The 107,305-nt window shown below is 43.1% G+C and overlaps 2 protein-coding genes and 1 long non-coding RNA gene across 4 annotated transcripts; 1 reads left to right on the top strand and 2 right to left on the bottom strand.

Moving 5' to 3' along the window:
- Positions 1 to 3,797: 3,797 nt before the first annotated feature.
- NDRG3 (NDRG family member 3) lies at positions 3,798 to 46,736 on the bottom strand. 2 transcript variants are annotated; one of them, XM_083147583.1, is made up of 17 exons: positions 46,534 to 46,736; positions 28,246 to 28,330; positions 25,320 to 25,355; positions 22,506 to 22,611; positions 21,182 to 21,302; positions 20,259 to 20,321; positions 18,421 to 18,481; positions 15,975 to 16,061; positions 14,348 to 14,404; positions 14,158 to 14,261; positions 12,828 to 12,890; positions 10,578 to 10,629; positions 10,191 to 10,238; positions 7,241 to 7,276; positions 7,078 to 7,129; positions 5,884 to 5,922; positions 3,798 to 5,417 (listed from the first exon to the last, which is right to left on the bottom strand). In XM_083147583.1, exons 2-17 carry the CDS (start codon positions 28,300 to 28,302, stop codon positions 5,236 to 5,238), a joined length of 1,164 nt encoding a protein of 387 aa, XP_083003709.1. In that variant the 5' UTR covers positions 28,303 to 28,330; positions 46,534 to 46,736; the 3' UTR covers positions 3,798 to 5,235. The 2 variants fall into 2 exon arrangements, with proteins under 2 accessions (XP_083003709.1, XP_083003710.1); XM_083147584.1 differs by lacking the exon at positions 5,884 to 5,922.
- On the top strand, positions 46,551 to 99,673 carry LOC146008376 (uncharacterized). The gene is made up of 3 exons (XR_014444496.1): positions 46,551 to 46,847; positions 62,943 to 63,093; positions 99,498 to 99,673. It is a non-coding gene; the product is annotated as an uncharacterized LOC146008376 (long non-coding RNA).
- On the bottom strand, positions 88,925 to 92,242 carry LOC146007396 (olfactory receptor 11A1-like). The gene is made up of 2 exons (XM_083145745.1): positions 91,199 to 92,242; positions 88,925 to 88,977 (listed from the first exon to the last, which is right to left on the bottom strand). The coding sequence occupies exons 1-2, from the start codon at positions 92,130 to 92,132 to the stop codon at positions 88,925 to 88,927; spliced, it is 987 nt and encodes a 328-aa protein (XP_083001871.1). The 5' UTR covers positions 92,133 to 92,242.
- Positions 99,674 to 107,305: the final 7,632 nt, after the last annotated feature.

Genomic DNA, 107,305 nt, shown 5'->3' with positions numbered 1-107,305 from the left:
CACTGAGTTAGTTATATTTTTTATAAGGAAAAAGGGGAACTGGGGAATCTGCACAGGCAAGTGCTTTAGCACCTGTACGCAGTGGCGTAACTACCGAGGGTGCAGGAGGTGCAGCTGCTATGGGGCCCGAGCTATTCTAGGGCCCGCTGCTCCCCCTGCACCCAAAGATTAGTGCTTCCTGCTCCCTCTTGCACACAAGAGATAGCAGCCGCTGTGACAGCACCCTCACCCCGGGCCGCCCGCAGCCATGGTGGATGAAGCTGCGCTCTCCCAAGTTCCAACCCACTTACCAGCTTTCCTGAGTCCCTCGCCGGCCTCCTGAAGTCCCGCAATTCACAGACATTTAGGGGGCGTGGCTTAACGCCTTAAAGTGCCTGTCCCCATAAGAGGCCCTTGGCTCTGCTCCCAGAGATTGCTGCAATAAGGTAATGCTCGCCCCCATTTCGCTCTGCTTCCCCCTCTCTCTCTATCTCTCTTAAGCGGTCTTCCTCCTCCTGTATGTTTCTGTGTATGCCATCTCTCCCCCCTTCTCTCTAACAATGTCTCATCCCCATATCTCTGGTGCTGTCTCCTCCTTCTCCCTCTCTCAGACTCCGTATCTTCCCCCTTCTGTCTGATGCCATCCCTTTCCCTCTCTCCCTGAAGTCTTCTCCTCCCTTCTTCTCTGACGCGGTCTCCTCCCCCTCTCTCTGATGCCATCTCCTCCCCATCTCTCTGAAGTTGTCTCCTCCCCCTCTCTTTCTGGCACTGTCTACCTTCCTTCCTCCCTCTCTGTTTCTCACTCGGTCTCCCCCTAACATCCTCTTTGTCATTAACTCCCCTCACTCTCTTGCTACCCTAATGCTGGGTACAAACTGGAGGATATTCATGCGATATCAGTATCGATATTGTCCATATCATTACCAATAAATCTCCCAGTGTATACCCAGCCTAAGGGGAATTGTATGGACAAAGTGTAGGTGGGTGGGTGTGGGTGTTAGGGTGGGGGGGCATTTCAAAGGTTTGCAATGGGGCGCACAACATTCTAGCTAGGCCCCTGCCTGTACGTAAACCCCAATCGGGACAATTGTCAGAATTCAGTTGTAATTCTCTTTGGGGGTGCAGCCAGGGACAATAAAAGTTACAATTAAATCTTTATTTTTTCTTCATTATTTATAATAGGTCTAAACATGACTGAAATCCCCAATATGTTAAGGGCTTTTGGTGTGGATAAGACACTCTCCTCCCCAACCCACAACTACTGCTAAATATAAGCCAAGTCTACTGCATGTTATAAACAAATGGTATGAAGCATAAGCAAATTTTAACCTATAGCTAATGTTCTTATAAGATGACAGATGCACGGACAGGGTTCTTGCTCCCTCTAGTGGGAAAGAAAAGTGTACATATATACAGTCATTTTAAAACAACTAATAAAAAACCTGCAGACAAAAATCATATAAAGGTGCCCACACAGTGCGAAATGCGCTTTGTACTAGATCACATCTATTTAAAATTGCATGCTATTCGCTAAAACAGCATGTGATTCGAACTAATGACCTGATTCACTAACACTTGGAAGGGGCTGAATTTGGTCCCGTTCAGACCCCCCCAGTCTGCACATGTGAACACCCTGGCAACGAACAGCTTCAGCTCCTGGCAACGAACAGCTTCAGCTCCTGGCAACGAACAGCTTCAGTTTGTTGCGGGGAGAGAGGGCTGGGGCAAAAGTGGGGCTCGTTCATGGGAACGTCCAGTGTTTTATGGGTGTCTCCATGGGAACGCAAGCGGGCCGATGCCTGCCAGGGTTGGGGTGGCTGACGTCACAGGACATTCCCCCTCTTCAGACACCAAAGGAAATATTTACGAAGGCAGGAGAAACATTCGATGGTTGGCGACCATTGAATGATTTGCAATGATACATTTATAACTTTGTTCTTTGAACCTTAAAGTGCAACCAGACAGGTTGTTATTACATTGTTGTTACAGGAAAACATGTTTGTCCTTTACTTTACATTAAAATGAAACACCTTGTTTTATTTCAGTTAGCACTGAAGCAAAGCACAATTGCCCATTTTTAAGTAATAATCGGTTTTATAGGGATTAGAAGATTACATGATGGCTGATACTTTGTAAACCTGCTACTTGAAGGGATTAGCAAGTGATATTTTCAGTTCATTTACACTGTTAGAGTAGATGTATGAAGCAGTCGTAAGGGAGATGTGATAAAGTGCATGCTAAAGTAGGGGAGCAAATGACACTCAACTATTTTCTCCCAAACACTTGAAAACGGACCAAAAAAAAAAAATATATAGGATTTATGGTCTTAGCTTTCTTGGTACTTGTTTCCTAGCATGGCGCCCACGATTTTCATCTTATGCCATCGTATCGATCGGATACGATGGGTGATTACTATGTTAAATGCACCCCCATTGTTAATGCCACCCCCACAATGAACTCCAACCCGAAGCGTGGCAAGTCCGCAAGGGGCGGCGGTACGCGTCCTCCGACCTTTTCATACCCCCACTATCCACGTCGGCGTGGAGTCGATTTTAGGTAGTGTGGCGAGCGCAGCGAGCCCCGCGAGGGGACACGGATTACTTCACATGTATTCCGCGTCCGCTCGCTGCGCTATATAAAATCAACTCCACGCCAACATGGATAGTGGGAGTATGAAAAGGTCGGAGGACACGTACCGCCACGCTTCGGGTTGTCGTTGACATTGGGGGTGCTTTTAACATAGTAATCACCCATCAGGGTGCCTGTACAATTAAAAATCGCATCGCATTCCATTGTAATAGCATGTGAGGCGACGGGATATTAAAATTGTACAATGCGGGTCTTAGGACCAGAAAATCTCCCTTTACTTACACACACCCCCCCCCCCCCCCCCCCTGGTCTCTCTGCCTCTCTGCTCTGCCTCTCTTGCCTACCTCCCACTCCCGCTTTCAAGAGTTTTCACATGCTATTCCCCATCTCTGGAACTTTCTAACTCGCCTTCTCAAACTCTGCACAAACTTTAAAACTGGCTCTCAAGACCCACTTCTCCACCAAACCCTGCCAACTCTTATCCAAACACACACACACACACACACACACACACACACACGGTCTACATCTTCTGTGTCACTCCTATCAGTCTACTCCTCCCATTTAAAATGTAAGCTCAAAAACAGCACCCTATTCCCTCAAATTATTATATTACTTTTATTATAAATATTTATACTTTTTATGGACTTCCGAGTCATGCGTCTGGGAATTAGAAAAGGAAATGCAGGATGAAAATTTTGCTAAATTAGGTACTGATCTAGCTAAATCACTAGGCCCTTTCTGGTTCATCCATTTGATTTGGACAGGAAGACTTATTAAAAAACTTTCTATTAGACTGGTCTGTTAGCCGAGACTATTAGAAGCAAGAATGCAGGGGAAATTCTGTTAAGGTGAGCAAAATGCTATTAGAATGAAAATATTTAAGTTTCTGCCATCTCAGCACTAGTAGCTGGAGGAAAATGGATCTTAGAAATACAGGAATGGCAGAGAGTAACTACCATATAGACTTTTAGAAATAGATTAGCACTCAATAAAAATCAGATAGGAGAGAAACTCCAAAAGACAAACACCAGAGGAACAACTTTCCTTAGCTGAAAGACAAAAAAGCCATGAAGCAACTTCAAGTTTTTCCATAAAAAGGCCTAGGCTACTTGCACGATGGATGCAAAATGTACCATATATTATATATGTTGATTGACGAACTTGAATACGTAATTAACACTTCAAAGCAACCAGTAAGTTCTGTACAAAGGTAGACAAAATAAGCATAACATATTTCACGGTTTATTATTAAGAACAAAGTCCATTAGAATGACAAGGTGTTTATTTAACAGCAGAAAAAATTTAGTTTTACAGTTATATTTAAGTCTACATTTTAATCCAGTAAGAGTAAATATATATCTCTTTCATGAGAACATACAAAGTTGAAATAATCCCTTTATATTTTATTGGTGTAATACTTTTCCTGGCTAAAAAGGTCACAAAAGCACACCTGCATAGCTAGCATAAGGTGGGAGTATGGGAGGTGATCTGATATAAAAGCACAAACCCAAGTGAAAACTAGAACATTTGAGGGGAATAATAATTGGATCAAGAACAATAACGAGGATAGGTGACAAAACAAAGCATAGTATTTATGCTAACCTAATATGTATATATTACAAATCACTAATTGTAGTTTTATTAACAGTACTGGCAGCATCTCAGCATTAACCACATTCTTGGCATTAGAAAACAACCTTTGTTAGTACGTCAAATTTAACAATTTATTCTCTATTATAACTTTTTCTAAAATACTACGGACATGTCACTTTTACCCATAAATCTAAGCAGCACTTAGACGCGGATCTACTTGAAATTTCCACCACTTTGTCATTAAGGCCCAGCTATAACCATATTACAGTCATAAATTGTAGTACAACATTGTAGTGTACAGTATATATACTACTACAGTCAATGAAACTAAAAATATGTGAACTTACTATCTTAGTGTTAAGGATCCTATGGGTGTCACAACGCTATATCTCGATCAGCAGAAAATACTTTGTTTACATTATAGAGAAGGCAAGATGTAGAATACAGAGACAGCATCTAGAAAAATCTTTATATGCTGGACAACACATCAAGAGATTTAACAATTCCAGGCGCTATTTTTTAAAGGACAAAGATAAGACTATTTTTTGGTATTGGTGTCTGATTAATTCCAATTACAGTACAGCTGTGAATAAGTCTATATATTTAGTGCATTAACTACCATTACACCAACATGGGAGATCTGGGCATCTACAAACCACAGCAGTCATTTTCCCTCTTAATAAAAAAAAAAAAAAAAAAAAAAAAAAACATAAAATAAAACACATGCACAAATAAAAAATATGAAATTTTCTAAACAATATCAAAAAGATGAATACAGTGAACACATATTTACATATAAAACACCTAAAGAAATGTTACATTTTAGTTTACAGCACACAAAAAAAAAAGTCTAATCAAATCGTTAAAGACCAGGAATAATACAAAGGATAGGATATTTAATTTTACAGAAAAATAAAGTATCAAAGACTAAATCAGGTAAGTATATAGAATGTTCATGCAAACATTACATATTGATCAATTCATGAGAAAGAATGGAAAAGGTTATTTCCGAAGCGGTTCAAGTTGCAGGTCTAGGTGGGTCCATTTTTCAGCTGATACATGAATAGATATTTAGCAAGATAATTCTATTGTTTGAGGAGATTCTTGGAGCTCATTAGTCACTGCAGTTCCAGGGGTGGCTTCTAGCTGGGCATTGCTGGTTTGAGAACGGCTGCGAGGGACTTCTGTTGAGCCACTGCTTGAGGCAGAATGAGTGCGTGAACGTACAAGTCTCGTCATACTTGCTGTTGGCACTAGAAGAAAGGTTGAAAAAAAATCCATCTTAGATCTAATTTTAGAAGATATTTTATCATGCAAAATAGGTGTTACATAGCCAATAGCAACCTCACTTGTTTCTTATTTTAACAGTACAAAAAAAACGACTAGAAGGACCAGACGGGCTGCTACATGCACCAGTTTCCATGTATAACATGGCTTTTTTCCCCCCTTTCTAAATTTTGCTGTTGGGGTAAATAATAATAAATAATAATACTAATCCGAAAACTAATAATGAAGCCACGTAATGTCATGCGTAAACAATTTGTACATCAAACATGCCAAAATCTGTTGCAGCATACAACAATAAAGTGTAAAGAAAAAGCAAAACACAAAAACACCACAACATTACATTCCACCTGCACAATAATGTAATCCGCTCAATAAAAGCGGCAAACCAAAACGTGCTTTACATCTTCTTGACGAATAGTAGACTATAGATACCTGATTCAGTGCTCAAATGACTGAGCGTAACATATGGAACTGTAGGAACATACAACAAGAGAGAGTGGCAGACAGGAATTAGAGCACACGAAAAAGGGACCATGCGTCAAGTATATTGCGGCTTTGGAAAGTTATTTATTTATTTACTGACATTTTCTTATATAGTGCACACATATTCCGCAGCGCTTTAGAGAATATTTGAACATTTGCAGCAGTCCTTGCCCCAGTGGAACTTACAATCTATATTCCCTACTACATGTACACACACATTCATTCTAGGGTTAATTTTGTTGGGAGCCAATCAGTATATTTTTGGATTTTGGGAGGAAACCGGAGTAAACACAAAGCACAGGGAGAATATACAAACTGCGCACTGTTAGAGCCATGATAGGAATCGAACCCATGACCTCAGTGCTTTGAGGCAGTTAGGCCTTATACAGTACAAGTGAAGGGTTTTGAAGCCTAAAGGTCTTAAAAAAAAAAAAAAAAAAAAAAGGACAACTGTTATACTAAAGAAGGCATGTTATGCAGAAGCAACAGTGTGGTATCGTTACTATGGAAAGATTCGAAAGAGATCTATTTGGTTTGTTTAGAATGGCCTCAAAATACAATAGTTATAAATTGGGAGCACTCCGGAGTAGCATACTAAAGTGGGGCGCTAGGAATGTCATTTGGCAGTCGGATTGCCATTGTAGCAGCATATGTGAAGGTCTGAGGGCCATTGAAGGGGAATGTTTGGTTGTCTGTTTTACATATATACGTAAAATTTTCTTGGCAGGCTAAATGCTCAATAGCAATGTTAAACAGTGAAGGGGAACTTGTAGTGTGTCAGAATGGCAAATGCAAATCTTGCACAGGGCAGAAGATTTAAGAAGTCTTTTGACATAAGCAAGGAGATCGGTTTGTTCGGTTTTGCTGCTATGATCCTAAATAATGAATGATTTTGGGGAAAAAAAAACACCAGCAACTAAAGTATGAATTGACTGGCCGGAGGAACAGTAAAATGTTTTGGTGCCAGTATTCTGTAGCTGCAGAACTTGTGGGGTTCTGAAATGGCTGCCACCAGACAGGCAGCCGAAGTGAGAGAGATTTGTTTGGTATGCTTAACACCTTTGCCTATGAGTTTATTATTATTGGGCCTGAGCTACAGCAAGGGAAAGAATAGAATTATTAAATACATGAAAAGCTACTTACTGTATCCCATTCCTTGCACAAAGTATTTCAGGGCCTCTGCCAATTTTCCAGGCTAAAAAAAATAAAAATATATTTATATATATACTATTTTTTCATATTCACATGGCACAAGTAGTATTGGATAGGTCTGCAATATGTACATACATAAAATAAGCCAACTAACCTGGACGGCTTGTGGTAATCCCCCGCAATCAGCCATCTTAGAAAGAAAAAAAAATATATAATAATAATAATAATAATAATAATAATAATAATAATAATAATATAAACCCACACCAAGTACAATTATCCTTCATTTATATAGTAACAAATTTATATTACACAGTACTTTACTCCAAAAATATACTTTACAACTCATGTTTATGGATTATTGCTCTTGATGATGGTCCTGAGAGGACGGAAATGTTGAGACATACCAATGTACCCACCTTAGAAGGTTTGAATAAATACCCAGCAGTTTTAATTGCAAATTTGAGACTGGTGAGTGTGATATAATTAGGACGCACTCACACATCCGACTACTATAAAAGCATGAATTTAGCTGTTACTTGTGAAAAACGTTCCCAACTAAAGGGATATTGATTCATATCGGTCCCTGACCTAGTGGATCTTCAAGTCTGTTCCACACCACATGAACACACAGTTGATTGCCAATAGGTTTCTAAACTATGGGGAAACCAAATATCCTAAAGTACAACATGGCATCAATACATACACCTTGCTTCCGTAATATAGTACTTGTCATTTAATACAAGCCTTTTTTTTTTCTTTTTTTTCTTATTAAAGTTTTCAGTGCCATCAACAGCATGTTATTCCCAAGTCTCTGATGCTTTCCTCTGGCCAGTCCAAAGGCATACACTCTGATGACCCCAGTGAAGTGCTCTTCACAGTAAACGTCAAATAATCTGTAGACTTTATCCTGCCTGTGAGGAGTGCCTCAGAGTAACAACTAAAAATATTAAGTATAGTGTGGTGTAATATAACCTAAATAAATGTACTAAAATATAAATTTTATTGATTTGCAAGAAGTTATTAACTATAGGACAGTCTAAGGCAGCAGTGGGCAACAAAGCCGTACCAGTAACTTCCAGATCATTCCTACTTAATGGTCAAATTTGACCGTTATTACCTGTCCCAATCAAACTGGCCTGTTAAAAAATTACTATAGTAAAACAGAACACATTTAAAAAGATGCCAAGCATTACAAAATAGATCAGCTTTAAATATAGGTTGAGTATTTCTTATCCAAATAATTCTGAAAACCATACATTCCAGAAAGTGAAAAAAAAAGTTTCTCTGGCTAAAAAAGCACTACTGGGGACATCTGTAACAGCAATACTGAGGACATGATATGTAACTGGCACTAAATATGGGCAAGAAAATGATTGCTTGGCATTCAAGGTCAGTGCCTGCGATAGGACAAACTTTTTCAGGTTTTGAAACCTTATTTTATGCAGAAATAAAATATATCTGTGTATTTCATGTGTTTGATGTGATTGTGCAACATAAATGCAAGATACATCATTGAAATATAAAAATATTCTGAAATACAGAATAATCCGTTATCCAAAATTCTTCTGGTCCCGAGCATTTTGGATAAGGGATACTCAAACGGTAGTACCAAAGTTGTCCATCACTGGCCTATGGCAGGTGTGACCATTAACTGGCTCTCCAGCTGCTGTTCAAATAAACATCCCAGCATTCCTTGCCTCAGTTATAGCATCACTTGATTGCAAAACTGTGGCAGGGCATGCTAGGATGTGTAATCTCACAGAAGCTAGATAGTGTACATGGCCCACCCTTGCCACATGGAATAACTGCAGACCATAAGCAAATGCAAGTGCTAAATTCTTCTTTTTCTATACTAAATGTAGTCTTCACCTGTGTGTAGGTGAACACTGTTTCAAGAGCCAATAGTACAGTTATCCTGTTAGCAGGAACCTCCCCTCTTTAGTGAAGTCTTAAACTGTGTACACACGGTGCAATTTGGTCGCTGAGCGATTTTGGCTTAAAATTGCTCAGCAATATATTGCGCCAAGTACCGTTTTCATTAGCAACCAGCAATTTTGGTTGAAAATTGCAAACCATTCTTTACCTCATTTTGACTAGAAATCGCTGGTGCATATTGCATTGTGCACCAGCGATTTGTAGCCATCATCAGAGGAGCATGCTCCTGCAACCATTAAGAACTGGCCGCAGGAGCGTGCTCTTGGCGATGTATCTCCCACAGCACATGGAAAACTCTGGCAACATGGTCGCTCATGCTACCTAATTGCTTGCTATAGATACAACTGAAAGCAAACACATACATATGTCTGTTGTTCGGTCCTGTTTTTTTTTATCTAGAAAAAAGTTTATTGTTGAATGGGGTTAGAATATGGTCTTATTAAAATATTAATCAAATAAAATCCTTTTCTACAGACGGCGCTTTAACCTTTGTTTTTGTAGATACTATACAGATGTAGCGCCGCTCATTCAATCCCGGCGCCCGTCAGATCCCTTTCACTGGCGAGCGCCGACGATAGGGACTGGGATGCTCGTGCGTCTCAGTATCGCGGTAGATGGGCAGCGTCTCCCTGCCAGTCTCCGCTTCAGGGGGGGATGGGTGGCGAGGGGGACCGGCGGCAAGCTCTGTTGCCAAGGGGTGCGCGAGCGTCTCGTGCGCCCCTGGTGGTAGCCAGCCCCTGCAAAGATGACCTGTTACATCTGTACTTGCCTAATTTTTGCTTGCCATCTCCGGGAAAGGGCAGCTAGCTCTGGGAAGCAGATTGGACTGCTGACTTGACAAAGAGGCCTGACAGTGATTGGGCAAGGCAAGGGTGATTGTGGCCACGCCTCCCACCGTACAATGTCGGTATTACAGGCACTGCACAGCGAGGGCGGGGCTAAAATGAGGCGCATTGCAGGGAACAAGCCCACCTTCCCAGTGGGCCAGGAGACATGCCAGATTTATTCCAGGAGCATAGGCAAGTATGATACATACACGGAAACCTCCACATGAAGATCCTGTGTTTGTGAATTATTTTTATCCCATTGATGTGGACCTTACAGTAATACATAGTGTAAATCTTTGCAGTATATCTGTAGGAGTCACATAGCTCGAATTGTGTTACCTTAAGTAGTGTTGTCCTGGTTGGGTCTAATCTGGAGTTACACTCCACCTGAAGAGGACAAAAAAAAAAAAAAGCTTTTACAGTTAATCTGTAACTAAATGATCCATATTTCTAGAATAACCCAAAATGCAACAGTACATGCACATTATACATACTAATACTGTCAAGTTGGAAAACCAAATACACGTTTTAAAAATCATATGGTTAATGGCAGTTTGCCTGAGTATTTTCCAACCTCAAATATCCCCCACCACAAAAAAAAATTAAATTTATATATATATATATATATCTTTACGGTATTTTCAGAATGTCATATTCAGTTAGTCCTTATATTCCTCAAATTTAAAAAACACAATTATTGTTTTTTAGCAATTGCAATAAACTTACTACAACATCGACTGCAGGAGAGTTGTCACCGACCACTAGCAAAGCAGGGCACCTAAGAGAAACATTTTATAAAAAGGTTATATTGAAAGGCAGAACAACGACCACAGGGCAAACACACAGAAGACAACTAGGGATCATCCCCAACTAGCAAGTCACTGCACCATCTCCAACCTGCAGAGCCCAACTGTAGCACTCTCGCCATTACTGTACACCGATTAAAATTCATATACGGCAAAAATTACAACCAACCATTTTTTTTTTTCAATTGGAAACATGCACAAGCAATAGTGGGAAATACTCACTGGCCACTGGAAAAACAAACAAATTTTGCTGCTAACTGGATACACCACATAGTACAGTGTGCCATGTACTTATGTAAAAAGGAGTTGTAACCAAAGCTTCTAAACACTACAGGAAACATGAAGTTCAGTGCACAGCAAGATCTCTTTATGGTGTGTACAAATCACTCACCGATAGGCGCAAAGATGGGCTTTGAGAAAAGGATTCAAAAAGTCAAACTTCGGGCCCGATTTAGACCCCTTCTTCTAGGCTGCGTATTCACAGCCAGTGCAATTATCAAATGACCGCATATGTGCATGGTTACAAACAAAGCCAGTGATGGATAGCCATCACTGGCTGCTTGCAAGGGTGAGGCAGCGACCTTGCGTTTTTAGGCAACACTCCCAGAAAACACCGACTGGCCCTGCCGTGGGGAGGGAGGGCCACTGACATTGGCATCCATCTACCCAGAGTGATCAAAGTGCAGAGTAAGTCTAGATTTACTTGGTGGCTGTGAAAAACCGCCAAGAATAGCTTGCAAGCCCAGCACTAATCTATAGAGTCCTGAAATGGGGTGCAGTCAGCTATTGATAGTAAGTGTCAACAATATATATGTCACCTGTAAACATTATGCATGGAGCCACACAGGCATGTTAAGAATTATTCCTATTGCTGCTGAAGCATCATCTAGTCATCAGAGTACCCTTCCGAAGAGCCTAGTCTTGAGGCTGCTCTCGCTACCCCACCTTGGCCTCGCTTGCTTCCTGCCATCAGACCACCTTGTGCTTCATGACACCTGCCTCCCCCATCCCTCTAGATTTTAACCACATTGGAGCAGGGCCCTCTTCATTCCTGTTCTTACAGCCCTCGCCTATCGCAATTCTTTTACAGTGCTCGATTATTCAGCAACCGTCTATACCCACTTCTCATCTCCCTCATAATTGCTCATCTCTTCCAATGGCTGCCTTCCCCTGGTAGTACACGGACAACTCCTTTGTTCCCTATTTCTTAGCTGTATGGAGAACTGAGGCACAAATTCTTACCAGTGCTCGGTTTTCATTTTTCAGTTACTGTAATGTTTAGTTGTGTGTGCCCTGTATTGTTGTAATGTGTGCCACATGCACGCTGCAAAAAGCCATCAAACCAGGTATGTTTTCTTAAGTTGATGTCACTGCTGTAATTTTACTTTAACAACATTTGGTACTTGTGAGTTATCCGGGCTGCCGATTTTTTGATTGTATGCCTTAAGTTAAGGCATACAATCAGATGCGATGCGATATCGCATCGCATGCGACCATCGGATGCGATGACCCGATTTTTCCATAGGAATCAATGTTAAAATTGACTGAGTCCATTTTAACATGGAATTCAATGGGAAAAAGGGGTCCTTTTCATACCCCTACTATCCAAGTGGGCATGGAGTTGGATATAAACCTGTGGCGAGCGTAGCGAGCCACCGAGCCCGAAGCGTGGCGAGCGAAGCGAGCCCCGCGAGGGGACGGTATTCTGTGTCCCCTCGCGGGGCTCGCTACGCTTCGGGCTCGGTGGCTCGCTACAGGTTTATATCCAACTCCATGCCCACTTGGATAGTAGGGGTATGAAAAGGACCCCTTTTTCCCATTGAATTCCATGTTAAAATGGACTCAGTCCATTTTAACATTGATTCCTATGGAAAAATCGGGTCATCGCATCGCATCCGATGGTCGCATGCGATGCGATGTGCCCGATCCGACCCGATTTAGAAATCGGCAGCCCGGATAACTCACAAGTACCCAACATTTTGTTTACAGTAAATGTAAACAAAAATGTATAAAATCTATACTCCGCTGATGCGAATGGCTCTTCTACACTGTCCCCAGCAGGGAAGGCACTACATACGCTAACTAACCTAAAATAAGTCTTCAACATGAATATGCATATGGAGGAAATCTAGCAGCAGCTTTAGACTACAAAGAGATCGCTATGACCAACCTGAGTGTGCCAACTGAATTATTGGATGCAATAAGAGGTCTCTCGATCTCCAGATCTTTGCGGCTGAAAGTGAATGGAAAATAAACAAAAATGGTTTAAGTGGCTACATTTTTAAATCAAAACTTGCATATATAAAGAATGTTAGTGAATAATATATATATATATATATATATATATATATATATATATATATATATATATATATATATAAGTTTTTTTTTTGTTCTAGGTACAAAATCAGTGTTACTGTTGAGCTCATTTGTTTCCATTTATAATATTAAATTTTTACCATTGAAAAAAAAAAATCACCCCCTGCCCCCAACACACACACACTTACTCCTTCCTATATGTATTTCAATCATAGTCAAGTATCACTTGCTTCATACTTTCAGCACGACTTGTAAATTAGCATTTTGTGAACTTTATAGAATACGAATAGTGACAAATGTATTCTGTTTGGTATGGCTGGGGCAGGACTGGGAACCCTTCAGGCCAAATTTCATACAGCATTTGGCCCATACTTTAGTATGAGAGAATCATTTTATATATATATATATATATGTATATTTCACACATCTATAACAATTGGATGCATGATCGCTTAGTTAAAAATGTGCTATTGACACCTTAAATCTTCACATATCACCTCAGCACAGAAGAGAAAATTTAATCCAACTTTCAAAAGGTGACTTCTACTATTTAAGTATCAAATTCATACACCACAAATTACAGCCAAATGAGTCCATGCAGCGGCTTTGCCAGCAGTCTTTGTTCTCTAGTGCACATGCGCCATCTTCCCAAATATCACTGAGAATACGACACTAGTAGAGGAGTGACCAGCTTCCCATCAAGCAAGGCAGAAAACAGCTGCCCTCCCCCACACCTTCTCCTGCAATAGGGGTGTTTAAAGGTGTCTGTCCATGCTCCTTATATTGTTAGGGAGCGCGGACCCTCCCCCACTTTAACCCCCTCATCCCTGTTAATCACATATGACTGGGTATAATAACCCACCTTCATAATAATTAGCAAAGCACTATGCAAACTAAATCCACAACTATAAAGACTTTTATACTGTCAAACTTTCAACAGTAATAAATATGTAGGACCTAGACCAGTCATTCCCAACACGGTCCTCAGGGCACACCAACAGTGCAGGTTTTAGTGATATTCAGGCTTCAGCACAGATGGTTTAATCAGAATCCCTCAGATACTAATTAAGTCACCTGTGCTCAAGCCTGGATATCTACAAAACCTGCACTGTTGGTGTGCCTTGAGGACCGTGGTTGGGAATGCCTGGCCTAGACTCTTAGCACACCACTAATAATATTACCTGTTGTAAGCATTGACAAAAAGGTGAAGGTTTTCTTGATTAATATCTTGCGCAATATGCAATCTGTAGGTTTGAATTAAATCCACATTTGACTGGAGCTCATCCTAAAAAAAAAAAAAAACAGTTAAGCAAAAAAACAAACAAAAAAATAATAGTAAAAACCTACAAAACCTCAAACAAGGTAACTTACATAACCAAAGAGTTGAGCCAACACAGTATCCACAATGTTTGTTGTCCAACCAGAGAACTAGAATAGAACAGAATGCATAAATCTCATATTCACAGTACCAGTGTTATTTTTTCAAAATTCTGTAAGACTGTGCAGTAGGGTGATCAAACATGCGCCGCTTGCACAACACTCTTGTGAGCAGTGATCTCAAACTGGGATCTATACAAATGTGCAGATTTTTTTTTATGAAGTGTCCAAATCAACATTAACAGGAGGTATAAAAAGGACTCATGAGTAATGAACAGATCACGCAGTTTGATTTCTGCCCGGCCACAAAGGCTGGTATTCAATTAGCTACTGCAATTTACAGCAGATACTGGATTCCACTGGGGCTCAGAGATTATGCTGAGGCACCTGAAGCATAGTCGGTGGTAAGCAGCTCTCCGAGCCACAATAACACATGGGATCGGGAGCTTATCCTGGAACCCCAGGTGTTCCTGCACGATAAAAAAATAAATAATTAAAACCCATAGGCCAGAAATCGGATAGCTCGATAACTACCATTGGGTCAAAAATCGTACCATCATCCAGTTTTTCTTTTTATTTCCCCTGGTAGAAAAGCTATCAGGGCTAATTATATAACGACCAAAAGGATTTTAAAGGGCTACAACCAGATGATATTCAAGATCAGGAAAGTGATATAATGTAGGTATTGTGAACAGAAAAAGCTAATTAAGAAGACAACAGAACTTTTTAAGTGGTAGAATTCCCTGAACCCATGGCTCTGCAGCCATGGTGTGCCAGAATACTACAGTAACCCACAGGACTACGGCTACTGTGGATAAGGTTGGAGGTTCCGCAATGCGGGCAGTTTAGGCTAGGATATGCTGCCTGTTTGGTATAACCAGGTGCCACAGCACATATCCCTATTTGCAGGGCGAGAGTTAGACCTGAAAAGGATAGGTCTCCCACAGTTGTGTTTTCTGTAGCAAGCCATTTCTCACCTGCTGTTCTGTGCAGCAGCTCTCAGAGTGCTGGCTAAGGATTAATTTTCTTGTACCCCTTTTTCTCACTCTACCCTCGCAACTCCTGCTGTACTGTGCAGATGTGTGTGAGGATCAATATATAAAGCAGGGCTTTACATGTCTGTATACCATCATTATAGATAGTCTTTTTCAGACAGACAATCAGAAGAAACAATGCCAGTGAGGACTTCAGGATCTTTGAGAGGAATTCTCCTGCATTGCAGTGAATAGAACAATCATGACAATACAGTCTAAAAAAAAAAAAAGTAAGCCAAAAAAGCAGTTATTGCAAAAGTGTCCTTCAAAACTGCAACATGTAACAAGGAGGCACAGCCAACTCTGCACACTCTTAAATGTTACCAGCTATGAAATTTAGCATCACGGTAATGAACAGAATTGTGCAGCTGTCATGAGTTTGGGTAAATAATAATTTAATTATAAACAACCAAACTAATGCGGAATTTTTTTTTTTTTTAATTGTGGTTACAAAGTTGAAAGTGTATTCATTCAATTCCTGTGAATATAAAGTGTTCATTATATTATGAATGGAGGGGGGACGAAGTTTTAATACATAAATTGACCACATATACAAGGCATAAAGTTCTTTAACTATAGGGACTTACCTTGGAAGCTGCCCAATCAATCCATCCCTTTGCACTGGGGTCAATATTTATTAGCACAAGACCTTCTACCAGTTCTGGGTGATCAAGCTGCAGAACCAGGGAAGAGAAGTAAAACATATGATGTAGCTCCCATGTAGTGCGAGTTTGGTATAGATGGGCCATGTGGTGCAAGTTGCCTAGCATGAGTGAGGGGGAAGGGGGGGGGGGGGAATAGAGAATTGTCTGACACAGCTGTAAATGGCAAGTATCAACCGAGTGGAAAATGAACTTTGAGTAAAACAAGCACAAGTTAAGGTGGTCACACTTCTCTCCAATCAATTCATGCAGAGTTGAAAGTCAGTCCGCTAAGTCAAAGGTGAGTATAGTAGTAAGCATATGGGATACAGGGAACTGTTGGTTATGATAGTGGGGTTTGGACAAAAGTATTTGAAATAAAGTTATAATCTGAAAGATTTGCAACCATTTTACAAGAAATAAAAAAACTTGAATGCCATCATTAATGATGATGCTTTCCCCGCTTGCAACTCCCGTGAATCCTGGATGAGGTGGCTTGGGAGGACTTGAGACAGGTGAGTAATAAATATTCCTTTTCCACTCACCTAAAAAAGAAACCTCTTCTAAATGACATCAACCCCTGTCCGACTCTCCTAAAAGGTTTCCCTCTATTGGAGGAACTGTGGTCTCCAGGGTAACAACGCTCATGTTAGGTGGACATGAGGATAGAGATAGAGATATCTCTCTCTCTTACTGATGTCCCACAGGCTACTTCAGTTGTAAAATCACATGTGTGTGATGGGCAGCATTACCTATTATAGCCATGACAGGGGCCATATGTTTTCTCATGTATGGTCAGACTCCTCGAGACCCTCCTATGAAGTTACTTCCTAACCCCCATTTTCTGTATCTGCTATTCCCGTCTGACCCATGTGTGATGGGATGAGATGCACTACTTGCTCCTATTTTTTAATGGATGACTTTTGCTAATTACAGATATTTGCCTATATTCTATTACGCACAGCATTCCTCTCTCTACAACACTTAAATATTATTAATGGTATTTCTTCTTTCGGTACTTGTGTAATATCTGGGCGCCCGATTTTTTCATTGTATCGCATCGCATGTAATATAGTGGCATACAATTCATGCTAAGCGATGCTTCATTGTAAAGACCAGATTTTTAATTGTATAGTCACCCATGGGTGATTTCATACCCCCACTATCCAACTACGCATGGAGTTGACTTTATATAGTGTGACGAGCCCGAAGCGTGGCGAGCCCCGCGAGGGGACGCAGAATACATGTAAAGTAATCCGTGTCCCCTTGCCACGCTTCGGGCTTGCCACACTATATAAAATCAACTCCATGCGTAGTTGGATAGTGGGGGTATGAAATCACCCATGGTTGACTATACAATTAAAAATCTGGTCTTTACAATGAAAAAAATCGCATCGCATGCCTTAAGTAGTGGCATGCAATGAAAAAAAAAAATCAGGCGCCCAGATATACACAAGTAGCCTTCTCTCTTTAGTTCAGTTACCCTTGTAGTCCTATCCCTTCCCTATATGTTTTCACTCACTTAATTTACATAGTTACATAGTAGTTAAGGCTGAATAAAGACTTGAGTCCATCAAGTTCAACCTTGGTTTTATGGAGTATAATCTATTATCTTATCCGTTAGTTATAATGAAGATCTAAATATTTTTGGATACCATCCCTTTAAAATCCCACAAATAATTTACCCACTATGGATGTTAAGCTCACAGGTCTGTAGTTAGCTGGGTCATCCCTTTTTCCTTTTTTGTTTGATATTGGTATTACCTCTGCTATTCTCCAGTCCTTTGGTACCCTACCCGATGAAAGAGAGTTCTCAAAAACATAACACAGGGGGGTTGCTAATTCCTCCCTTAATTCCATTAGTACCCTAGGAAGAATCCCATCTGGGCCTGGTGATTTGTTTGTTTTGATTTTACCGAGCCGCGATTTTATCTCATCTGTCCTGAAATAGATATTAAGATCTAGCTTGCTCGTCCCATTTGTGGTACCTGTATGCTCCTCTGTCTGCTCTTCCCTAGTAAACACTGATGAGAAAAACCTCATTTAACAGTTCTGCTTTTCCTTTATCCTCTGTAAAGCTTTAACCATTGATATTGGTTAATGGGCCCAGGTTTTCTTTAATTATTCGTTTACTATTACCAATAACAGCCATTACAAAATATAACTACATATGGCTGAAAGGAGCAGGTTACTACCACCATTAACTACAAGCCACAAGTTTCCCCTAGTCAAATTTGTTCAGTAATAAAATGTCTAAAAAACAAAACAAAAACAAAAAAAGCAACCATCTTGAACTCCATTTGGTGGAGCTAAATAATTGCACGACTGTGGCCCCTTTAATAAAACACACAGTTGAAAGTCAGGCAGAAAGGGGGACAGTAAATGTACTTACAGCAAATTTCGACAATATATAGGCACCAGCTCCAACACCAATTCCTATAATGGTTTTTAGGCTGAAAAAAAGAAAGAAAAAGGACAAAGCACAGTCCATAACAGATAGGAATATCACATAAATAAACACAGCTTAAAACCCTTTTCCATATTGTACTCCATATTTTGGTGAATGCTGTATGTAGATGTAAAGGCTTTTACTATATATTATAAAAAAAGTAAAGCCCGCCAATCACTTACTAATTCAATAATAAGAAGTGTCCCCAGAATAGTAAAAATAAGCATTTTTCAACCAGTCCTTTTTTATATACATTTTGCTACTGTTGAAAGCCTGTTTACATCATTTAGAAGGGTTTCACTAGGGTCATCGTACTAAAAACATACTGTAGGCATTAGTGTTACATAAAACATAATACAGGAGTTGGACAACATTTTTTGAAAGAGTGGAACAGTGTCCCTTTCATTAGCACCAATTCATTCCTCACATTATGGCAATGACCCTGTTACAGACAACAGATGTAACATCACAAAACCAGAGGCCAGGTTGCTGCCTCCTTTCCAATTTTCACATTGGCTGCAAGTTTATCCCCACCCAGACACACACCAAGTACATTTTGCATAAGCTACACCAGAGAATTTCGTAAAGTAAGCTGCACAGACACCATCACATGGCTTATTGACGACTGACCAGAACCAAAACCCAAAGAGTTTCAATTACTTGCGAGTGCTTATTTTGGCTTTTGTACACTGGAAATGGATGAAACGGATGCCAAAAATACAGGGTGAGGCGCAGCCAAAAGGAATTAGACACACGAGATCTAGACCATGAAATTCTTCTAGTTACATACAGTCCAATTCCACAAATGCATTGATACACAAATTGTAAAACAGTCCCAAGACTTTAATTATCCTGTGCTGTAAAGGAGCAAGCGCTTATATCTCCAACATTAATATAAACTACTGTATACCTTTCAGGAGCTACAGATAGTACACTTTTTTACTGAGACATAAGTATTTTGCAGTAATTACAGAATAAAGGGAAGATTTGAAAACAGACTTCACAGTATTATATTCAGCACTTTATATGAAAGTTGTGGCAAATTCCAGGCACAAACAGCCACTGGGTGCCGGATGGCTGACAGCAAGGATTCCGACAGTCAATACACTGATATCAGAATCCCAACTGTTAAAACCCAGACACTCGGGATCCCGATGGCCACCGGCTATTCTCCCTCGTGGCGGTCCACGACCGCCATGAGGGAGAATAGAATAGGTGGCGAGCCACTGTGCCCGCAGCGAGCCCACAAGGGGCTTCGTTGCGCTCCCCCTGCTGTCTAAGTCCAGGCAGTCAGGATCCCGATATCGGGCGAATGACTGTTCGGATCCCGACTGTCGGTGTGCCATACCACATCCCAGCCACTGCAGCTCCAATCATTGTAGAGCTCAAAAGTACAGTCCTGAATTAAGGAATTCAGAAAGGTTATACAACACACCTAATCAGTAAAATGTATAAGACATTAAAAGGAATGCCCTGTTACTGAACATGGCGACTGGTTTCAGATCAGCTGGGAACATAGACTGATATGTACATGGTTGAAAAACAGCTCTATTAAAGTCTTCCCTTGAATCAAAAAAACGGATCTCATGGAATGAAACCTAGTAGCTGGCCAGTGCAAGGGAGCTGAAAAGTCTTCAATCCACAACATGAAGATCTTGATCTGCAGTATGGTGCGCTAGCTTGTATTCCCTGCACTTCAAACTTACATTATTTTCAGCAATATGTTGTATCCAAAGCTTACAACCCTTAAAGAAAACTTTACTTGAAATGTATTAATTTACCTGAGATGTGTTAAGACAGCCAATAACATATCAGCCAGCTCCTCCATTGTTGGGTACTGGTATCTGAAACAGATGTGTATTATCATATGCGACAGATATTTACTGCAAAGTCAGGAAGGTTTCACATTGCTCACCAGCTGTGCTTTTCATTACAGAATACCCAAAATGTGATCATAAACATCATGAGCGCAATGTAAAATTTCCCATCCAACAACATTCCAGGTATTTTTATCTTTACTTTCCCATCCTTTAGACCCCAGGCCAATATTGCTGGGTAACAATATTATACAGCCCACCAAGAACTTTTGCAACCTTGTGCAACACTATGCCATAGATAACACCTATCTGTGTTTATCAGTTCCAATTCCCTATAGATTGTAAGCTTGCGAGCAGGACCCTCCTACTTCTAAAACAGTCTGTTCTCACCGTTTCTAATTGTACAGCACAAAGGAATTGCTGGGCTATAAATGAAACTTAAATAAGGTATATTAATATAAATATTATTTAAAACATCAACAATCCACTATTTCGATACAGAAAAAAAAAAAAAATGAGCCTCTTCCACTATAGTCTACCCCAGTGGTTCTCAAACTGTGGGGCCTGATCTTCTCAGCATGAGGTCACGACTCCATGTTGCTCACTGTCAGGCTGATTACTTTTCTAATCTCAGGTCAGCGATTCAAGGAGTCTGTGGAATGGTGTTATTTTAGACTCCTTCCATCATTTTGTGCCTCCACAATGCTACCATGTATGTGCTATCTGCTGACTACACAGGTGATATGATGACCTTCTGCAATAACTTGCTGGGGTACTGTCATTTTTATTGTCTGATGGGGTCCCAGAGCAAAATAGTTTGAGGACCTCTGGTCTACCCAATTAGTTCATGAGAACGGTTTATATTTTAAAAAAAATACACTACATACCCAGTTGGAAACGATGGTGCTCCCATCTGCTGACCAGGGGCATCCACATGGCAGACTGTAAAATGCTGGGTAATTTCATGCATGTCTTCATAGTTGAAAAATGTGCTGAAGCAGGACTTGTCTAAATGGGAAACAGAACAAAAAATACCACACATTTATCCAACTAGTATTTAATGATTCTCTATTAAAATATCAATGTTGCCCCAGGTTTCCGATTTAAAAGGCCACTAGCAAAAGTTCTGACCATCTACATTACAGGATTTACAGGAGCCTTGGCCAAGTGACCTTTGAACAATAGAGGCAGATTTACTATTGCACAAACCTTCAGATTTAAATTGGTACAGTAACAATGTTACAACTAGCCTGGATGCACTTTCAAGCCATCTGCCACCAGTGGCTTTGACATGCTGTAGAATACCCCCAAGTTTAAAAAAATAAACACATTATTATATATTCCAATGGGTAGAAAAATAAAAGGTTTACAGTACTCCAGATGTCTACAGAAAAAACAACACCACAAAAACACATAGAACCGACATTCATTACAGTATAACAGTAAAAAAATGTCTATGCAATGTCACCAAGAAAACTGGTTCTTTATTAAGGTTCTAATAATGCGCTTTACCCTCACCAAGCACCTTGTCTCAAACACTACCACTATGTTTAATGGAGGAGAAGTAACAAGGTATGGTCTATTTAAAATTTTAAATAGTGTTTAACATATGCATAAACTAAAGGTACCCATACACAGTGCGAAAGCACCCATACGTTTTGTACTAAATCAAATCGGATCGCACGGGTACGTTTTGTGTGCGATGCGATCCACGGGCAGTACAAAAACTATGTGCAGCACATACTTTTTGTACTGTGCGATGCCCACGGGAGCGCGCATCGCATGCTGCTATTGCAGCGTGTATGGGGGCCTTTAGACCCCCATGTCATACTGCGCAGTAGTATTGTCATACTGTGTAGTATGACAAAACACTTTACAGCAAATGCTCCAGATCCAAGGAGGATACATCGTGGGAGAGATTTATACTGATAACACAGTATAAATTATTTTGAATAATTAAAAACAAAAAGTGTAATTTCATTCATCATTTGTTTTATGACCAGAAAGGAGAAGCCCTGCCAAATGTAATAGTGCAGCTAAGTCATTGATATGTATACGCCATTATAAACCAAAAGGCATTTAGGAAGACAGTTCCTCCTTCCTTTGGTTGTGCAGAAAATATTTGCACAATTATTATGGGTCTGTATGATTTATTTCTAAAAGTGTGCACCGAAAAGAAAAATGGCGTGGGGGACACCCAAAAAAACTTACGGTTCAAGCCAATGTCATGGTATGTGAGGATCACTGGTCTATTGCCTTTTTGACTGCCACGCATTGTGACATGCACCACACCATGAGCAGTTTCAATATCATGTTCCTACAGAAATAAAAAAAAAAAAAGGAAGAAAAGAAAGAGGTCAACACTGTTATGGTCGACATGTGGATACATAGTAGCAGCCAACAATTTCAAATGCTTTGTGTACTAAGCAGGGACAGAACTGCAGTATACACCGTAATACCAGCAGAATTAGTCTAGCTGTTTCCTGGGAAAAGCAGGCATGTAAAACGTATGAGCTCTCCCATAAAAAGATTTCATTCACTATAGGCTGGATCTAAATTTACAGTAACATTTATGGATCACAGTATTTGTATGCAAATTAGGAGTTAATTTACAGTCAGTTTAGAATAATGTAACATCACTGCCAAGAATAACAATCCACCCCTTTGTTACGCATGGCATGACCACTACAATAACAGACATTTATCTCCTGCATCTGTAAACTAAAAATAGGTTTGGGAATGAGAAAAGATTATGGATTTCTGCCAACACAAAAACATTCTTTTAAAAAACAAAAACGAAAACAAAAAACCAATGCTCACAAGCTCAATAAACTGGCTAGACCATTATGCAAAGGTAGTTCACTATCCTTGCATATCATTGCCTATTCTCTCCATAGATTGTAAGCACCTGTAGCATGAAAGGAGTTCCTACAGTATCTCTAGGTCAGACTGATAATATACAGTTTATTCTGTTACAGTAGTTTCCAATATTAAGTGCAACAGACTAATATCTGCTATAAAAATCAAATACAAAATTAAATAGATAAACTTACCAAGGGAATCAGTGAACAATATATACGGTCTACATCTAAGTACGCCATTGAAACTGTAGACTGTTTCGGCTAGTCAACAAAAACAATGCAAGCATCCAGTAACAAACATTTGTAATGCAAGACCAGTCTGGATTAGTTATACTAATAGGATTCCAGCCTTTAAGACGGATGACAGGTCAGTGGAAATTAGCAGACTACGTGTATCCATTACGCATTATGTAGAAGCCACTGTGTAAATATGGTTTAAGATGCATACCATATAAAATACACCTGTACACACCTAAAATAGGCTTTAAAATTCCCATACGCAAGCATCTGCAGTACCTGAGGTATGTTACCACACCATTAAAAGAAAACAAAACAATACATCTTCTGCACTCTAATTACACTATAAACTGTATTTACATTCAGGCAAATGTTGGTTCCAAAATATTACAGTAATTTGTAAAGCAGACCAGCTAACATCCCATTCTGGCCAGTCTCTACATGGATATGCATACTTTGCAACTAGGCATCATGCAGATTATAAATTGGTAGCAGTAGATGATTGCACAAACAATGAATGTATTGTACATACAGTACCAGATACCTTTCTGATAGTTTTATGGCAGAGTGGGGAAGGGGATGTATTAAGCCTGGAGAAGAGATAAACTGGAGATAAAGTGAAAGGAGATAAAGCACCAGCCAATCAAACCTCAACTATCATTTTCAAACACAGTTCATTGGCTGGTGCTTTATCTCTGCTCCGGGCTTAATACATCTGCCCCTATGTGTGAAAGCTCCAGCACTATTTTTAAATGCCATATTAATCACCTTCCAGACCGCTGACCAGTAAATCCAGTCATTTGGAAGCCAAAACAATTTGTAATGTGGTGGTTTCAAACTGCCATTTGGGAAAACTTCCCATTAAGCCTACACAACCAGACATTTCATCAAACTTTGAGATGCGGCCTTCCTACAGTTTAAAGTTTTAAGGCTCACTTTACTATTAGCTAATGTGCATGATCTGTCTGTCCAAGCTGCTGGATTGGACAACATATCATCTAATGCAGGGGCTCTCAAAACTATATTTCTCTGGGACCCAGTGAGACAATAAAAATTACAGGATGCCAGCAAGTTACTACAGAATGGCCACCACACGGGTGGTCAGCAGACCACATATGCATGGCAATATTGTGGAGGCACAAAACGATGGGAAGAGTCTGAAGTAGCAGACAGTTTAGCTGATTTTTCAGACTCCTTTGACCACTGGCTGAGAGATTAGTCATCACCCTGACTGTCAGCAACATGGAGTCTCGACCCATTACCAAGATAGTCGGGACCCGTAGAGAACCTCTAGTGTAATGTACACACAGCCTTAGACACCTTTCAGTACCTAATGAAATATATCTGTACCACTGGATATCACAGTTGGATGACCACAGCACAGAAGGAATATGGACATAAAGATCAGACCTTCCTAATCGGCACAAGCTCTTTCCACCAGAAGGACAAATTATGCATACACTGGTAAATTTGAAAAAAAAACAAAAAAACTGCTGAGTGGGATCAGTTTTTAACTGTTACAAAAGTTTATTTTTATATAATGATTGATAGAATGTTTTTAATTCTTGTTCATCTTTACTTACTGTATGTCTTTCTAGACTTTTTGTATGAACACTAACTACAAAAATGCAATCCATTCTGGAGCACACTGTACTAATTTAGGGGCACTATCATCACAAGTACTGACAAATTATTGGTCCATTCACTAACATGGCAAGTTAATCGAAGAGAACACTTCTAGAATACTTGTACAGAGTATATAATCTTTTCCTCGTTCTCATGTTATTCCAAAATGATTTCCCCGCCTAGTTTACATACCTATTATTAATTCTAAAAATAACCAGAGCTTTTACAAACTAGCTCAAACCTCTGCTGAACATTTCTACAGGGAGCAGAAAACTTGAATGGAAGAAGCAGCAATTCTTACCTGCCCATCAAAGTCTTCAAAGCTACGGCCAGTAGTCTGAGGGGAAAAAAGTAAAAGGGTGAAAAACAGATCTTAAGATTTGAGAAAAAACATTTCACAGTGAGTCATAAGACTGTATAGTATATTCTGGCAATAGTTATAGCTAAATGGGTGGTCAACATGATCACTTATCCCTCCAAAGTACCCCCCAACACACACACCATTGCCTAACAAAATGATTTAAGACTGATCACTTTGGTATAATGCAATTGTTCTTGCATTAGTAGAACAAGCACACAACACAAATAGCAATCCAAAATGATGTACTGTACCAGTGCACCACTGACACAAGAACACAGAAGAAATGGACAGAACGGCATTTGTTTTAAATCAAGTTAAAATGAATGAAACCATGTATTCTTACATAAGAAGCTATTGTTTGCAGCATGCAGTGTAAAAGGTAACTAGCAGTAAAAACCCTTTCCATATGCAAGATAGATTATTAAGAAATTTGGGTACTTGTGTATTAGCACGGCACCCACTTTAACTACAGTACGTACGTTAACGTTCTATTACCATGCGATTTTACCCTTCCCGCCCGTGATATTCCCGCCCCCTGGCACATCTGTGCTCCTGTCCTGTTCTTCCCTTCCTCTACTTCATCTTTAGTCTTCTCGACAATTTTGACACCTACTTCTGAACTTATGCGGATTTTAGTTCTACCAGCTATACCCCTATTTATGCTGTATTTTAATCAACACACCTTGTAATTAGTTTATTGTTTGCTATGTACGGCGCTGCGGACACTTTGTGGCGCCTTATAAAATAAACGTACAACAACAACAAGCAGAATTTCACTCTGAGGTGATTTTGTGAGGAGATAAGAGGTATTCGAGAGCTACAGTGATTTCCTGGTGTTTCAATGAGTTTTGATAGGATTTGAACGATTTCCAGTGTTTCTTGCGATGGCAGCATCTTCTGTGACCCTGTTCACACTGCCGCAGAGTGAGGAGGACGCTGTTCGCGTTTTACAGGAGCGTCACCTGCTGCCAGTGACTGCAACATGCAGTAATTGACACCCCATGAGGTTGTCCATAAAAAGGAGTGTATGTGGAGGTGCCACATCAAGAACTGTCGGCAAGAGGTGAGCCTGAGAGCGAGGCATTTCTTCCCGGGGTGCCGCTTGCCATTGTTGCTGAGGTTCATTTACTCCTGGTCAGAGGAGATGACCTCAATTGATTTCTGTGACCGGGAGCTCAACATGCAGTACTTTATAATGCCTGGATGCGGGAGGCATGCTAAATGGATTTGATTGGGGGCCGCGGACAAATAGTCGAAGTTGAGGAAAGACAATTTGTAAAAAGGCACAGCAACGTGGGACGCGTTTTACCCCAACAGTGGGTGTTTGGAGGAATCTTGCGTGAGACGGGCCAGTGCTTCTTGACCCCAGTGCCGGAACGGGACATTAGCACCCTGATCGCCGCAATAAACGCGAATATTGAGCCCGGAACAACAATTTATGGCAGCACGAAGGAACTATAACGGGCTGGATACCACCATGCGTGTGTGAATCACAAATATAACTTTGTGGCTCCAGAAAGCGGAGTACACACGCCAACGATAGAGCGACTTTGGGGAAGTGTTAAATAGAGGAATAAGCGCCATCGTGGTACTGCTCGCCACCACTTAGAATCTTATATGTAAGAGTTCATTTGGCAAAAATGCCTGGCAGGTGATAACCCATTTGAGCGCATATTACATGCCTTAAGTCTGCTACCCGAAGCGGATTGACTTTTTAATTTCTGTTTTTACTGTAATTGTTATTGGCCTATCATTGCCACTTTTATTGTTCATTATTGATGCTAATAATTGTTCTATTATATTTAATCGTTATATCTTCACTAAATTCATACAGTTATTCGTTAACACATGTTGTCATTACTCTGTCAGGTGAATGATATTGCTGGTGTCAATGTGTCCCCAACATCCACGTCATCCCGAAGCGTGGCGAGCGCAGCATGCCCCGGGAGGAGCGGCGGAACGCGTCCGCCCGACCTTTTCATACCCCCAACTATCCACATCGGCGCGGAGTTGACTTTATATAGTGTGGCGAGCGCAGCCCCGTGAGGGGATGCGTAATGCATGTAACATAATACGTGTCCCCTCTTGGGCCCGCGTAATACAGGTTACATAATTATGTAATATGTATTACACGTCCCCTCGGCGGCTCGACACTATATAAAATCAACTCCACGCCGACGTGGATAGTGGTATAGCACACTGAAATTACATGATTGTATGTGCAATCAGAACATTATAAATATAGGATGCGATAAAAAAAAAAAAAAAAAAAATCACATCCGATTTTTTATCGCACCGCATGCCATACAATAATGGCATGTGAGCGATGGGATTTTTTATCACACCCTATCTTTTTAATGTATTCACTGACATAGAGAAGTGAATACATTACATACAATAATCGCATGCCATACAATAATGACATGCAATGCGATTTCACTACCCTGAATAGCCCACTACGCAAATAACGTAGTGGACGCCGTGATAATACACAAGTACCTAAATTTGTTATTTGCATGTATCAAATAAGAAAGGAGATAGACAAGTTCTGCATTTTGAAATTGCAGCTTTGTTGCATAATGATTACCTTTAGATTTTAACAGTACACTACTACTACTACTGTTTTTTTAATTGTGCAAAACACACTGGGGTAAATTTACTAAGATGGAAGTTCTATGTCACAGGGGATGTTGCTATGGGCAACCAATCAGATACTATCTATTATCTTCTAAAATGTGCTAAATAAAGAATTTGATTCTGATTGGTTGCCCATAGCAACATGCCCTGTGACATAGAACTCCCATCTTAGTAATTTTCCGCATTGCATTAAAAAAAAAAAACACCCACCACACCCATTTAGTCTTACCTTGTCATTGAGGAGAGGTTTTATCTCAGTCAGCTGGACATCCTGCAACTCTTCCATTTTTATGAGCAATTACTTGGAACCAAATCTGTACAGTTACAAAAAAGAAAATGAGACTGCATTAGACTAGTGGATGAGCTTTACTTGTGTTGAAATAAACAGACATGGGAAACGGTACATGATTTAAACTCCTTGGCCATCCTAGACCAACTTTCATCCAACTAGTTGGTTGGACCAAAACTCTGGTACTGTATGGGGGTAAATGCCAATAAGCAATTTGCTCACAAACTCAGGAGAATGGACAAAAACATTCAGTGACATTGTTTAAATCAAATAGGTCCAACTACAGTACATTGTCTGAGTGACAGTTGTCCATTTTCAGATTTGGGAAACAAATGACTTAATTAAAAATTACATTTGATCCAGTACCAGGTTTTTATTCCATCCAACCAACTAGTTGGATGGTTGGAGGAAAGTTGGTCTGATGTGTGGCCAGTAGTATTTTTTTTAAAATCAATCCACTATTTACTGTTATCAGCAGTAAGTGTCCGAATACAATGTTTTATGAAGGGATGCTTGCATTAAAAAAAAAAAAAAAAAAAAAAAAAAGGGAGTTCGCAGCACAACATTCTGTGATTTACATTTATATATAAAATACCTGCACTATTAAATTAATGGTTTAAATATATGCAGTCTTTTTTAATTTAATAAGATTGGATGATACAGTTCACCAGTATATATGCTGCCGCCTCAGATATGTAGAGGTGATAAGTCACCAGCAATCCCACATGAACTCCTCATGAATCTTTGTATCACACTTTACTACTCTGAATTGAAAAGTAAAACCTCCATGGCTAGAACTTTTTTTTTTGTGAACAGATAAGAACTCTTTTTTTGTACATGATAACTCAGTTGATCCCCTTTCATCTTTGGGAAGAGGGTTGCAGCGCATGCCGTTCAAGGAGGTTCTGCCACGACTGGCACCCTGCAACTTCCACCTCTTCCAAAAGATGAAAGAGCACCTTTATGGTCAACACTTCAACTCTGAGGACGAGGTGAAAGCGGAGGTTCGGTCCTGGTGTCGAAAAGTGACTAGTGCATTACATAGTGGATAAATGGAGTTATGTAAAACACACACACACACACACACACACACACACACACACACACCTTATAGCCATGGAGGCATTACTTTTCAATTCAGCCTCTAATATATTCTCTGTTCTTCTCCGGCTGGAACAAGTAAGTTAATTGCTGGTGGGTAGTAGTGGCTAGCATAGGCGAATCTAGAATTATGGTAATGGGTGGTCCTAGATCCAGACATAACAGCAGGGGGACCTTTGCGCGGCATAGCCGCGCAGCAAAAAGGGGGTGTGGCCTCATGGAAAGGAGGCGTGTCATCACAAAAAGGGGTGTGGTATTACACTTTAGACCATACACAGTAATGCCCATTACACATTTTAGCAAACTCCGTAATACCCATTACACATAAAGCCACAAGTTGTAATGCCAATTACACATAAGGACACACGCCATAATGCCCATTACACATTGTGCCACACATCATGATGCCCATTACATACTATATAACAAACCGTAATGCCCATTACATATTTGCCACATAAGTGCTGCTTACCTACGTGCTCATTGCTAGGGGGTTCTTGCATGATGGCACCATAGTACCCATTACACATGATGCCGCACACCATAGTACCCATTACACATGATGCCGCACACCATAGTACCCATTACACATGATGCCGCGCACCATAGTACCCATTACACATGATGCTGCCCACATAACGTCCCTTACACATGATGCTGCACACATAATGCCGCTTATACATGATGCTGCACACCGTAATGACCCTTAGACATTAAGCCACACATTATGCGTAATGCCCCCACATACCGCCACTTGTAGCGTCCCTTAAGCAATGCCCCCAAAAGTGCCACTTACTGTAAATTTCTATATGAGCCTTCGCTGCTGCTGCAGGGAGAGATGGAGAGCGGTGCAGCTGCTTCTATGGGGAGAGGAGCAAAGCGCAGCGCAGAGCACGCTCCCACTCCCCTCCTGGTGTCCCATCTAGCTGAGTAGACATTTTAAATATTGTGCGCGCTGTTATTGTGCGTGACGTCGGGGGAGCACGTCGGGCACCGGCACCACATGATTAAAGGGGGGGCGGGCTGAGGTGAAAGCGGGGAGACGAATTGGAGCGGAAGCTGCAGGGGTGGCAGTCATTGACAGCTGGGCAGAGAGCAGGGGGCTGCCCGGCTGTATTTAGAGCACTGCAGGTCACGGCTGTTTGAAATAATACCCCTTTCACAACAGAAAATGCAGGGATTTACCCGGGAATATGGTCCCAGGATCATGCAGGGACATTCCCAGGCTAACCCCTTATACACCAGCATAGTCCCTGCATTTTCTGGTGTGAGGGGGAGACAACCACTCCCCTCTCCCTACCCCCCTTTAACCAACCAGCTATATCTTTGGAACCAACTGAATCATTTACATGAGACCAGTATCATAATGAAGAACTTTTGAGTTGGCTTCGAATGATTTTGGTCCTGTGAAACTGGGCTGTTTGGTTCCAGAGAAATCTGCCCTCAAAGAACATAAACAGTCATGAAATTACATTTAAGAAATGGAAAAAAAAAAAAACGGTTTAACCTCAATATCCCTGGAACCAATTAACCCATATGGATCCAGCCTGGTATCAGATTGAAGGCCCAGCGATTTGGGTTCGACTGAGATCAACCTCGAGCTTCAGTGATGACGAAGGGGGAACTGGCAGCCGTTGAACTGGGTGGGGGTCGGAATTAGCGGGTCCCATGTTATCCTATAGGGAAAACATTCAAGGTTTGCCTGGCCGTATCTCCGGTTCCCAGGGGGCTAGAGACACGGTCCTGGGCTCGTTGGAAAGCCCCATCCCTCAGCTATAAATTGGGCTAATGGGTGGTCCTGTGCACCCCCGGACCACCCCCTAGATTCGCCTATGGTGGCTAGAAACAGGCCACCTGCACTCACTAACATATGGAGGAGACAAGAAATCCAGGAACAATCTAGTTAGATTGCAGTGATGTGCTTTGAACCGGAACTACTAGACATACTTTTGCCGAATGCGTGTTTGGGACAGGCATAGTTTGGTTAGTAGGTGTATGCATACTTTATATAAAACTTTATAGCGTTGCAGTAATAACGTTTTCCACAAGCTTGTTCATTAGGTCAGCCCAAATAGCATTGTCAATCTAGCATTTAGAAGAGTGCCATACCTAATCACCACATGACTCATTCTGCATTACCACCTGTAAATTATCAAGCAACTTGTTAGTATAGGAATACTGAACAACAGGAGTGAATTGAGGTATAGAAACAGCCACCCTCACACTGTGGAAACAGTGCTCAGATCCTATTTTTCTAACATGCACACAAGATTCCATATAGCCTTCATGCTTGTACTAATCCTGTATAGATCCTGTACAGTACACTATTAAACCAGTGAATTTGAATACCCTGCCCTACGTCAGTCATTAAATAACCATGAATCTTTCATTCCCTTGGGACGTGGGGGAGTAAAGTACTTTCATGAAAGATTTATGCCACCTTCCATGTACAATTCAAGGACATACATAGGCAGGGAGCCCAACAAAAGCTCTCTAGAACAAGCACAACAAGGGAGATTAACTAGAGACCATTCCATAAAATGCTGTACAGTTTATCAATAGTTGCTTGTATTAGACTTACTGTACATTTGTAAAAAAAAAAAAAAAAAAATACTGTACCCTTCCCAAATACATACAAAGAAAACCTTCTGGGAAAACATAATAAACTTTTTTAGCCACAAATCCATGGAACTACATCATACTTGCCTACCCTCCCGGAATGGCCGGGAGGGTCCCACAAATCGTGTCCCCCTCCCGGTCCCCCGGGAAGGGGGGCAAGTCTCCCGCATTTCCCTACAGCCCCGGCTCCCCCTCTCCACGCGGTCTAAAAACTATGACTTTCGCGGGTCCGCGGGGAGGGGGCGGGGCTAAATGACGCAATTCGCGGCATTTTTAGCCCCCTCCCCCCACGGACCTGCAAATTGAGGCTTCAGCCTGTCATGGGGGCGGGGCTTGATGACATCACCCGTGCCCCGCCCCCAAAACGAAGCCTCTACCTGCCCCCTTTCACTCCTCTCCAGGCTTCCCCCGGAAAGGAGTATGCCAAAGTCGGCAAGTATGAACTACATTCATTAGAGGCTCCATGTAGCCACAGCAACCAGTTTAGTTTAAATAATGATGCTGAAATTTCATTTGCAGGACAGTCTGCAGTTTGAAAACCAAGTAAGAACAACTCCACTGCACTCAGTCATATAGCAATACACATTTGAAAGGAAAAAAAAAAATATTGATACACAGATTATGTGGTATAGCCTGTCAGCATTGAGCCGGATTACAGGTTTTGGACAGAATAAAAATCGGTAGCATCATCTACGGGCAGCCCCATGCTGCTAGTCTCCCGCCTGCGGGGAGTCCAAGCCCCCAAACTGTGACCCCACCCCAAAGACCCATCTACATCCACCAAAATCCTAACTCCCCCCTTGCCACCTGATGTGTCCGGACTAAAGAGGTTCTGAATACAATTGATGTTCTACCACAACATCAGTCAGAAGCTGTGGTTTTCATTCTCTCCCCCCTTGAAACAGGCACTGCTATGGGGCAACTAGGATGAGTAATCAGAATAGCTGCCCAGGCTGGTGAGGGATCTTAACTGCACAGCAGCATTTCAGACTCCCACTGATAGTCAGCAATGATTGATGGGAGATTCCCTTATGCTCCAAGTTTGTAGTGTACGATTGTATATTTTAAACAATTTAATTAAACATATCTGCAGGACATACCCTGGATGAGGACATGGCACTTTAAGAAAAAAAAACACACACACACACCTCCCACAGCTAAATTCAGCCTTGTGTACTTGGTATCTTATTTTCTGAGAGTGCTGTGCCACCTCCTGTCTGTGATCAGGGCAGGCGACAGGGGGGGGTCAAGGGGGACAAGTGTGACGGGCCCCAGAGATCTTTAGGGCCCCAGAATTTCCATGACCCAGCACGGCCACTACCTGTAGTAGCTGGCCTGTCAGTGACCTTTGGGGCCCGGCCGTCTACTGTGCACCATCTGTTTTTTGGCTGAGTCTGACTGACTCACTGTGTGCCACTGCCGTCTACTGTGTGTGCACCCTGCCACTCGGTGCGCAGAGCCATCTACTGTGTGTGTGCGCATGGCCTGGGGCTGCAGGCGCAAAGACGTACCCACCGCTGGTGCTGTGGCCTCAGTCTCTGGCTCCTGTACTTTTACTGCGCATGCATGTGTCGTATGTTCCACACTCTGTGAAAGACCTGCGCTGCCTGCTCGTAGTGCTAGGCATTCTTTTGTAAAAGTGACAGGCCAGCAGCAGCCAGAAGCCAGCAGGACGTAAACGAGAGAAGTCCACACCTGAAAGCAGGTTCTGGAGCAGCAAAAGGTTAAATGAGGCTCATGCAAAAGAGCGTTGTGTGGATTTGGGATTAGGTGGGGCCCCCAGAAATATCATTGTACAGGGCCCCAAGATTTCTGTTGCCATCCCTGTCTGTGATATCCAGTAGAAACGCACGCATACACATAAAACACTACAGTTCAACAGCTTGGGGGAGGGTGGGGGGTGTCACCCAGATATTTGTTTGAAATATAAGTGGATTGCTTGCTAAATGAATAGAACATGTAGTCAGGACATTTTGTTCTTCAAACTTTGTTTTTGTCAAAGAATGCTCCTTTTGCAGCATTGCAGACCTTTGCCATTCTAACATTTAGGGCCTTATTCTGGTCTGTGCGGACGGAGCTGAATATGCGGGCAGGACCGTGCGTCCTAAACCCCACCTTTCGTACGGATCGCTCACTCCGTCCGAATGCGGTAAGAAGCTGTCCGAACGGACCGCAAGTGTATTTCTCATGAATACACCTCCTCCATCTCAGGGAACCTCCCCCATCATTCGATGATCGCAGACCATCGAATGCAGGACCGAGTGGTCAGGCAGCTCCCGCAACCTCAGACCACACGGGCATTTCTCCGTACAAAAGCAGGGATCTGGGCGGGCAGCTGACATCCGGCAATGTCATATGTCCGCCCCCATTACCATACGTACGCCCAGCATTTTCATGGGAACGCCCATGAAACGCGGGGTGTAAACATATGGTAGTGAGCCCAAACAGCCCTTCACGCCCCTCTCCACCCCTTGTTCGTAGTGTACACATTTCATGCGGAATTTGGACGTGCGTCCCATTCGCAGATACGCCTCTGCACATGCGCAGACACAAAACATCGGCGGACCGACCGCACGCGGACATTACCGCACCAACCAGAATAAGGGCCTTAGTTTGTTGAGATAGGTGGATATTCAATCTGGGCCACTATTTACGACGAGGGAAATAGTGGTGAACACCTATGCAATGCTGTCTTTCGACAGCATTGAAGAGGCAGATAGACAGAATGGGCCCGACTTTAAAAGCAGTCGGGCCAGTTTTGTCGATTTTGGCCGTGAATAGTCACGAACACAGCCGAATAGCGACAATCTACGGCCGTTTACGCAGACATGCCCCCTTTTCGCAGATCGTGAAGTGGGACATTGAATCGCGCCTGCCGATCTGCGGTCCAACAAAATGAAAACAGGCCAGGGTCACGGCTGTTGGGCCAGATCGACAGTCATGACCCGGGATTGAATACCCCCCCATAATCTGAAAAAGTTTCACCCCATGCTTCCTGCAGCACTCCTACAAGTCGGATTGGCATGATGGGCACTTCTTGGGTATCATACAGTCAAGCTGCTCCCACAACAGCTCAATGGGGTTGAAATCTGGTGACTGCACTGCCCACTCCATTACAGACAGAACAGCAGTTGCCTGCTTCTTCCCTAACAGTTCGTGCATAAATTGGAGGTGTTTTGGGTCATTGCCCTGTTGGAGGAGGAAAATGGCTCCAATCAAGTGCTGTCCATGGGGTATGGCATGGCAAAATGGAGCGATCGCCTTCAAAATCCCTTTTTACAAATCTCCCACTTTACCATCACTCAAGCAGCCACAGACCATTACATTACCTCCTCCATGCTTGACAGAAGGAGTCAGGCACCAATCCAGCATTTTTCACTTGTTGTGCATCTCACAAATGTTCTTCTGTGAGATCCAAACCCCTCAAGTTACTCTGTTCATAACACTCCCCCCCCCCCCCCCCCATCTTCTGTCCAATGTCTGTTCTTTTGCCCATATTAATCTTTTTCTTTTATTGGCTAGTCTCAGATATGGCATTTTCTTTGCCACTCTGCCTATGAGACCAGCATCCCAAAGTCACCTCTTCACTGTAGACATTGACGTTTTGTAGGTGTCATTTAATGAATCTGCCAGTTAAGGACTGGTGTGGCATCTATTTCTCAAACTAGAGACTCTAATGTACTTGTCTTCTTGCTCAGTTGTGCACTGGGTCCTCCCACTTCTTTCTACTCTGGTTAGAGCCTGTTTGTGCTGTTCTCTGAAGGTAGTAGTACACATCTTTGTATAAAATGTTCTGTTTCTTGGCAATTTCTCACATGGAATAGCATTCATTTTGAACAAGAATTTCTCATGTAAAAGTTGTTTTTCTGTATAAATCGAACCCACAAATGTGATGCTCAAGATACTCAACTAGCTCATAGGAAGGCCAGTTTTATATCTTCTCTAAAAAACAAGCATTTTTAGCTGTGCTAACATAATTGGAAAAGAGTTTTGTAATCACCCATTAGTCTAACGCGATTAGCAAACATAATGTTCCATTAGAACACTAGAGTGATGGTTGCTGGAAATGGGCCTCTATATACCTAAATAGATATGCCTTTAAAAAAAAAACAAAAAAAAAAACCCAGATGTTTGCATCTAGTATAGTCATTTACCACATTAACAATGTATAGTGTGTATTTCTGATTAATTAAATGTTATCTTCATTTGGGGGGGGGGGGGGTGCGAGTGCTTTTCTTTAAAAAATAAGGACATTTCTAAGTGACCGCAAACAATTTTTTTTCCTCTCAACCACCTAATTCAGTTAACCGGAATATTGGTTTAAGGAATCACACTAGATGAGTTTCACTACAGAGACCAGGCCCTGCAGATTATTATGAAATAGCTGCCGACAACTGGGCTTCTAAGAAGAAGAGGAATTCTTCTTAGAAATGGGAGGGACAACAACAAAGTTAAGCTGTGTACACACGGGGGCGATAGGGGCTGAAATCGCTGGAAATATGGTCGCAGGCGACCATATTACCAGTGATGGAAGTGTGCCCCAGCGATAAATCGCCTGATGCACGCTCCCGTTTTCAGCCACGTTCTAATCGCTGGTGTTGATTACCTCTGCGGCACCGCCTGGCAGAGGTTCCCTTTCATCAGCGACCATCTCTGGTCGCTGATGAAAAGGAGAAACTGAGCAATATATCTTCCCCGTGTGTGCGGGGCTTTAGGATTTAAACTTTTCATTACTGCGAAGGCCACACCCAGCTACTTCTTGATGTCAGCCAACAGACAATTTTCTGCATTGGTTTTGGCTTGCAATAAGTCTTCCAGTGTATTATGCACACAAAAGTACTCCGATTCTTCTATTACCTAGAGCTTGGGTAGCTAAGTCTAGAGCTACAGTTAATGTTTTCCAGATCTCCTCACAGAGGGCCTTATTCTAGTTCATTCGTTCTGACAAAATCCTTCTTAGATGGACAAAACCATGTGCACTGCAGGTGGAGCAGATGCAAAATGTGCAGAGAGAATTTGAGTTATTTTGCTTCTGTGCAGGGTAAATACTGCCTGCTTTATTTTTACACTGCAATATTGATCTTACTTTGAAGTAAAACCAAGGCTATTTTTCAGCAGGCTCCAGCAGGAACTGTTGCCCTTATTCTAGTTCACTCTGACAAAATATTTCTTAGATGGACAAAACTATGTGCACTGCAGGTGAGGCAGGTGTAAAACCATACCCAAATCTAATCTCTGCACAAGTAACACCTGCCTCACCTGCAGTGCACATGGTTTTGTCCATCTAAGAAATATTTTGTCAGAAAGAGTGAACTAGAATAAGGGCCACAGTTCCTGCTGGAGCCTACTGAAAAATAGCCCTGCGTAAAACCCCACCCAAATCTAATTCTCTCTGCATAAGTTACATCTGCCCCCCTACAGTGCTCATGGTTTTGTCCAACTAAGAAGAATTTTGTCAGAAAGAGTGAACTAGAATAAGGCCCAGAATCACAAGTGAAGGGGATCTTTTAAAATGTGTTAGTGAGTAATGAGTGCACCTTTGTAGCAGCTAGGTTGTCTGGAAAATGGGATCTGTTGGTAGCTCTTGAGGACTGGAGTTGGCTACCACTGACCTAGAGTATAGTCATAAAACCCACAGATAGATAAGGATTTTAAAGTGCAATTCTCCCATAAATACAACAGCCTAAAAGATTAGTACATTAATTCTGCTGAAACAAAAAGGCAGTAAACCATTAAAAAAAAAAAAAAAAAAGTCTATGGAATTGCTAACCATTGCAAGTGAAGCCAGAAAATATAGATGACCGCCAGAGCCATTGCAATTTCCTCAGCAACTGTATATACACATACAAGCTATGCAGGCTAGTCCGTATTAGTGACCCTCGCCCCAAGGTTTCTCGGTGTACACAATCACAGCTGAAGGCAAAAAAGAAAAAAAAAGGGGGGGGGGGGGGTTAGAAGGAAGAAGTGGTGGAAGGAGAGCTCTGCAAATGACAGAAGCTACAGTATAACTCAGCTGTGAATCCGATCTGAACGACATTATAGGAAACTGCTTACTTTGTTTTTCCAACCACACGGTCACATGCTTTCGAGCCCAAAGTACAGTCTGAATCACAGACCTGGGAATACCCAGAGTCCACCACCTCAGCTTTTGGGTTCAGAGTTCTGGAGCTATACAAAGGGAGCGGATTACAGATTCTTATCAAAACAAGGTCCATTTGATGCTCACCCCAACAACAGACGAGCTGCCTGAAAATCTGTGTCTATAACTCCCATTCTTCTGGATGACGATTTTGGTAATCTGCCTCCTGTCTGATCCGGGGAGGACAACTGATGAAAATTGCTGTGGCATACTGTTTGGCCCAGAGGAGAATGTGACTAATCGCATGGCTTAGAATACTACCTTTTTGTATGCTAGCACTGTGGTATTGTCTGGCTACTCGAACTGCCTGACTAGGAGTAGAGTAAAGAGACAGATGAAGGGCATTGCATACCACCAATATTTACAGAATATTGATTGGCAGGGATGATTCCTGATAAAGACGACCACCCCTGGAACTCACTGCCCTAGTCACCACACACCAACCTCAGAGACAGGCAACCATTGTGAGAACCCCAGTGCCATATGCCAAAAGATGCATTTCTAGAAGGTAAGAGGTCTGCAGCCACCGGAGTAAGACCTGCATATTGCGGACTAGGTGATTTAGCCTTATGTGACCCCCATCCACTGGGAGAGGAGATCCAGTTGAAATGGTTATGAATGAAAATGAATGTACTGGATAGCTTCGAATGTAGTCACCATCTTGCCCAGCTGGGCAAGAAATTCTGCTTTTCTGTTAACTTCTCTTTCCGTAGTGTACTGTAGTATTGGTCCAGTCCAGGTTTGCACAGAAATGCCAAAGTTGGAGAACTAGCTTGCCAAAATCCTGAATTGCCAGAGCCTTGTTATGTGTAAGTAAGACATTCTAAAGCACTGGATTAAAGTTCCTCACTAGGAACGGAAACCTTGGAGTTAGTTCCAGGTACAATTTCAGTAAATTGATCATCCATCCATGCTCAATCAGGACCAGACGATTTGAGGCAACGTCCTGTAACAGCCTCTCCCTTGACTAAAACTTTATGATGATACCCCAAGTACAAAAAAAATAAATAAATAAAAAAAAAAAGTAAAATAAAATATATAATATAAATACATACACTATATGCACTTTTGGCAAGCACACGTCCTGAGGAAAAAGCCTACACTGCTTTGAAACGTCGACCAGACCATGCTTTGTATCACTGCTTTAAATTGATAACAATTTGGATACAACCTGTTGCCCTGTGAGTGCTGCCTGTGTTCTATAGGGGTTATACACTTCTGGGAAACTAGACATACATACACCCCATATGTACTCGAGTATAAGCCTACTTTTTCAGAACATTTTTTATGCTGAAAAAGCCCCCCTCGGCTCATACTCGAGTGAGGGTCCCACTTGAGTCAATAAGTTTTTCCAGTTTTTTTGTTGTAAAAAATAGGTGCCTCGGCTTATACGGTACATATTTTTTTTAATAATAATAAGATGGTCACCCCTTTTGCATAGAGAAGCAACCTTTGTGAACACTTGTGGTGCAGATGATCGATCAAATGTGAGTGACTGGGATTGGTAGAGAGAATCCCTTACTGCAAACCTGAGGAACATCTGGTGAGGTTCCCAGATTGGAATGTAGAGAAAGGCATCCTTGAGATCTAGGGAGAAAAAAAAATTAAAAAACTCCTGCGCTTCCAGCCTGCAAATTATTGACTGGGCGGTATTCCATGTTGAATTTCAAACACTTTTTAGAAATTGATTTAGGGATGGATACCGGTCTGGTAAGACGAACAGCTTTGGATAAAACCCATTTCTGTTGGTGGGGCAGCAGCAGCCCAGACGTCAAAAGATTTGTAACTGCCTCCTGTAATACCACGCTCGACTTCTGAAACTGGTAAACCTGAGGCGAAGAAGAAACTATGGAGGGGGCTGGAAAAGAACATCTATTTTGTATGCAGGGTGACCAAGCTTCACACCCATGGGTCTCAAAGGTTTTCCTCCCTAAATCTCTCTGAATTTCAACAGACAGTCTCCCATTGTAGGGTCCCCCTGGTAGGAGGGAAGCCGGTCATGAAGTAGGTTCGCTAATAGACGTAGGCTCCGAATATCCTGAAACTGTTGTTATGGATTCACCTCTGGTACTCTTAGAGGTGGAAGAGGAGCCTCTGGCTCTACCGCTAAATTTAGAGGTTGCCCAAAATAAAAGAGCCCAGATTAGGACTTTCTGGGAGCTGGGGATGCGGAAGACTGATTGCCACCTGTAGCTTAAGGATCCAACTTATTCAGTTCAGGGCTGAATACAGTGCCTAAAAAAAAAAAAAAAAAAAAAAAAAAAAAAAAAAAAAAAGGGAAGAACCTAGACCACTCTCTTGGATTCTATTCTAGACTGCTAGCTACTGGCGATGCCGTAAGGCTCTATGGGCTGAAATTGCCAAACCAGATAGCAGTCTCTGGAAGCATCTCCTAAGTACACAGCATATTTGCATTTATGCTCTGCTAAAGTGACAAGCTCTGCTCGTGGGAGACCATCTTGTTACCCTAATGATAGCTGTTAAGCTGAGGCCTCTATGGCCTTGTTAACCAAGGAGTCAAAGAGAACAGGACCGAAACTATCCCTGCTGCTGTGTAAATAGACGTCAGGGTAGTTTCTAATTTATGAACTGCCAGTTCCTTCAGCGAGGTAGCCCCCAGAAGAGGCAAGTATCTTTTTCGATGACAGAGAGGGCATGGAAGGATCCACTGTGGGAGGAGTCTACCACTGTACTGTGTCTGTGGGGAAAAAAAAAAGAAAAAGAAGGAAGGTGGAGAAGACGGAGAGGCAAACCTCTTTGAAACCTAAATTTAAATTTTTAAAAATCAAGAGGTTAAAAGTAAACTTGTCCTCTCATTCCTGTGAGACTGGAAATGAAGGTGCCATGACCCTGGTCAGTCCCTCCACTAGCTAAAACCTGTGCCCAAGCCGGTTCTGGGGTCGAGCCATTTAAAAGATCTTGATGTCTCGCTGTCCCTCAAAGGATAAATCGGACATCATTGCTGCAAGTGTGAACACCCAAGCTGGGAATAGGTTCCTAGGCAGGATGAGCTACTGTACTGTAGAAACTGAGATCAGAAGGCTCACAAAATAGAAGGTTATGCTTTATGTAAACTTGATATTAAAAGTTTTTACATGTAAATATCGTCTGAAGTTTTTGATGCAGCACTTTTGCCTGTCACTCCCATCATGCTTTGTCATAGTTTTGCTATTAGGGAATGCTAAAACTATGGCAAGACATGCTGGGATGTGTAGTTTCACAACAGCTGGAGGGCCACAGTTTGGACATGCCTGCCCTACAGGGCTCAGCTCCAACCCCTGCTCAGTCAGAAGCACAGTAATCTGCTACGCTCACCACGCTTTGGGCTCGGTGGCTCGCCACACTATATAACATCAACTCCATGTGTAGTGGATAGTGGGGTTATGAATAGTTCAAAAATCGCATAGATCGGCCGATATCACATCCGATTTATATCGGGTGCCCTGAGACTACACAAGTACCAAAAAAAATAAAAAAATAAGAAACTGCTCACTGTAGGCTAAGGCAATGTTGCACATGGCAGGCGGCAAAGCTCACCTTAATCACCTCCCTATCCTCCACCCAGACTCCCTGCTAGTCAGGAAGCCAAGTAATATTCAAATGCTGACATGTTGGCAGGTGTGGACCAAAAGCTCAAGAAGTTGCATTCAGAAAACCCAAGACTGGCAACTCTGCAGCTGGGGACACAAAGATCAGCCTCCAGCTACAGTGCTGCCTACCTGTCCTCAAAACTGGTCTTGCAGCTAAAATGTCCTTAGATGAATAAAAGCTGGAAAAAGCCAAGAGAGTAACTGACTCACTAGCGCAATTCTAAAAAACTTATCTGGAGGTGTGGCATAAAGGAAGGGAGGAGGAGACAGTTACACTTACAAAATTTAAAGTGCCGGCTCCACTTGTCCACCTACCTATACCCCACTGTCAGACGCCTACAGTATCCCCTAGTCACAGTGGATGAAGGAGAAATTAGTTCACAGCAGACTAGTTGGCATATTTACAGCTCTGTTTACACTAAAAATTTGAATAAAGTGAGAACAGCTCTCTCACAATTCTACATCTGTCATTACACCTTAACTTTGCCACCTCGAAAACTTCTATAGTGGTTAGGCTTTGCTTCTTTTTATACTGCAAGTGAGACTCCATAGAAAGGGATTTTAATTGAAAAAAAAAAAATGGTAAATAGAAAAAAAATGTAACTTTTGCTGTAACAAAAGCTGCTTTGCAAACCAAGAAGCAGGACATTTTTTTTTTAGAAAGATTAAGATCACTGTTGAATTCAACTACATAACAGGAACATCCAGTGCTATCTAAGAGAACAAGATCAACAGTCTTTCCCAGGAATACATGCGTTCCCTGTGCTAACACAGAATTTAACAAAAGAACATCATTAAGTTAATTTGTTGCCATTCCTAATTGTGGATTTCTTTCACAAAACTAAAAAAGAATGTTTCATACAGTGAAGTAAATGAGTGTTGAAACCCCACAGGTTTCTCCAAGTTGCCTTTACCATGGAAACCAGCCACGGGATTTGGATATAATTGAGCTCCATCTGTGAGGATGCATGTTCCTTCCCTAAAACCATTAACAATATTTAGCAAAAGTCTATAAGAAATGCTGTATTTTGCATAAAATTTAATTGTCTCCATGATCATGTACAAAAGGATTGGTCTATAAAAAAAAAATATATAAAAAAAAATAAAAAAAAAAAAATTTTTCCCCCCAGGTTAAAAATAAAAATAAGGGTGGGTGGGTGCGTGCATTTTGCTGAAGATTATCTTTTCATATAGCTTTTTTTTTTTTTTTTTTTTTTTATTATGGAGCAATAGTTTGCTGGAACCTTTTAATTATTCAAATACAACTAGGAAGGAAAGTTATCATACTGTACGGAATTTGCCGCCCTGCCGATTACCAAATGAGCGTGCATGCGCACTCGCAATCCGTTTGTGTGACGGGACTATCCATCGCAGGCTGCTTGCACAGTTTTCCAAGAGTGCCATGGAAAAGGCAGGCAGTCCCCCGCCATTGGGAGGTAGAGCCACCTCATTCTCCACACGCCCATCGCAGCACTAAGTCCAGACTTACTCGGTGCTGCAACAAGAGGGAAAATCCATTTGATGGTGAGTGGATTTTAAGGTTTTTCTCCCTCAGGTGCTTGGCTGCTATCACATTTTAGCCATGCAAATGGAGAGGGGGGTGCCGGGGCAGCGTTTACCTGAATGCTGATCTCTGAAACCTTGCAGATCTGAAGCTCTGCATTGCTGTCCACATCAGAGCCTCTGACACTGGGGCTTTGATACATTTGGAAATGTGGTAAGAGCCCTGAATAGCATTCTTTTACTATATTTCTGCTTTAGTATATCCTGCTCATTATGATGATCCTCACATTGCACTTTTCCTTTATATACTGAGAAAATGGTAAGTAACCTTAATAGAATACACAGGGGTAAGGGTGTATTCATGGGCTGATTTAGGTGGGGGGGGGGTGCACCCAGTCACATACCCCCAAGTCATTTCTGACACTTGTTTTCACTTTAGCTGCCGCCGGAAAGTATTTACAGCTGGGCAGAGAGCGTCGAGTACCCGACAGTATTCAGTGTCAGAGAGCACTGCAGCAGCCCTTGATCCTGGCTCCCAATTTTTTTTTTATCTTGCGCTGCTGCGGCCACCTGTCGGGTCAGCAGCCAATCAGGAATGGTTGCTCCTGATTGGCTGCAGGTCCACGAGCAAGCTCCAATTGGCTCGAGGACCCAACAGGCAGACGGCCGTGGCAGCACAAAATAGCTGGGAGCCGGGATCAAGGGCTGCAGCAATGCTCTCTGACACTTAATACAGCCAGGTACTCAACGCTCTCTGCCCAGCTGTAAATTCTTTCCGGCGGCGGCTAGTTCATGTCAGTGTTAGCTGCTGGTGTGTAGAAACACACTAGCTCAGCCCTTCACAGTTATACGCGTCCCCTCGCGGGCTTCACAGGTGTCCGTGGCAACGCGGACACCTGTGAAGCCCGCGAGGGGACGCGTCTACCTGTGAAGGTATCCGCGGGGCTCGCTGCGCTCGCCACGCTTCGGGCTCGGTGGCTCGCTGCGCTCGCCACACTATTCTATTCTCACTCCACGCCCTAGTGGATAGTAGGGCATGAAAAGGTCGGAGGACGCGTACCGCCGCCCCTCGCGGGCTCGCTGCGCTCGCCACGCTTCGGGTTGGCGTGGATCGTGGGGTGGCGTTAAAAATTGGGGGGGACATTTAAGGGTTAATTGTGCCTATTTGGGCTCTGTGGCCCATTTAACATTGATTCCTATGGCCAAATCGGGTCCATTGAGGCATTTAACAGTAAAATCGCGGTCAATCAGCCTTTTTAACATTGTTCCCTATGGGAAAATCGCGGTCATCGCGGGCATCCCGATTTACCCGCGATGCCCGCGATTTTTACCCCCGACGCCCGCGATTTCAATCGCTGGCGCCCATCTAGGTAAAGAGTACCACAGTTTCTAATATAGCGCACACATATTCCGCAGCGCTTTACAGAGTATATTTGAACATTCACATTAGTCCCTGCCCCAGTGGAGGTTATAATCTATATTCCCTCCCCTATCATTTTCTCCTGGATCCTCCCCAGGGTGTATTATGGTCCTCTACAGGCGTTTTCACAGTTAAATAAGCTCCTCCACACAGATGCTGAGAATGACTGTAGTAGAGTAGGTCAGCAAAGTCTCCTGCATTCACCAGTATTGCCGATCTGGGCTTATGTTTACCAAGTGCTTTCACAATTAGCAGACAGCATCCTAAAAAACACAGCTGTGATCACTAGTGGGTATTGTGTCATTGGAACCAGCAATTTCGGTTCCCAATTATTAGTAAGTAACTTTGGGACACAAAACCAATTTTCAGATGCAGCGCCTACTTAACCAGAGGCAACATTGTGTTAATAAGCAGCACATAAATGAAAAAAACAAAAATAAATTACAAAAATGAAAATCCAGGACTAGGGATTAATTGTATGTGACAGAGTTAGAGTGTACAAGTATGCAAACATCCATGTACTTAGTCATTAACAATACAATAGCCAAGCTTTCTAGAATACCATAAAACCATATGCAGTTCCATTGGCTCCGGCATCTTCCTGTCGATGACGGTGCTGCACATCCATCCTGTTACTCGGAAAGTTGATAATCGTCTGATGGTTGCATCTTTGTACAGCGCCAATGCAAATCCCAGCAACTGTGACATTTGCTTATTTACCCACGGATGCTGTATGCATTTCTCTCTGAATCAAGCCCATAATATGTTATATAGAATATTTTCTGGTTCAGGTGTAAAACCAACATTTTGTTTTCTAGGTGCTCATTTATCAACAAGTGATAAAATTTGTTATGAGCGATAAAACTCATTGCGTATGATAAATGGTGATCCAGCCATTCATGTGTTTGAAATATGAACATTTGGAGAGGATTGGCTGGAGTACTATTTATCTTGTGTAACTGGTTTTATCACTCATTGATAAAATGGTCCCCTCATCCTAACCAAAAAAGGGAAAAAGAAAAGAAAGTTATATTACCAGCCCTCCCTCAGACTGTGCAAGTAAGGACCACCAAACACAGTGATGATATATCAACGTTTCAAGATACAGGAAGAACAATTCCAAAACAGCGATATTACATTGCGGTGTTTGGTGTTCCTTTCTTGTGAAGTCCAAGGGAGTGCATATAGAGAGATCATTTGGTGGACTCTAGTGAAATCAAAAGCTACAAACGCAGTTGGTGCAGACGAATATTCTCTATATCATGGACTCCTGCTTTGGGATACCAACAGAAAGCATCAGGGACAGCTGATATAATACATGAGTGCCTGCCCTAATGGACATACATACTCTAGCGATCATTCAACTAGTGCAGAACTTGATACTGACCTTGGAATCTGACATACCCACAGTATACATTGATACAGTAACATGGCTGCCATAGGCCAATGAGGAGTAAAGAGCCACCTGGCTGAAACCAGATGACAGGTGTCACATGAGGCTATTAAAATTGTTGGGGGAAAAAAAATATGAAACCCTGCACACATATTGGCGTACCTTCCGACAGACAATTTACACACACATACACATCAAGGTCAATGAATGGAAGTTTGGTTAGCAGGTGGAAAAAAAATATGTCCACCCTTAGGGCTAGTGCTCATGCAATTTGCAGACAGGATTTATGTCTGTTTACCGGAGAAGGCAGGCAAAACACAATTAGGAGCAGGGTACAATGGCGGTGAGCTATGTGTGATACAATACGTACTGTACAGGCAGCCACACACCTGACGATCTGACCCGGGAAGAAACAGTGATGCATGCAGGGGCGCTGCTCTAGGGCTCCGTACCGCGCACTCACCTGGTGTAAATGGCAGATGAGAGCCAGCAGTCTCCGCCGCAGATGCTGAGCAGCCACCTCCCTGTCGCTGTGTCTCGCCCGGCGGTAGCTGCTGTAACCCTGGAGCTTGGCACTGAGTGAACGAGCGAGTGACAGTCCGCTGCTGCTGCGCCTTCCTCTCCAGTCTCCCTGTGTGCCTGTCTTTAAAATTTCACCAACTTACACGGACTCCGATTGGATGGCTATCACAGCTGATCCGAGTAATGAGAGGAAGGTTATGATTGGACGCCTGAACCCTCTAGTCATTTCCATGTGTTGTCATCTCCCAGACAGAGGTGTGTTACAGTATTACACTATGGAAAGGTCCTTTAGCCCACTTGGATTTAGCAAATAATGTGATGCAGTGAGATGTGTCTTGTGATTCCATATCATTTCATGGGTCGTGAAACACTGCTTGTACTAGGAATGCAATTAGTTGCAGTGTCTCCCTTGCGTGTGTTGAATAGTGTGTCTAATATTACAGAATGTGGCATATTATGACAATACATAGGGATCAGTCCTATTCTATGTAAAGTGTGCGATGTGCCTTGCAATCAGCCCCATTTCACATTAAAGTGTTCGTAGCCCTATTCGTGGGATTGGACTAACCCTGTAGTATTGAAAAACAAGGTTTTATATGTTCTCGTTTTGCGCTCCGAGGGCTGGCAGGAAAACCCAATTGACTTATACGGCTGTTCCACTGAACTTAACAGTACTGGACTTAATGGCAGTACCACTGGACTTATACGGCAGTACCACTGGACTTAACGGCAGTACTGGACTTAACTGTAGTACCACTGGACTTAGTGTCAGTACTGGACTTAATGGCAGGGTTGCCTACCCTTTCGGAATGGCCGGGAGGGTCCAGGAAAACGGGTACGCCTCCCGGCCCCCTGGAAAGGGGGACAACCCTCTCGCATTTCCCTCCGTCACCCGTGAACCCCCACCCGGCAGGGGGTTCCGCAGGTCAAATGACGCGATTGTGGCATTTTAGCCCCGCCCCCGCAGTGCAATGCCTGAAATACCAGTATTGCACTGCTGGTGCTGGGCTAAAATGACGTGTACGCTCTAGACACACATCCCAATAGGGCAGCATGCCTGTGGCTCTGCCCCAAACTGCCCTTTTCCCCTCCCAGCATTGGTCCCGCCTCCCTGCTTTAGTGAGCTGCACTAAAGGGCAGCATAAAAGTCGGCAACTATGCTTAATGGTGGTACTGTACCACTGGACTTAACATCAGTACCACTGAACTTAATGGCAGTGCCACTGGACTTAAAGGCAGTACCACTGGACTTAATGGCAGTACCATTGGACTTAACAGCAGTACCACTGGATTTAACGGCAGTACCACTGGACTTAACTGCAGTACCACTGGACTTACCGGCAGTACCACTGGACTTAATGGCAATACCACTGGACGTACAGGCAGTACCACTGGACTTAATGGCAGTACCACTGGACTTAACAGCAGTACCACTGGATTTAATAGCAGTACCACTGGATTTAATGGCAGTACCACTGGACTTACCGGCAGTACCACTGGACTTAATGGCATTACCACTGGACTTAATGGCAGTAACACTGGACTTAACATCAGTAACACTGGACTCCACAGCTGCGACCACGTCACCACCCCACACCAGCTTCCCAGAGACACAGCCACCCACAACCTCCCTCAACCCTCTCCAATGCTGGAATGAATATGGCGGCGATAGCGGGGGACTTATATAGAGTTCGGATCTCGCAAGAATCCGACACCGGGATGATGCAGTTTTGTCTCATTTTACACTCCAAGGGCTGGCGGTAAAACCCTAACAACATTCGGATCCATACTCAGATCCCTGCCGGTCGGGGGCATCTGGATTTCATAAATCCGGACGCGCACATCCCTAACTATTACCCAATTTTTCATCTATGATGACCCCCAAGTCCTTCTCTACAGCATAATTCCCTATAATAACTCAATTTAGCCTATAAGTAGCTTGTTAAATTATGTTCCCATAATGAATTACTTTACATTTATTAACGTTAAACTTCATTTTCCACCTTTCCGCCCACCTTTCCAGTGTAAGTTACTTATTAGTGTATCCACATTCTCTACTGAGTTAATTTCCTTATTCAATTTTGAGTCATCTGCAAATATTGCAATCTTGCTCACTATGGGCCTTATTCTGGTCGGTGCGGCCGGAGCCAAATATGCGTCCTAAACCCCGCCTTTCGTACGGATCGCTCACTCCGTCCGAATGCGGTTAGCCGCTGACCGCACGGAGCACGAGTGTATTTCTTACGGATACACCTCCTCCATCTCTTGGAACCCCCCCCATCATTCGATGGTCGCAGAACATCGAATGCAGGACTGAGTGGTCCGCCAGCTCCCGCAACCTCAGGGCATTTCTCTGTGCAAAAGCAGGGATCTGGACGGGCAGCTGACATCCGGCAATGTCATATGTCCGCCCCCTACACGTGCGTCACGGCCGCATTACCATACGTATGCCCAGCATTTTCATGGGAACGCCCATGAAACGCGGGGTGTAAACATATGGTAATGAGCCCAAACAGCCCTTCACGCCCCTCTCCACCCCCTGTTCGTAGTGTACACATTTCATGCGGAATTTGGCCGTGCGTCCCGTTCGCACATGCGCAGAGACGCCTCTGCACATGCGCAGACACAAAACAATTGAGCAACCAGTTTTTAAGCCAATTTCAAATTTTATCTCCAAACCCTAAGTTACCTAGTTTATTAATAACTTTTTATGAGGCAGTGGGGCAGATGTATGAACGGTCGTTATGGGGGAGAAGGGGTATTAGCGCACGTTATGTGCACTGATACCGCTTCTCCCCCATGTATAAAGCGGCCGGGATGCGGTAATGGACAGGGTGGCTATGCGCCCCTGTCCATATCGGCGCTGCTATCAAAATGATAGCAGGCCGAATGTATGAACGGTCAGCATCGCTGACCGTTCCGCACGAAGCCGGGTTTGGCTTCGCTAGCATCAGGCTGGCGAAGCCCTATCTAAACAGCAGGGACAGCGCTGTCCCTGCTGTTAGGTCTGGGCTGCGCTGGGGATCTCGCGTGAACAGCGAGATCCCGGGCATGCCCAGTGCTGCCGGCTGGGGGACAGGAGATAGCGCATCAGTATTAACTGATGCGCTATCTTCAGAAAGGGACATCGCCGAAGGGGGGAGTTAACGCTCCCCCGCTTCGGCAGACAAGATGTTAATACATCTTGTCGATGTCCCTTCCTGCTTCGCCTCGCTATTGAGGCGAAGCAGGAAGTATCATAGCGGCGCGATAAGCGCTGCTATGATACATCTGCCCCAGTATGTCAAAAGCTTTAGCGAAATCAAGAAGTATTATATCAACAGATTTCCCTAACTCCACCCCTACTGACTTCCTCATAGAAGCTAATTTAATTAGTCTGACATGATCTATTTTGACGAACCCATGCTGAGCCTTACTTATCACCTTCTCTTCTAAGAAATTTTGGATGTATACAATATATGTATTTGGCTGTGTGCCTCTCATACACCTTTCTTATACCTTGTTCCCCTCTTCCTCCTTTCCCCTTGATTCCTCCACAAGGTAGCTGTCTTTGCCCTATATTCTACACTCATTTATTAGTTTATGATTTCTTACTATACCCTCCCCCCAACCACCTAGTTTAAAAGTTGTTCAGGTGCAATCTATCAGTGGAAAAAGAGATGGCGCCTGACGAGAAGTCTGCACAGTTTTCTAGGAACTCAAATCCCTCCCTCCTGCACCAATCTTTGAGCCACATGTTAATCTCCCTAATCTCCCGCTGTCTTCCTGGGCTAGCTCGCGAGGTAAGGACTTGATGAAATGGGGCCTAATCAAGAGATATACAAAATTCAATGTCGTTTGTAAGCAGCTTTGAATTACCATCTGATTTGAAGGTGTGAATATGCAGGAGATGTCTCAGTAGAAGAGACGCCTTATTGCAAGCTGACATCACAACCATTTACTCTTCCTCCCAGGAAATTGGGGTGACATTATATTCCTGTTTTGTTTCTCAGAAACTAGTGATTATTTACAGCACAGATGTATGCTTATAATTATATGTCAGCTAGAGAGGCCTACTTGGTTACATTGTGTTTACAGATAATTCCAAAATTTTAATCACATACTAATGCTGCATCCAGTCTGCATAACCATAGGGATGATGTTATCCTTTATTGTGTATAGGCTGCAAATGTGTACGCAATTCAAATAAGTATGTGATGGCTCCAGTGGGCGCCACATTTAATTCCTGCTAACATAAGTAGTTCCATTTCCTAGAAATTTGCAATTGCATTTGCATACATATTAAAAGTAGGCCCTCTCTACATAAAGATATCCATTGTTTATTACCGACCAATAACACATTTGAGCACAAAAAATTACAGAACTGACACAGAGCCAATGGTTGTCAAAGTGTGTATCATTTTTGTAATTGACTAAAGCTTCTAAAAATTAAGAGGTGATGTTGCCTATAGTAACCAATCAGACTGCATTTCTATTCCATTCTAGAAAATTATTGAAAGAATCTGATTGGTTGTTATAAGTAACATCACTTGTTTTCATTTTAAAGAAAGTTACAGGCCTAAAAGACATATTTGCGTTTTGATTTAATATTACTCATGCCTGAACCCTCTGAATACAACATTATAAATTCCAGTAATTTGCCGTATTCCTGCCATCTAGTGGAACATTCACAGAGTTTCTTATAGAACATACTTTAATTTGTACTACTTATGATTAGGGATTAGAACCGGGCCATTTTTATTTTTTTGTGTTTTGGTATTGTATCTAGATATCCTTCATGTTTTGGATTGGTATTGGTTTTGCCAAAACCCTCCTTGCAGGTTTTGGTTTTGGATCTTGATTTTTTAGAAAAAAAAAAAAAAAGCTAAATTTGGGAGTGATTTTGTTCCTATAGTATTATTAACTTCAATAACATCAGTTTCCATTCATTTCCAGTCTATTCTGAACACCACACATCTCACAACATTGTTTTTAATCCAGTTTACTCCAAAAGGTAGCTGGATAACTAAGCTAAGAAACAGAGTTGGGCAGTAAACAAATTGGGGGTAAAGCCTGGACTGATATGGCAGACAGGGCACCCCTGGATTGATATGGCAGAGTATGTATCACCCTTGGACTGATATAGCAGACAGGGCAGCACCCCTGGACTGATACGGCATACAGGGCAGCACCCCTAGACTGAAATGTCAGACTTAGAAGCAGCCCTGGACTGATACAGCTGACCTAGCAGCACCAATGGACTGATAGAGCACACAGAGCAGCACCAATGGATTGATACGTCAAACTTAGCAGCTCCCTGGATTTATAGAGCAGACTTCACAGCACCCCTGGAATGATACGACAGACTTAGCAGCACCCCTGGACAGATGCAGCAGGCTTAGCAGCAGAGCTGCCATCAGAAATTGTGGGTCCCGGTATGACAAAATAGATAGCCCCCCACAACTATTGTTACACAAAATAGTTAAATCAGACATTTTGACCACACCCCGCTAGTCGGCACCTCACGGATGGAGCTATCAATTAGATTTTTAACAAAAAAACCTAAATGACAGTGAGGGGGCTGCACTCTCACACAAAATCAGCAGGCAATATTGTTACAGCCTACGCAGAGATCCTGAGCTGGCGGCTCCTCTGCTATCTTCACTGGCTATCTTCACTGGTGCCGCGGGATATTACGTCACATTGTGACATACCATAAATTTTATTGTACAGACTGCCAGCGCCTACTCTTCATTGGGTGCATTCTGTGCAGGGCCGGTATTAGGGTGCTCTGCGCCCACCTGCAAACTAAAATTTGCTTCACAATGTAGACAATGTGTGCTGAAGGCGAATGCTGAAAAAAGGGTGTAAAATGCCCGTAGTAGTAGTGCCCCCCTCACACACACACACACGAAAATTAGGGATAAATAGGGAAATTGTAGTGCGAGAGGGGTTTTGCCACATAATTGTTTGTGCGAGAGGGGCTCTGCCACATATTAGTACCATTTCACATTACACCACACACTGCGTCAGATAGAGCCAGTTAGAAACACTACACCAGGTAGAGCCCTTTAGACACACTGCACCCGGATTACGCACACTGTAATGCCTATTACACATTGTTGCACACTGCGAAGCCCATTACATGTTATGACACTCACTATAATGCCTATTACATATTATGCCACACACTGTAATGTCTATTACATATTATACCAAACACCATAATGCCTATTATGCCACAGACCGTAATGCCTATTACATATTAAACCATACCGTAATGCCTATTGCATATTATGCCACACATCTTAATGCCTATTACATATTATGCCACCCACCTTAATGACTTTTACATATTATGCCACACGCCGTAATGCCTATTACACATTATACCATACACAGTAATGCCTATTACATGTTATGCCACATAACTGCTGCTTTCTTGAGGTTACCCTCCAATTCTAGGCGCTGTATAGATTTATGGATGTATATATATTAAAAAACAATTTTTTAAAAAATTAAATAAAACACTCTGATATGGATTCAGCTGCAGACGGGGTGGTGTGACTGTGTGATCACACCTAATTTGAAAGAATTAACCTACACAAGTGTAGGATACCTTCTACAAAACAACAAGAGAAGAATCCCAATGTCTGCGCTAATATTCTATGAAGTGCAATATGACTGAATCACTGTCTCACACAGTTTTAATCAATTATTCTTTTTAATGAATTATATAGGTATCAATTATAAAAAGTATCAAAGTACAATAAAAAAATTTCACAACAAAATAAAAATAAATACCCAATGCTCGTATACGATTTAGGTGGCCACCTGTTTTTTGATTCTTTTGTAATGGTTATAACATATATTTAATGAAATAAATCGCAAATAACAATATATAAAATAAAGGGCAGCACCCCTGGACTGATACGGCATACAGGGCAGCACCCCTAGACTGAAATGTCAGACTTAGAAGCAGCCCTGGACTGATACAGCTGACCTAGCAGCACCAATGGACTGATAGAGCACACAGAGCAGCACCAATGGATTGATACGTCAAACTTAGCAGCTCCCTGGATTTATAGAGCAGACTTCACAGCACCCCTGGAATGATACGACAGACTTAGCAGCACCCCTGGACAGATGCAGCAGGCTTAGCAGCAGAGCTGCCATCAGAAATTGTGGGTCCCGGTATGACAAAATAGATAGCCCCCCACAACTATTGTTACACAAAATAGTTAAATCAGACATTTTGACCACACCCCGCTAGTCGGCACCTCACGGATGGAGCTATCAATTAGATTTTTAACAAAAAAACCTAAATGACAGTGAGGGGGCTGCACTCTCACACAAAATCAGCAGGCAATATTGTTACAGCCTACGCAGAGATCCTGAGCTGGCGGCTCCTCTGCTATCTTCACTGGCTATCTTCACTGGTGCCGCGGGATATTACGTCACATTGTGACATACCATAAATTTTATTGTACAGACTGCCAGCGCCTACTCTTCATTGGGTGCATTCTGTGCAGGGCCGGTATTAGGGTGCTCTGCGCCCACCTGCAAACTAAAATTTGCTTCACAATGTAGACAATGTGTGCTGAAGGCGAATGCTGAAAAAAGGGTGTAAAATGCCCGTAGTAGTAGTGCCCCCCTCACACACACACACACGAAAATTAGGGATAAATAGGGAAATTGTAGTGCGAGAGGGGTTTTGCCACATAATTGTTTGTGCGAGAGGGGCTCTGCCACATATTAGTACCATTTCACATTACACCACACACTGCGTCAGATAGAGCCAGTTAGAAACACTACACCAGGTAGAGCCCTTTAGACACACTGCACCCGGATTACGCACACTGTAATGCCTATTACACATTGTTGCACACTGCGAAGCCCATTACATGTTATGACACTCACTATAATGCCTATTACATATTATGCCACACACTGTAATGTCTATTACATATTATACCAAACACCATAATGCCTATTATGCCACAGACCGTAATGCCTATTACATATTAAACCATACCGTAATGCCTATTGCATATTATGCCACACATCTTAATGCCTATTACATATTATGCCACCCACCTTAATGACTTTTACATATTATGCCACACGCCGTAATGCCTATTACACATTATACCATACACAGTAATGCCTATTACATGTTATGCCACATAACTGCTGCTTTCTTGAGGTTACCCTCCAATTCTAGGCGCTGTATAGATTTATGGATGTATATATATTAAAAAACAATTTTTAAAAAAATTAAATAAAACACTCTGATATGGATTCAGCTGCAGACGGGGTGGTGTGACTGTGTGATCACACCTAATTTGAAAGAATTAACCTACACAAGTGTAGGATACCTTCTACAAAACAACAAGAGAAGAATCCCAATGTCTGCGCTAATATTCTATGAAGTGCAATATGACTGAATCACTGTCTCACACAGTTTTAATCAATTATTCTTTTTAATGAATTATATAGGTATCAATTATAAAAAGTATCAAAGTACAATAAAAAAATTTCACAACAAAATAAAAATAAATACCCAATGCTCGTATACGATTTAGGTGGCCACCTGTTTTTTGATTCTTTTGTAATGGTTATAACATATATTTAATGAAATAAATCGCAAATAACAATATATAAAATAAATGTACCCCAGGATCATATTATTCCAATTTTTATATATAAAAATATGCAGGAATGTCCACTAGAATACCAGTAGAAAAATTTCCAAATGTCTTTGAATGGGGGGAAAGAAAGGTGCTCCACTTAAAGCGATACTCACAGACTCCAATTATACGCTGTAAAGTGAGGTAGGGAATGTAGGGAGACTGAGGGATGATTCCGTGTTGACTCCACTGCCCTCAGTACTGCTACCTGCTCGTTTGCGGTGAATGTACAAAGTGAGGTGCCAGGAAAGAGAACCACCTAAGTCCAGCAGTGTAACGTCAGTCCGGTACTGCCGCTTCTCTCACACACAGCAGTGGGTGGTCTCGCCTCCAGCTCGTACGGGGTGCCTGTATGTCAGGCCTTGCTGCGTCTCTCACCCGCTGGACCGCTGTTGGTAATGAAGCTGTGGTTTAGTGTCCGTGTATTACCACTTGTATGTCCAGTACGTCTGGCAAGTTAGCCAAAGTGGAAGCACATAAGTGGAGGTGCTAGTGGACCCCAAAGGTATTTTTCCTCTCTCCAGGGGTGCCGGATCCTCTAATACGTTTCGCTCCAATGTGAGCTTTTTCAAGCTGCTGCTTGCCTACATGCTTGTTGCCAATAATGACATGCTTGTTAGCAGGAGATATATGCTTGTTGCCAAGGGTTACTTGCTCATTGCCAGAGGTTACATCTTGTCGCTTGGGGGGTTACATGCTCCTTGCCAGGGGTTTCATGCTCACTCTGTGGTCCCCTGTCAGATAATCTACTTTGCCAGCTGTCTCCAGCTCTGTGGGGGAAATTTCGTATGAAAAATTCGTATTCGTACAGCAAAATACGATTTTTTTTATGTGTATTCGTATTTTCAGGATTTACTATCCTGAAAATACGGTAATGTGTATTCGTATTCATGGTGTATACATGGCGTATTAGTATTTTTGAATACGAATACAAATGAATACGATATCGATAGAATACAACTGTTTTTAACATGAAAACAAAGTACTTTAGTCATTTACTAACAATTCGTATTTGCAAAAAATACAAATACGAATCGTAAACGCATACGAATTGTAAAAAAATACACCAAAAAAAACACACCTTGATTTGGAAGTGTATTTCACATCTTAGAACTTTACACATGAGGAAAAAATCAGAAAATAACCCCCAGCTGATCAAAATCCCAAATGTGTGACTTATAAAAGGCCACTAAGCACACACACATACTTCTCAGCTTCAAACATGGCACAAGGTTTGCATTCACAAACCATTTCAGTGTGGGCTATGAGATACCTGGGCCGAGATTTAAGGGAATGTGAAAAAAATATCATTTTCTGAAATCGCACCACATCGCAATTTTTTTAATTGCATTTTTTCCGCTAATTTGCATATTTAATGAGATGTGAATTTGTGGCAAAAGAGTGCGATATGGTGCGTTTTTAGTCATGAAATTGTGCAATTTTTAGTCCTGAAAATGTGCGAATTTGAGGACATGTGGGATTTTGTGTAAAAAAAGGTTATAAAGGAAATGGCATGGGGTCCCCCCTGCTGAGCATAACCAGCCCCAGGCTCATTGAGCTGGACCTGATTCCAAAAATTTGGGTGACAAAAAGTGTAGGGGTTCCCCGTATTTTGGGAACCATGCCCGACCCAGGGGGCCTGGGGCTGGTTTTAAAAATTGTTAAAAACCAGGCCCGGCTCTTTGACCCTGGGGCAGGTTATGATTGAAGTAGGACAGTGTTATACCGCGCTCACTTTCGTGTTCCTATCCCTTTTAGATGTACAGAGAACGTTATTTATTGGATGGGCTTAAGCCCATCCAATAAATGTACTTAAAATGTCTGTATTGGGATGAGTTGAGTTGCTATTATTATTATTAATTATTAGTAGTCCTTCTTCGGTGGATCGATTACTACTAATAGTATCCAGAATTTCCCTGAATTCATCTGGGGCTCGAGCTTTCAACTTTGTTTCTCCAACTCTATGGTACTTTCTTCCTCGCACAGTGCGAGAAGCCCCCACTGTAGAATCCTTTAAAAATAGACTAAAGACAAAGGGGGGTATTCAATCTTTGTTGTGCTCCCGCAGCCATCTCCCGACGGGGGAGATGGCTGCGGGGCCCTATTCAATGCTGTCTTCCCCGACAGCATTGAACAGGGGTTCTCGGCAGAACGAGCCCGACATCAAAAGCTGTCAGGCTTGTTCTGGCGAGAAAATCCGAAAATAGGCGAGCTCCCAGCCGGAGCGCGTCTATTTCCGCCCTCAACTCGCGTCCACGCCCCTTTCTCGCTGCTCGGCGGCCGGGACATTGAATCCCGACTGCCGAGCTCAAATCGAGCAAAGCGAGAATGGGACAGGGGCACGGCTGTTGAGCTCACTCAACAGCCGTGCCCCTGACATTGAATACCCCCATAAAGTCTAAAGTCACCCTTCTATTCCCCAATGTAACTCTCCAGTGTCACCTATGGAGTCTGAGAAAATGATTTAACAGTAAGTACAAAATCCCCTTTTCAGTTGATTTTTAAATCAAGAGATCTAATTGGAGATTCACTTACATCTAATGCCAGTTTTAGATTAATTTGGTAAGTGTTAAGTGAGTCAATAAATTGATGCAGCTTGTCTTTTGTATTGCTCCAAATCAGTAAGATGCCATCAATATATCAGAGCCAAACCACTATGTGCTGGGTATATTGTTCATTAAATTCATCAAACACCACTTCTCTCTCCCAGTAAGGTATATAGGTATTTGCATATGTTGGTGCACAGGCTGCTCCCAATTATTCAACTGAATAGACCCACAGAACAGATGAGTGGGTCTCATTAATCCCCAATTACTTGCTGCTCCTGTTTAAAACTTCTTACAAATGCTCTAAATAAATATCTATATGCAAGGAATTAGGAAGTTATGAAGTAGTCACAGTTTGATGCACAGGAAGACAGTGTTTAGGGGCAGAAGTATGGCATTTTCTAGGGGTGTTTATAAATATGCAGGCGTGCTTCTGCACTTTAAAATCTGAATATTTAAATTTCCTGACAAATCATTAAATTCATTAGAATTGCATAATCAAAATGTTTAATTTTATGCTTCTTTATGGCTCTACTACCCTCCCTTCTTGGGCATCTCAATATCCGTCAAAATGGAACGCCTCACACATTCCTTACCTGGAAATCCCAATACCCCATTACCCTGCAAATTTATACACTTAATATAACCAAAGCCATAGTTGCCCTGAGTAACGATGTTAATAAATGGGAACGCCTTCCTTTATCCTATTTGGGAAGAGCTAATCTATTGAAACTTGTTGCAATTCCACAGCTGCTTTATCCTCTACAAATACTTCCAGTTTTATTAACTAAAAACGATGTTCAACAAATCACGAAAAATTTCCATAAATGTATCTGGAAGTGAGGATGTGCACGTATTGCAATGCGGAACAAAATTTCAATGGTGGCATAAACTTCCCAATTCTAGTTACCTATAATCATGCTGCTCTTTTAAGGCATTTGCATGACTACACAACAGCTCAGTTTACACCAATGTAATGTTAGACCAGGGTTTCCTGGGCGATACTGGCTTGATTTGTTTTCTCCGCCAACATAACCAGGAAATATCTGAAGATTTGAAATCCAATCCACTTTTATGGTCTACTAGAAAGATCTGGCACATACTGCAGCAACGCAGCTGTCTTAAACCAATATCATTCCCTATTCCTACCCCTATTGCAAAACCCTGCTTTTTTGGACCGCATGGCTGCTCACCCTTTTCTGTGCGGAAGCTGGCAGTGATTAACTCCATATGTTCATTAGTCATAAAATAGGATAAACATCTTATGCAATTTTCTGAAGTGTCCTCCCAATATGCTATGGTTTGTCCATATCCACTAGTGTTTTTACACTCTAGATTCTATATATCCCATGTCCTTTTTTATTTTTCAGATGACGACTGGAACAATACTTTCGATACCCTTTGTCCTACCCAGTCCCACCCACTAAAGCTATATCGGTACTCTTTACCTAGCACGGCGCCCACGATCTTGATCGTGGGCATCGTGAGGTAAAAAATCGCGTCGGTCGCGTCGTATGCGGGCTAAAGATGCCCGGACGCAACGCGACCGACGCGATGTCCACGATTTCCCCATTGAAAACCATGTTAAACATGGACATCGCGTCGGTCGCGTCGCGGCTGGCCATAAATGTGCACACGATGGCCGCGACGCGATGCCCACGATTTGCCATAGGAATCAATGTTAAAAGGCCCGATGGACACGATTTTCATGTTAAATGGCTGAATGGACCCGATTTTACCATAGGAAACAATGTAAAATGGGCCTTAGAGCCCAAATAGTTACCCTGAACTCTGAAATGGCCCCCCCAATTGTTTACGCCACCCCACGATCAACGTCAACCCGAAGCGTGGCGAGCGCAGCGAGCCCGCGAGGGGCGGCGGTACGCGTCCTCCGACCTTTTCATACCCCCACTATCCATGTCGGCGTGGAGTTGAGAATAGAATAGTGTGGCGAGCGCAGCGAGCCACCGAGCCCGAAGCGTGGCGAGCGCAGCAAGCCCCGCGAGGGGACGCGGATACCTTCACAGGTAAACGCGTCCCTTCGCGGGCTTCACAGGTGTCCGCGTCGCCATGGACACCTGTGAAGCCCGCGAGGGGACGCGTATAGCTGTGAAGGTATCCGCGTCCCCTCGCGGGGCTCGCTGCGCTCGCCACACTATTCTATTCTCAACTCCACGCCGACGTGGATAGTGGGGGTATGAAAAGGTCGGAGGACGCGTACCGCCGCCCCTCGCGGGCTCGCTGCGCTCGCCACGCTTCGGGTTGACGTTGATCGTGGGGTGGCGTAAACAATTGGGGGGGCCATTTCAGAGTTCAGGGTAACTATTTGGGCTCTAAGGCCCATTTAACATTGTTTCCTATGGCCACATCGGGTCCATTGAGGCATTTAACAGTAAAATCGTGTCCATCGGGCCTTTTAACATTGATTCCTATGGCAAATCGGGAGCATCGCGTCGCGGGCATCGCGGGTACATTTATGGCCGGCCGCGACGCGACCGACGCGATTTCCATGTTTAACATGGGTTTCAATGGGAAATCGCGGGCATCGCGTCGGTCGCGTCGCGGCCAGACATAAATGTACCCGCGATGCCCGCGATGGGCGCCGTGCTAGGTAAAGAGTACCGCTATATCTATTCATTATAACTACTTGAGACGATTTCTTGATCACGCCAAAGCAAAGGAAAGGAATGTCTACATGGTTAGAACATTTCCCCTCCTTGACTATATCTTCATTAAAAAACACCCTTTTATATTCCTGACAAGTTCTTAAAGCTAGTATGTACACTGAACTTTTTCTCAATATTTATCACAATTCCTATCTGTTCCCCCCAGGCGTTTCCATATGGTAATCTCTGACACACATAAATGTCCAAAGTGCCAATAAGAAAATGCAGACACCTACCACTGTTTATGGGCCTTCCCTATAATTAGTTACTTTTGGCTAAATATAAAACGCTATGCCGAAGCCAAGTTAGTCACTTTTGTTCTCTTCACCCCAAAATGGGCAATACTGGGTGTATTTGACCCTGCCCTCCCATATGACAAAAAAGCAAAAAACTCTTACTACTCTTTTAGTGCAACAGGTAGGAAAACTATTCTCCATGGATGGATTGATTGATGCCACCTCCCCCCACAATTCCCGTTATTTCTGACCAAGCTTCACTTTTTATTTTGAATGGATTGTGTAGAGGCCACTGTTGATAGAGGTAATACATGGACATTTTATGGGAATCTTATATACCCACTCTTCCTTTTACCACAAGACAACTGATGCTAGCTTAAAAACAACTACGTGGTATTTAAGTAGAATGGCTGCTTAAGACCCCCTATTTCTCTTGACTAAATTTGTGGATGTAATACCTATTATTTCCTCTTATGTAATCCCTGATTGCTTTGTGTGATGGTTAGACAAAGTATATGGTAAGCATACGCTATTTAATATGATATATGTTTACTTTGAATATATATATATATATACAGTGGTCGAAGTGGGGCGGTATACGGGGGTATGCCATACCGCCACTTTAATCTGAAGATAAAAAAAAACTCTTTTTTTTCCCCCTCAGGATGCTCTCTGATCACTCAGCAGCGCATATTGTGCTTTTGTAATACCCCTGTACAACGGGGCAGTCTGGCAGGGGACGTTGATGGACAGGGGGGTGTCCGAAGGTGCGCACTATATTCACTCTTTACTTTTCCATACCCCCACTTAAAAATGTCCATACCCCCACTTCAAAATTTCCACTTCGACCACTGTATATATATATATACATATATATATTTTAATACAATATGTTTATTGTATAATGTATATGCAATGTCTCAATAAAAAAAGTAAAAAAAAAAATACATTTCATTTTACATTTATTTCATATTTTTCTTTTTTTAAACATGCAGTTTATCCCTCAGGAGATAATTTCTCTATATTTTAAAAGTGTTGTCTTAATTTCTCTCAGGACTAATTAAATGAAAGATTATTTTTAATGAGAGAAAATAAACATGGGATTTATTTGGATCATTTTCACACTCCATAGAGATTATCCGAGATACTTTACTAAACTCTTCAAACTCATCTGGTTCAACAATATACCTTGTACATAAATGAAATAAGTTTTGAAATATAATAATCTATTTCTAAATATAAAAATATCATTGATAACTTGGGGGGTTATTCTAGTTCATTCTTTCTGACAAAATCCTTCTTAGATGGACAAAACCATGTGCACTGCAGGTGGGGCAGATGTAACTTGTGCAGAGAGAATTAGATTTGGGTGGGGTTTTTCTTCAAAGTGAGATCTATATTGCAGTGTAAAATAAAGCAGTCAGTATTTTCCCTGCACAGAAACAAAATAACTCACCCAAATCTAATTCTATCTGCACATGTTACATCTGCCCCCCCCTGCAGTGCACATGGTTTTGTCCATCTAAGAAGGATTTTGTCAGAAAGAATGAACTAGAATAAACCCCTTGGTGTCAGGGGGACCATCTTCAACTCAATACGAGAAAGACTAGGGAGTTGGTAGTTGATTTTAGGAATCGGCAGCATACCCCCCCCCCCAATTCCTGTGAGCATTCAGGGAGTGCATATTGAGATCGTAAGAACTTACAAGTATCTGGGTTTTCACCTGAACAATAAATTGGACTGGACTGATAATTATGCTGCTCTATATAGGAAAGGGGCAGAGCAGACTTTATCTACTGAGGAGACTGAGGTTCTTTGGAGTGCAGGGAGCGCTCCTGAAGAACTTCTTCGACTGTGTAGTGGCATCGGCCATATTCTACGGAGTGGTCTGCTGGGGCAGCATGTTCTTAGATTCTAGATTTATATTGTTTGAACTTCTTATCATGTGTGTTCTTATTATCTTATGCTATTTTCACCCTTATCTGTACTTGAACCTTGCTGTAACAATTGTAAATTTCTCCATTTTGAGACAAATAAAGGAATTCTATCTATCTATCTATCTATCTATCTATCTATCTATCTATCTATCTATCTATCTATCACTACATGAACACATCGTGTATACATAGTAAATCAGGCTTTAAACTGATTTTTTTATTTTATCTACACGTAATATACCATTAAATGAGAGAATCTGAAAATCTATTGAGCATTTTCTGTAGTTTTTTTGTAGGCAGGATTGCATACTGTTGATTTGCTGAAACCCAAACCACTGGATACTAATGAAGAATCCAGACTTTAGAATGTAATAGAACATAAAGGCCCATCAAAGTTTTTCCTATTAAAATGATAGAAACGTAAGAAAAAATAGGAGGTTGTGCCAGGTGAGATACATTAGGTCAAACAGCATGATGTCTGAGCTTTCTGGTTACTACAGAGAAAATCACAATATACTCTCAACAAGGAAGAACAAAGTAGACAGAGAATAGTGTCGGTATATGGTGCACTAGTTTCAAAAGAATATTAAAATATAACTTTTAATAAATTCATATATTTCATATGAATTTATTAAAAGTTCAATTTTAATATTCTTTTGAAACTAGTGAGTCATATACAGACACTATTCTCTCTCTACTTTGCTCTTCCAATATAACTATCCGAGGCTTCAATTCCACCCTCTTAACTGTCATTTTTCAAACACAGCCTGTAACATGGCTATAGATTAGAGACACCATTAGTGGGTGCCTCAATACAAAACCTTGCAATTGTGACATCATATTTTCACATATATGCTGAATACGAATTTGCAGTCGAGTTTTGAGTCCACCTCTGAATCATGCCCTTTGCGTTCTATTGGGAGAAATGCTATTTAAATAATAGCATAATAAATACATCATATAATTCATGTAGTATAATACTGAAATGTATGCAGGGCTGAAACTAGGATTTTTAGTACCCAGAGAATAGCAGTAATTTGGCATCTCCCAAACTAACCCCCCCCCCCCCCGTAATAATTTTTTTTAAGTTATGCTACATTATGACACACAGTAGTAGTGCCATTTTCCTCAATTTCAGTATATAGGACCATGAGAGAAGGGGGAGAAGTTGCTAGAGGAACAGGGGAAACAGCGTTGGAAGAGAGAGTGAGGATAAGGGAAGAGCTATAGAGAGGAGGGAGGGAGGGAGAGAGAGGAGAGAAAGTCAGTTGAGAGAGAAGAAGCAATTAAATTAAATCTATACTTACCAGAAACTGTGTTACTGTTGAAGACACAGCCTGCCACCAGTCACAGCACCCTGCTGATGCCGACAGTGGCAGGAAGCATGCAGGAGCATGTCCCAGCAGGCAACAACCCTCTACCCCTATGATTAGGTCTTCTAGTTGGAGATAGGACCCCTGACATCACAAGCATGTGAATCAGCACAACATTGGGAGAAGCAAGGTCTAAACATGGTAGCCCAAAAGTACCCTCATGGGCTCACTACACTCACATCATGATAGTAGCAATGCAAGGCCACAGGCCATACTCCTCCCTCTAATGGGACATGTCACGTGATTGGCCATGATAGGTCCTTTATCTGACTTGGATCTAGCAACTACCTTACTCTTCAGGCATGTGCTTTGTGCAGCACCTGATTCATCAGCAATGTGGCTGACTTTTCACTCAATCTAAAATCTTCACAGCAATCATTGATTGTCAAGCATATTTCTCCATTCCCAGTCCTATAAAAAAAAAACATAGTGTAGTCATGAAACACCAATCACCCTTTTAAAGATTACATTGTATACAAAATAAACCACTGATATAATTGCCAAAGTAGGTTAAACATGAACTGAAACTGTATTGCATACAACGTGATGTATGTAATGATTAACTAATTAACTACTATCTCAGAGTCATCATGTTTAGTCAGGCTGTATTTTATAATCTGTTTTTGGTGCAAACATCCTAAAATCAGACAGTGGAACAATATCTCCTTCACTAATGATACATTGGCCCTTATTCTGATCGGTGCGTACTTTCCCGAATTCTTTCGGTGCGGTGGCGTACGGCTAACGTCCGTAGAAACGCCCACGGGTCCTCCGCATTCGGACGGACTCACTCTTTAAGAACAGGGCGTGTGTACGGACGACATACAAACCGTGCATGTGCGGTGTAAACGTACAGATTCTTGCACGGTCTTCCCGCACAAGCACGGTCTTACCGCGTCAGAACGTACGGGAAGCTGTCCGTACGCCCCGATGCGGAGTATTTACGCTCAATCCCACACTTTTTTACTGAGTACACACAGCGATCACATGACCCACTTAGGCAATTAGGCAACCTCATGAAAAAAGGATTGTTATCAATTTCAATCAATTAAATGCTCATCTATACTGACCCACATTCCTACTACATTCATGACACACATTAACCCTTACAGCATGTGACCCTAACATACATCTATATACACTATGTAAATTTTGCTTATTTTAAAGATTTTAAACAAGTTACACATATACTTTAGCATGTTAGAAAAAAACACTGACAACTTTGAACTTTAAATAACTATTTATTATAAAACAACTGTCCACAAAAACGAAATTAATTATCGGCATCAATGATGCGGTCCATTTCCGCCAACATCTGGCGCATCTGGGCTCGCAGTCTAAGGAGGGCCCCACGGCGACCCTCCTCTGCTTGGGCAGGCTCATCTGTGGAGGAAATTCAAATTGAAAAATGACTAATGATATTCATGCATACATTTAACATAGTCAAACCTACATTTTAAACATGCACCGTGACAGGTGTGTGTATATATATATATATATATATATATATATACACACACATATATAACTATATATATATGAGACATACACCTATACATACATGCATACATACTACATGGAAAGCCTGATTTTGGCCCTCTACCCTTTACTCTGTCGAACACCTCACAGTCATACTGCTCCTTCTCAATCCAAACCCACCCATGACTAAGCTGTGAGAAGCATGTCAAGCGCTGCACCAATCACAATTCGGCAAACAAAGTTCAGTGTCTGTTATATGATGGAGCCTGGCAGGGGAGTTACACAACTCTCAGGAATGCTCAGTACATTTGTGCAATCAAGCATGGCTTGCCTGCTGATAATCTGCTCCAGAAATCATTGTCAGAATGCCAGTTAGGGGAAGCTGCAGCACTAACCCACTCCCATGCTCAAAAGCATTACTAAGACCAAATCAACACACAATTATGGTGCAAAACATACATGCAGACCGCAGGGGGTGGTTAGCTAGAGGAGGGCCCAGGGGCACTGACCACTTGTTACTCCAGTCTAAGCCACGCCTGTCCATACTCCATTTATGCCATACTGAATCTAGTTTACAAAGATCATTCACCAGTAAACTCTACTCACCTATATGAGGCTACAGATTGTATGCTTGCAGCAGGGACATGAAACACTTACATTAGCAATTCATCCCTTTCTTCCAGGATACAGATTAACTACACAGGTTCAGTGCCACTCAAAATCGATATGAAAGACATCCTCACAACCTGTGTCATTAATATGTGTCCTGGATGAAAGGGATGGTTTGGCCACCCTATCTAACCCCAAAGTGTGTCTGTTGCTATCCTGTTTGTTTGGTCACTTTATAGTATTGTAAAAATCAATTGAATCACCAGTGCTACATAGCAAATAGTAAATGCCAAACGGATAAATTAATCCTTATGTATACATACCAATTCCGGCCGCCTGGACGACCTCACAGGCCTCCACCTCCTCCTCAGGGGCCTCCAATGGTGCCACCTCGTCCTCGCCTTGGATGACCTCCTCCTCGGGTGGCAGCGCCTCCACAGCCCACCCCTCCTCATCCTCCACTTCTTGGGCCCCCTCCTCTGGGCTCCCTTCCTGCGGAAGCTCCTCCTGGGCCACCTCTGCCTCCTCCCGGGCCTGTCTTGCTCGATCACGTGCTGTGTATGGGAAAAATCAAAAAAGTGGCAATTAGTGGTAATTACTATTAAGCCTTATCAAGCTATAAATGCAAAGGTTATAAGTACAGATAATTGTACAGGCAAACAGCTCCTTAGTGGCCTTTACAAAACACAGCCTGTAACATGGCAGGTATGCTGTGACATTTGGCCCATTGTAAGCATCACAAGCATTAATCCTCCCCAATAACATATTTTATGACCATTACAGGGTGTCAAACAGGAAGTAGCACTCATATATTGTATGCAATGTTTAACTCATGATCAGGCTGGTGACCTTAGTGGATTAAATAATGTCAGGTAAGCAATCATGTCCAAATCCCCATTTACTGTCGAAATACTCACATCTAGCAATGCTGGCCCTTATTTGTTGAAGCTTGTCTGGCTCCCTGCGCCTCAGGTCGGACCACCGCCGCTCCAGCTGAGTGATGGTCCGCCGCACCTCTGTGCGTGCGAATATACGGCGGCGGGCCACCGCATAGGCATTGCGCTTTTGCCTATTCGTGATAAATGGGCCCGCCCGCCCCAGCCTGGTCTCCATAACGGAGACCAGTGTTCTCAGCTCCGCTGATGAGAATGGGGCTGCTCTCCCATAGGCCGCCATCTTAGCAATGGCACAAATCAAACAATCATGTGCTGTCATTGGTTGATCAGAGTGATATTTGGTATTAACTTTATTGTTCATTTTTACACTAACAGCGTCTATGCGCCCGAACACACGGCTAACCCATTGCATCGCACACCCATCCTAAACAGACAGTGTAAAATAAGATGGAAACACATTATATATAATCTATAACATTCACCAAACATGGGTATAAGCAACAGGTGAAATAGTCTGCATCACTAGACACTTACACCTAACTCCACAAGGTACTAAACAGCTATTTTATAATGAAAGGTATGCAGCAGAAACATAGCAAATAGTGGCAGACCTTTTCCCAAAATTAGGCCATGCTGCCATGTGTACACTTACCTTCTACTGGCCCATACTACAGAGGTTGAATGAAAAGTAGCTAGCATCCAGCCTGAATTTGGAGTGCTTTCACATGTGATTTGGATGCTAGCACTGATTACTTGTGGCTAAGTGGTGGACTGGATTTACATATGGAATGGGTAGTGTCAGTTGTACTACATACCAAACAAGTGCACAGTACAGATGTACATTCAAATATACATTTCATGTGTGACCTCAGTTTTATTTTGTCATTGGTGTTGGAATCTGCATTTAGCTACTAAATCAGACTTACTCAGTTTGCCAGGTTTTTGAGAAATATTTTTCCACACCAAGGGGCGACCCGTATGCGCCGCACGGTTGACGCTGGCGTACGGAACGCGGCCGTACGGAACGCAGGTTGCAGCTGATCAACGCCAATTACAGAAATAGTATTTAAAGTGGTCCTAGAAAGGCAAACAGTTGTTGCAAACATGGCTGGCTCAGAGTCAGAGGAAGAACAGGTGGTGCAGAATCTCTTGTCCCGCATGGAGGCCAACACCACCTATGTCCCCCTCAACCCAGAGCAGCCAGATGGGCCATCAACATCAGGCCAATCAGCAGCTGGCCCATCCTCAGCATCAGCAGAATCATTGGGAACACAGCAGGTGGCTTCCCAACAGAGTAGCCAGCCCAGCACTTCAAGTACAGCAACCGGTGGCCGTGGCAGTGCCAGTGGCAGTGGCCGTGCCAGTGGCCGTGCCCGTGGCCGCAGTCGGGCAACAGAGGAACCAACCACAAGAAACATGGCATATGAACCGCAGGAGCTTGACATCCTGGTGACCCGGGCACGTGATTTGATAGAGATTTGTTGTATCTTCTAAGGGTTGTTTTTCAAAATGAATATAATGTAAGTTTGGTGTCAGTAGGCACATGTTGTATTATATTTCAGATTGCAATGGGTGCTACAGCAAACATGAGGAGTTACATGTATTAATATGTACACTTTGATTGCAGGTGGCACGACTTCAAAGGAAACCTCAAGAAGAAATTGACCCAGCGGTGGGAACACAGCCACACCTCTGGGGCTGGCCCCATGCCATCAAAGCTGCAGCTCACCCCCCTGGAAGAGATGGCACAGTGCTGCATTGCAGTGGAGGAGGTCCGGGGGGTGAGCACCATAGACAGCGAGTCCCCAGCGGAAGTGATGGCTTCTACGCTTGAAGGTAATTATTTGCCAGGCCATAAGTAGATGTTTTGAATTTGGCATGGAATGTGTGGTAATTGGTATTTTCTCGTTCAACAGCATCCCCACCGCTTGGTCAAGATTCTCTTGAGGTGGTTGTGGAGTCTGTGCCACCTGGCCCCAGTAGCAGGCCCGTGCAGCAGCAGCCGGAAATGTCCGCGGCTGAATTGTCCACGTGGGGCCGTGTGCTAGAAAGTATTGTGCAGCAGGGAGACTCGGCATCAGAGCGGGTGCGTAGGGCCGAGGAGGTGCTGCAGGGTTTGACCACCAGCCACCAGAGTATTGCTGCGAGCCTGCAGGCTATGAGTGCCAGCCAGCAAGCTATGAGTGCCAGCCAGCAAGCTATTGCTGCTAGCCTGCAGGTGCTGGCTGATCAAGCCCTGCGGCAAAATGAACTCCTCCTCCACCATAATGAACTTATGGTGGAGCTAGTTACCACCAATAGGGTCCTAATGTCACCCGCTTCTGGTGCATTACCACCATCATCACTCCCTGCTGCCAGAGGGGGAAGAACATCCACCCCCTCCCCAGCATGTGCTCCACGTGACCCACCATCTGACTGTGGCCGTGGGCGAGGCCGAAGAGCTGCTGCACGTGGCAAGGAGCCTGCCAGGGGCAAACGTGCCCGCAAATGAACTTGTGTCCCCATTAATCTCCACCGTTATGTCTTCCCAAATCTTCCATTGAGCTGTGTGTGTCAGCATCCTGTGTCAAAATCCGTGCCGAGGGTCACCACATTTGCCCGCGGTTCAAATGTCATGTTTGGTTCCCCTGTTGCCCTGTTTCGGCTAGCATTACTGTGTGCTGTACTTGAAGTGTTGGTGCTGTACTTTTGTTGTGAAGCCACCTGATGTGTTCCTAATGATTCTGCTGTGGCTATTTATTATATATTATTTACTTTTAGGCCTGTTATGGTACCATTTGTTTTGTGATGTTTTTGACATTTTTGGCAAAGTTTCTTTAATAAATGTTATTTTGGCCCCACAAATGTCTGTATTAATTGATACACGCAGAAGTGACATGTGTATTAGTATTATTAATATTAAGTTGTGTTGATTATTTGCTGTGTAAAAGTGTGTGACAAGTGCAGCATGTAATGTTCCCTTTAAGCTGCAATGCTTCCAATTGTAGCAGTGAGAAGCGTGTAATTAACAAGTAATGAGTAAAGTAGGTGATTGTATTGTGTTCAGCTGACATTGGCTGAGGTGCGTCCGTCCTGATTAGGCGTTCCAATTGCCTAGCGCATGACCGAGTGGTGTCCGCAAAGCAATACTAGCCTTTTGGACACCGCACATTTCTACCCTTTTTGTTCGCGTGCATTCGGCGTGCTGTCCGAATGCACGCCTACCAAAATAAGTGTACTCCCCCGTGTCCGCCCATGTTTCCGCCCAGTTTAGCCCACTTTGAAACTACGCCCCTGTGTCATTCCGCATGACGCCCATAACACACCCATATTGGCCGAATGATTTCGGTGCACATTTCTGTACGGTATTAGTGAGAACAAGTACGGAGACCATGCGTGGCACATGCGCATAGCGTTCCCCACGCATGCGCAGACGGCTAAAAAACGCGATCCGAAAGAATTCGGGAAAGTACGCACCGATCAGAATAAGGGCCATTATCTAAACATCCCTTTATCGGTCCTGAAACCTCCAAATTATCTCTTGGTTTACCATTTGTATGGAATGGGATCATTAGTCAGACTGCATTTAGGTCTACAAGCATTAGGTCTACACCATTAGTTTGACTTGCATTTAGGTCGACCTGACTGAAGGTCGACATGGGTTAGGTTGACAGGGTCATTAGGTCGACAGGGTCATTAGGTCGACAGGTGTTAGTTCGACAGGGTCATTACGTCGACAGGATCATTAGGTCGACAGTGAAAAAGTCGACATGGTTTAAAAAAAATTCTTTCATTTTTTCAAGTGTTGACACAGTCAACATAGCACCGCGTGCGCTCGCCATGCTTCGGGCACGGTGCCTCACTACGCTCGGCACACTATTTCATTCTCCCACCACGCCCTAGTGGATGGTAGGGCATGAAATACCACCTGTCGGCACATGTCGACTCACAAAACAGTCAAATGACCCCATGTTGACCTTTTGCCTGTCGACCTTCCCCATGTTGACCTAATGACCCTGTCGACCTCATAAAAACCTGTCGACCTAAGTCATGTCTACCTTCAGTCATGTCGACCTAAATGCATGTCTACCTAAATGCAGGTCGACCTAGTGGTGTAGACCTAATGCTTATAGATCTAAATGCTGTAGACAATATGACCGTATCCCCATTTGTATCTACTTGTTAAATTATAATGTCCTACAGACCATTATACATTTGGACATACAGTAAACTAAGACTTAGGGGGGTATTCAATCTTTGTTGTGCTCCCGCAGCCATCTCCCGATGGGGGAGATGGCTACGGGGCCCTATTTAATGCTGTCTTCCCCGACAGCATTGAACAGGGGTTCTCCGCAGAATGAGCCCGACATCACAAGCTGTCGGGCTCGTTCTGCCGAGAAAAGCCAGAAATAGGTGAGCTCCTGGCCGGAGCTCGTCTATTTCTGTCCTCAACTCGCGGCCACGCCCCTTTCTCGCCGCTCAGCGGCCGGGACATTGAATCCCGACCGCCGAGCTCAAGTCGAGCAAAGTGAGAACAGGACAGGGGCACGGCTGTCGAGCTTGCTATATTGAATACCCCCCTTAGAGAGGGTTTTTTTTTTCAATGTCTGTATTTAATGTAAACAGGACTCTATGGGTGACTATTCTTTAAGAACTAGGGTCATTTCACCCACAATCAATACATTAAACATCTTAAGTGACAGCTGTATACAGTATCATGAAATGATAATCTCTATGTTGAACTGTTAAGCTGTGTACACACGTGGGTCGATTTCAGCATATATCGCAGGTAATTTGGTCGCTGAGCGACCATATTGCCAGCGATTGGAGTGCGCACCGGCGATAAATCACTGAGTGCGTGCTACCGTTTTTATCCCCCTTATGATCGCTGGTCACAGGAGCTTGCTGCTGCGACCAGCTGATTCCCTCTGCAGCTCCCCTGGCAGAGGTTCCCTTTCATCAGCGACCATCTCTGGTCGCTGATGAAAAGAAGACACTGAACAATATATTGCCCTCGTATGTACACAGCTTTAGACAAGGTCTGAGATCACTTATGAACAATAATGATCTGGTAGTCAATAAGAGCAGTTGCGATGTTATACATGACGGAACAACGGGCCTTATTCTAGTTCACTCTTTCTGACAAAATCCTTCTTAGATGGACAAAACCATGTGCACTGCAGGGGGGGGGGGGGGGGGGCAGATGTAAAATGTGCAGAGAGAATTAGATTTGGGTGAGTTATTTTGTTTCTGTGCAGGGTAAATACTAGCTGTTGTATTTTTACACTGCAATATAGATCTCACTTTGAAGTAAAACCCCACCCAAATCTAATTCTCTCCGCACAAGTTACATCTGCCCCACCTGCAGTGCACATGGTTTTGTCCATCTAAGAAGGATTTTGTCAGAAAGAGTGAACTAGAATAAGGCCCAATATGAGAAAGAGAGCTATCATCTGCTTGCTGATGTGTGAACTTATTTTAGACCATAATCTTATACTATTAACAGAATAAACATGGCCAGTGAGGGAAAAAGGCATACTGTTGGTTAGACTAGACCAAATATTCATAAACTTGGTCCTCAGGATCCCACACAATTCAAATTTTCCAGGTCACCTGTAGATTTTTAAAATGTGGCAGTTGGTTATACACAGTGCAACTGCCATGCACCATGGAACTGGTGGGGTCCTGAGGACTGAGTTAAGAAGAACTGGACTAGACTGATTGCAACTTTTTCTATGTTAAATCTGCCCATTCCCACATACGCTGCCACAAGACCATGTTGAATCCACAGTCGTTACTTAATAATTCAAGCAATTTTCTGTGATAGTTTCCTCCAGATGGTTGTGATTGATATTCAGTTATCTGAGAAGCACAGGTTTCCTTAACAAGATCAATAAATATGGACAGAAAAGCAGCGCTGTCTATTAACACTTTTTAGTTGTTTTATTCATATTTAAAACATGGTAAAATTATGATAAAAGACGCATTGAAAAACAGGATTGGCAAATAAATTGATTGGATCCAATTAGTTGTATAGTCACCAGTCCAAGGTATTGAACCTGCTCTGATCCTGGGAAGGGTGGGATTTGTATAGGAGTCCTGATTTAGCCACTTGATGGTGTCCTGAATAGATTGTATCAGACTCAACCGAAGGCAAGGTTGGAATTAGCCAACTCGGGAGTCCTCACTTCTGCGAGTGGTCAGGTGTCCATGTTGATATCGGCATTCGGACTTCCAGGCAAATGGAGAGCTTGATCAGATGAGTAAGCAGGTGGGGCCGGTGCGTTTCGCAGTACCACTGACTGCTTTATCATGCTTGATAAAGCAGTCAGTGGTACTGCGAAACGCGTTGGTGCTTGCTGTTTGGTGCTTGCTGTCTTTGGACCCAATTGCCCCAAGGATTCACCCCTCCTTCACCGGCCCCACCTGCTTACTCATCTGATCAAGCTCCCCATTTGCCTGGAAGTCCAAATGCCGATATCAACATGGACACCTGACCACTCGCAGAAGTGAGGACTCCCGAGTTGGCTAATTCCAACCTTGCCTTCGGTTGAGTCTGATACAATCTATTCAGGACACCATCAAGTGGCTAAATCAGGACTCCTATACAAATCCCACCCTTCCCAGTATCAGAGCAGGTTCAATACCTTGGACTGGTGACTATACAACTAATTGGATCCAATCAATTTATTTGCCAATCCTGTTTTTCAATGCGTCTTTTATCATAATTTTACCATGTTTTAAATATGAATAAAACAACTAAAAAGTGTTAATAGACAGCGCTGCTTTTCTGTCCATATTTATTTATTTTTACCTTTTGTTGGGAGCTGACTACTCCCTTAAGCAGCTGCTCTCTTGATTAAGTAACCCTGGAAAGCGCTCTACACTAACCACAGGTTAGTTTCTTCTCTTTTTTCCTTAACAAGATCACATGTCTTGACAGCAAACCTCAAAATGTACTTCATTGTATACTATAGTTCCACATGATGTATATTTATTTGCAATCAGGAGAATATGGTCATGTAAGTCCCATTGGAGGCCTGGCTACTGAATTTATAGTAGAATTTGTATTAGCGGCTACTGCCATAGTCTCTAACCAGGCAACTAGATATGTGAACACATTATTGTGCAAATACAGGAGTATATACAATATGTCTGTCTATAGATCTGATATTATGTACTAGAAGTGATTTATTGACAACATTTTGATTTGGAAGAGCACCAATTTGTTCATATGATTGAGATATTGAATTGTTAGTTTAGCTATAAAATGACATGACTGTGTTTCTTTGTGGCCCAAGACTAGGGATTACTTTGTTCCAGAAAAAAAATTAGATTATAAAACTACTTTATCTGTCCATCTCACAATACATTGAGTGTTCTGGAACAAATGGCTCTAGCAGAGAGGAGGGGGCCCACACACAGGAGCTTATTCTGATCGGAGCGGCCAAACGTGCGTACGTTCACTATTAACGTACGCTAGCCGTACGCGGCCGTTGGGGTTAAGTCCACCCACAAATCAGCCGCTTACGTACGGGCAGAAATAACGTAGAAGGGGAGTGGCGTACAAATGAGCGTACGGCAACGTACGCGGACGGCCCAGTCCTTGCACTCCGACAACAGGCGTACAACTGAGCGTACGGCGCCGTTTACGGACGTCTTTCGTCCGTATTCCCACCGACTTCTTGCGGAGATCTGAGCGTACGCCAGCTTGCACGGACGGGTCCCTATTGTTTTCAATGGAAAACTCAGCTTATGTCACCGCTCGTGAGAGTGAGCGTACGTCCGTGCACGCTGGCATACCCTTCACAAATATGGACCTGCAAATCTTGCCTTTCAACTACAAATCAGACAATTAATTAATTATTCTAATTGTTATTCAATTATTGTTTTCTATTAACTCAATTGTCTACCTTAATAAAGACCCTAATAAAACAACATTTTAACCCTCATTACATGTATATTTGTTATGTTCTAATGTGGCATTTTAAGCACTATCTATGTGTCCCCATATTGCTGTTACTTTTAAATCAAGTTATGTTGGTGTTTCTGTATATGTACTAAATTATGTCCATAATTACTTTGACCACAATGTGTAACATGTATACCTACCCTGATGTTATGTGTGATGTTTTAATCTAACAACATTAAACATTCATGCATTTTCACTATGTGTTATTTGACTCAAAAACACACACATTCACACATCAATCATTACCCCTCACCTCAAATTACAAGTATAACTTACAGTACACATCTGTATGTACCTACCCTTACAAGCCCTCTAACATATTTCTGATTAAAAACACAGGCAATTTCGAACTGTACATAAACTTTTATTTAGAACAAAAATAATAAGGGGGGGGGGGATAAAAAAAAATTAAATGCGGGCCTCCAGAAGGCCAAACAGGATCTGGAGGTACAGGAGGGTGAGGACAATCTCCCGCATTAGGGCTGCCACCTCCTCCTGCTGCTGTTCAGTGTCTGTAATGAAGGGATAAAACAAAAAATTTATATATAACATACACAAATGTTTGTTGTATTTGTACATAATAAAAAGTTCAGAGTTATGTGTGAAGGCCACATACATTTAGAAACTACATTGAAGATGGGTCTGCTGTAAACACAGTACTAAAAAATAATATGTTAACACACACATACTGTACATAGTAAATAACATTAATTCAATTACTCCTTCTTGAATGTATGTATGCTGAGACCCAATTGGTAGTTTGGTTTTGGGGGACTGTCCTCTAACCTCACAATTAGGCTGTGCTATTTAAGGGTTATGACATTGTTGTGGCTTAAGCACTCCTTACTATTTTAAATTTAGGACATTGCTGTACAAATTATAGGCCTACAGCTATGTTTGTAAAGCATGCATCCGCATGGCCTCACACACTATTAACAAAACAATCTCTACATTTATGTTGCACATCATGCTGGGAACTGGAGTTACCCAACACCTGGAGCCACATTACTACCACACCACTAATGTCGGATATCTCATTGGATGTACTGTTATGTCAATTATTCAAGGGGTGAGGCATGGCCATACTCAAAAAAACCACCAAGGGGACCCTTGTTCCTGGAGAAGGACAGGACACACCTCATGGTCGCCCTGCAGTGATATGTTGCAACTAATGTTGATGTTGGATACACATATGTGGTTGTTGTGATTGTTTATGTGTAGAAATGTGTAGGTAAACATTAGACACATTATTTACTTACGGCTACTTGAGCCATCCTGGTCGCCGCTGGTTGGCTGTGCGGTGGTTGGGGGGATCAGGAGCAAGGGGGATGGGATGGGAATTTGAATAGAGGTAGTGGGTGTGAGTGGGGATTGGAGAGGTTTGGGGGTGGGTGGTGGAGAGGTGTAGGGGGGTAGGAAATGGGGTGGGGAGGGGGTGGGGGTAGGGGTGTGGGTGGGGGTAGGGGTGTGGGTGGGGGAGGGGGTTGGGGAGGGGGTAGGGGAGGGGGTTGGGGAGGGGGTTGGGGAGGGGGTAGGGGAGGGGGTTGGGGAGGGGGTTGGGGAGGGGGTAGGGGTGGGGGTTGGGGAGGGGGTTGGGGAGGGGGTAGGGGAGGGGGTTGGGGAGGGGGTGGGGGTGGGGGTTGGGGAGGGGGTGGGGGTGGGGGTTGGGGAGGGGGTGGGGGAAAGGGATGGGGAAATTGTGTGGACCCCAGCTTGAGCCATTGTCTCGGCCTCCTCTTCCTCCTCCTCCTCTTCCTCCTTCTCCTCTTCCTCCTCCTCTTCTTCCTCCTCCTCCTCTTCCTCCTCCTCTTCCTCCTTCTCCTCTTCCTCCTCCTCTTCTTCCTCCTCCTCCTCTTCCTCCTCCAGGGCTGCCTGCTCCTGGGCTGCCTGGTCCCGGGCTGCCTGCTCCCGGGCTTCCATGCGTGCCCTTGCCCGTGCTGAAATGTTCATGTTGATGACATAGAAATCGAAGATTGGGTTGCATAAAAAAGGGGGAAAGAAAAATTCACATTAGTCATGCTCATTACCTTCCAAATTATCATTGCTGTTATATTTCAGACATTTATCATGCAAACTAATTGATATGCTACACCCAAAAACTGAGCAACTACTTAAACCCCCCCCTATACACCCCCTATACACCCCATATACACCCCCTATACACCCCCTATACACCCCCTATACACCCCATATACACCCCATATACAACCCCTATACACCCCCTATACACCCCCTATACACCCACATACTCAGGAACATATTTATAAAAAGTACAGAAAACATTAGCTAAAAAACGCAGACATACTAGTAATCAAAACTTACATCGGGCAATATGGCGGCGAAGGGTGCAGAGCAAAACTGGCTGCCGCCGGCGCAGGTCAGACCAGCGCCGCTCAACTTGCCCCAGGCTTCTGCGGACGCCGGTCGTCGAGTATATTAGGCGGCGGGCAGCAGTATACGCCCGCCGCTTGTCCATGTTGCTGACATATGGGCCCCTGGGCCCCAGGTGACGGTCCATTACGTCAACCAGGGCCAACAGCTCCTGGGTCGTAAACGGCCTAGCCCTGGTAGTAGTCATAGTGCCAATGGCGCAGTTAATAATTGCAGGTACATATATCACTTTTGGTGCTTGCTGATTGGTGTAAAAAATTGTTTGTTTGGTATTAACTTTATTAATCCCTCTTACATTAACAAACTGGATGCGAATAGAAACTTACGCGGACCGTTCCGATATACACACACCATAACCAACAGCATGCATTCAATGTATAGAGAGGAACTGTATATACAGTGTGCGGAAAATAATACACGCAACCATTTACTTATAACTGCGCTGCTTAAAGGGGGCACGATACACCGATTTCCATGGAGAGGAGTACTGTATTTACAGTGTGCGGAAAATAATACACACAACCCTCTACTTATAACTACGCTGCTTAAAGGGGCACGATACACCGATTTCCATGGAGAGGAGTACTGTATTTACAGTGTGCGGAAAATAATACACGCAACCATCTACTTATAACTACGCTGCTTAAAGGGGCACAATGCAACATGTTGGTGTATGACAATTTCAGACTCATTACATATGTAAGGAAAGCATTATAACGTGATGTTTTGAAATGTGACTCACAAAGCATACACGAACTCCAACAGATACCAGCTGACAACACTCATCATTGGAATGACAGGTGCACACATTTCACGATGCAGAACACAATGCTCCACAACCTGTGTATGTGCATATACAGGTGATTGATCAGGTGCGCGGAGACCTGCGTAATTTAAGCGGCAGTTATCGGCGGGAAATATCGGCGTAAATTAGCAAGTCAATTGCGGGTAAAAATATACGCCCCCTTGTTCATGGCGGGAGATTAACATATAAATATTCAGTCAGATGCAGGCCACAATTGCTGCAAACATGTCTAGTTCAGACGATTCCGCAGCTGAGGACGCTCTCCAGAGAGCCAGAGCAGAATCCTTGCTGGAAAGGTTGAGGCAGAGGGAGCAGGAGAGGACAAGGAGGACCCAAGGCCAAGCGGGCCCCTCAGTAACAGGCCCTGTTCAACCTCCACCAGCTCCACAAGGGCCAAGCAACCAGCCAGAACAAGAGGTTGCATCTCTCCAAACAGGTGTGACCCAGCAGGTGCATGGTGAGAGAACTGGGGCCACCAGAAAACGAGCTGCAACATCTAGGGTGAGGACTGAGCAGGATACCACCACCAGAAAGAGAAACCCTGCATTTGTAGAGGCCGAAATGCGAATTCTAGTGCCCAGGGCACGCGAATGGATTGAATTGGCAACCAGGAAGCCGGGTGCCAGTGCAAGGAGAAAACTTTGGGACAAGATCACAGAGGAAGTGAACCAGGTGGCACCAGTGGTCAGAAATTGGGACGCGGTGAAGAAAAGGTTAGTGTGTTTGTCAGGGCTATTTTTCAGCAGGCTCCAGCAGGAACTGAGGCCCTTATTCTAGTTCACTCAGACAAAATATTTATTAGATGGACAAAACCATGTGCACTGCAGGTGAGGCAGGTGTTACTTGTGCAGAGATAATCAGATTTGGGTGGGGTTTTACACCTGCCTCACCTGCAGTGCACATGGTTTTGACCATCTAAGAAATATGTGGTCAGAAAGAGTGACCTAGAATAAGGGCCTCAGTTGCTGCTGGAGCCTGCTGAAAAATATCCCTGGTGTTTGTCCCCCTGATAATGTCATATGTGTGTACATATGTTACATGTATGTTTTGAGAATAATAGAAAGGTGTGTTTGTAGATAGTGCTACACTTCAATGTCACATGTGAACACAACCATGTCTAATAACCCACATTGATATATGAAACATGCACCATTGGTGTGATGTGAGGTTATGGGCACAGTTCTGCTCATGTGAAGTATGTGATGGGACAACAGAAAGTGTGTTTTTGAAAGAGTTGTTGTAACATGTTCCATATGATGCTACTGAAACAAGAATGAGCAAACTGTGCACATGTAGCTGGTGAGAAACTACACATCCCAGTATGCCATCCCATAGTTAAATTACTCCATAATAACCACATTGTCAAGCTATGGTGGAATGTGTAGTTTCACAACAGGTGGAGGTGCATAATTTGGCCATGGATGATGTCATTTCTGCATAGTGATGTATGTATGTGCATTTAGTGGCCTAATGAATGTGATGAGACACTGAAATGCCTCCTAATGGAGACATGAATGTGTGTGTGGGACACATATGGCTAAAAAACATAAGATCACCCACACTAGGAAATGTCACGTTGCTAGGGGTACCACCTAGTCCCTTTAATTCCGGACACATATTAATTACACAGGTTCTGTGGCTGGCTGACTTCAAGACTCCACTTCACCTAATGTTAAACTGCCACAGAACCTGTGTAAGTAACATGTGTCCGGAATTAAAGGGACTAGGTGGTAACCCTACACGTAGCACAGTGGTGCACATATCTCATGGTGATATTTGTATTTTTAAACTTGTAGGTGGACTGACTTCAAAACGGCAATGAAGAGGAAGATGACTGACCGGTACAACCACAGCATGTCCACCGGGAGAGGTCCTATGCCCGATCATTTGGAGTATACCCCCCTGGAGCAGGACGCCTTGGACGTGATTGATGTGGGCGAGGTCAGGGGGATCTCCAATATGGACAGTGAGCTCCCGGCGGAGGTCTTTGATGCTCCTTTTGATGGTAAGTCACAGTAATGCATTGTATTTTGAAAGAGATTTTTTAGTGCGTATGTGATGGTGACATTTTTTTCAATTATTATCCTAGCAGAAGCAGAAACCCAGGATGTACCGGCAGCATCTTCCTCTGCAGAGCCACAGGTGGAGCGAGTGGTCCAGCCTCCACCAAGAAGACACCCCCAGCCCCAGCCACAGGAGACATGGGATGAGAGCGTGATGGTGATGCTGGAGAGGATCGAGCAGCAAGGGGTGGATGCCGCGCTCCGTCAGCAGCAGTTTGGGGAATTTTTTGATGAGTGGAAGGCCACAAACAGGCTGCAGTGTGAGGCCTTGAACCGCATTAATGACACTCTGGCGGCTGGCATGCTAAGCATTGGCCAACACCTCAGCCGCCAGAATGAACTTCTTGCGGAGCAGCTGACCACCGCCAGGTCCCTAAGGGACAATCCCCCATCTGCTGGCCCACCCCAAGCTGCTCCCCAACCTTCCACCTCTGCTGACCCTCCTGTGGCCACTAGGGGAAGACGCCGCAAGCCAGCTGACCCAAAGGCCCCTGTCCCCAAGGCCCCATCTAAAAGGGGGAAAAAAGGGCCCAAATAATGAGACCTGGTTCACTTCCTCTGTGGTTGGACCCCAAATGTTTAAATTGCACTGGACATCCACTTCCTGAGTTGGCCATCTATCCATTTGCGTGCCATGGGCATTAAAGTTCTTATTTTGACCTCTACAAATGCAGGATACATTTTTGGTGGTGTGTATCTTGCTTAGTATTCACCCTGGTTGTTGCAGTATGTATTCTGGTGTCCCCATTTCTTTCACCATTGCATTTGCAGGGTAACACATGTTTGGAGATATGCAACCTCTTGTTCTGGCTGTTTTTTTATTTTTGTGTCTATTTTATTTGTTTATTTCATTTCTGACATTAAAGTGTTCACACTTTAAGCTGTGATGCTGAACAGCAAATAAATTTCGGTACTTGTTTCCTATCTGGGCGCCCACGATTGAAATCGCGGGCATCGGGGGTAAAATCGGGGCCATCGCGGGCATCGCGGCCGATAAAAAATCGGGTGCAATGTGCCAGACGCGATGCCCGCGATTTTCCCATAGAGAACAATGTTAAATGCCTCAATTTACCCGCGATGACCGCGATTTACCATAGGAAACAATGTTAAATGGATCAATTTCCCCAAATTATCATAGGGAACAATGGGAAATGGGGCAAAAACACCCCTGAACATAAAAATGTCCCCCCAAAAGTAGTTGACGCCACCCCGCCATCAACGTGAACCCGAAGCGTGGCAAGCGCAGCGAGCCCGCGAGGGGCGGCGGTACGCGTCCTCCGACCTTTTCATGCCCTACTATCCACTAGGGCGTGGAGTGAGAATAGAATAGTGTGGCGAGCGCAGCGAGCCACTGAGCCCGAAGCGTGGCGAGCGCAGCGAGCCCCGCGAGGGGACGCGGATACCTTCACAGGTAAACGCGTCCCTTCGCGGGCTTCCCAGGTGTCCGCGTCGCCATGGACACCTGGGAAGCCCGCGAGGGGACGCGTATAACTGTGAAGGTATCCGCGTCCCCTCGCCACGCTTCGGGCTCGGTGGCTCGCTGCGCTCGCCACACTATTCTATTCTCACTCCACGCCCTAGTGGATAGTAGGGCATGAAAAGGTCGGAGGACGCGTACCGCCGCCCCTCGCGGGCTCGCTGCGCTCGCCACGCTTCGGGTTGGCGTGGATCGTGGGGTGGCGTTAAAAATTTGGGGGGACATTTAAGGGTTAATTGTGCCTATTTGGGCTCTGTAGCCCATTTAACATTGATTCCTATGGCCACATCGGGTCCATTGAGGCATTTAACAGTAAAATCGCGTCGGTCGGGCCATTTAACATTGATTCCTATGGGAAATCGGGTGCATCGCGTCGTGGGCATCGCGGGTACATTTATGGCCGGCCGCGACGCGACCGACGCGATTTCCAGGTTTAACATGGGTTTCAATGGGAAATCGCGGGCATCGCGTCGGTCGCGTCGCGGCCAGACATAAATGTACCCGCGATCACCACGACGGGCGCCCAGATAGGAAACAAGTACCTAAATTTCTTTTAACAATTAAATCCAAATTGTTGTATGTGTAATTTCTTGTGTGAAACAAATACTAGATTTATGTGTACTTACTGACCAGGGTATTTTTGAACATTTGTTGAAGTGTGGTCGAAGTTTCCCATGTGTAACCCTCTCCATGGCCATTCCCATGTTCCTATCCAACTTTTCCCTGCTAATTAGTTTGTGTCAGCACATGTGCAGAGCAACTTAATAGGTGAGAAAGCAGTTTGTGTGCAGGTGAGGTAGCTCCTACAGTAGTAGGTAAAAGCAGGTCCAGAACAATGCTTTCCTCATGGAGTGGGTGAGGCAGACAAACAATGGTCAAAAGGTACATTTGTGTAGGAATGCATATGTGTCCTCCCTAAAAAAAGATGTGTGAATGGGCCAAACATGATAAAATTGCTTGTGAACAAACATGTATAAGTTTTTACATATATATGATTTGACAGTATCATAAGCAGATGTAGGAATCCTTTGTTAGAGAGATGTGAGTGCAATAATGTTATTGGTGGCATCTTACATCCAGAGTGTAGTCAAATCCAATTCATAGCAGATGAGATGGTGGTAGAGTTCTGTATTTTGGGTACTATACAAAGATTGTGTGCAAAATAGTGGTCATGGGCTTAAAACATTGCTGAAACATCCTTTGTAGGTGTTAGATGTGGTTTATGTTATTGTATCCTAAATACAAAACCTATGTTTGTATTAGAGTGAACACGTTGACACATGTCGACTTGTGTAGATTGAGTGTGCTACTGTGTAAAGTCTATGAAAGCACGTAATGAATGTGTCTAACTGTTTAGCAAATAGCTACCTTAGCATATATAAGCAGGTCTTAAAAAGATTCTTACCTTAAATTAAACAAACCTTTAAATGTCGAGAAGTATATAAAGATAAGCTTCCAATGTGTTTGAGTGCTGTGTGTGGCTTGCAGGTAGTGAAATCATGGTTTGGACTTAATAGACTGCAGCATTGCTTATTACATTCAGGTGTATGTGTTTGAGTAGGAATCAGCGTTAATTAGCAAACTCAGGCGCACGCTGGCATGCGGTATCTGTAGGGGTGGTTTGAGCTGGCGGTTGGCGGCCGCCTGTTTTGTGTCCGAAATGAACGGTGCCTTAGTCGATCGTGCGGTAGTAGCACCGCTCATTTTTGGTGCACACCCCCGTGTACGCCCATATTAACGCCCATTTTCCCTCATTATTTCGGCCGCTCCCCTCTTCACGCCCCTATGCCGCCCCCAATACCGTACACTCGCGTACAGGTTTTTTCGCACGTAGAGACCCCGTCCGTAAGCGTTGGTGAGTGGTCGCGCCTGCGCATTGGCGAATGTACGCATGTGCAGATCATAAAAAATCCCGGGACGTACGCGTACGGCCCGGCCGCTCCAACCAGAATAAGGCCCACAGTCTGCATACAGGCCCGTTCTGTCTTAAAATTCCTGTGTGCAACATATCACACTGTTTGTGCAGATGTGCAGGTATTTGAACCACACATGCCTCCAAATGTACAGCATCCAAAATCTCTTGCCAAATATTGCTGATAATCTTGCCACTGCCTCTTGTATTAGGATTTCTTGTTACTTAAAGCTCGTATGTGGCTTTTTAAAAGCCATAAAATGTTCTGTAGTGTGGCCTAGGAATTTCATCCTCTGCTTCCTCTGCTGATATTGGTCTCTGGGTTGTCTACTTTTGGAGTGGGTGTTTGTGAGTTATTTTCAGAGCCCTCTACCAAATGCCTAACACCTCCATAGAGATGTGCATGGAACAGAGGCAGAACTCTGGGAGGCAGTGGAGTCATCTGCCGCCGGGCTCCTGCTCCCAAGGGGGCACCTCTACTCCCCTGTGAGTTTAAATCAGTTATTTAAAAGCCAACGATATTGCTTCTGTGGCTGAGTTCTTAAAGATATATGTGTTATCTATCTATCTATCTAAACAGAAATATATATATATAGGGTTGTATGTGTGTGTGTGTGTGTGTGTGTGTGTGTGTGTGTGTGTGTGTGTGTGTGTGTGTGTGTGTGTGTGTGTGTGTGGGGGGGGGGGGGGGGCACCAATATGTATCTTGCATCCGGGCAACTGTAACGAACCTACGCCACTGGCATGGAATGTCCACTAGCCTGTGCATTAGAAGACAAATAACAGTAGTAGACATTTAAACGTTTTGAGGTATACAGTGATGCATATATTTACCATTTCTATGTAGCCAGAGATTGATGTTGCTGTTTTCACAGGGAACAGATGTGCAAACAGATGACAGGTGAATGTAGTGTCCTCCTTCCCTGGTTAGTCCACCTCCCCTGCCCACTCCACCTTTTCTGGCCAGTCCACTTCATCAGCTTAACATCCCTGTAGTATATACAGTATATAAGGAAATTTACTTGCAGAAGATGGTGGCTAACATTGTATCAATGTGGAATTCCTATATCCTCCTTAACTGCCTTGTTACTTAGGCTAAGAGGATGAAGAGCCCTTACTGATAGTGCAATGTTGACCTATGTCTCCCATTAGCACCTTCTTCCCAACAATTCCCAACAATTCTATCAATTGTGTCATCATGTAGAAAGGAGATGAAATAATCTCCCTGTATGACATGTCATTTCCAAAGTCTATGATTGTTACAGAATGATTGAATGATTTGTCTGCTGGATTGAGATCACTCATGTTATTATATAATCCACAGTTAATATACAGGTTGAGTATCCCCTATCCGTGCATCCCCTATCCGAATTAAAACATGGTAAAATTCGAATTTTTTTTTTTAACCCCCCTAACCCTCTTTTCATACTTACCAAGTCCCAGGGCGTCCACAGCAGGCCTCCGGCATCTCCTCCAGGGTCTCCAGCGGTCCCAGGAATGCATTGCGCGAGTGTGCGCGCGCCGGTGACGTCACCGGTGCGCGCACACACTCGCGCAATGCATTCCTGGGGCCGCTGGAGACCAGGAGAAGATGCCGGAGGCCTGCTGTGGACGCCCGGGGACTGCGCGGATGCCGAGGGACCACCGGACACCATCAGGGGACAGGTAAGTATGGCTACAAAAATTTATTCCAAAAACCGGAAAATTACCCTATCCGGAATGCTCGTGGTCCCGAGCATTTCGGATAGGGGATACTCAACCTGTACTAGCAATTTACTGTACCAGTTCTTATATTATATCATTACCAATTTGCTTAAATGTTACTCTGTTGCCCCTATCTGAGCACTGAAAATATGCAGTTACCCTAATGTCACTTGCAGGCTCAATTTCGTTGTGTCGGAACTGAGCGATTATCGACAGTCTGCAAATGCGTCACAGCTGCAGTGTGACAAGATAACTTTGCCATGCCGATCAAAGTGAGGAAATGGTTGCAGACTGCTTAACAAGAAAAGGCCATTTGGGTGAGTTAACACGTAAAATAAATGTGTGTTATGACCATTTTTACATGTGACTTCATTTTTTGTATGCATAAAACACGGTGCCAGCTTAGCAGCTCCATGTAAGAGTTCTGCATGGAAATGGAGGCACTGCGGGAGTTGATATTCCTAGGAGCATACACTTTCGGAGTATGTTGCGATGGCTTCAGTGGGCATCTCTCCTCCTTTGTGGGTGGCTGCTACACTTGAAGTTCCGTCAGTAAAAAGATTTCTGCTGCATTGGCATTATGACTGAGTATGAATCAGGCCCTTTGGCTCCCTTACCACAATACCGCATCTCCCTGTGTCCTACTTTTTCACACTACACAGCAATTGTAGTATTCTCAATGCCTAAATCCATGTTACTCATTTGGTAGATGTTTTTGTGTTCTTACTCTTTTATCCACACTGACTATGTTAACAATGTAAACTCTCTGCACAAGAGAATCAGGCTCCACAGATTTTAAAAAGATAGTGTGATGATATCGTTCTACTCCAGGAAACCCAAGTTGCACAAACTTATCCCTCTCTCTACTCCAGGGCTGTCCCACAAAATGTTATTCCTCTTCTCCCCAAAACACAGATGGAGATTGATCCTTATTCATATCTACTTAGAATGCTCAATTGAAAAGACTTCTATGGATCCTCAGAGCCACTTTCCTTTTATTGTGGCTCATTTCAAACTTATGTTATATTTACCTTTTTCTTTTATACCAAGCTGGACAGAGTGCCCTGCTCCTTGCCTAGAGAAATTGGCTAAATGTCGTGACATTTTAAATGATCACTTTAAAGCTGTCCTGGAGATCTTCCATGATTCTTTTGAAAACCTGAAACCTTGCCCCTCTTACAGTTGAGTATTAAATCAGTTAGCCACTACTGTCTCTGAATTTGGATTCTTTGATTCCTCATTGTTCTCTACCAGTGCAAGCACATATGTCATATTTTCACTTATATAGTAGATACAGTAAATCTCCACTCTAGAATTGATTTATTTTTTCTAATTCGAGCTGTGTTCTGATCCAGTTATTTTGAAGTTATTATCTCAATCTCTACCTCTACCCTACTTCCTGCTCCCTTTCAATGGTGGTGTAACACTTCTCACCTTCTTAATGTAGACTGCAGGTACATATCCTCTCCCAGCCATTCCTCACTGATACAGGAAAGAGGTATGCCATGGTCTGGGGATGTCTCTGCAGGCGGAGTAATGTCTCTTCCCAGGATCAGTGAGGAGAGATGAAGCAAGCAGGGACAGCATATGTGCCTGTAGCACACTATTAAGAAATAAAAATCCACAAAAGGGGCTCAGGAAGTAAGAGCTCATCTACTGCCACAACTAGGTGCACGGGTAGGGCTGGGCATTTGAGGTGGCCCAGTTCCATAGCAGCCACCCACCCAGTACCTATTGCAGCACTCCCTTGGTGGAGAGTACTTGATCTTCTTTAATATCTTCTTTAATATGAATACTGCGCAGAATTCTGTAATCTGCTTTTTGTTATAGGGAATAGTGGTACTTATTTCCTACCACAGCGCCCAATATTTTCATCTTATGGCATCTTATGCAATTACATCGCATGCCATATAGCCGCATACGATGCATGCGATGCGATGGTATACAATTTTTATTTTACAACCACCCAGAAGGGTTCTTACAATGTTAAATGGCCCCCCCATACTCAACGCCACCCCCATGATCAACGCCAACCCGAAGCGTGGTGAGCACTGCAAGCCCAGGAGGGGTAGCGTTACGCGTCCTCCGACCTTTTCATACCCCCACTATCCACGTCGGCGTGGAGTTGATTTTAGATAGTGTGGCGAGCACAGCGAGCCACCGAGCATAAAGCGTGGCGAGCGCAGCGAGCCCCACGAGGGGACACGGATTACTTGGATAGTGGGGGTATGAAAAGGTCGGAGGACGCGTACCGCCGCCGCTCGCCACGCTTCGGGTTGCCGTTGATCCTGGGGGTGCCGTTGACTATGGGGGGCCATTTACCATTGTAAGGACCCATCAGGGTACTTGTACAATCAAAAATCGTATACGATCGCATGTATGGCATACAATGCAATATTTTATTATACAACATCGCGTAGCATCGCATACCATCGTATACTTATTTAGTGTAATGGTATACGATGCAATGGGCGCCATGCTAGGAAACTAGTACCGGAATAGTATTACCACCTAGAAGCAGCTGGTGGGTTTGGGACAGCAAGCCTGCTGATTCTCCGCTGAAAGGCTGGGCAGCAGTGGCGTAACTACACAGGGTGCAGGGGGTGCAGCTGCTATGGGACCTGGAGGCCCCAAAGCAATCCCCTGCACCCATTCGATTATTTTATTTAAATAGTGTTGTGCGCTGCGCATACCCCCTTCAGCGGTGAAGCACTTAACCCTAAGCGGCAGATGATGGCCAGCTGGCTGAAGGAGGAGACCAGGAGACCAGCAGCGCGGGAAACTGGTGTGCCTGACCTGTCACGGCACATGGGACCAGCGCAGACAGGAGCGCAGCTGGAAGCATGGGAATGCTGCTGTCGGGCACAGGAGACCAGTGCCGGGCGGAGCGGAAGACTGGTGCGGCAGTGAGCAGGGGACCAGCACTTGCAGGAGCAGGAGACTGGTGCGACTGGAAGCAGCGGGATGGCGATGTCAGGAGCAGAGGCACGGCGCAGGGGACCTGCACAGGGGGAGCAAGAGACTGGCACCACCAGGAGATGGGGAGCGGCGCTGGTGGGAGCAGTGGACCAATGCAACAGGTACATTATGACAGTGTGGCAGCAGTGAAAGGAAGCCTGCACTGTAGGTGTCAGTGAGAAGGATCCCTGATTTTCTGCACTGCTCGCTTGGACATAGAGGTACACACAGCTATACAGTCCTCCCTGTACTTGGGGGAGGTGGGGAGGATTAGGAGGGACAAGTGATGGCTGCCACAAGTTTGTAATCCCCTGCCCTCCATTCTTCCCCCCTCTGGGCCTCTCCTCCTCTACCTCCCCTTCTCTAACCCCCCCTAGCATCCTGTACACCTTCCCCTTTTCATCCTCTACTCCCTCTCCCTCTTGTCGTCTACTCCCCCCTCCTCCTTCACCCTTCTCTCTCCTTCTCCTCTATTTCTATCTCTGCCCACTCTATTTCTCACCCTTCTCTCTCAGTCCACCTCCGTGTCACCTTTATCTTTTTGCGATGGAGCCGCTGTCAGCCAACCTGCAGCATTGCCAAACTGCATGTGCTGGTGCAGATTGGCGGACGGCGGAGTGGATAACTGGGACGTGCGAGCACCTACCTCGTGCGTCCCCATCAGCAAAATGGCAGGGAGCGGTGATCGTTATTCACAGTGCGTTGAATTACATAGACCCCTTTGTCGCTCATTCCCATCACTCTCCTGCCCCCATAAGGGGTATTGTAGTGACAATGGGGAGGGGGCCCCTTTCAAGATTTTGCTATGGGGCCCACTAAGTACTAGTTACGCCCCTGCTGGGCAGTGAATGTTTTACCATCACTAACCTGCCAGTATAGTGAAGCTGCACTTTGCTCAGCCGACTAGGCTGTGCACAAATGACATGCACACTGACATCTGGTACAGTAAGCATACCTCCCAACTTTGGCAGGTTAGCAGGCGGGACGCTGCTGCTGCGCTCCGAAGGCGCTTCGAAATTTTCGGGTGCGTGGCCTAATTTGGGGGCAAGGCCTATACTCGCGGCTCTCCCGCGAGGCCACGCCCCCATTTTGCCGCTATGGGGGCATGACCCAGAGGCTCTGTGAGCCTCTAGCCATGCCCCCAGCCCCCTGGCTGCAGGAATAGACGCTGTGCGCATGCGCACAGCGTTTATTCCCTGCTGCTTAGCATCTGACGGGGGGACTCCCAACAGCCCCCCACACCGCGGGGCACTGCCGCCCGCGGGTGGGACAGCGGGACAGGCCCTCGATAAAATCGGGACTGTTGGGAGGTATGCAGTAAGTGCTACTACTCACTACTTCAGAGTTTATGGAAGCTTACTTTTAGCAATCCTAAAATCTAGAGCATCTTAGGGTTAATATAGTGTGTGCTGGAAAACAAGCAGAATAAAATCCACGCTTTACAGTTTGTCTGAACTGATTGAACAGGTTTATTTAGTACAAGTAAAAGACAAACCCTGAGAAGAAATAACACATAAATAATATATATTCTCTTGACTCTTCTGGCACTGTGCAGTACCACCATCAGCTGATGGGGCGGCCAGGACTGGAGTCCTGAGCCATTACCATGAGGAAGCAGAGGTGCGGATTGGACGGCCAGCGGAGTATCTTTTTTAATTTAATGCTGGTCACAAGCCAATAGTTGAAAGGCAGCAGGGAATCAGAGGCACCACAACACAGGGACAGGACACCATGAACACAGAGCTGGCAAAAGACTATCTCAGCATCATCATTAGCAGTGGAGTGCCGAGCCCAGTTCAGGACATCCACAATGCAGACAGGCAAGCCATATACAGTAGGGACGTCAAGTGGAAACATTGCAGCAGAAGGTGAAACAGGAGCTCAGAGAAATTCCGCCCATGGGATAAGCAGGCAGGAGGTGAAGTCAGTCCCAGAAGTGGAGGTTCTGAATAAGAGGCTGCCCACCTAGGCACAAGACCCTGCAGACTCGGCCTGGAGGAGTGGAAGGCCCTCGCTCCAGGATGAAGGAGCAGTCCCATAGCACAGATGACTGGCTGAACAAGCAAACTACACCAGCAGTAATCAGAAGGTGAATGAAGCTTAATTGCAAAAAAGGAAGGTGAGGATAGATGCTGAAAGGCACAAGTAGTCTGAAGATATCAGGGATTATGCATCCAACATGTTTGTCTCCCCTCTAAAAATATTTTTTTGTCTGTGTCAGGCCTTTCATCCAGCTGGACTGGCATTTGAAATTGCACACTTAGCTGTCAGATCACCCTGTAGCAAGTATATAGGTAGGTCATTAGACTGCCCATACATATATGGTATGTGCGTGAACAATGTTGTCTACAGACATATATCAAGAATATGCATCTGCTGATGGGTTCATTACTTTTCACTAAAGCGCCCAATGCAGTATATTGCCTGTGTGTGCCCAGCTTAAGATAGATAATAAACATACTGTAAATATTTCAGGTTGGGCCAGATGTACTAAGCCTTCAAAAAGTGATAGAGTGAAATTTGTCAAACACAGCTTGTAACATGGCAGTTAGGAGCCGATTGGCAGGTACTTTACCATTCTCACTTTATAATTTTTCTATGCTTAGTGTATCTGTTCCTTCTGGAAATATGATACTGTTTATGTTTTCTGGAAGTGGTGATAAGTTTTTTTTTTTTTTTTAAAGAGATAAATATTTATTTTCTAATTTACATACCCTCCAACATAACCCATTTCAGGATAGGCAAAATGCTCTGTTCCTGGACTTCCTCGCTGATGGCAATGGCAGAGGAGGGGCTTCAGCATAGTCCAAAATTTAAATAGGGGAGCCACACTAACTGTCAGTGCCCCATCTAGCAATGTTTTATACGGTACTATTAGAAAGTTATGCTAACTACACTTTTACGAAGATTAAGTAATAATCTTCCACATAGCAGCTTGTAGTTCCTTATTCCGCAGACTATAAATAAAGGGGTTAAATAAAGGAGTTACTATAATGTACAACAAAGATAGGCATTTGTTTATGTTTGAAAAGTGTCCTTTTGATGGAACCATATAAACAATAATTAGTGTCCCATAATATATGCACACAATAATTAAGTGCGAGCTGCAAGTAGAAAATGCCTTCTGTCTGCCAATCGTAGAGGGAATTTTTTGTATTGTGAAGGAGATGTTGATATAGGTGGTTACGATGAATAAAAATGGGAAGAGGATGATGGGTATTGAGAAAACGATTATTTCTGTCTGTACAACATAGACATCATTGCATGAAAGTGTTAGTAAAGGAGTAAGGTCACAGAAGAAATGGTCAATGACATTTGGACCACAGTACTGTAAGGTGGCCACCAGAATTCCAGGTATTAATGATAGCACAAAACCTAATAGCCAGGAACAGGTAACAAGAAGTACACGAAGATGAAGGTTCATGATGGAAACATAATGCAGGGGGTAACAAATAGCCAAATATCTGTCATATGACATCACTGTAAGTAGGAAAGATTCTGTAGAAGTTGAGCTACCAAAAAAATAGAACTGTACAAAACACTCGGACACAGGCATGAAAATAACCCCTAACATTAAAATTTGTAACATGTTTGGTATAATATTTGTGGTGCTAAATATATCACATAGAGACAAATGGGTTAGAAAAAAATACATAGGTGACTGTAGTCTTTGACTTGATAATACCAGTACCATAATTAACAGGTTCCCTGTTAATATCACAATATAAATTATGAGAAACAAGCAGAAAAGTGGAATTTTGAGGCTTTTGGGATTTTGAAACCCAAGAAGCTGAAAAAGCAAGATGGATGACAGATTTGCCTCTGGCATAGCCTGGTAATATAAGAACAATACCAACCAGTACAGCATAAACAGTACATAAAAGGTAACTTTTGTGTACAGTATGTATGGAAAGACTCTTCTTATTGATTGCACAAACTAAACAAAACAAAAAGAACCCCTAAAGGACAGTAAAGATAAATACAATCTATTCACAAAAGCAAAGCAGGGTTACTTCTTATTCAATATTAAAGAATGGATGCGTCCTCATACATAAAACTTCAATACGCCATGCAGTGCGAAATGTCATTTGTAGAAATTTGTTTTACAGGTGCACACCAATAGATGTTCTTGAGAAGTCAACAAACGATATCCTTTTTCATTCCTCTGCTTACCAAAAGGTTTGTGCTTTCTTCTACACATTTCTCTGTATCCAAGCTAACACTTTTTATACATATAACACTAGCAAGAAATGAAACAGAACATTACAACTAAGACATATAATATATTAGCAGACAAAATATAAATACAACATATATTGTACTTGATCTGTTAAGTCTTTAGAGCATTAGGCATAAGCTATATTAAGGACTGTTTATATATTCCTGTTGGCTTCTAATTTGAAAGGTAACAATTCCATGAAGACTCCTTAATTAATCCTATAAGGAATTCAATTATATTGCCTAATTATAGAACCATTTACACTTTGAGACATACATAATCACATGCTAATTATTATAAAGACAACAAATATAAATTATAATAAATTGTCATTTGTTATGATTGAATTAGGTCATGTATGTCTAGTTAAAGCTTATCCAACACTATATTTTTAAACACTATAGGGCAGATGTATTAAGCCTGGTAATGTGATAAAGTGAGGATAAAGTGATGATAAAGTGAAAGGTGATAATGCACCAGCAAATCAACTCCTAACTTTCATTTTTCAAACAGAACTGATTGGCTGGTGCGTTATCCCCTTTCACTTTTTAACCACTTTATCACTTTACCAGATTTAATACATCTGCCCAGTATACCATATAAATAGCAATTTGTGGTATACTGTGCGTGAACTTGATCTTTAAACACTTTTAAACTATATAGTAGTACTGATATCAGTTGTCCATCCCTAACCGTATTTTTTATATTTTTGTTCGATTCGAAATCAACATAATCAAGAACATTCATGAATATAGCTTTAATATCAATAGAAATATATCTAAATATTGATGTTTTTGTTGTATAGTATAATCCATATACTGCACATCTCTATTCTGAACACACTGGGGAGCAGAGCCTCTTCTATGTTTATATGCAGGGCTATTTTTCAGCAGGAACTCAGTTCCTGAACCTCTAATTAAATATGACATTGACCAACATCTTGTAGATGCTGACAAATTTAGTTTACAATTTATTTTCTCAAACACAATATTGATAACACATATGCTAAATGATCGGTAATTAATAAAGGTGCAGTAAAAGCAATATGGTGGAAATCAAAAAAGATCAATCAGTCAGCCCCACCACATGCACTGCTTCCACACCAATCGGTGTATAGCAATATTTATTTGTACTTCTCTTAGGATGTTTTAAAAACTGTCTGTATTTTGCATTAATATTTATAGCTCACGCTCTGAAGAGGAGAATTTATTGGAGTGTGGTGACCTTGTTTCTGGATAGCCTTGGGCTCGGCACACAAACATGTCACTGAAGTGAGTAAATAAGAGTTGCTCTCCTCCACAACTTTTTTTTTAATCTCTTCTGCCACAATCGGTTAGTTGTAAAAATCTATTTACATTGCAAATTTTAGCTGTATAACTAAAGCTCACATTATTTCTGTGCTTATTTAAAGCAATTCTAAATTAATTTTTATGTGTTAAGAAAATTATAAAATTGTAATACATAGTCCTTATAATTTCCTTATACAATTTATAAACTATTATATATATATATATATATATATATATATATATATATATATATATATATATATATATATATATCTCATCATTGTTATTTGGAAAGCATAAACACAAAAAATAGCAACAATAAACTGTGTTTGCTTGTTTTACTTAGTTATGGAGATACTGCTGTATGCTTCCACATGAGTTCTTCCAATACAGATAGAGCTGCCCTTATTCCAATCAAAAATGTAAGCCATCTGTGGCTGGAATACAGATGATCTGCTATGATTCTGTACTGCAATCTGCAAAACTGCCCCAGCCCAATCCGATGCCTACATTACAGAATCCTGCAGGCGTGCTCATGTTATGAACATGCAAGACAGAACTTTTATCCTAATACACAAAATTGCAGCGTACAAACAGAACAATTTGTTGTTATTCCTCTCACCCCCCTCCAAAAAATATTTATAATGAAACTGCCGATTTTGGACCGTTGCTACTGTATTGTCGTGTTTGATAGGTGGTAGATCCTTATTACACAATATTAGCCATTTCTGGGAATTTGATGGCAGGAGGTTGTTATTGCCGCACAGTATTTGTCCAAATTATGAAAAATTAGTTGAGAGATAGTGATTAGACCAACATAAGTAAGTTTAACCGCTCACCGCTGAAACCGATAAGTTGGCTGTGCACCCAAGAATCAAAAAATATGCAGAAATTTTGCCATCATGAACACCCAGCCAAGCCATCACAACTCAGAAGGAACAGCTCACTCATACCCGATTTAAGCAGGTATTCTCGGCAGCATGGCAGACTTAGCAACATTTGGACCATGGGCCTGATTCACACCTGTTAGCAAGGCAGCAATTTATGCAGACAAAATCATGTGCACTGAAGGTCGGGCAGGCACTGCAGAGAGAGTTAGATTTGGGTGAGTTATTTTGTTTCTGTGCATGGTAAATATTGGCTGATTTATTCTTACACTGCATTTTAGATTTCAGTTTCAACACACCCCATCCAAATCTAAATCTAAAGGCCTACGGACAAGTCGGACCCAATTCTCCTGCGAGATGCCCGGCAGCTCCTCGGGAAGCTCACATACAATATGGCACTTGATGTGCCATTTTTTACATGTGATAAATCACATAAGATTTATCACATATAAAATAAACCAGGGAGCTGCCTGGCGGTGAGGAGCAGGGGGGGTGGGTGGGCACCGCCGGTGCCGGTGAGCAGCGGCGGCAGTGGGGGGCTGGCAGCAGCATCTCTGGGTGCCGCAGGAAATGCCGGTGACAGTGGGGCGGGCAGCGGTGATAATCACTGTGCTCTCACTGTGCAGCTTGCTGGCAGCAGCATCTCTTCTTGCAGCGGGGGATGGCAGTGACAGTGGGGTGGGCAGCGGTGATAATCCTCCTGCTGTCACTCAGCAGGCGGGCAGCGGCGGCTATTACATCTTTAAAATAACATGTCAAATGACTATCCGCCTTCTGATTGGCTGAGAGTGCGCTATCTCAGCCAATCAGAAGGCAGATAGTCATTTGACATGTTATTTTAAAGATGTAATAGCCGCCGCTGCCCGCCCGCTGAGTGACAGCATGAGGATTATCACCGCTGCCCACCCCACTGTCACTGCCATCCCCCGCTGCACCCAGAGACGCTGCTGCAAGCAAGCTGCACAGTGAGAGCACGGTGATTATCACCGCCGCCCGCCCCACTGTCACCGGCATCCCCCGCTGGGCACTAATTCCCCCCCCAGCCCACTGCAGGAGGTCGGACGTGATCGTACCTGCTGAACGTCCGACCTCCTGATCCGGTCTGATGCGCACGGGACCGCGCATCGGATCGGATCACATGTCAAACACATGCGATTTTGGGACGATTTCATGCGATTTATCGGCCCAAGTGCCGAAATCGCATGGAATCGGCCCAAAATTGCATAGTGTATGGGGGCCTTAACTCTCTCTGCACATGTTACATCAGCCCCACCTGCAGTGCACATAGTTTTGTCCATCTGTGCAAATTGCAACCTCACTAAGAGGGCTGAATCAGACCTCATATTCATCTCTCTATTGTATGGTCGAGGCTTCCATATGCACTACTGAGCCGCTGACATAGAGAGATCCAGGATCAGCCAGGGTACATGGTGCCAGCTGCCTGCGCACTGTGTGACAGACCAGTAGGGTGTACCATCAGAGAGAACTGTTTTTTCTTAAACCAGGGTGTGCAGACAAATTAACACAGATAGCGTTTTTGTCACCACTATAGATAAACAAGAATATAAAAAGTTGTGCAAATTACATGACACCTTTCCTTTTGTTTACTTACAACACACTTTAAGTGTAGGAAATTGATAAATGCAATAACCTTATGAGTAGGTTTTCTCCTCTATCAGCATTAATGAAACTTGTTGGAGGGACAAACCAGAAATTTAGTAGCCTCTTATCCCTATACAGAGAACAGTTCTGAGACCGTAGAACAAATAAAACAATAATAGTGTAGCACCTTCAAACTGGTAAAAGGTTTTACTTACTATTGCACTTACAATTGACAGACAATAAAAATAGCACAAAACCTCTTCTAGTGGCAAACAGCAATTGTGGTGGTGCTTTGCAGTCCCTCTGTGGTCCACACAAAGTCCCAATGGAGGAAAGATGTCACCTGCTGTGCTCTAGGAATCGATTAGCATTCACACTTAATACATTTTGATCTATTAGAGGTCTTCATCAGAAGTGTGAGAATAGTGACCACTGACCCCATATTTATACCCCCAATAACACAAAGTTGCTGCACTATTATTGTTTCATTTGTTCTATGGTCTCAGCACTGTTCCCTGTATAGGGATAAGAGACTACAATTTATTTTTATATCCATGTTTTATCTATCGTGGTGACAAAACACTATCTGTGTTAATTAGGCTGTGATGTGCTATATTTAGAAAAACTGTTTTCTCTGTTGATACATATGCAATTTGTCATTTTCTTGAATTAAGCTGCAACTCTATTTTCTTTTCGTGAAACAAGAACTTTTTATAATTCAGTAATATCTGGAGATATATGTGATGAAAGTCTAGAATATAGTTTTAAGAAATGGAAGTTTTAATGATTAAGGAGAATTGCATCTGGTGGGAGGTGATTACATTGGAATGTTACCAAGTACACCAAATCACACCTAAAGGTACGACACCTTCTTTTACACCAGCAAGTGATAATTTCATAAAAGAATGGGATACTATTTTAGATGAATTCTCCTACTCATTGATTGCTCTTATAATCAACGAAGAGACAGCTTAATGAAGAAATAAATGTATAAAAATCATTGCTAAAACACTTCAGAGATCATGAAGATGTTCTATTAGCAGAACAATTACTTAAGAAAATTAATAAAAATACAAAGGAACTGAGAGATAAAAAAACAAAAACATACCGCAGAGATATAGGAGGCATCAAAAGAGATGAATGAACTAAAGGAGACGAACATGATTGATTGAGAAAAAATACCACCAGTTTAAAGATGTTTAAATAAAAATTCCTTCAATAGAGTTAAGAATAGAAAACCCTTTAAACACAATCAATCAAATACCAGTCAAAGTAACAACATTTTATAACATCCACTTTGTCCTCCCTGGTGTATCTTTATCTTCAGCCTTTGGTAAGTGGAACTAGAGCTTTCCTAAAGGACACGGGAGATGTCCTCGGAGAAGCTACTTATATACAATGGGAAACAGAAATGATTTTATGTACAGACAACATCAGTACATTATATACAATTATCAGTATGGAAAAGGGCTTAAGAGCAACTTCTTTCTTTTTTTGATAAAAGTGGTCTTGAACCGAAGGTGAAAACCTTCAATCTTGACAATTCAATTTATCCTTTAAAATAATGGTTTTATTTTGCATGCTGATTTTTGTATCCAAGTCGTCTGCACCACCATGGGTACCCATTTTGCACCCAGCTTCGCCAAACTATTTATTGCCTACTGGGAAGAACATCAGGTGCGGTTGGATGGTGAGCTGAGGATGGGACTGATGTCCTGGCAGTGCTTTATCGCCATTTGTTTGGAGAGGAGACAAGACCCTGCGTAAAATATTTTGTGACAGATTAAATGATAATGACATGGCTATTAATTAATCTTTAACATAAGGAAAGAGGGAGTATCATTTCTTGATTTGTGGTTTTATATTGATAAATGTTCCCTGAAAACAAAGAACTTTCAAAAATTGATGAACTCAAATCATTTTTTGGAAAGATCACGTGAACATCATGCTAATTGGTTAGAGAATATTTCTTTTGGCCAATATGCAAGGATAAAAATAAAGTGTACAGACAGTGAGATCTGTGAAGAACAAAATAAATGTTCCGTTTAGGTTTAGAAAGAAAGGGTATAACCAAAAAACATTAGATAGAGCCGAGTACAGGATTGCTTAAATTGATAGGGATGACTTATTGAAAGAAAAAAAGAAAAAATATTCTAATATTCAATATCAATGGGCCTTTACCTCTAAATACAGCTCTTGTTTTAGGGATATTGAAAGCATTTTAAAAACAACTTGAAATTTCTGCTCCAGGACCCCATTTTAGGACAGGAGATTCCATCATGCCCATCATTTATTAACAGAAGAGCCCCTACATTGAAGGACAAACATCATATAGTTCCCTTGAGGTAGAAAAGACACAAAGCATACATACCAAGGGATTTCATAGATGCGGTTTTGTTTAATGTGTAAAACCGTAAAAAGTGCCTCAAACAAAATACAAGAATTTATAATCAATGAGTTTAGAACCTGCAAATCGTGAAACATCTTATATGCCCTTGAATGCTCGTGGGATCTCCTATACATCGGCTAAACCTCATGAAATCTTAAGGTACAACAAGCGGAGCCAATATACAGTATAACATCAGAAAGGGTTTAGAAACCCATGCAGTATTCATGCACTTTTAAGAAAATGCATAACAGTAAAGAATGTTATGTTAAAAATGTTGGATAATCCAAGTGATTATGCCAAAAAGTAGACACCGAGATATAGAAAAAAGGCTATCACAATAAGAAATTAGAACCCTAATAGACCCTAATTTAAACAGGGCTTAATAATGATTTCGAATTGAAATGTATTTTGGAATAAGCACATTTTACTTGTTACCCCTTCTTTCTATATGTATTTTTAGATCTTTTATATGCGCTTGTATTTTTTACTATTTTATTTATGCTCTTATTTCTTGCCCTCATTTTATTCTGCTTTGAAGAATGACAGGATGAATGCAATTTGGAACACACAAGCCAACAGGAAGTCCATAGGCCATATTGGATGTGGTCTGTTTGACGCTACATCCTCCTTGATATCAGCAGGATGAAATTTATAATATATGTGTTTATTGTGTTATTGGGGTATAAACAGGAGGTCAGTGGTCACTTTTCTCACAATTCCCACAGTTCCCAATTCCCAGTACACTGTCGATTGCGAGTGGATATCCACAGGGAAAGTGCCATTTAATTTGCACATTTTCTTTTTATAGACAAGTAAAAAATTAATTGTTTTGTATTATTTATTACAGATTCTTATCGTCTGCGCCAGCGATACATTTCTGGCAGCTGGAGTGCTGGCGCACGTGGATTGCCGAGAATGGGGCGGATGAGTGTCGAGGCCCGGCTAGATGAGCCCAGCTCCATCTGTAGGTTCCATTTTCTACCTACAGTCTTCTACATTACTGATGTGACATACAGTATAAAGTCCCAGCTGAGACTGACTACAAGGTAACCAAGGGCTGGTTGCTTTTTAGACTGCCAACCAGTAAACACAGTTAAACAACAAATTATTGTTTTAACGTTTTATGTTTTATAATGCGGATTTCCTAGTATTGTATTATTTTGAGGTTTGTTGTTTTAAGTGTATTACAACAATACATTATGCATATTTAACTATATAACATACTGTATTGGATGTTTCTGTGACTGCGCCCCAGCGCTATTATTCAATACTTTTGTTGTGTTGACCAAAAACAAAAAATATTGCAACAATAAACTCTGTTTACATGTTTAATTTATTTATGATGATACTGCTATATGTATAATTAGACATCTGATTTTGGACCATTGCTGTTGTTGTGTTTTATAGGTGGTATATCCTACACAATCAGCCATTTCCTGGAATTTGAGACCAAAGTTATATGTTTATGTAAAGTCTTAAACAATTTTATTTAATCTATCATTTCATTTTTAATAAACACATAGGCAAAAGATTGTCAGCATAACCAACCGTGAACAATATAAAGGGTTGAAATGGTGGTGAATTTAGTGTGTAAATTTGAAAATAGAATTTACAACTCACTGTATTGTATTTTATTTTATTGTGGACCAACAACATTTTTTGTAGTATAGTTAGTATCAGAAATCTTTAGTTTGAAGGCAAATAAAAAACAGTATACTTATGATTTGTTAAACCCTTTGAGTAAAAACGTTGCTGTGAGAGATGTGCAAAATATTTGCTAAAAATGCCAGGGCCGTAGTCGAGGCACATGAATTACTTTAGTTATTGCTGGCAAATGATTTGAAGTCGATCAAATGAAGTCTTCTTGAATATTGTGCCCCAAAAAAACAGTCGCTGTGAGCAAGGGAGGCATTTTTAACAGATATTTTGCATTTATCTCTCACAGCAACGTTGGCACTCAAAGGGTAAAGATACCTGTTCTCAAATGACATTTGTAAGAATAAACGAAATACTCGTACATTAGTATAAATCATTTCCCAATCACCTGAATGTTTTTAAAAATGTTTTCACATTTACTGAAGGACAGTCAGGGCCGGTGCAAGCCCCCCCACCCGCCCCAGGCAAAACCCCCTACGCCGCCCGCTGCCCGCCGCGGGGGTGGGTGCAGACGATAATGCGGCACGGGGAGGGGAGGGTGAGGGGGTGCGATACGGCACAGGGGGGGGGGAGATGGTGTGTGCACTGGCGATACTGCCATGCTGAAATCCCCCCAGCGGGGAGCAGGGAGTGGGCGGCGCGGGGGCACAGCGTTAATTAACAGGCGGGATGGGGATAGGGGAGGGGAGAGGGAGGAGGACTACAGTCTTACCTGCTCCCCGCTCCCTGCTTTCTGGTACCTCTCTATGGTACCTCGGCGGCTCAGTACCGCCCTCCAGTGGCCGGCGCCCTAGGCAAATGCCTAATCCTGCCTAGTGGTGGCGCCGGCCCTGAGGACAGTACATTTAGGGCCTTATTCTAGTTTGCTCTTTCTGCCAAAATCTTTATTAGATGGACAAAACCATGTGCACTTCAGGGGGGCATAGGTTAAATGTGCAGAGAGAATTAGATTTGGGTGAGTTATTTTGTTTCTGTGCAGGGTAAATACTGACTGCTTTATTTTTACACTGCAATATAGATCTCACTTTGAAGTAAAACCCCACCCAAATCTATCTCTCTCTGCACAAGTCTCATCTGCCCCCCTGCAGTGCACATGGTTTTGTCCATCTAAGAAGGATTTTGTCAGAAAAAGTGAACTAGAATAAGGCCCTTATTGTTTATTGTTTTTGCTTGGTATACATTTTTAAGTTTAAAACAAGAATTTGGTACTTACCGATAATTCCTTCTGAAGACTGCTTACGCTGGGTATAGAGTGTTAGCAGGAGTAGGCACTTTAAATTTTTTTGAAGTGTGGCAGACTCCTCCCCTCTATTCCCCCCAGTCTTTGATAAACTGTGCCTGAGAGGAGACAGAGACCAGGGAACACTCGAGATCGAGGAGCAGACAGATTAAAAAACAGAAGGCTAGCCGAGGGAGGGCGTTCAGTGTCACCTGTGAACTCGGAGAAAAGGAATTATCGGTAAGTACCAAATTCTTGTTTTCTCCTACATTCACAGGGGACACTGAAGACTGCTTACACTGGGGATGTACCAAAGCTACCCCCACGGGAGGAAGAGTGCTGTGAGGATTGTAATACTGTACATCCATATCGAGATGCTGAGGATGCAAAGGTGTCAAACATGTAGTGATGTATAAAGGTGTGAGAACTAGACCAGTTGGCAGCTCTACAAACTTGTGATATGGACACCCCTCTCACTGCTGCCGAGGAGGGCACTACTGAGCGTGTAGAATGGGCTGAAATAAAAGAGGGCGGCCATTGTGCAGAGGCCAGATTTGCTTGTTTTATTGTAAGGCAGATCCAGCGTGCCAGCATTTGTTTTGAAGCTGGCCAGCCATTTTTGTTGGTGTTATAGAGGACAAATAGTGAGTCTATCTTGCATAATTCCTCAGTTCTGTCCACGTAGATCCGCAAGGCTCGAACTATGTCTAAGGAGCTGAAATCACCGGATAAGGCAGGGACCACAACGGGTTGATTAATGTGATATGTCGATACCACCTTGGGTAAAAAATCCAACCTAGTCCAAAGCTCCACTCTGTCCTCATGAAAGACCAAATAAGGGGAGCGACATGAAAGAGCACTGAGCTCAGATACCCATCTAGCAGAAGCCAATGCTAGCAAAAGTACAGTTTTCAAGGTGAGGAGTCGTAAAATAACAGACTCCAAGGGTTCAAACGTCTCTGATTGAAGAAAGAAAAGAATAAATGGTAAGTCCCAAGGTTCTGTCGGGGCTACCGCCGGAGGCTGAATATGAAGAACCCCTTTAAGAAAGGTTTGAATTTTTTAAGGCCAACCTCCGGTGAAAAAATACCGACAGGGCAGAGCCTTGAACCTTTAAGGAACCTAGGCGAAGTCCCCCAGAGAAACCTGCCTGAAGGAATCTGAGATGGCATGCTACATTAAAAACCACGGTGGAGAGTTGACGCTGCTCACACCATCGCACATATGCCTTCCAAATCCTATGATAATGATCCGAAGTTACCTCCTGTGGAACTTTTAGCATAGCAAGAATGACCGAACTTGTAATACCTCGTCTCTTTAACAGCGTGGTCTCAACAGCCACACTGTTGCAAACGTAGCCGAGGTAAGTCGGGGTAAGTGAACGGTCCTTCTAGAAGAAGATCTTCCTGAAGTTGAAGGTGCCAAGGGGCGTCCGGAGGCCCTGCAGATCAGATTACCATGACCGATGACCATATCTGATTCCTGTTTGATCCGTTTGAGTATACGCGGAATAAGAGGAAACGGTGGGAATAGTTAGACAAGGGTGTAATTCCAAGGACTTGTTAAGGCATCCACTGCCACTACCGCTAAGTCTCTGGTGCAGGAGCAATAAATTGGGAGCTTGTGGTTCCATCTGGAGGCTATCAAATTGATCTGCGGTACTCCCCATCGTTGTGTTAACTGGAGAAACACCAATGGGTGCAAAGACCATTCCCCTGGGTGGAGATCCTGGCGGCTGAGGTAATCTGCTTCCCAGTTCTCCACCCCGGGAATAAAGATCGCCAAAAAGTTGGTGGCATGACATTCCGCCCACCTCAGAATAGGAGTCAGCTCCTTCATAGCTCTGCGACTGTGAGTGCCACCTTGATTCCTGATATATGCTATGGCCGTAGCATTGTCGGATTGTACCCTTATGGCCTTCCTGTTAGGAGAGGGGTGGCCTGTAGAAGGGCCAGATGAATGGCACAAAGTTTAAAGACGTTTATGGAATGACCTAGAACCACCTCTCCCCAGCCCCTGAGGCTGGCGTCGGTTGTGAGAATAGTCCAGTCCTGTGAAGCAAAGCTGTAGCCTTCCAACAGATTTGATGTGTTGAGCCACCACTGGAGCAACAGTCTGGTCCTGGGTGCCAAACTCACCTGTTTGGTCAGGTGAAGACGAGACCCCATCCACTGACTCAAAAGGTCCAATTGAAATGTCCGGGAGTGAAAGCGACCGAATGATAGTGCCTCGAAAGAGGCTACCATTTTCCCAAGTAGTCGAATACAAAGGTGTACCGAAATAGTTCTGTCTTGATGAACCTTCCTGACCAAGTTTTGTAAGGAATGTATATTTTCCAAAGGTAGAAAAACTTTCCTCTGTAGGATGAGTCCTAGAAAAAACAGTCTCTGAGCTGGAATTAATTGCAAGTTTTTTAAATTGAGGATCCAGCCGTGCTGGAGAAGAAACTGACAGGCCCACTGTGCATCCTGTTGAAGTTACTCTGAGGAGGCAGCTTTTATAAGCAGGTCGTCTAAATAGGGAATCACCATGATTCCCTGAAGCCGCAAAGGCTGTACCATACAGGCCATGATTTTGGTAAAATTCCATGGTGCTGATGACCAATAGGTAGGGCCTGAAATTGAAAATGTAGATCGCGAACCGCAAACCTCAAATGTTTTTGATGTTTCTCCCAAATAGGAACATGCAGATACGCGTATTTTATGTCCAGTGATATTAAAAATTCCAGTGGTTCTAGCCTTGCTATGACTAACTGGATATATTCCATTTTGAATCTTCGGTACAGGACAAACTCATTTAGGGTCTTGTGATTTAGGATTGGTCGAACAGAGCCGTCCGGTTTTGGCACGACAAAGAGGGTGGAATAGAACCCTATTCCGCGCTGTCCTGGGGGGGACCGGAGTAATGACTCTGGCTTGTAAGATAGCCTGAATTGCTGATAACAATGCATCCAGTTTTGATATTTCCACTGGAAGGCCTGTGGTAAAGAAGTGAGATGGAGGAGGGGAGGCAAACTCTGGGACACATCCATAGATTATAATTTCCCAAACCCAAACGTCATTGCAAGTCTTTAACCACTGGTCTCGGAAGTGGAGTAACCAAGCGCCCACTCTGGGGTTCCCCAGGTGGGCAGGAAGCCTGTCATTGCAAGGGCTTGTTCACAGATTTAGGTTCTGGATGGCGAGGGGCTGCTTTGGAGGGCAAAGAGAAACAGGAGAGATTTCTACCTCTGCCTCTGTGTGATGAGGAAGATCTTCTGGGTTTTCCACAAAATCTTGATGACCCTCGAAAGGAACGAAAGGACGGTGGATCCCCCCCATAGCTTCAGCGATATGTTTGTCCAGCTCCTTGCCATATAAAACCTCCCCAGAAAAAAGCAAGGACTCTATAGCCTGCCAAGACCTGAGCCAAAGGGTTCGTCTAGCTGAGATGGACGAAGCTGATATTTTGGCCGCTAGCTCAGCCACATCCTTGGATGCTTCAACTAGGTAAATTCACGAATATGTTCAGCTAAGGGAATTAATTCCGCTCTAGGGCGGTTTGTCTGATTGTCCCTAAAGAGTTCCTCTGCCCATGCCTCCACAGCCCTGTTAACCCAGGCGCCCACCATTGGAGGTCGGATAAGGACACCTGCAGTAGTGTAAATAGACTTAAGTGTTGTTTCTAACTTTCTGTCCGAGGGTTCCTTCAACGCTATGGCTGTGGGGACAGGTAAAGTCACTTTCTTAGATATTCAAGATACTGACGTGACGTATCCGCTGGTGGAGCAGTTTCCCACTTGGAAGGCGATTTCTGCGGAAAAGGGTAATATATTAAAAATCTTTTAGACATGTGAAATTTTTTAGCGGGCGGTTTCCAAGCCTTTAACAAGGGAACCTCCAATTCCTCTGAATCTGGAAAGGTAACCTGAGTTTTTTTACCCCTACTGAATAAGGACACCTGTGTTGGGGGTTATTCTTCCTCAAAACCGATGGACATCCTAACCGCTCTAATGAGCACGTCAATGCCCTGTGGGTCCTCAGTCTCCGAATCCTCCACCGTAATTAAATCCTGATCAGGGTCCTTAAGGAAGTCCCCTATGCAGGGTATAAATCCTCCTCACCAGAATCCTCTGCCTGCAACAAAGAAGAAAGAAGGTGTGCCAGCGCTGGCTGTAATCAAATATACCAGTACACGGTTCTCAAAAAAGTATACAATTTATTATTAGCAATAAAACAATATTAAAAAACAACAATTAAAATACTGCAATGAGTCGCTCTAGAACCTAAAAGTCCATAGTGCACAATTAGAAGAATTATCCCAGGGGATATTTAGATAGATTTTTGATAGCTGTTAAGCTGATGTAATAATATGAGTATAGCTGTATATTACCATCCCAAATCTGCCTGGTCGATTGGAAGCCAGGGTCTGTGACTCTGTGTCCTTAGGTTGTCCTATAATTTCAAGGACTCAGGATATCCCAAAAACGAATGTCCTCTTATTATTTGCTGGATAATTAGGGAGCAGACTGTATCCCAGATATTCTTAGGTCCAGACGATTTTTAGAGGATCATCGATGGGAGAATGGACTCGTCACTTGGTAGATGGAAGATGATGGTTTAAAACAGCATTTTTCTCAAAGGCTCAACGCGTTTCCCCGGAATCTCCGGCTTCATCAGGAGCAGACAATACCCCTTTTTTCCTAACTGCAACAAAGAAGGCATGGCTCTCTTTTTAGGCACCACTGCTCGAGGGACCTTTTGCAGAGTTGGCAGCTGAATCGATTTGACCAGGGAATCCACTGAATGGACCAGAGCCCTGGTCCATGACGGTTCAGCAGAACTGACAGAGGCCAGGTGATTATGAAAAATCTCCCTGTCTCTGGGGGATTCTGCTAATTCAGCTGCAAGTGCAGACATAATGGAGGCCATATCAGTCACTGGGGTGGCAGCAGGAACTGACTCCTAAGGCCGCACATGGAAACCCCCAGCTTCTGCATAAGCAAGGCTCACAGAGGTTTACCCCTTTTATATGCTGGGTAAACTGAGCCTCACAATGGGCCTTATTTTGGTTCATTCTTTCTGACAAAATCCTTCTTAGATGGGCAAAACCATGTGCACTGCAGGTGGGGCAGGTGTTACTTGTGCAGAGAGAATTAGATTTGGGTGGGGTTTTACTTCAAAGTGAGATCTATATTGCAGTGTAAAAATAAAGCAGTCAGTATTTTCCCTGCACAGAAACAAAATTACCCAAATCTAATTCTCTCTGCACATGTTACATCTGCCCCCCCTGCAGTGCACATGGTTTTGTCCATCTAAGAAGGATTTTGTCAGAAAGAATGAACCAAAATAAGGCCCAATGTTTGTACACAAAGAGCTTATGTGAGCCCTTGGAAGAAGTCCCTTTGATGGACATTATTTTTAATACATACACAGATAGAAATGAAAGGAGTGTATCGATATGGCAGATAGTGGAAAGGAGCCTCTGAATCCCTCAGATAACACTGCCCCACCGTAAATCCCACTACACTCCCACCCGCAGAACAGCAGCCCCTGCAGTGTCCTTTGAGCAGTGTGGAAGAAGCGCTGGTCCTGGTTTAACAGCGTGCTGCTTTACCCAACAGCAGGAGACAGCCCTGTGGTGAAATTGGCACCTGCTGCACCGCTGCTCAGCCAAAGGGTTACACTTCCAGGTGAGCTGTACGCGCGTTGCTCCCAGCGGCGCAAAGTTTGAAAAAAGGTCTTTCTCCACTGCGAGTCAGATCACTATACAGACTGGCACAACACAACACCAAAGCGCCT

The sequence above is a fragment of the Crinia signifera genome, chromosome 6 (assembly GCF_055691185.1).
Source record: "Crinia signifera chromosome 6, ASM5569118v1, whole genome shotgun sequence".
Taxonomy (NCBI): domain Eukaryota; kingdom Metazoa; phylum Chordata; class Amphibia; order Anura; family Myobatrachidae; genus Crinia; species Crinia signifera.
The sequence above is the reverse complement of the archived record's forward strand: the minus strand, read 5'-3'. Positions and strand labels throughout refer to the sequence as shown.

Excerpts from the sequence above, each read along its gene's own strand:
- NDRG3 (XM_083147583.1), bottom strand. The coding sequence starts at position 28,302 with ATGGAAGAGTTGCAGGATGTCCAGCTGACTGAGATAAAACCTCTCCTC. Across the intron at positions 16,062-18,420 it reads ATATATTGTCGAAATTTGCT|CTTGATCACCCAGAACTGGT; the intron begins GTAAGTACATTT and ends CTGGTTCTGCAG. Across the intron at positions 5,923-7,077 it reads TGTGCAAGGAATGGGATACA|TTCCATATGTTACGCTCAGT; the intron begins GTAAGTAGCTTT and ends ATGTTCCTACAG.
- LOC146007396 (XM_083145745.1), bottom strand. The coding sequence starts at position 92,132 with ATGCTGTACTGGTTGGTATTGTTCTTATATTACCAGGCTATGCCAGAG. Across the intron at positions 88,978-91,198 it reads GCGGAATAAGGAACTACAAG|ATGTAATTCAACGCACTGTG; the intron begins CTGCTATGTGGA and ends ACAAAGGGGTCT.